The sequence below is a fragment of the Pezoporus wallicus genome, unplaced genomic scaffold, assembly GCF_028554395.1.
Source record: "Pezoporus wallicus isolate ANWC-B61680 ecotype Strahan unplaced genomic scaffold, APGP_CSIRO_Pwel_v1 contig_2910, whole genome shotgun sequence".
Classification (NCBI taxonomy): domain Eukaryota; kingdom Metazoa; phylum Chordata; class Aves; order Psittaciformes; family Psittacidae; genus Pezoporus; species Pezoporus wallicus.
Genome location: NW_026642858.1, coordinates 769,439 through 891,334, shown reverse-complemented (window position 1 = coordinate 891,334; position 121,896 = coordinate 769,439). Strand labels below are relative to the sequence as shown.

General features: G+C 39.3%; 2 protein-coding genes across 3 annotated transcripts; one reads left to right on the top strand and one right to left on the bottom strand.

The window, feature by feature from the left end:
• Positions 1–1,745: 1,745 nt before the first annotated feature.
• FOCAD (focadhesin) lies at positions 1,746–99,000 on the top strand. Its single transcript, XM_057432914.1, has 44 exons — positions 1,746–1,839; positions 2,279–2,367; positions 4,934–5,008; positions 9,985–10,139; positions 13,650–13,754; positions 19,367–19,468; positions 20,954–21,158; positions 23,423–23,629; positions 24,071–24,158; positions 24,864–25,066; positions 26,187–26,444; positions 35,117–35,221; positions 35,609–35,710; positions 36,191–36,321; positions 36,993–37,119; positions 47,610–47,744; positions 48,134–48,184; positions 48,838–48,921; positions 50,087–50,201; positions 52,913–53,101; positions 53,348–53,469; positions 66,186–66,278; positions 68,279–68,367; positions 70,030–70,071; positions 73,984–74,092; positions 74,575–74,691; positions 76,166–76,404; positions 78,105–78,194; positions 80,699–80,846; positions 82,698–82,817; positions 83,823–83,945; positions 84,525–84,602; positions 85,000–85,071; positions 85,230–85,332; positions 86,476–86,556; positions 87,642–87,770; positions 90,687–90,802; positions 91,999–92,256; positions 92,901–92,990; positions 94,133–94,310; positions 95,904–96,001; positions 96,823–97,074; positions 98,185–98,260; positions 98,807–99,000. Exons 2-44 carry the CDS (start codon positions 2,311–2,313, stop codon positions 98,878–98,880), a joined length of 5,391 nt encoding a protein of 1,796 aa, XP_057288897.1. The 5' UTR covers positions 1,746–1,839; positions 2,279–2,310; the 3' UTR covers positions 98,881–99,000.
• A 4,618-nt stretch (positions 99,001–103,618) lies between these two features.
• Positions 103,619–119,227, bottom strand: HACD4 (3-hydroxyacyl-CoA dehydratase 4). Of its 2 annotated transcripts, XM_057432927.1 has the most exons (7): positions 119,105–119,227; positions 116,154–116,257; positions 115,160–115,287; positions 109,340–109,452; positions 106,760–106,866; positions 105,898–106,029; positions 103,619–105,269 (listed from the first exon to the last, which is right to left on the bottom strand). In XM_057432927.1, the coding sequence occupies exons 2-7, from the start codon at positions 116,248–116,250 to the stop codon at positions 105,187–105,189; spliced, it is 660 nt and encodes a 219-aa protein (XP_057288910.1). In that variant the 5' UTR covers positions 116,251–116,257; positions 119,105–119,227; the 3' UTR covers positions 103,619–105,186. The 2 variants fall into 2 exon arrangements, with proteins under 2 accessions (XP_057288910.1, XP_057288909.1); XM_057432926.1 differs by lacking the exon at positions 103,619–105,269 and having other exon boundaries at positions 105,615–106,029.
• Between the last annotated feature and the right edge of the window lie 2,669 nt (positions 119,228–121,896).

The following is a 121,896-nucleotide window of genomic DNA, read 5'->3' as shown; positions in this document are numbered from 1 at the left end:
CTGCTTGCATGGAGTTTATTTTGGAGATGGATAGATTTGTGTCAGAGTGATGCTGCTTCCTTTGCAAAGGTTTTATTTTGTATAATGCTAATAATATTGCTGTCAGCTGCAACCTGGAAATAAATTACACAATACTAGAAATTGTTCATCATAGCATCATGTCATGGTATGGATTGGAAGGGACCTTAAAGATCATCTGGTTCCAACCCCACTGAGACAGGCAGGGACACTTTCCACTAGACCAGGTATCTCAAGGTTAAAAAAGATTCTGCTAAGTGTTTTTTTTTTAGACAGAATGCTGTCCCAAGTGTTGTAAGCTATGTAAGCTATGGTAGAGTTTACCAGTTGTTTTCAAGGCTGTTGTTGATGGGCTCTAAAGACTAACCAGCTCTCATGAGCCTGCCCCTCCTTGTTTTTTTTTTGTCAGACAGTTTAAGAGTAGGAAACATTATTTTGCCTTTGTTTTTCCAATTCTTCAGATTGTGTGAAAATTGTGCCATTCCTGGGAAAGAGGAAAAGGGACTGCAAGAAGTACTGATGCTTGCACTTTTGTAGAGAAGGGGCTTGGCATATTGACAAGAGTATGCAGTAACCATGGTTTCTAAAAGTAACAAAACAGTTGTTCAGAATCTTAGGTTTTTAATTATTGGAAAGTGGTCTCCAAATTAATGTTAACTATCTAAACTGAAGAAGGGGGGAAAATCCCTCACTTTTTTGTTTTTATTTGTTTCTTTTCACAGCATCTTAAGTCTTAACCTAATCTTGATAGCTTTCATATCTTCAGTGCCAAAAAAATCAAGACACTGGGTTAAGAAGGGTTTGTGTTATGGCGATAGTTAAAAAAATAATAATCCCACATTTAGGGAGTGCTTAGGTTCCATTTTATAAATCATATTTGGAATTTTCTGAAATTATTTTTACTATGTTTTGGCTTTGCAGTTACTACAACAGCAGCTGTGCTTCTCTTAAACATGTTCCTCCTGGCTTTGTCTCATTCTGTCATCAAGTGCTCACATAATTGTATGATGTTTCTATGTAGGTTGCTATCGGGAAGACTGGAAATGACACTTTGAGAAGTGGGATATAAATTAATAAATAGCATCATGGGGAGGTGTGCCAGCTCAAAAATACATTTAGCAATTCATAGCTGCTTTCTGATTCAAATCTTGAGCTGCGAAGTTCAGATGATTCCAGATGGCAATGTGAAAATGTATCTCTTCAAAGCTTTCAAAGAACACCAGCCACCACCCTTTGACTGGGTACTACTTTCTTAAAGCCTTTCTTTTGGTGCTTTTTAAATTTGCTGAATGTGTTCTGTGAACTTTTTACCTCTTCTCGAAAGAATGAAATTTTAATGGTAGTCTGATAACACTGCCAGTAGTCATCTTCCATGACCTGTTTCTTTGCGGGGCAAAGTCAGCAGAGAGAAAAGTAAGCATTCCAAATAATTTATAGTGTTATGAAAGACTTGGTTTTGCACAGATGAGTAACTATGAAATCATATGCATAGATTAGCAAAACTGTGAAACAGCATTTGATGTTTGTATTTTACTAGTGTGAAATAATAGCATTCGACATTGTAGTTACAAAGAGATACTCTATTAAGTATGTATTTGAGATAAAAAACTTGCTGCTCTTTGTACCTGTCAAAAAAAAAAAAGTGTGAAAAATAGATGGTAAAACAATGCATTAAAAGTAAGCTTTATTCTCTGGTGTTTTTTTTTTTTTTACTCTTCACAGTACTTGAGGTTTCTGTGTATTTGTGGGTGCCTGCATATTCCAGATTAAAAGATTTTTTGTCAAGTGTTCCAACTACAATTACAACTTACAGTCTCACAGGTGGGAGTTTTGTTTGTTTTACTTCCGGTTTTGCATGAAAGAATTGAAAAATTTGTGGAGAATCTTGCATTTTAGAAATGTTTTAGAAATTGTGAACACTCCTTCTGAGCTGTCCAGTTTTCAAGGCAATGAGATACTCCTAAAAGGCTCTCAAGAGTAAATGCTCTCAGACTACACATACAGTATGCGGTAAGGAACTTTATTTTGCTACAGCTACAAGAAATGTAGATCACCCACTCTGTGCAAGACCAGTGAGTATTCAGCATTTCATGGGTTAAAGCCCATAAAGCAAGGTGATATGGTAGACTTAGGAGGGGGAAGAATACTCTTTAAAGTTTATATCTGCTGTTAAGTACAAGATAAATCTTATGTATTTTTTTGTGGCAAGTAGCGTACTTTCTTTCCTAGTCCTAAGTATATTTTTAAATTTCTTTTACAGAGTGAAAGGTGGTGTCATATGACAGAGCCAAAATGCTGGATGACATTAAGAAGCGGTTTGAATTTCCTAATGCAGTTATTCAGTCACAGGTAATTTTTTTTAAAAAACATTAAGCGAATTGAATTGTTTATGGAAACTTTTGTTCCAAGGCCTGCTACCTGCCTGTAAAAAGGTGATGAAGAAGATGCTGGGGATGGTGAGGGGTTTGCTGCAAAGGCAGAAAGCCCTAGAAGTAGAGTGTTTTTAAGTTATAAACAAATACTAATTGCCTTCTCTGTGTAATCCAGACATTGGACATAGTTGCTCATCACTGTAAAGTCTCTGCAAGAAAATCAGAAACCTTCCATGACTGGAAGGTTTAAGTGGAGCAAATGGGTTTTAATGACCCTGTGATCTTGTGAGAAGCCAGGAGTTACCAGATACCATGTGTGAGGTTAAAATACTTGACAGTACTCTACAGAACTGTCTTTAGAACTGATCTGCTTTCTTCCTGTCTGATGATAGCTGAAGGACTACTGTAGTCTTATCTGACATCTAAGAATAACTGTGTTTACCTCCACTGTGATCAGCAGACCAAACATTTTCAGAGCTATGCATTGCCTCCTGGTCATAATCACCTGAAATTTTCTCATGTGCATGAAGTGTTTACCATAGCATTTTTAATGGACACTAAGAAAAAAATAGACTGTTTAAAAAATACACGTTCTTTGCTTTGGCCATGTCTCATTTCAGTATTAAAAACATATCTCTTTTGCTGTAAGCTCATTGGTAACTTCCCTGTTTTCTTCCTTTTCCTGTTTTGAATTCAGGATTAAATAAGTAGCCATTTGTTTGATAGAATAAGTTGATGTGCAACCTGGTGTTTCTGTTGCCTTTTCAATTCAGCTCAGTCTACAGTGGTTTACAGTAATTAAGTTTGAAAGAGAGAGAAGTCCTCTTGTGATCAGTTTCGTGTTTAGGAGAGGAAGTCATGTCTCTGCTAGGATTCATGTAAGGTGTAGTGAAGTGTATTGTACTGCTTATGAGTTCATATCACTACTAGCCTCGAAGCATAGGATTTTGCGCCTTTGAACCAGGTTATTCAGTGCGGAAGAATATCACCATGGTACAAGTACTGCTGAAGTGTCTTGGTTCATCACAACAGCTGCACATCATTAAGGGCTACCAGTTCACTTTGGTTGGTTTTGTGCTGTGCTTTGGTTGTTTTGCTAGTTTCCATTTATATTCTATGACCCTTGAAAAGCATGCTGTAATCTTCAAACTGTCATCAGGCCAGGATCCAACTTCTCTTTTTTGAGATCAGGACATCTGCTCTGCAGAGCATGTAATCTACACAGACAAGGATCAGCAAAGTGAGGAACTTGAGCATAATTTGTAGGTCAAAAAAAGTTTACCATTCTATTCAAATTCAAGTTTTGGAGTGCATTGGACTAATTTACATTTTGACTTTCCTGTATAGCTCACTGCAAAAGCCACTGTATTGATAAGCCCCTTTTCCAGTATAAGAAGAATGTTTTAAGAATGTGGGTGTGAATTAATTTCTGAATGTCCTTACAAGCAGGAAAAATAAAAAATAATAGAAGATCCACTTTGTAAGTGCCCTAAAAAGTTCTAATCTGCCTGGGGAGCATGTTGCTGTAGTTGGTTTTGCAACGCAATAACTGCAGAGAAACAGATACACATATATGACTTTGTCCCATTTTCTAATTTTGTTCTCGGGATAGTAAAATTCCCAAATAAAAACCAGTCTTTATAAGTCAAAAGTGTTAGAATACATATCCAGACCTTTGAAAGGCATAATCTTCCTAATCGAGGAAGGTTTAAAGTGTCATCTTTCCTGGAGATGAGAACTGTTATCTCAAGAGTGCTATTGTTTGTTATGTCAGCTTAGCAACTAGTATCTAAATGAAGTGTAAAAAAATCCTGATAGAAGAAGGAATGTGAAAACATTTCAAATAATGTGTTCCTTTCTTTTTATGCACTAAAAAAACCAGGAATGTCCTTATTACTTTTTTTCTGGCTGACTTCCTAGTTTACTTTTTCCAAAAGTAAGCATCTGTCCTTACCATAATGTAAATGCAGCTGCTGTTCTGGGTACAGTGATAATCTGAAACATTTTTGTCCTCTTGCTGCAAAAAAATGTGTATGTTTCTCACAGAGAGGGTTTTCTATGTATCCGTATCGATGATTAAGAAACGAGACGGAGTTAGGCATTACAGATCAGTCAGGAAACAAATGCCTGGATTCAAACACCTTAAACCCTTTCAAAGTATTCCAGTATCTCAGTCCACATTTAGATTTTTAAAAGCAGTTTGAGGAAATATGTTCCTTCTGTCAAAATAGAATGAAATGCTTACTCTTAAACTTCAGATGAACAAATACATGCTGTTCTGATAAGCATTTTTTTTGAGGACCTTGAAAATTTAGATCTTGTTAATGATCTCTGCCACAGAATAGCTTTATGAGGAATACTGTTAACTTCAGATGCCTTGTTTAAAATAAATAAAGCGTTTCTGGCAGTAAATACGCTAGGGGATATGTAAACTGCCTAAGTGAAATGATTGTATGCAACAGCAGTGTAAATTCTTCCTATTTGAGAATTAAAAAATAGTGCTTGGTCTGTGTGTGTTCTTTTTATTTCTTTTTGTCTTTTAGGCAGTGGGTCATCTGATTGCTGCAGTACTGAAAGAAAATGTTTCTTCAGAGAAAATCTGGCAGGCGTCTGACCAGGTCTGTGAAATTCTCTCACTTCTGTCTCCTCTCCTATCCATATGTACTTACATTTTTTCTATGTTTTCTGATTCCCCTCTGTGTAATAAATCCTGGAAGATAACTTAGGTAGTTAGCAGTATATGTCTAGGTGGACAGATAGAAATAGCGTATCTCTGGGGTCAGAAGAGCAGTATCACTTCCATCAGAAGTCTGAATGGCAGAAATCTTAGTTCTGCAGATATACCAACGCCTAGCTCTGCCCAATTTAAGAGCAAAATTTATTTGCATTTATTTACGTTACTGAAAGTGAAGCGCCATATGGTGAGACTTTATCACTTAAGTAGGAAGGTGTTTTACATCACTTAAAAAAGTCAAAATTATGACATTTCACATACGTGTATTGGTGTTATTTTTAACATTAGCTAAGGAGAGGTTTTATCTCTTGAAGAGAAAGCATAGTGTAAAGGCATACTTTGTGTTTTAGATGAGTCAAGCTTGCCCAAGTGCTGGTCTGTCTTGTTAACTGAGATACCTATGTAATACTGGCATTTGGAAGTGTCGCAGCAACATAGGAGAAGTGTTAGTTAAGATTTGTTCTTCTGTTTTTCCTCACCAAATGCTAACTTGTACAGAAAGGAGCAGAAGATTATTTGTGGATTTTTCCTCCCAGTCTGAACCCTTAAAAAAATAAATAAAATAATCCCCAAACTAGCAAACCCAAACCTGAAAAGTGTTGAGTTGTGATGTGAGGGAATGTGGAGGGGGTGTGTAGTTTCTGTAACAGAAACTACTTTAACAGTCCAGGATCGTGTTCCCAAATGACATTATGTTTTGAGGTACAAGCTGACTCTTCCCATTATGCTGCCCCATAAAGGTTTTAAGCTGAAATACAGCAAAACCTTCTGAAACATTAAGAAGTAGAACATTGTGCTGTTCAGACATTAGTTACTCTTTTTAGACAGGAGTATTTTGCAGCGTTCAGTTATTTCAAAATGTCCCTTGTTTCCCCATTTGGAAGCTACGAAGTCAGCAAAAGAGCCTGTGAATACAAATTTAGTATAAAAACTAAAGCAACAGTTTTAATGGATACAGCCAAATCTTTGTGCTTCCTAACAAACGAAGAGCACTTTGTAGCATGAGTAAAGGCAGCTTACCTTTGGATAGCCCCTTGAATGCCTGCCTGTAGCTGTCTGCAATACATCTTGCTGTAGACAGAGCTGATGTAGCAGTTGCTGAGTTTTTTCCAATTACATCTTGATTTCTTTTAAAGAAAGTGAAATTGTTGAAAAATTTCTTTGCCTTACTCTTTTAGAATCATAGAATAGAATCATAGAATAGTTAGGATTGGAAAGGACCTTAAGATCATCTAGTTCCAACCCCCCTGCCATGGGCAGGGACACCTCATGCTAAATCGTATCACTCAGGGCCACATCCAGCCTGGTCTTGAACACTGCCAGGGATGGAGCATTCACAACCTCCCTGGGCAACCTATTCCAGTGCCTCACCACCCTAACAGGAAAGAACTTCCTCTTTATATCCAATCTAAACTTCCCCTGTTTTAAGTTTTAACCCATTACCCCTTGTCCTATCACTACAGTCCCTAATGAACAGTCCCTCCCCAGCATCCCTATAGGCCCCCTTCAGATACTGGAAGGCTGCTATGAAATCTCCATGGAGCCTTCTCTTCTCCAGGCTGAACAGCCCCAATTTCCTCAGCCTGTCTTCATACGGGAGGTGCTCCAGTCCCCTGATCATCCTCGTGGCCCTTCTCTGGACTTGTTCCAACAGTTCCATGTCCTTTTTATGTTGAGAACACCAGAACTGCACGCAGTACTCCAGGTGATGTCTCACAAGAGCAGAGTAGAGGGGCAGGATCACCTCCTTCGACCTGCTGGTCACAGTTCTTTTGATGCAGCCCAGGACAGGTTGGCTTTCTGGGCTGCGAGCGCACACTGCCAGCTCATGTTCATTTTCTCAAGTCCTTCATTGCAGGGTTGCTCTGAATCTCTTCTTTGCCCAACCTGTAGCTGTGTCTGGGATTGCTCCGACCCAGGTGTAGGATCTTGCACTTGTCATGGTTAAACTTCATGAGGTTGGCATCAGCCCACCTCACAAGCATGTCAAGGTCCCTCTGGATGGCATTCCTTCCCTCCAGGGTATCAGCCAAACCACACAGCTTGGTGTCATCGGCAAACTTGCTGAGGGCGCACTCAATCCCACTGTCCATGTGTAGCGACAAAGACGTTAAGCAAGACCGGTCCCAACACCGATCCCTGAGGGACACCACTCGTTACTGGTCTCCAGACGGACATTGAGCCATTGACCACAACTCTTTGTGTGCGCCCATCCAGCCAGTTCTTTATCCACCAAGTGGTCCATCCATCAAATTGATGTCTCTCCAATTTAGAGACAAGGATGTCGTGTGGGACAGTGTCAAACGCTTTTCCCAAGTCCAGATAGATAACATCAACTGCTCTACCCCTGTCCATCAGTTCTGTAGCCCCATCACAGAAGGCCACCAAGTTGGTCAGGCAGGATTTCCCCTTAGTGAAGCCATGCTGGCTGTCACCAAGCACCTTGTTGATTTTCATATGCCTTACTTAGTATGCCTTCCCGGAGAATCTGCTCCAAGATTTTGCCAGGCACAGAGGTGAGACTGACTGGGCTGTAATTTTCCGGGTCATCCATTTTCCCCTTCTTGAAAATGGGGGTTCTATTTCCCTTTTTCCAGTCGTTGGGAACTTCACCTGACTGCCATGGTTTCTCAAATATGATGGCCAGCGGCTTCGCAACTTCATTTGCCAGCTCCTTCAGGACCCACGGATGGATTTCATCAGGTCCCATGGACTTGTGCATGTTCAGATTTTTAAGATGGTCTTGAACCAGTTCCTCTCCTACAGTGGGCACAAGGTCTTCATTCTCACAGTCCCTGTATCTGCCTTCCAAGACTTGGTTGGTTTTGTCAGAGCCTTTGCCTGTGAAGACTGAGGCAAAGAAGTCATTTATAACCTCAGCCTTCTCCAAATCCCGTGTAGCCAGTTCTCCTGAGAGCTTCCTGAGGGGGCCTACATTCTCCGTAGTCTGTTTTTTATTTGCTATGTCCTTGTAGAATCCCTTCCTGTTATCCTTAATACCTCTAGCTAAGTTTAATTCTAACTGGGCCTTAGCTTTCCTAACCTGGTCCCTAGCTTCCCGGACAACATCCCCGTACTCTTCCCATGCCACCTGTCCTTGCTTCCACTTATTATAAGCCTCTTTTTTCATTTGAATTTTCCTTGGGAGCTCCTTATCCATCCAGAGAGGTCTCCTGGCCCTCCTGCTGCACTTCCTTCTGGTTGGGATGCAACACTCCTGAGCTTGTAGCAGGTGATCCTTGAATATCAACCAAGAGTCTTGGGCCCCCCTGCCCCCTAGGGCTGTATCCCATGGAACCTTCTGAAGCAGGTTCCTGAAGAGGCCAAAGTCTGCTCTTTTGATGTCCAGCACAGTGAGCTTGCTGCACACTCTTCTCACTGTCCTGAGGATCTCAAATTCGAGCATCTCATGATCGCCGCATCCAAGGGTGCGCTGGAGCATCACATTTCCAACGAGCCCTTCCCTGTTGGTGAGCATGAGGTCAAGCATGGCACCTCTCCTTGTCGGCTCCTCTATTACTTGCAGAAGGAAGTTGTCTTCTACACAATCGAGAAACTTCCCGGATTGCTTGTGCCAGGCCGTACCGTCCTTCCAACAGATGTCAGGGTGGTTGAAGTCACCCATGAGAACAAGGGCCTGTGAGCGTGAGGGTTTTCCTATCTGTCTATGGAGTGCTTCATCTGCAGGTTCTCCTTGATCAGGCGGTCTGTAACAGATCCCGACAGTAATGTCTCCCATAGCTATATTCCCTTTAAGCCTGACCCACAAACTCTCTGTGGACTGCTCACCTGTCCCCAGACAGAGTCCCATACTCTCCAGCCTATCCCTAACATAAAGGGCAACTCCCACTCCCCGCCTGCCAGGCCTGTCTTTTCTAAAGAGCCTGTAACCTTCCGTTCCAACACTCCAGTCATAGGAGCCATCCCACCATGTTTCTGTGATGCCTATTATATCATACCCCCGTAGACGTGCACAGATCTCTAATTCCTCTTGTTTGTTCCCCATGCTACAGGCATTTGTGTAGAGGCATCTGAGCCGAGCTCCAAATGATGCCATCTTATTGGCTGGAGCGGCTGGGATATCCCTACATTGCTCCAAGCATTTATTATAGGTTCTGGCAACTGACTGGGTGTGTTGAAATCGAATGATGCCCCCGTCCCCCGACACATCTAGTTTAAAGCCTCCTTGACCAGTCTGGCAAGCCTCCTACCAAAACTGCTCTTTCCCTTCTTTATCAGACCAGCTCCACCAGCCCCCAGTAGACCTGGCCTACAAGCTTGGGTCCCATGTTCAAGACACCCAAACCCCTGACTATGACACCACCCTTTTAACCATTTATTAACCTGGCTAATCCTCCTAGCTTTTTTTTAGGTCCTCCCCTGTATCCTGGAGAATTGATGAAAAGACTGTCTGAGCTCCAGAGCCCCTAACCGCCTCCCCCAGGGCTCTGTAGTCCTTCTTCATGTTCCCCAGGCTACTACTATCTATATCCCTAGCACCCACATGTGTCACCAGGAATGGCTAATAGTCCATGGGACTTACTAGAGCAGGCAGCCTCTCTGCCACATCCCTGATCTGTGCCCCTGATAGGCGACACACCTCCCTTGAGATGGGGTCTGGCTGGCAGACGAGTGCTTCTGTCCCTTTCAATTTAGAGTCCCCTACTACTATGACCTGCCGCTTTTTCCTAGCAATGGAAAAGGTTTCCTGGGAAAACCTTTCTTGGGTGTAGAACCTGTACCCCAGCTTCCTCACTTGTGCTAAGTCTTCAGTTTTTATTTAAAAGTGTGTTTAAGATGAGTGAAAAAAAAATCAGTGTCAGCTTTCTCATTGCATTTGTCTCCTGGTTTTGCCTTCAGACTCCTGCTCTGAACTTACTTTGGGAGTACTGCTGCAGTGAGAATGTTGCGTTGCGAACAGCCTGCTCTGAGGGATTGGTGGCACTTGTTGCAGAGAAACATGCTGAGCTAGACTATGTTCTTCATGGAGCTCTCAACCTAATTCCCTCAGCAAGGTAATGTTTGGTTGCCTAATCTTGTGCCTTTTGTCATTGCTATTCCCTTGTAAATACAGGGGAAGAGGAAAGGTTCTGTAAATTAACAGGGTCTTCAAATAAGCTGTGGCATTAAAGGACTGTCCTTGGGCTGTCACTTTGCTGAAGGCTGCTGCTTTCATCTTGGCAGTTTGTCGTTGTGGGTCTGACTTAAAAACTCATAGAGTATCCTACGTGTGTTGGCTGAAATTGTTAGCTGTTCAGACTAATGCTCTGAACTTAGAACTGTTGCTCACATACAGTCACCATAAATCTGTGGGTGGGGATAAGGAACGCTATATTTTATTTCCCTGTCTGCTGAGGAAGAAATCACTTTACGTAGCTCTGCAAAATTCTGTAAATATAATGTCTACATCTCACAGTGGTGTTTTGAGCTAGACTGGCCTGTGCAATGTACTGAAAGAATGCAGTTGTGAGGGAAAAAAGACACTGCACATAAAATTTACAATGGGAAGTCAAGTGATGCTTGGGAAGATGTTTCCGTTCAATCTTACAAAGTTCCATGGGGTTATCTTTGTCTCCTCTGATTTTTGGCAGCTAACTGGATTTCTGCACTAAGGTTTCTCATTCACTTCCTACAGAATGCTGGAGTCGGTTTTAGCCAAGCCAGCTAGTTGGTGCTACACTTGTGATGTATTGTGCTGATGGGCTTAACAGCTGGTTGCAAGAGCCATGTTGTTCATGACATGTTTTTCACCTCTTCTAACCCTCACATCATCAGTTTTAGTCTGAGGTTTCTAATGGTCACTTTGAGGCAGAGGTGAAGTTAGGTTTGAGTAAACTAGTGAAATGCTTCAGAAACAAGACATTTTTAAAGAGATTACTTCTTTCCTTGTGACTTCATTGTTTACAGCTAGGATCTTGCTGTGAAGGTACTGTCTCTATACTTAGTTTGCAGTAGGTGGTTGTGGATCCCTAGGAAAGGGTTTGTAAATATATTTACATAATATGAATAATTTCTGCAAAGCAGTGCCCTCCAAATTAAAAATTTTGCTACTTCAGTTTGGGGTTGAGAGAAGAGTTGCCACTGTTAACAAAGAAGTAAAAGCACCTGTACTTAGACTATGGAAACCTGAGTCCATAGTGGAGGGAAGGTTTATTAGCTGTGGCTTGCAGATGAAGAAATGTGAAATTCCTGTTCAGCCAAGGGTTTGTTACAGCATTAGTGATTTATAAGGAAATTAAATGCTAATACAGTTTTGTACTTGAGAAAATAAAAAGTGTAAAATGGGATATTAAGGATTGAGTTAACCTTAAAAACAGAATCAAGGTTATGTTGAATGGGCTTGTATATGTGGCATTTCTGTATCATTCTTAGATTTTTTCCATATGTGAAACCAACACATATCACTGATTGCTTAGTACATGCTGTTAAATTACCCAGGAACATTTTATGAGTTTTCAGCTTCTTTCTGCTGCCATCCCAGTCCCAAGCTGCTATGGATGTCTGTGGGTTTAAAATGTCTGTAGACTCAGGAGCTGACTGAACTTCAGATTGGTTCATTTTAGTGCTGGTACTGTTGTTTTTTTTTTTTACTGACTCTTAGAATTATAGCCTGCTGTTCTTCATTCTGTTCCGCCTGCCAAATTTTCATCCAGGTTTGCTCTGTGGCTTTGCAGTGCTGTGTGCACAGTGTCTGTAAAAATAAAGTAAGTATGAAATTAGCTGCCAGTGGACAGGCATTTGCAATTGCTGAGCATCTTTTAGTGCTGGATGGAGGTAGGTGAATGTTTTATTGGCAAAGACCATTCATGTTGTGTACTTGCTTCTCTTCCATTGTGGTGAATTTAGCAGGGATTTAGTGCACCTGGTGGGTTTCATTTTGTCAGGTGTATCAAATTCTGTGTACTAGGTAAGACAATTTGCTTTGATAAAGGTGAATATTGAGTGTTTATCTGAGTTGACTTCATATAAGATTAACGCTATCTGTTCGTTATACAAATGGGACTCTATTCTTACCTCTCCGGTACGTTGTTGTGCCATAACTGTCTCTCAGACCCAATTTTGAGTTTCCTTTGTTGCCCCAACAGTTTAAACCTCATGGAACATAGTATTTATAGGTGTGTTTGTATGTGTATGCATGTATGCAAAATATGGATACACGTGTAAACATATACACATTTTTACACATTTTTAAGATTGGTCTCCAGCTTTCTATGTAGAAGATAATGGAAAAACTCTGTGGTCAATAAAGAATGAGCATAAATAATTAAACCAATCTGTTAAAAACCTGTGAAACAATGGATTATGGTAATCTCTAAGATTGTCAGAAGGATTTCTGTGTTACATATTAACGTAGTCTAAATGTGTGTATCAACTCATAACTTAGGAATTGTAGAGTATACTGCACTGTATGTCAAACAGCTAATAATATATCCTTTTTCTCATGTCTTAAATGAGTATGATGGTTTGTTTGTCCTGTGAGAGGGTTACACAAATTCTGCATAGTTTCTTGTTTACAGCTTGTCATCTGAGGAGTTCCTGCAGTGTTCCATTCATTGATGGAGAAGTGGAATTGCAGACAAAATAGATTTCTCAGATTTTTTTTTCCTGGTAGGAAGAAAGGAAGGGGGAGCAGCGAGAAGGGAAAAAAAACCAACACAAGCTGTGACTATGACTTTTTCTGTTCCTCTGCTTCTACATTTTCACCTCGTGAAAAGTGTGTTTCATTATAGAATCCAGGCTATTTTCTTGAGGGACTTGTTTTGGATCTGGCGTGGTCTGGTTGGAAAGGTGTGAAAAAGCACTTTATGAAGAGGAGAGCAAAATTTTGATAGTTGTACTTTTGGTCTTGTAAGCTCAGCCAAGCAGTAGTAAGCTGTATACTTAAGCTTTTTACTGCATGGTCAGAGAGGCTTTTTTTCACCCTTTGTGGTGGACTTCATTGATTTCATTAGTGTCTCTCCAGCAGAATATGGAAATTCCTATCAAAATTTCAGAAATGATGTTGTTTCTTAAATTTTCCTGAATGTTCAATTAAACAAGATAGGAGGAGGAAGATAAAGTAGCTGTATGTATTTCTTTCTTATAGTCCTTGGTTCCTGAGATCAAAAGTCAGAAAACTAGGTGTCTCAAGTGTCTTTTCTGACAGTATGATTTCTCTTGCTTTTGCTTGCTAGACAGGAGGAAATTTGTGATGTTTACCTGTATACTTGCATTCAGAGAAAAGTTTTTAGCATGTTAAAAGCACCAGTTTCAGTTAAGCTGGAGACAGCAAATATAGTTGTAAGATACGGTAGAATCAAATCATCAAAAGTTTTAATTGATGGATTAATTATACTCTCTGCTGTGTTGTTAGTTACGTGAAAAGGAGAACAAAGACACATGGATTTACAACTTGTGTAGGCAGATGTGAAGAAGTTCTTAAGGAGAACTCTAGGATTCTGGTTTTCTTCCTGGATTCCTTCTTTTATGGAAGAATCAACTAATGTAACTGCATGTGACAGTCATGTATTTCTCCTTATCAACAGGAATGTACATGGTTTAGTAAAAACTATTTTGAAATTACTACAAATTCAAGCCATTCAACTGGGAGAAGATGGAAATGAGGCTGTCTGGAATCTTTATGGCATCAGGTTAGTTTCACTTTGGTTTTATTTAGATACCATAACAGTTTTTTTTCTGATTTTTTTCACTGGCTTTCTGCCTGTGTTTTTTTGGTTTTGTGTTTTTAGGTTTGTTTTTTTTTTTTTGGCTGGTTGGTTTGGTTTTGTTTGGTTGGTTTCTTTTTGATTTTATTCTGTTCAGGTAAGTAAGCACTGCACAGGTTGTCTGCAGAGATTGTGGAATCTCTATCTTTAGAGATACACCAGATTGCATGTGATACTGAGCCAGCCGAAATGATTCTTCAGTGGTGACCATTTCAAGCTAAATGACTTTCTGATTCTAAGATCTGTTGTTGTTGTTGAAAGTTTCAAGGAGTTTTTGTAGTACAGGGGTAAGATTGCCACCATAAGCTCAAAAGGGGCAATGGTAACATGAAGGCTGAGTGTGAGAAAGAGCAAATAAATACTGTTACTTGTTCACATATAGTAGCTCAATGATTGCTAGTAGTCCTTTTTAATAAGTCTTGTTTTAAGACTGTGGACCTCTTCCCTCTCACTTGTTTTTCCTGCTTTATTCCAGTTATCAAATAAGGTTCCTAAATGCTTTTACTGTTAAAATGCTTGCCATATAAAATAAATGATTTAAAGATGCATTCAGAGCTCTCGTATAAAGCTGCTTGTCAGGTGGTAGCAGCCTTCGTACGGGGACATCTTGGTGACTTCATCTAGCTGTTGAAAAACCATGAGTCAGTGCTGACATTAACAGCCATTATTATATCTACTTGGCAGATGTCTTGAGCATTTTTCAAGTTGCATCTTATGCAGTTAAGAGGTATTGTAGCAGGCCGTAGCTCTAATGCTTTAAGGGTCTAAAAGGCACTAGTTGGAAGACAGGAATCGTGTTTTAAGCGAAACAAAATACTGAATTAAAACAGACTGTGGAGCACTTGATGTGCTTGCATTCATGAAATCCTGTGTGCCTTGGTTTTTCTAGCTATATCAGTTCTTTCTACAAATTCTACTGTCCTATAGAACAGGTGTAACTGAAGGCAAGTAATGAAGGGCGGGTAGTAAGGTGGAACCCTCTTGGAAACTTTAAAAGTAAATAAACTCATTTAAAGTCTTGTGGTAGAAGAGGTTAAGTTCAAGTAATCCAGGCTATGTGTGAAAAAGAGTAGGAGGATGTGGCTGAAGTGAAGAAATGGCCTCTCCCCAGTAGGGTGAAGAAATGTTACCACTTTTTGGTTTGTTTTCCCCCAGCTACCAAAAGAAAAATTGCTGGAAACATAAGGCAGGTGAAACTTGGTCATCCAGAATAGTTTAAAATAATAGAAAACTGAAAATAGCAGCAGACTAACACTTAGCCTGTACATTTTTGGTTTTCCTTTTGTTTCCGAAGTCAGATTTCTTGGCTTGTTTCTGAATATCTAGGAGGCTATTCTTTTTTAGTGTACACAAAGGTCTGTCTTTATTCAGTGACTTGTTATGTAACAATTTTTGTAGTTGTGTTTATCAAGTGCCATTAAAACTTGATTTCTGGAAGAAATAAAAGATTGTATACCATAACTCACCAAGAGTAACCTCCTCTTGAAGTGTTAATATATTATGCTATCAACTATGCAGAAGTATTCCATACAAAAATCATCAATGAAGAATCAAAAAGCACAGTGTGTTCTCAGGTAGTTTTCTGTTGTGATCTCTGTTGGGTCGTTTTAAAACTAGCGTTACAGGATAATAAATAAGTTTGGTTTAGACTAATGTTAATTTTGGACAGTAGAATTACTTTTAAAATGCTGCCTGTTGATACAATGTAGTATCATGAACAGTTCTGGAAAAGAAGTAAGAGAAATTAGTGTCTGTAGTTTTGGGGGGGGTTGGTTGAGTTAGCTTTTCCCGTAGCAACCATCATAGTGCTGAGCTTTGTATTTGCAGCTAGAATAGTGTTGATAATATACCAGTACTTTGGTTTCTACTGAGCAGTGCTGTTTTTGCATCCCACCCCCACCCCTTCAGATGGGTACCAGTAAGGTGGGAGTGTGCAAGACTTTGGGAGGGGACATAGCCGGGACAGCTGACCCAAAGGGATATTCTATAGTATAGGACATTGTGCTCAACAATAAAAGCTAAGAGAAAGAAGTTGGGGATATGGGGGGGCATTCATTATTGAGATGATGTTAAGACATGTACTGAAGCCCTACTACGTATCCCAGGAAGTGGCAGGGCATTACCTGCTGATGGGAAATAGAGAGTAAATCCTTTTGTTTGACTTTCCGTTCATGTGTGGCCTTTGCTTTTTCTTAATTAATCTTCCTATATCACAACCTACAAGTTTTTCATATTGTTTTCTTCCCATGTGCTGAGGAGAGGGAGTGAGGGAGCAATTTGGTGGGCACCTGTAGACAGCCAAAGTCAACCCACCAGGTAGGTTTTCCAATTTCATCTGGGGAAGTCTCTGTAATTCTAATCCTGAGATTCTCCACTTTCTGTAAGCAAATTAACCATGGAGAACAGGGAATTGATTACCTCTGTTACTGCAGGAAGTGGGAAATGTTCCTTTTACCCATGTAAGTCAGTAGAAAACTGCCTCTCCTATCACTGAATGTTGGGATTCCTAATTGTTTCCATAAACTGTGTAAATGCAGCTGGTTGGGTTTTGTTAGGGTTTTGGGGGTTGTGTGTTTGTTGTGTTTTGTTTTGCTTGTTTGGTGTGTGTTTGTTGTGTTTTGTTTTGTTGCTTTTGTTTGGTTTGTGTTTGTTTGTTGCTGTTGTTGTGTTTGGTTTTCTTTTTTTAATAAGTAGCGTTCCAGTGGTGGATAAATACCAAAGCAAATCTGATGGGATTTTTTAAGGATGCATGACTTTTAAACTTGCACATGGAATGATTGGCAGTGTTTGTTACGAAGTTAGGAGGTGTTGTAGCAGAGATAGAAGTAGTTTGCAAGTTGGTTTCACTGTGGACTAGAACTGAGCATTCCCAGGGGATTTATTTGTCATATAGCATAAAGCTCTATATTTTCTATGTGTATTAATGTAGCTGTCCAGTAACCTAAGCTCAGGCTGAATTGAGTGGGAAGACAGGGAAGAGGGGTTTTCGAGGAGTGCTTGTCAGCCTTCTCAGTGCAGAGCTTTGGCTGTAAGTATCTGCTGAAAGCCATTTAACCTTTTTTTTTCTTTTTTTTTTTCCTTTTTTTTTAAATGAACTAGTATTATACATTATTCTTAATGTGATTACACATTGTTTTGTCTAAAAATTCTGGAGAGCTGAAACTTTCTGAAAATCAAAATTAATTCAGAGCAGGTAGAAAAATACTTTTAAAATGCATATTTGATAAAGTGCTGTTCCCCCTTTCTGAAAGGACCAGGGTCAATGCTGCATACACAGAAAATTATGTTAATAGCAGACATTGTTTCCTCATACAGAAAAAGCAAACTGACACTGAATTTGTGCTTTAAATCTGGTTGGTGTGCTCTTTTGTCCAGAGATGTAACAAGAACATTGAGATGACATTAGAAGTAATTTTTGTTTTATTGTTGCCCCTTACATAAAATGTATAACTTTGTTTCCCTAAACACTTATGTATTTACAGGTGGATAGCTGCTGTGTCTGGTTGTGATTTTTGCTTTATCCTGAACCCAATATTTTCACAATAATTTAGGGTAGTAGCACTGTAATGTCACTCAAACATGTGCATTTTATGACTCTTCAGTTAGTATTAATGATAAATTATACCTACACACCTGATTTTTCCTACTGCTAATAGCGTTACCAAATGGAACTTTTTCAGGCTGCACATTTTAGTATTTCATTATCAATCAGTGTTCAATATGGAACTTAGCTTATTTTTTTTCAGCAGCGAGTTCAGTGCAGTTTTGTGAATTTTAGAACACACAAAATCTGTCATAGAAGTCTTGCCTTTTTTTCTGGATAGTAAGTAATTTTTTATTTCCGACTTGATACATCACATGTGCTGACTGACTTCAGTGTCATAGCAACATTTAGATGACTTCATTACATTCTTTTCATTAGGAAAGGTAATTCTAAAAGTATGACAAAGCTACTAAAATAAACTGCTGCTGTAACTCTGCATGTCTCTACAAGGCTATGGACTTTAAAGGTCCTGGCATGGTATGTGAACAGTATTTCTAGACTGCTGCCTGATAAATGATACTGTCAAAAACCAAAACCCTAACAAAACAAGCAAACCAACCAAGCAAAAAACACAAAGAGAAACAAAACAGAAAAATCTATTCCCCTCCCCCCCCAAAAAAAAAACACAAACCAAAACCCATGAACAAAACAAAAAAGTCTGAGCTTCATAAATTTTTTTTTTTCAATCTGAATTTGCCAGTTTCAATTACCAGCTTCTGATTCTTGTATGCTAACTTGACACTTGTTGCTTTATGGAATTTGTGTTCTCAGTGAAGGTACTTGGGTTGCAATGACAATATCCCTTAATATAATGTCATTATCTTGTGCTAATAAGCTTAATAATATGCTTATTAGTATGTGTTTTTCCAGGTCTTCATGAGACAGCCATGGGAAGAATTAAACTTCTCTGTATTTTTAATAACTGACTTGAAAGACAGTGTCCTGATTTTAGCTGTAACATTTTTTTTTTCTTCTCCTTCCTAGTATCTAGTGCAGTGCTGTGTTTCAGCTTTAGTCTGAGAACAATGCTGGTAACACACCCTTGTTTTAATTGTTGCTCCTTAGCACTTAACCCTGGTCAAGGGCTTTTCAGTCTCTTATACTAAGCCAGTGAGGAGGGGCAGAGGAAGCTGCGAGGAAGCAGAGACAGGACACCTGACCCAAGCTAGCCAAAGAGGTATTCGTATTGAATGCATATGTTGCCTTTCCATTTATTCATACAGCCCTGCTCTCTCAAGTGTTTCTAGCAGATCTGTGGCAATTGGCAAGACTCTTCCAACTTTCCTCACTTGCTATTAGGAAAATTGCTTCCATTTTGAGAGCAGGCAAGTATCATTTTGTCTGCTGTTAAGCTGTTGGTATCCCAGAGAAGAATATATAGTTGGATGAAGCAGGAAGGGAAGCTGGGAGAAAACAGGGACGTTTAGCAGTCAGGCGGGAATAAGTGGGCCAGTCATAGGAAGAGCAGTGGGTAAACTTCAGAAGGAGGTGATGGAGGTAGTGATGAATCTGCCTTCACATCACCAGTTCTTCCCGATTTCCCACCTCTCCAGGAAATTCAGTGTCCAGACTCTCATGTTCTGCTTTCCTTTCTTATACTGACTTACTGTACCAATGCTTGGAAGACTGAACTGGCATGTTACATGGGGTTCAGAGTTTTCTGTGGGTGTTGCTTAGAGCCCACTGCTAGGGGGTAGTGCTGCTGCCAATGACTAGAATCAGGCTACACATTTGAAGAGTGATCCTTAAATATGTATTAAAAAAATTAGAAAAACAGAGCAGGACTTCAAATACCTTTTTTTTTCTTTTAGGTCTTGTTTCCTGAAGTTTCTATAAAATACGCTATTTTGATAGCATAGCAGTTCTGGCAGACTTGATAAAGGAGTTAATACCAGAGGGTTGTCTATTTCTACACTGCTTTTGTTTTAAAGATAGTTATTTTGCACACTTGATTTCTGCATTGTATATCTAAATGTGATTTCTTTTGTTTCAGGAACAATCCTCATCCATTAATCAATGTCCTTGAACACAGACCTGATTGCTGGCCAATTCTGCTGCAGCAGATAACAGTTTTTTTCCACCAGTGTCCAGAGAAGTAAGTAAATGAATAATTAAAAAATAGCAGATGTAGGCAACTGAATCGTATGAGTGTAACTTTTTTTTGAAGGCAGCTGCAATGAGCAGTCTTTTGAAAAATATAATTATAAAAAATTATGACACCATTTAAAGGTTAAAAATAGAATATTAATGAAGTACTACAATAATCCATCAAAAATATTTTGTTTTTTCTAAACTCTGATATTGATGTAATTTTTATGAATCTGGAAAAATGTGTGCAAAATTCAAAACACTTTCCAGCAATTTTGATTATTTGCTTTGTCAATATTTTGACTGCTATGCAGGTATAACTTATCCATACAAAATGGTGAGATGATAAAGGTAAAGCACAGATGGTTACATCTCACCATAAAGGATGAGGTCCTTAAAAATAATGTTTGCTTCTTGATAGAAAAAAAAAATTGGGCTGTGCCACTGTTTTTTTCTATAAAATATTTGTAACAATGAACAAAGCTGCCACCAATTTCAACATTTCTTCATGCTTATCTTGAAGGAACTTGTCCAGTGAGGCTTCAGTGTAAGACACCAAATGCCATAGCAGACTAAGTGCAAAATGTTTTCACTGATTTTATACATGTATGTATGCTCTTCAGATAAAAGGTATCTCTTCTGTTTTCTGGAAGACTCATACAAATCCAGCAGAGTAATAGTACAGTGAAATTGACTTCTGTATTCTGTTTCTCTGATTAAACAGATAAGTTTATTAATCTCTCAAATTTCTAGTGGTCTTAGACTACATGATCCACAGTAAGGCTTTGATGCAAAAGTGTGTTTTGTTCAATTTAATTCTACAGAGTAATTTTAAAATACTGTTTTCAGACTTGCTCTTCCACACAGCTGCTAAATCTGGGACTTGTGAAAAGTCCTGTCAGATGTCTGAACGATGGAATGAACTGTGGATTTTTTCCTGGTAGCTCGCTTTAAATTAAAACAGGAATTGTTCATGCCGAGAAGGAAAATATCTTAAACTTCTTTGCTGCTTTTTGTGCAAATGTTTCTGTGGAATACATTCCAGACTGAGGATATAGAATCATGGAATCATAGAATCATTTAGGTTGGAAAAGACCCTTAAGATCATCAAGTCCACCTGTAACCTAATACTGTGTCTGTAAGCACCAGAGCAACAAGCACCACCTGCATACATTGATGTAGATGTAGCCAGTTCTTAAAGCTTTGCATCAGGACTAAGTCTTGTTTAAAACTGACTTTTAATTTTGATTCCCTGCATATTTGTTAATTGCACTTCATTGTGTGGTTGCTATATAAGGTGTCATGACAGTACTTCATGCTGACAAGTGCTAACAAGTTTTTTGTGAGATTTACTAGTGTCTCCCATAACACCTTTCTGTTTATTGTGTCCTGTAAATTATTTCAGGTAAGGTTACATTGCTTGGGTCTTCCTTTTTATTTGTTAAGTCTTCAGTAGAAGGCAGTCTTGGCAAACTTGCTTCTTGAACTGCAGGGCACAGAGTTCATGTGTTGGCATAATGGCTCCATTTCTAAGATACCTGTATTGCGAACCATCTCAGTTACGGGAATATGCTGAACTGCGAATGGGTTTACTTAAGATCTTACTTCAGCCCCATGGTCCAAAGCACAAAGAAGCACCCTCTGTGCTGGAATGCCAGATTCTTCAACTTCTGTGGGATATGGTTCCCCACCTTCAGGTACAGTTGTTGCCTGTTGTACAGTTGTTGCTTTAGAAGTTGCCTGACCCCAACTTTTACAAAGATATGCTATCAAAGTAAAGATACTATAAGTAGTATTATTGCCTTTCAAGTGTGCAAATACATCATTCTCTTCCATTTTTTATAGGCCTGATTTGGTAGTACAGAAATCTAACAATCTGGGTCTCTGTGGTAGAAGATAAAGCTCTTCAGTTGTTTAAAATCTGATACATCTTATGAAGCATAAATTGAAACGCATTTACCATAATTATTTGTCACTAGTTGCAACATTAAACATACAGTGAAGTTGTAGAGATACCCATGAGAGAGATAATTTTGTTAAATGTTAAAATGTTTGTGAAAACATGCAATTTTTAACTTAGCATGGGTAATACTAAAATGAAACAAAATATATGATAAGCACAATTCAAGTGTTCCTAGGTGTTCCCTTCTCACTCTTTGTAACAGAGGAATTAGTGGATATGAAGACAAAACTTAATCCCTCTGTAATATGCTGAAGTTTGACCATGTTTTTTTAAGTTGCACAGTGATACTTGCTAGGAGCTAGGGATTTAATCTTTTCTGCCCCTTTTGGTTAGGGGTCTGGGGTATTGGTTAAAGTTCATAGCTCTGCTTTGACTCATGCTTTACTGTGACATCGGTTAAGCTTTTTTTTTGTACCTATATACTTTTTTTGTCCTCTTTAATATTTTAGCACCATTTTCAGTGTGAACTAGAGTGACTCAAACATGATGTGCTATGATATTACTGCCATAGGGAGATAGTTTATAAAATCAATAATGTAAAGCATATAGCTTTACATCAAGCCTTATTATGCAGGCTTGATGAGGATATTTGGTAGCATCTTTCTCCTGCGAATTTTACTAGTAAAGTCTTCTTTCCACTAGTAGCTACTTTTCACAACCTTTTGACCAATAATAACTTCGATTCTACGCATTTATCTTGGTTCAGGTCTACACTTCGTGATGATAGGTAAATGCTGACTTTTTCTGGTCACAGGGTATTTCTTATTTTGTCTTGATTATACCTGAACTTCAGTATAACTTTGTGTCCTGAAGGTATGACCAAGCTTCTAACTTGGTAACATTTAGCCATAAAATTGGCACCAAAGATTTACAACGATTAGTTACAAACCTTTCTTTCCTTCATGCTTGTTGACGCTTTTTTTAGTAGAAGTATGTTTGTTTTTTGTTAAACTTGGATTAATACTTAAATATTTTTGTCTTGTCTGAGATACAGCTTTCACAATGGAAAGGGCAATACTTAAAGAAGCCCATTTAATGAACTGGTTTATAATGTTATTCCTTCTGCTCTTTCTCTGAACCTTGGGTTCTCCTTATCCTTTTAAGCTTAGCCTTATTTAATCCTCTGTATTGTAATGTTTTCTAGTCATTTTGTCTGATGATATCAACCAAGCTGTCAAAGGTACAGCTTGTCACCTGCAGACTTTCCTAATGAAAAAATTTGTGGAATTTAGGCTTCTGGTTCGAGCAGATTATTCATGGACTTTTTTCTAAGGTACTACAAATTATGGTGTTTTCCTTAATGCTGGCTCCAGAATTTGGATTGGAACAGCTGGGTCTGTAACTAGTGTTTTTCAAGAGCAGAAATGCTCTCAACTAACACATAAGGGTTTAGAGGCAGCTTGCTTCTTGAAGTCTCTTTACTTGGCTTCCAGGTACAGAGATAATGCTTTTGGGTTTTACACTTCAGCTTTTGATTTTGTAGTAGGTAGATTATGTGGTGCTCCGAAAACAGAAAACACCACTGCCTTTGTCTTTTGTGACATATATTAATATATCTTCATTATGTTACAGAGGAAATACCCTGAGGCAGAGAGTTTCCATTACAAGATATTAAATGCCCGCAATTTGGTTTATGTTGCTTTGAGAACCCTGAGAGCTGTATTTGTTTGCTATTGCTTTTGCCGAAAAATGGAGTTTTCTCAACAGCTACCAAGAAACCTTTTTAGTCTTTCACGTTTCTAATTTTACTTCAGAATATTAAATAGCAGTTCATCTATTGCTTCTTCAGGGAAGTTGAATAAGAGATTTCTGGGTTTAATTTATAAATGTGTTTCTTCAAAGCCTTGGTAATATTTGCAGTGCTAATATTATTGCAGAGCTAATAGAACTAATTCTATACTTGGGAAATTCTCTGTGGATAGGTAAGGGGAACTAAACCAGAATGTGTTTTGGTTTTGTTTTGTTGTTTTGTTGTTTTTTTTAACTGCCTTTCTACAGCATAAAGACTTACTGCAAGTTACAGAAGCCTCATTTTTTCTGCAAGAGCTATTCCTCAGTTTACTGCGTTATTCTGTGTTTTGGAAAGTTCAGTTATCTGAGTTTTGTCTGCAACTGTTATGCTTCTGTGAAGTGTGCTTAAATGTAACGGGAGAATGCTCATCTTTGATCTCCTTAATAGAGGACAACTTTGAGCTCTTAAAAGAGGTAAGAGTTCAGGGGGAAAAAATGAGTAGTTATATTAAATTTAGAAAATGTCATTTTTAAGACAGTAGTGGCATTGATATGTGACATTCATCTGCAAATGACCAGTGTTGTTTGAAAAGTTTCCAAATTTTTTTTTCCGTAGCTGAAGACTTTCAGAAGGTGAAAACTAGTTCTGTACATATCAGTTAACTGTTTAGTATGGGAGTTGATTTAAACTGAGCTAAAATGGTTTGAACAAAGTAGCGAATTAAAATGTTGTAGTTATTCACTTAAAATATGATTTTTACACTATTTGTATTCTTTATTACATGTGCTGTGTAAGTGTGCACTCACTATGATTCATGAGGAAACTAGAGAGAGTTTTGCTTGCTGCCCATTTGTACTGTTTAATCGCACTGAAAAACCAAGGCAATTTGAACCACTTCTGGTTTTCCCTTGCAGGCATTTCCAGTGGAACAGTGTATAATTGGACTAGCACTTCTACTGCTGCAAACCCCCAAAAGTCAGCAAAAGTCTGTTCTGAGTCTAGGTAAAGCTCTTCTTGTCAAAGAGGAATGTACACTCTCAAGACTGTGCCTGTTGTTTCTTCACGTTTATGTTTATACAAAAGCTGTATTCCCCTAAGTTGGATTGGGTGATTGGGGTTTTTGTTTGTTTTTTTTTTTTTTTTTAAACAGGGTTTTCCTTGAGTTTAAAAAGCAACATTGCGTGTAATGGCAATAAAAATAAATTTTCCTGCTACACTAACTTTTTTTATGAATGTTGCTGTATTTTAAGCTCCTTGCTGTCTTAGAGCTTATCTGCTTTGGTTTTGAGTCAACAATAGGGTATTCTCAGCTGAGATTGATGCTTGCTGAATGGTTTCTTTTGACAGATCTTAAGAGAGCAGGCCTGACAGTCATGGCAATGTTTGGCTGAGCTTTTGATTTAATGGTTTTGATTAGTGGAGTTATTCCAGTAAAAGCAAAGAACTGTGCTGTATTCCACTGTTGCATTTCTTGCTGCCATCAGGTACTTTGTTATAAACAACAGGAATGTATGGTCTGTAAACAGAATTGGAGTTTTCTAAAAAAGTCTTTTGGACTTTAGGTCTAGTATGCACATACTATAATTCCGTTACTTTGCTTGACCAGTGTGTTTCATAGAAATGTTTGTGTCATGCCTCAAAGTACAAATATTGTTAATGCTTTCTTCCATACATGATCTGTGTTTTTCCCCACCTTTTCCTAAATAGCGTGCAAGCTCCTTTCCTGTTCAGAAACCCAGAACATCTCAGCCACAGCCTTTACTTTGGTGATGCCTGTGCTACAGATCTTAACTTCTACAACAGTTGGGGACTGCCTATCAGAGGATAATTCTGGAATTACAAGGCAGCAGCTGGCTGCAAACCTTTTGGAACTAATACAGGAGGAAGGTGTGAAGGATAAAAAAGAATTGGTAAAGTTACAGGGGTTTTTCTTTCTTTTGGGGCAGGTAGGAGGATGGATTCAACAGGATTGGCATTCTAGATTGCTGATTTTTTTTCGCATATGGTGGTTGTAATGCGTAAGTAATGGAATAATTGAGTTTTAATGTTTTTTAAGAGGTCATCTGAAGTACAGAGGTGTTCTAACTTCCATTAACCAAAACAAATTTACATTGCTGAACAGTGAAATTCTGTGATTTTTATGGAGAGCAGCTTTTGCTACTCAGAATCTCTTTCTCCCTGGTAATTTAAAGGTTAGTTGGCCCTGTGCTGTTGGAGTCTGAATTCCATTTGGAGACCTCTTTTCAACTAATTTCTTAACCATGATTTTGATATAAACATTCTTCATCTGATTACTACCTGCCAACTACTTTCTTGATAATTGAAAGGCATTTCTGCAAATAGTGCATTTTCTAAGAAAACAAAAAATTGCTAATAAAGAAATGGTTTTTCTTGGGTTAAACTTTATTGTTTTCATTAAAAACTTTGAACTTCTCTATTAATGTGCAGGAGCTTCGTAATATGCATACTTTTATATATATAAAAATCTGAGTTAGGACTTCTCACTGGTATTTAACTACTTTCCTGCTTACCATGTTACCTTTTCAGACTGCATCTGTAGAACATTTTATTCTGAGAAGTGAAACAGTTTACCTGAAACTGAGTTGTTTTATTAAGTACTATAAAAAGTTAGAAGAATTTCCTTAGAATAATGTAGATGATAGGTACACTTTGTGATGCACCTGTCATTGTCAGGAATGGGAGTTTTTAATGTACTGCAGTCTTACAATGTCCATTTTAGTGAGGAAGTAGCACTGCAGTTACCAGCAGGAACAGGAATGATGGATGCCAAATGAAGGGGGAACTCCTGAATAGGGAGTTAGCAACCCATTCAATCATCCTTAGTATGATAATTCATATAAATAATTGTAAAGAAATGTATTGCAATTTATTCTTTACATTTATTGTAATAGGACTCTAAAAAAAGGATCTGCTTTAGATAATGGAACTGGATTAGTTACATTTTTTTGTTTGATCTTTCATGGTGCCTTCGTTGCTTGATTGAGAATTTTTTGTTTCGCTTGTTCTCAGGTATCCTGTAAACTCCTTTACCCCATAACCAGCTCTTACAGCTCATTGTTTACAACCTGGAAGATGATAGAGCTCATGAAAGAGAAGTCTGCAGTTACTAACTGGTTATCTTCAGTTAAATCGCTGTTACCTGTCACCACTCAAGTCCCTGCCCATGTTTTTCTTCTGCTGGCTTATCTGCTGGTCCAAAATGATGGAGACAGTCTTCATGATGTACTCCAGGGTACTACAGAAATAGTCAAGGCTGATTGTTCTCAGGTAAAAACTGTTACTCGATTTCTGTCACAGGAGTTGTGATAGATTGTGCAGCCTGAGAGACACAACTCTGCCACAGCTTAATGACCTCAGGTCTGACAAGTAGTAAAACTGCCTGTACGCCCAGTAGGTACATCGCGTGCAGCACATGTGTACACCACATACCTGTGCTTGTATGTATGTAATGCAAGCACACAGAGCACGCACAAGAATACAAAAAAGCACCAGAGGTCCTACCCTGCTTCACTTTCTGGCTAAGCAAGATGAGGGTCTGCTAGTGGGAATATGTGTACAATGTACGAATATGTATGATAGATATGATATGGAGCTTTTCAGCAATGGGGAATACACAGAGTGCACAGTAGGTGGCTTCTGATCCCAGTCTCACCAGTTGCTGGCATCTGGACGTGCAAACCTCTGAGGCCGCAGCTCCGCTGCAGTTGCTGGTGCAGACTGTCCCACCCATCCTGGAACACACACAAATGCACCCCTCCACACATCTCCTGCCCCTAGGAGCACCACTGCTCTCTGGGACTCCCCTCACCCCTAAGCAGGCACTTCCACTGTGGTCTTAGTGGACCCTTAGACGTACACATGCACATGTGTATTCCCCACACTGACTGGAACTCTACATCAAAATATGTATTATGTCTCAGTTTTAGAGTATTTTTTAATTGTTTAGGCTTAGGAAAAAAAGACTGGATTATTTGTTAATATTATCTATATATATGAAAATACAACATGATGAAGTGGAAAAGAGGCTACAAAACCATTTCTGACTTTTGGTGACCTCTTAAGTTATTCTCTCTGTTCTTTTGTGGCTATTGGAAGACTGCAAAGTCCCTTGCGGTGTTTGTGTACTTCTTAAAAATATGTGCACAGGCTTTGTCTGCTTCAGTACTGAATTCAAGCTAGAATTATGCATCATGCTTATATTTATCCACATAACCTGGAAAGATGAATGGCGCTATTTAGAAACAATAATAGGTAGTGCATGAGACATTATACACAAGCAGTCACATCTTATTTGAAAAACTAAACAGAATATAGATAAGGGGGAAGTGTTACTTCCAATTTCAGATGTGCCATAAAGACAGGCTTTATTTGCTTCTTTTTTTTTTCTGTCTCAAAGAGTTATCATATCCTGCAGCACAGTAGTTGGATAGAGCTTACGAAACATGCACTTGATGACTTGTAGTGCTGAGCACTCTGACTCTGATCCAGGGAAGCAGTTTAGGATGTGCTTGCTGTTGAATACATAGTGAAATGCTGGGCTAAGCTAGGCCTGTTGTACAGTGCTTGTGGAGATAACTGTATTTCTTAAGCCAGAGAAGATTTTAAACCAAATGACAGTTTCATCTGTTGTGGGTTGCCTGCTGTTAACCTTTTATGTCTCTTCTCTAATCTTTTTCAGGGTAGTCTTTTGTTGTTTTCTTATATGGGTGTGTTTTATAATGCACTCAAATTGATATAGTTTTGGAAGTATATGATTTGTTTAAAATAGTTTTGTCAATTTGTGAGAATTTTGCATTTTCTTTGTCTTTCAAGTATTGTATTCAATGCTTTTGTGTTGTAATGAGGCTTGTACGGATTAGTAATTAAATATTTCTTCAAAATTTCTTTCTATAAGTCAACATTCAGATGTAGCATGAGTAGTCTGACAGGTTCACTAAATAGCCTGTAACCAGGCCCTGTAAGTGAATTAGTTACCATCTAGGAAAAGGGGTAAGTAAGTTACCAATACATGTTGCAGCACCTGCAGTAGATATAGATATATACCTCTGCTATATCCTATGAAACTTCAGTTCTGATCCATACTGCTGCAAGTGAGGCAGTTTCCTTCTTGTGACTAACTTAGCTAGTGGTGTAAAAAGTGCTAAGGTAACTTCAGGCTTTTTATCGCGGCTTTCCTGGTTTTGTGTGTAGATTGACTGTAACTTGGTTCACTGCATTAGGTCTTTGAGTTGTATGATGAATCAGTGTATGATGAATCAGTTGTATGGTGAATATTACAGAAAGAGGAGAGGCATAATGCTTTGTTTATTAACTGTTTGATATAGTTGTTCAAAATACAGTTTGATAGTAATTCAGAAAAGAAATAAATTGCAGGCAAAAAAATATCACTGAAGAATATGGCACCTTAGCAGAGTGGCCTGGACTCTATACAGAATGAATCTCTTCTGAACTCCCTTGGAGTAATCTGGAATTACTCCACTGACTTTAAATGAAAAGTGTTAGAGACAAATTTTAATGCAAGTCAGTAGAGTTACAGAAGCTTTAGACACGCAAAGGAGGAATTTATCCTGAACTTCTTGATATTTAGCATGACATGAATGGCTTTACCTCCTTTGTTCTGCCTGTTTGAAGGCAAAGCTTTTATTCACCAGTGCAGTAAGTAAGATTGATGGGAGCAGCCTCTTGAGCTAACTGTGGTGCTCTGACTATATCAGAATTAAGAATCCCTTGAGACTGGTGTAAAAGTCCTTCCTGGCTTTGGGAAAAATGGCTCATGCCCAAATGCAGCAAGAACGTGAAGTTCAAACTGTATCTTGTTTTCTCTTTCCCTAATGATTAGCAGAAGGTCATGTGAATTAGAAACTGTTGTTTAAAATGCAGAACTCAAAATGACAATCAGTTGATATCATCTAACTGCTCACACTTTGCTAACAGAGACTGTAGATGGTGAGCTTTTAGTTTTTTAAATTATTGTGGGTACTAAAATTCATTTCTGCTAAGTATGTAGAGCATTCTCCTGTCTTTTTCGTAGTTAACATGAAGCAATCAGTATAAGTAGTAATACAGCAGGAGTTCTGCTGGGTAATATTTGGAAATACCTATAGTGTATTAATTAGAAGGCTGTTCTGAAGAAGAAGAAAGAGGTTGGGTGTGGAAAGAAGAGAACAAAAAATGGCTGTTAATCTCAATCTTATTTTTAAACAGTCACCTGTTAACTTGAATCTCTTCCTTTGGTGTTAGTAGCATGTGAACACTCTATTTAAACCTGGGTGTTTGTAATGGAAGGATGATCTAACCAAATGAATGTGGATATATTCAGAATTCCATGTCTTTGATTCATGTTTGAATCAAAATAAACTTGTACTAGCAGAATCTCAGCACTTAGCCTTGCAAAATGTAAGTAAAATGTCTGAAGGGCAAAAAGAAAAAGTGTCAACTTTGCAGCCAAACTGTAGACTGCTTGTATGACAGCAGTGTATACAGAAGTGCTGGGATATTGTGGTGTGGGGTCATAGCATAAAAAGAATCATGTGTTGCTTTTTTTTCTTTCTTGTTTCTTTTTTATTTTTTAAAGTGATCAAGTTAATCAGTAATTCTGCTGTTAGTGAAATTTTGTTGCTGTGTGGTTCAGACGGTTAGTGGCTCTAGCTTTGGGTGGTGAATTGAAAATTGAATAAAAGGGTGATTGCCATGCAAAATCTGTTCTGAGGAATTGTGTTTCAAAACAAAACAGGGTCAGAAGAGAATGTGCATTGAGAATGCTTTTGTCATTGCTTTCATGTTTATTACAACTCCGTGGGGGTGGGTCACAAACAGTATCTCCCATTTCCACACTGAATGCTGTTCATGTAAAGTCTTTTTTTTTCTGCAGTAAATTAATGGAGCATTTTAAAAATCTTGCTAAGTTTAAAAATAATTACTGTAATTGATTTTGCAGACATTGTTCTGGTTATGCTTTATTTTTTTATTTTCTTACCCTTTCCATGAAGGGAACCTACAAAAGACTCTCTGTATGTATCTCCTCCTTCCCCATTGAGTAAAAGCCTTTTTGTGGTGCAATGTTAATGATTGTATGAGATCTGTTTTTAGCTGAGGCGTTTTGGGGTAATGATCTGAAACACTATAGAAGAAAATCAAAAAATCTTTTTAAAAGGCTGAGGACTAAAGAGTAGTACATGGCCTTTTAGTCTGTCTTAAATCGCTGCAGAAGCTGCACTGACACATGATGTTCGTGAAACACTTAATAGTTTTTCTAATTGGATGAATTTTCTTGTTGTGCAAAAACTGTTACTACACTCTCTGTGAAACCAGCTGTGCTGCAAGGGGAAGAAATTAAATCATCTGACTGAGAGGTCACTGATGAATAGTAGCGCAAGATCTATTACCATTATTAGAGGATTATGAGGCTCTAGAGGACATCCCGTCTTTTATGGTCTTTCAAATGCTGGAATAAAATATTTTGGTGGTAAATGACACCCTTCTGGAAAATCCATCTGAAGATACATTTTTGTGCACTTCGGGGGTTGGGAGTCTGTTTAAAAACAAAGCAAAATGTAAAATGCATTTTTATCTGTGTAGAAAACATGTTTATATATTGGGCTGGATTTGGCTTGCTCAGGTGGTGTCTGATGATATTGTTCGATGTCTGATTATGTGTACTGTGGAGAGTAGCAGTAGGGAAACAATCACATTATAGTCAGATCTTCATGGCTGAAATTTACTGGTTAGGATCCTGCCCCACAGTACATGAAACCTTTGAAAATCTAGCTTCTGTTCTCTAAAAAGTGCTTCTAATTTTTGAAAACAGTTTATTTTATAACTTTTACAAATAGAAAGTGAACTTCATTTGTGCACCTTTTTGAAAAACTGGTTCCTTCATTTGTGTGAATTTTTTTGATGCTTCCCTCTTGCTCATTGGAGCAAGAAATGCCAGAGTACTGAATGCTTTTGAAAACCTGCTCATGTCACTGCCTTGCATACTGGGAAACTAGATTGTTGCTACCTCTCTTGCAGAACTTGGCCTAACATTTCCCAGAAATAAAATCTGGAACTTTGTAGTGACAATTTGTTTCCTGCCTTCTGGTTAGCTTTTTGTGAGGGGCCTGGAATGATCTTTTAATGTTAAAATTGACCCAGATAACTAACGTATCCGCACCACATTCCACTACATCCTTCAGAAAGTGCCCTATGGAGCTGAAGAATCAAAATATTTTAAGTTTGCTGTGATGGCTTTTCACTTTCTTAAAGGATATTCTGATCACTGTTTTACCACTTACTTTACCCATCTGTTATAAAACACCATTTATTTATGTAGAACTGAATAAAAGACAGAAGCAAGATAAGCATGCAAGCAAGGAAAATATGGTGGGAATAATGTGAAGTGATAGCCAACATCTAGAATTTAAAATTATGTTTTAATACATATTTGATTATTCGACTTCCCTGACACATCCTCTAGGAGTGTAGGGAATGCAGAAAGCAGTGTTGCCAGGCAGCATGCCTCTCCCACCTCTGGAGCTGCTTCCTACCTACTGGGAGCAAATGGGTCATCATGTCTGCATTTTGGAGCTCTTGAGCCATTTGCTGAAAATTTAGCATAAATTAACGTTGAAATTAGTCGCAGCGTTGTTTATCCATTACGTGAAGCAGATGGAGAGAGGAGCAGCTTTGTTGTACTAGAACATTTTGGTCTTACTCCTTTATCTTACAATGTGAATAGAAAGGTCAAAACAAGTACACTTTGAAAGACAATACCTTAAGGAAATTTGTAACTAAGCGTGTGCTTAGTCTTTTACTGAGAATTTTGTAAATCAACTTTAGTATCTGTTTCCTAGATTTTAGTGTAAAAGTCATCATAGAATTTTTATTTAATACCTGCCTAGTTTAGAATAAAATTTGTAACTGGAAAATTAATGCCAACCCAGGAGTTGGAATGAATTTACCATCACAGCTGATAAAGGCTAGGCTTGAGCTGACTGGCTTTAAAGGGTTTGGATGCTTTTATAACTACAGATTAGGACTATAATTTATTTTGATTTGACTGTCATTCGGTCAATTGCTGTATGTATAGTCCAATGTAGCTACAACTGAGAATACAGGAAGTAGCTTGTTGAATAGAGAACTAGCTTATGATCAAATGGAGTTGCTTAGGACCCTTTCTCTGGCAAAAGGAAGAGTCACTGTGGGGAGAGATCTGAAGGAACAAACTTAGGTAATGAGTTTGATTACTGTAACAACATATCTGATGTCTTTACTGATGTTTTATGTAGCCTATTTGTCCAACAAAGGATAAACTGGTGACAGCATTTATCAGGGATGGGTATGTAAAGAATTAACAAAATGTTCTTACCATCTGAGCTGAGAATATTTCAACCATGCTGCTGCATACAAAACTGTCTGGATAATATTATCCGCATTGTTTTAACACTTTTATGGAGAACTTATGCATCTCAACGGAGGAGCACGCATGACCTCCCTAATGATTTTGGGACTCTAAAATGGTGACGTAAGTTGCTGTATTAATGTTAATGATTACCCTCACCCCTAGAGATATGGAATGTCTATTGCTTGCTTGTCACCCTGCAATTCACTTTGTGTCATTCATAGATTTAGGTAACAGCAAATCAGGTGATACTTTTTTCCTTGACACTTAAGGTACAACAGGTGCTCAGAAATAAAACTGCTTCTGTCTATCAAGTCTTCTAGCTTCAAGGGGATTTTTTTTTTTTTTCCTGTATTTGGTTTCTGTACAAGTTTCCCTTTCCCTAAGGCTTGATTTAGCCATGTCCTGGTTTTGAAGATGTTTAGCCTTTGGTACTCAAGTCTTCTGTTCAATTCTATTTAATTTAATCAGAAAGTTAATTCTACTTTTCATCCTGTGTAGTAAATGAACATAGTTTTTTTTATAGTCATTGTTGTTTTCCTTTTGGCATGGGTAAATCGGGGACTATGACTGCATTGTGCGTAAGTTAGTCTAAACAAATCATTGCAATTGGGGGATGGGAAGGAAGGGTAAGTCAGCACATTAAATCTTCAAGTTTTGGGTAAATGTTTCATTTTTCTGTTTTTCAGTGTTCAGTTTGGAATAAATGGGTAGGAGAGCAAGTCTTGTGTTGAAAGTGCTCCTAGGTGTGTCTGCTCAGATGAATACTACCTTAAATTCTCAGACGTATTTATTGATTCTTACTTTGAAAGATTTGCAGTAAAGCCAGTCCTCTGTCTGGGGAGGTTATGAAGTGATGACTGCCTCTACAGATGGTAGACAGTCAACCTTGAAAAACAGGGGAGGAGACTAGTCAATTAGTAAAAAAATGTGGGGAATAAATAGAATAAACTGGTTTATTCTACTTAAGAATGTCAAGTAGTAGTTGTAAAACCAGGAAAAAAAAAGTGTTACAGATATTTCTTTAGGTATTAAATACATATTCCAGGACAAAGGTTTTAGGTCTCTAGATGTCCAAATTTGTATTGTTCAGCTGTAAAGATAAGTGATGTCTTGTAGAACAAACAGTATTTTCTTTTTGTCTGTAACTCGGAACCAGTAATTACAGAAAGAAGCAAAATCCCAGAGCTCTTGAATTTTTATTCATTATTCTTGCTCTGTAGTTTCTGTATACTGAGACAGGCTTGTGTAAACTGAAATGTTATCATCTGAAGACATCTGCTCATGTAAAAATGCATGTTGAGAGACTGCTGTAGCAAAGTTTCCCATTGATAGGTTTTTTTTTAACTGCTGCATTTTTAAACCACTCACATATATATAAAGGGTCAGCTTTACCAGGGTGAATTTTCAGAGGTGTAGGAATGTGAATTAAAGATTGGATCCAGTCCTGTAAATGTTGGGTTTGAGAGTTTCTTAGTCTTTTAGCTCAGCCCAGTATGTGTAGAATTTAGTGCACGTTTGTTCTCCTGCTTTAAGCCTCCAGTCTTGGCATTACTCAGTGAGTTTTCTAAAGTTACAGTAATTTGAGGTTGAAGAGGAAAAAACCTCTTCCAGGGGTGACTCACTTCAGAAGTAAACACTAGAAATGAAATGGAGAACTCTGTACCCAGTTCACCATAAAAGAAAAATTATCTTCTGAAAGCCAGAAGACTCAAAAATAATTTTGTCTGCTTTCTACTAGTGAATACCGTATTTCCTAATTAGCTATTCTGTTCTTGGGAATGACATCTTTTCACGCAAGTTTTATCTGTGGAAGACTAAGCCATGTGGCTAGGTGAAAATCATTAGTACTGTATAAAGGCAGAATGTAAAGCAGTACTATGTAATTAATTTTAAGTATCCATGAAATCAAGTAAGGGAAAAAGCAAAGCCAGCCTAAGTAGTTTTAATTTTACAGGGTAGTGATGTGAATATGCCCAAGTAAAAACTGAAGGACCTGCAGGTATGGAAATACTGAAAATCTGGTCTAAATAAAGGGGGAATGGATGTGAATGTCTCCCATCCTTTTTTGTCACTTCAGGGGCTGCTTTCTGGGAGTTTTGTACCATATATTAAAGAGTGCAGTAAATTATATAGTATTATGTGACAGGTTTGTGGGCTATGATAGTAGCATCATTGGAATTTCTGTGTAATGACAGAACTGAATTGGAATAGTTTCTTCATTCATTTGGTATGGATTTTAGTGTACCACTTTCAATTATGTGTTCCTTTCAATATGCCTGTAATGTTATTTCAAGTAAAAGTTCATGTGTGGATTATTGCAGTGATTTCAGCTGAACATACGTAACACAGTGCTTGTAAAATGATAATTTGAAGGAAAATAAATTGTTAATCCTATGAAATTACAGACTTAAGAATTTTCCTTTCTCTTTCCTATTAGCAGAAGAACTAATGCGAAAGGGTAGGAGTTTGTAATATGTTCTGACAAGGTCACTGTCTTATATATGATATTGTGTTGGCAACCTAGTTTTAAGCTTATTTTCTTCTTTTATTTTAGGTCCCAAATCTGATCCCAGTTCTAATATTTAAATTGGGAAGACCTTTGGAGCCTGCACTTTACAGGGATGTATTGTATACATTGCCTACACTGGGTGTACACAAGGTCAGAATAAATGTTTTTAGTAAAAGAAAAACTGTATCAATAAGAGGTCATTTATTTTGTAAAAAATTATTTAGACTGAGCAATGCATATCTTGCTTAAAATAACTGATTGTAAGGTTCAGCACAACTTTCTAATATCTTGGATGGTATATGACGTTTGTTTTAGAGTGAAATGTACATTATGCTGTATTGTCTGCACTGTATCATTATATATATGTCATAAGAAGATGTTCTTGGACTTGCACTGAAGTTTTTCAGAAAATTAATTTCACATTGCAGTTGGACAGTTATCTCCTTGCTGTACTTGGTCATAAAATAATTTGTAGATTAATCTTTGTTCTCAGACATAAAAAATAACAGTGAAATTTGGTTAAAAATTTTCTTTCAGGTTTGTGTTGCTCAAATTCTGCGTGCCATACACATGCTGGGGAGCGTGCCAAAGCTTAGAGCAGTTACTTTGCGGCTGATGACATCCTTATGGGAAAGACAGGTTAGAAAATTTTCGTAGTGTTCCTAAGATAAGTGTAGTTGAAAAACTAGTTGCCTCTAACCAAGAAAGAAATTAATTTTGTAATATTGCTTACACTAATAGCTCATTATCAGTGTTAATAAGTAAGTGGTGGGAGTGGTGCCTCCACTGACTCTTAGTGAAAAATTTCTGTAGTATGTCTTCCATGAAACCTGCTTTTCATTTCATGAGCTCTTAGACTGGATGTTTGAAGGACAGCTTTCTGCTTTTCATGATGTACAGTAAGAATAAGACCTTAGTTATATGGCATTAATTTGCTTTTATGTTCATAAAGTAGCAACAGAGATTTGGTCTGCAGAAGCCATTTAGATCTCAGTGCAGCATTAGAATCTCCTAATGAAGAAAAGCAAGGTATTTACAGATCATATAAAAGTGCTAACAATGAAAATGCTGTTATCAGCTCTCAAAGGTGTGATAACGTTAAAATTTAATCTTTTCTAGGATCGAATTTATCCAGAACTGCAGAAATTCTTGGCAATGTCTGATATGCCATCTTTGTCTGTTGACAAAGATGTTCAATGGGAAAAGCTGATTGCTAAAGCTGCTTGTATAAGAGATATATGCAGGCAGAGGTAAGCATGAGTGTAAGTGAAACCAACTTTTTTTTCCTCCAGACAAGCTGCATTATTTTTTCCTACTTTGTTGTATTAATTGCAAGTAATATTTTTCTAGCTGTATGAGATACTGACTCATGCATTGCTAATCTCAGCAACTAGTAAGGTTTAGGGTTTGTAATAAAATAATAGAAAACACATATAAATCAAGTTAAATTAAAATCTCTTCATCCTGAAGCAAAACATGCATCTTGTACTGATCCAGAGTAGAAACATAAAGGCCTTTCAAATTATAAAAAGAAAGTATTGAAACATTAGAAGGAACAACTAATGATCTGTCTTTCTATCCAAAGAAAGGTTGGGTGCTTTTCTGGATTTTCCTTCTCAGTCACTTCTTGAATGATGTTATCTTTTAGTATACACAACATCCTTGGACAAAATCTTCCATTGCTTCATCACTTTGTGATGTTCTGTTTGGAACTTTGATGTGTGCTGATTTAATTCTCCAGGTCACTCAGCCTTTAGAGCTTTCTATCATATCTTTGTTTGTATCTTTTTTTACCTCCCAGTTTTAATCTGGTGTAGTTGTCACTTAAACAAAAGCAACACATAATGAGGTTTTGTGTATAGAATAGAACTTGTGTATATGTGTGAATATTGGCTTGCATCTTCATGTTTTTTTCTTTTAGGCCGTACCAGCATGGAGCAGACATGTTGGCTGCAATTTCCCAGGTATTAAATGAATGCACAAAACCTGATCAAGCTTCACCTGCTGCCTTAGTGTTACAGGGTCTTCAGGCACTTTGTGAAGCTGAGGTAAGAATTTGGCTTGCTGTTGTGTTTTGATCTGTTTGTGGATCATGGACTTTTTTCTTAGTTGTCTTTTGTTTTAAGAGTACTTTGGATTGTGGCAGATTTTTTTCTTTTTTTTTTTCTTTTTTCCCCTTCCTTCTGACAAATTTAATTCCTCTCTTCCAAGATCAGTATATTGTTCCTGGGAAATTGTACTGTGAAATTCTACTACAGCAGGTCAGTCCTTCAGTGCATTGGTTGAAATTTTCAGTCATCTTTCCAGTGTATTTCAGAGACATCCTTTCGTGTCTTTTCCATGAGATTTGAAAAGAACAGCTGTTTGGCACATAATTCTGATTGGCTGAAAATTATGTAAAACATCTAATCTTTTGATACCTTCTTACTGGCCTGCCATACTGGGCTTGATTCATATGATGTCAGATCACTTCTAGTGGGGAGGTTTTTGTTTTATGTTTTCTAATGCATTCATTGCTTACTGGTGAAGAGGGCAAGTAAGCATTGGAACATCCTGCCCAGAGAGATTGTATTGTCTCCATCCTTAGAGGTTTTCACATTCCTTTTGGACACAGCACTGAGCATCTGAGTCTGATCTCATAGTGACCCTACTTTGAGCAGGAGGTTGGACTAGAAATATCCTGAGATGCCTTCCAACCCATATTGTCCTGTGATCCTGTGATATCCCTGAGTTAGGAGCCAAGGGTCTTTGTTTCCACAGTGGCATACCAGATGTGGTGATACAGGCACAGACATGCTGTGAATCCCGCTATAGACAAACTGTGGACTATGCAGGCCGTCTCAGTTAGTGGACTAATGATAGCCTACAGGTATATTTACTTACCCATCCTGTCAGACAGCAGTTTTAAGTTTATCCACTTCTTCACTTTTAATGCAGTGTTTACTGCTGTAGGCCAATCCAGCAAAATCCAGCCATTGCCATACATTTGAAATCATGTCAGCAGTTTAAGAGCAACATGGTAAATGGTTAGCAGTCCACAGACATTAGTATTCAGTATAGTTAAAAATCTTCAGACAAAGGCTAATAAGAACCAGTTTACTCAGGGTAATCACTGTGTTTGCTTTTGGTGTGGAATTTGGCTTTTCTTAATTTCACATAGGTTCTTTGAATGCTGGCCTCAGTATTTAGTAGTTAAGCAGTTTAGTGTTTCAGCAGTATTTTCCCAGGCTGGATTATATTTAGACTTTGTTTTGCAAAGAAGCAGGAGCTAGGCCTATGACAAATGTCACATTCTACTGTGAAAACCTCATTTGGGAGCAGACGTTCTGTACCCCTGTTGAGAAGTGATAGGCTGAGACAGCAATAGCAGCTCATGGAGGAAGGAAAGAAGGAATCACTTAGTGGACAGGTACCAATTTTTCCTGTCCTAATTCTTACATGCCTCCCTCATCTTGTTTTGCTTCCTCATTTTCAGACCTGCCACCTGGGAATAATTAAACTTTAATGGAGAATTCTCTTGTTTGTAAAGTAGGTAACCATTTGGGTTAAGTAATGCAGTCTGTCTCTTGTTTAGTAATTAGACTTCAGTCTGCAGTGCAGTAACCTTAAAGGGCATAATCATAGAGGTTGGTTGGAGGGCTTTGGTTTGGTGTTTTCTCTCTGCCACTGTCTTAATAAATAACCATGGGAAAGGGTGCAGCTGCTTAGGTGCAGAATTTTTGTGAGTACCTAATTTTCAGTCAGCTTCTGCACCACCATAACAAATTACGTTTTCATATGTATAGTGTTGACGTAGTTGAAAATAGAACTTTATACACTATGTGTCTTTGTCAAAGCTGAGTTAGCTAAGTTCTGAGAGTCTCAAAAAAGCTTCTTTGTGAAACAAATGCTATAATAAAATGTGCTGTAACATTGTTTTGTTGTTGGTTTGTGTTTGTTTTTTTTTTGTTGTGTTTAGTGGGTTTTGGTTTTTTTTTTTTGTTGTTGAACAGCATTAAGAATATTAGCTTAGTTTAAGTGGGTCTCACAAGGAGGGCTGTTCTCCCCTCTTTTTTTCTAGTAGCTTTTAATGAATAGTGCACAGTGACTTGCATGTCAAGAATGTAAAATACACATTTTTTTTTGCCAAGCCACATTTCCTAATTCTAGGCAAGTATTTTGTTGTTTTTTTTCCCGGTAATTTCAACGGAAGCCAGTGAACTTCCTATGAGGACATCTATCCTGGCATTTAATCGATTTCTTGTACCAAGTACTGTATGCAAGTTAAGAAACATTCAAGAACAAAAATTACAAGCATAGTTTTTAGAACCCTTTCCAAGCTTTTTCTGGAAGTGGTTTCTTGCTGTTTATTCCCTCAGTCCACATTTAATCATTTTATTGACCAGAAAGAAACCAGCATAGCAGAATAATATAAGGAACTGAAAAGCTGCATGAGAACGAACAGTGTTGACTGAGTTTAACCTAAGTAGGAATTACAAAGTTGGTTGCTGTTTAAAACCATAAAACTGTACTTTTACAATGGTGAGTTTGTGTTGAGATATTTTCAGGTCAGATATACTCCTCATTCTCTTTTTGCCTTACTTTATATCCTCAGCCTTGTACGTAATTAACCCCATAATACCTATTTGAACTCTTTAGCCAGTAGTGTAGGTGCAGTTCCTTAGTTGCGTAGGACTGTTGTTGAAAGGAACTGCCAGGCTTTATATAGGTACGGGATTTTCCACATGTTGAATGCGTGAATAAAATAAGTTGACTTGGAACCTTGTTGGCCTGCATTCAGTCTGACTAGTCTGGTGAGCACCCACTGTCAGAATATTTGCCATTTTACTGGCTATCCTGCTAACCTGCTACTGCCTCTAAAAATGCTGCTGCTGCTTTTTGTTTTTTTGTTAGTTTTGGGTTTTTTTTTATACTGGTTTGGTTGTTAGTTGTTTGTTTGTTTGTTTTCTCCTTTCCCCCTCCCCCCGCCCATCTGAATTGAAAACTGTGGTTCCACCTCCACTTTCAAGTCATCTACCAAAAGCCATTTCAGTGTACCTTCATCACTGGTGCAGTTTCTGGTTTTTGAAAGCTGGAAATGTCAGATTTTGTGGCAATGTAAATGTACTTTTTTCCTTTTGCAAATGCATTGTTATATCATCAAGTCATACAATGGTTTCGGTTGCAAGGGACCTTTAAAGGTCATCTAGTCACAGTTTCTCCTTCTGCACCTGTCTCTGCACCCAAATTCTCTTCATTTTGGAAACATTCACTACAGTGGCAACTTCATTTTCTGTCATAGGATGTGTGGTATACTAGCGTAGTCCAGGGGGTGCTAACATTATTTTCTTGCTGTTCCCAAGCTTTGTCATTTTATGTATTTTGACAGTTCATTTAGTTGCTTTCTCAAGGCTAGAAAAGAATTATAACTTTGTCTTCTGGTTTGCTAATAAGAATCTCTTGGTTGGGAAGCATGCAAATAAATAAGCCTTATTGTAGCAGAACAAGCTGTAATGATTTGAAGGATGTTTTTCGTTGTAAAGGCATCCACTGAGGAATTAAACACACAAACATACACCTGCACTATTTTTAAGTTATTTTTTGATACTTAGAAAACCTTGCCTTTTGCATTCTTGAAGAGCTATAGTTTCCAGAATGCTAGTATTTTTTGATTTCTGGATGTATCAATGGAATTTTTCAAACATTCTTACCATAACTGCGAAGAATCAAAATTTGCTTGGGACTTTTTTAGATCTGATACTTGGGTGTTGGATTATTGAATTACGTTTTAATGTTTGAGCTGTCTGCTGTCAAAGGCATTTTTACAGGACCATCTGCCTTAGGCTGGGAACTCTATTGCAAGTGTTCTTCGCAAAAGCAGAAACATTCTGGGTGGTGTTGATAAGTTTCTGGATTTCCATCAAATTACAAGCACTCTTAAAAGATCAGAGACATCATACAGTAGGAGAATTTTAATTAATTAACCATGCTTAATGGTTCTAAATTGTGATTATCTAATTGAATACCTCTGAACTGAAAATATTATTACTTAAATTATGGTAACGTCTTTGTAGTTCTGTAGTTTCATTGAATAAAGAATTTGATGTAGACTGGTGCTTATTTTTGTAATTGCATTGAATTGAATGTGAAATGGGGTTTGAATTCAGAACAGTGTGTTCCCAGTGTGATTGTGAATCCTAGAAATGTGAGCAGTTTCTCAATGCAAAGTTTTTTAACTAGCTGCCAGAGTAATATGTGCCTTTCTAATCTGAGAAAACACTGGCTGTGGAGAATTCCACTGATTCTTAGCTGTGTTGTTTAGCTTCATACACAGCTATTTAATGGGACTATGGTGGAGATGATCCTGTGTCCAGTAGCGGTCCAGAGTGCCGCACACTGAGAAGACAGGAGAATACAGTAGATGGAAACATCAATGTTCTGTCATCAGTTAAGACCCTTCCTGCTGCTCATCCTGCCAGCATCTCAGATGTTCTGCAGGACTTGAGCCTTCAATTCTTTGAGTTTACAACATATATAAGACTGGAGCTGCACAGCTTTGGATTTCAGGCAGCAGCTGGTACTGTGCATCGGGGATTTTGTCTCAGTGCCTGGCCAGTACCTAAAGACCTGATCCAAAATGAAGATTCTTTTTCATACCTTTTTTCCCTGCTTTAGGGCTTTGGATAGTGGCAGTGTTATGATGAAGGGTCAAGTCTGAAATGTCACTGGCAAAGATTTTTGATAGCTAAAGCACTTTCATTTTTTTGGACCTCCTTTAGTTTTAAAAACAAACCTTAACAAACAATCTCCTTAAATACAAATAAAGAAAGCAGATAAAATGGTGTTCTTTACCTTTTGCTCTCAAGAACAGTACAAGGGCAGTGGTGAGTGAGGAAACTGAAACATTTGGTTGTGAAAGGCTGAAAGGATCCACAAAAGAAGTATGAATGTAATTTTAACATTTTTTGTTTGATTGACTTCTTTTTCCTAAGGAGTTATTTTCTCAAATAATGTAACTTGTTAGACATGGTATATTTTGGGACTCTATGTCATGTTTAGCATACCATGATCTCGACTGAGAGAGTATATTAGCAGTTGCAGTTAAGTAAGACATTTCAGCACATGTTGAGCATGTTAGAGACTGGCAAGTCATTGATTACAAAAACAAAATGGTCAAAAGTTGCATATGCTGGTGTATGTATATTGCTGTACTGTAGAATCATCTTTCTGTGAGTAGAGGATGCCTATACTCTTCAAGAAAGTATTTAGCATTTGCAAACACATGATGTTTCTTTTAGTTGCTAGAAAAAAATTTATTTCTGCTGGACTTCCACTTCTCAAGAAGATATGTATCAGTAGATTTAAAATCAATAATGTGTTAATATAATCTCTGCCATTTTTATGAATATTTTTGTATATGAGGAAATTAAACCCTTTGAAAGGAAAAAATCTTAAAAATTTCACTTTTTTAGTCAAAGTATTGGTGTTGACTAAACTACTGAAATAGTATTTATTCGCTACAGTATGCTAAGTACTAGATCCTGTGTGGCACTTAGTACTGCGCTTAGCGTGTATGATGTTTACGTGTGTATGTATGGAAAACAATCCTTAGCATGTAAGATACCATATGATTGTTGTAATACTGTTGGGGATGTGTGACTTAATGCTTGTGGTTTTTGGCTTACCAACTATACGTGGTCCAAAAACAGTATGTTGTTTCAGTGTAGCTGATACAAAGACGTTTGATATATGATGTACCTGCAGATTTGACTTAGGTCCTTCTGCTGTGGATGAAAATGCTGAATGTTGAAAATGCTAAGATGTGTAGTCGTTCCAAACAATTATAAAAAAGTGCAGTTTGCCATTGCTTAGGTGTGGTGTGGATATCTGCTGAATCTGAAACTTATGTTAGATTGCTCACTATTTTTTATGGCCTTTTTTTCACCTGTTAGCTGAAATTGGAGAATGTGCGTTAATACCATAGAAAAGAATGACATTAAACCATCTTGTCTAGCTACCAATTTCAAAGTCTTCCTAAATAAAAATATCAGTTGAGACCTCATGAAGACACAGCAGCTTGAATCTCTTTCTCTGTGTATTAATACAAGGTGTATTTTCTGTTTCCAGACAACTAGCTCATTACAAAGTTAAAATGTTTAGGTAGTTTAGTTTAGCTAGTGCTAAAAAGTGCTGTCTTTCTGAATATTGGAAAAGATATTTTCATGTTCTTGCAAACAGTGTTTTGAAAAACGGAAAAGAGAGACATAGTTTTCATTCAGAATGTTACCAAATTAAGTCTTGCTAGCTGTCAGTGGTTGTTACCATAGAAACATACTCATGGGTTTGCTATCTCTGAAATGGATTCAACTCAAAAGGCATCTTCAGTTTTTGTTAAACTGCACTCAGAAATGTGTTTTGCACTCACTGAATTTACTGCTCAATTAAGCAATTGTCTGAATTCAGTGATGCCAAGGATGCTTTTTCCTTTCAGTGCAGAATAACAGTAAAACTATATTTCTTAATGCCTTTGTATAATATGCTCATAAACATCCCTTCATGTGATTTCATTACATAGAGGGATTTGTATTTATCTTTGACTGAGTCTTCTGTTGCTTTGCATTAATTTCATAGACTTGGAAGTTTTCATGGCATTGTGGCTCAGATTCTTTAAAGAAGAGTTTTGATTTGCAGCTCTGGTATGTTTTCCCCTTTCAAAAGCTGAGTCTGTAAACTCATACCTAGCTTTGCCATAGCTATTTCTGTTTTGTTTTTTTTTTTTTCTAGACTTTGGTTCTATGCCTGCATTGTTACAGGTTTGGTATGTTTCTTTGTTTTGTCAGTTTTGTTGTTGTTGTTTGGTGGTTTTGGTGTGGTAGTCCTGTTTGTTGGTTTGGGGTTTTTTTGTTTGCTTGTTTTTTTCTTTTTTCTTTGTGGCGCTGTTGTCATTGCAGTGGAGCCTGAAAACTGAGAGACAAACTGTAGGAACAGATAAGTTCCAGGCAGAATTATTTTAGATATGGTGGCAAAATCTGAAAAGTGAATTTTTCCTCAGGGAGTAGTGTGAGTTTTGCTGAAATGCCTCAGGGAAATTACCTAAGTTTTTGCTAGAATACATGGCTTCTTACAGAGAGAGAGCATAAGCAAGTGGAAAAGTCTCTCAAGAATAAAGTTTTAATACCAGTAATACTGCCTAGTCAAGCTTCCTTTGCAACTTGACACTTCTTTTTATCACTTCTCTGTAATTCTTCAGCGAGAACTGTAACACTGGCTGAGCATTTTATAGGTGTTTTTCAGTGCCTAGAAATTCAGAATATTGTACTGATTGTTTATTGAGCTGTCATGCAGGTCTTTAAGGGTGAAGATGAGCCAGTAGAGGCTTATTTTTTATCCAGGAAGGGCTAAGTAGGACCAATTATGTGTTGCTGTTGTGCTTTAGTTAGAGTTATGTAGTCATTAGTTTCTTCACTATACAGAGTTAAGCTGTTAATGAAAACCTAGGTAAGTAGCAGTTACAGCCTAATAGTCTTTAAGCTTTGTCGAAGATAGTATGGATGTGGAAAACGTCACTGATGGAAGAAGCATAATTTTTAACCCTTAAAAACATTCTAAACACCTAACCCCAAATGTTATGAATGGGGTCTGAGGCAGTGATGTCTTCCTGAATGTATGGATGTTCTGAAACACAGGTGCATTGGTATACAGAAGGCTTCTTTTCCATCTGAAATGTGCATCAGTCCTAGAGATAAATATTAACATTTTTTATACTTAATAAAGAGCATACATCGATGGTTTAAAAAAGAAGAAAGAGGGAGAGAGAGATTGATAAACCCTACGCCAGAAGAAGCAGATACAGAGCAGGCTTGTGCAGCATCACTATTTTCCTCAGCAAAGAATCACTGTGGCAGCTGGTGCAATCAGCTTTTGAAATCACTGTGTCCTCCTGCAGAATAAAAGCTGACCTTTTCACTAGGGGTCTTGGGGTTCAGTGTGAATTCTGGAAGCTGAATGCAACACATGAGCATGAAAAAAAGATTATTTGTGAGATGAACGGATCTTGTGTATTGTCAATCTAGTAGTTGCCTGTTACTTTAGGTCTCATGGTAAAGAGTAATCAGTATAGATAGAATCAGAGTAGTAAAGTAACCATGAATTTTTAAGAGAAGCTCTCATCTAAGAGTACATGGAGGAATGTGAAGGTACTTATTTGACTGTCAAACAGGTGGATAAGTTAAACTGTTAGTTTGAGCTGGTTTTGCAGAGTAAATTGTTCCTACTGAAGAAGAAATGAGGAAAGTATAGTGGGAATCGGAGTATTAGCTATGAATGGATTTGGACTTGAAAACAAGTGTTTCATCGGGTCCCCTTCCCTTTCCAAAAGGATCAAAATCACTCTTACTACTTGAACACTTTTCATCAGGTTCCAAGGTGAGAAAGGCCATTTGCTTTGACTGTGCAAAGATTTCTGAGGGTGTCTGCATTGGTGTGAGGAAGAGTCTGAAGAATTTCCAGTGTGCATAAAATACTCAAATCACTTTGAGTCTTGAAGGAGAACCTATACAGCAGGCCACAGCTTAGCTTGAGATCTTCCTGTATGCTGTTGTTATTCTTCATAAAATACGACTGTGAATATAAGCAGTAGACCAGAAAGGACTTTTTTAGCATCCCTAAGTGGAAGTATTCACATTTGTAAGGAGACTTCTTTCTTTGTGAGTGAACTGAATAATGCAGATTTCGTTGTCATCTGAAGCTTGAATCATGTTTTCTTGGAAATAAAGCTGAGCATCAATAACTACTGGGTCAAGGGGAACAGTGCTGGTTTTGCGATCTTTTTTTTTTGGTTTTTTTTTTTTTTCATTTGGGTGTAATTGCTTTCAGCTTGCAAAAAATCCCTGTGTACTTACCATACTCATGCTGTACTGACTTGCAACACTAGGAAAAAGAGAAAAGTAAAAGCTTGGATTTCAGCTCTGGTATTGCTGCACAGCAGTAATACCTTTACTTCAGGATAACCTTCTGTCTGAAGAAATCAAAATACTTCTCTAACAATTAATCTGTATCACCCTTGTGAGTATTCTTTTTTTTCACTGAGAGACTTCAAAGCCTATACTTTTCTTCCAAAGCTTCAACAAAATAAAAAGCCTGTGTCTGCTTCCTCATCTTTTCATACGACACAAAAGCTTACTCTTTTCTCTATATACTGTAAAATTTTTTGCTTGATTGCGTGTGGCACTGATGTTTTGGGCACAATATCTCAAATGCCTTGATGACAAGTTGCTTAACAATTTCAGAGACTCATAACTTAGAATTAAGGATATTTTGGTAAAGTGCATAACAATAATTATGAACATAAGCACAAAAAGGGATCTTGTATTCAGTGGACTGTTCATGTATTTAAATCTAGGCAAAAAGTGGAGTGCCTTTTTTAATTGAGTTCTCAAAAGTGAATCATGTCTCCAGGAGAATCTTCTCTTATTTTCCTTTTGCTCCTGATATACTTGTAGAAGCCCTTCTTGTTGTCCTTGATGTCCTTTGCCGAGCTCAATTCTAAGTGCACCTTTGCCTTCTCCGTCACATCTCTGCATACCCTGCTGATGTTCCTATGGCCCTCCCACTTGGCCTCTCCCTTTTTCCACCTCCCGTAAATTTCCTTCTTGAGTTTAAGGTTTGCTAGGAGCTCCCTGCTTATCCATGCAGGTCTCCTGCCCTCTGGCTGAATTCTTCATCATGGGTATACACCGGTCTTGAGCTTGGAGGAAGTGTGTAGTGCCTTTCTGGTTTCTGCAAAGGCAGATTTAAAAGGCTGAAGTTACTATGTTCTAAGGACTTGGAAAGCAAATGTCAAGACTCCAAATTCATTATTAACGGTAGAAACAATTTTTTTTTTCCCCAAGTTAAAAATTGGAAGCATGATGCTACTGTGGTTTCCTGACAGAATTACTTTTCTTATGTTTCTTGTTCATTGAAGTGATTTCTCTCACTGAAAATTGTAAGAACTGACCTGCTTAGTGGAGGGGTTATGAAGCTGTGGTATTAGTGTTTATTTTAATTTGACATTTTCCCCAAAATTGCTGTATTCCTGTAGTTTCACAGTCTTCTTCTGTTCTGCAGACCTATTTGGATTTGATTATGTGTAAAGATTAAGAGTATTTTGGTTTGGAGGGCTCCCAGGAAGCATAGTTTCCTCAGTAGCTTCCTCTGCTTTCATCTTGTTGAGCTCCTGTGAAGAGCTTACTTTTAAACTAAGCTGCACAAGTGAATTGGACCAGTAACATTACATAAAGATACGTCTACAACTTTGTATGTATTGCTAACAGCATCCTCTTTGCTCCTTCTAGTAGCTGCTATATCTGATGAAATGTTGTGCAGTATTATTGCATGATGTCAGTTAATACATGGTGAGATTGTTAACACAGATAAAATTTTGACATGCTTGCTTTTTTTTGTCAATACAAATTCCTAATTCCTGTTCCCAAGTCGGAAGAAAGGTGGCAAGTGCTGAAAAGAGATGTTTAAATCGTAGGGTTTGCTGTTAGCGATGGTGCCTTCTAATCTTCTTCAGGTTGTTTGCATCCGTTCTACATGGAGTGCTCTGTCTCCAAAGTTGTGTTGTGATACAAGGCCCCTCATTTTAAAAGCACTGAATGAGTTTTTTGCCCTGGTTCCCTCATTAACAGTGAATACAAGTGAACATGAGGTATGTGTTCATGGAATAAGGTGAGTCTCTTCTTTTCATGCATCTTTGTGTATGTGTTTTATGTGTACCTGCTTGGTTTTAGTATCTGAATCGCACACGCTGCCTAATTGAGGTTAATCATAATGCATGTTTCCATACAGTTTCACAAGTTTGGCTTGCATTAGTGAATCATGGGAGATAGGTGGGAAATCCCAGTGCAAGGTTGATCAGTTTTCTCTCTTCCAGAATGTGGGGATATGTGAATGCGTCTGAAGTTTAAACGTGCCCTTTCCACTTTCCTAGCTCAGTGCATGTTGATGTAGCAGCAGTTTGTTTTAGGTAACTGTCTCTATTTCAGCTGCTTATTTGGTTAAAGAAAACCTGAATGTCTGTTTTGATTGCTTTTGCAGAAATTTAAAGCTCAAGTTGTCAACTTCCTTTGGAACAACACACAAAACAAGGTAGGTGATACAGCCGAAAGTGTTAATTCCTGGTGTCAGCAACTGGATATTGTTTTATACCTTTCTGTCAAGACAAGGTTATCTGTCTCATAAGGGGTCTCATTTCTAATAGGGTTTCTTCTTGTTACTGATCATTTAATGCTGCTTGTGAAGCATTGTAATGCACATGAAAGGTGGTAACTGATGGTCCTAACATCTACCACTCACAATGAGAATTGTAGCAAAAATAACTTTGACTCCAGTGGTGGACTTCAGCTTTAATGTGGTGAAGCATCTAGGCAAAACTGCCACAATGAGAACTAACTGAATTCTTTATTGGGGTATTGTAATGCATCATCACCATAGGACTGGAGGAACCAACGTATTTTAGTTTAAGCATAGCTTGGATATTGCTACATAAACTACCCTTCCAGCAGTAATGGCATTTAGCAGTCAGACGTTTACTATCCAGCTTATGTAATGGATCCTCCTAGTTTGCATTGTATGTATAAAGTAAGCAATTGAGAGTGTGCCTCAGGAAAACATTGTTATTTTAAAGTTTTTTTCAGCATTCAGTATTTAATGGATAGGCTCTTTGTGTGTGCAGTTTCCAGTTGATGGCAATACTGTATGCTGTGCTTGCGATTTTCTTTTTCCTCCGCTTAATTTTCTAGGATGCTGTTGTAGCCATTTCAGCTTACAAATCACTCTCGGCATTTGGCTCTGAAGAACATAAAATTCTTCATCTTCCTGAACAGGTAGCATTTTACATGGGTTGTATCCTCTTACCTTCTTGGAAAGGAGAGAAGAGTTTGTGCCAGAGAACCATCTTCCCTTATAGAAGGAATCTGAGCTTCTGCTGGTGAAATGGGATGGTAGTATGTATGATTAGCATAAACAGGACTTAGGAGAGGGTACAAATGGAGAGTGAGGTGTAAGTAATCAGAAAGTAATTTTTTTTAATGCATTAGTTAAATCAGCAGGTTATTTTTTGGTCACCTAATTTGCATTTTAAGCTTTTCTGTTATTGGTTGCAGTTGAGTCTTGACACTATGCAGCACTTGTGATTACTGCTTCATCTGTTGCAGTCACCCTCATGCTTAGTGCTTTTGTTCCTGAAATGGGCAAGTCAGTTTGAAAAGTAGGTGCTGTTTTTGGAAAAAAATTCTTTTTTTTTTTAAGACAGACTTGGCAATAGTCAGTAGTCTGTTTGTACTTTATGGTGTAGTAAATACTTTGGTAAGTTTTTATTTACGGCATTATTGCAAGGTTGGCACCATCTGTGTGTTGTAACTAGCTATTATGAAAGGTCAGAATAAGCAACTTTAAAATTAAAAAACGTTATTGCTTTATATAAATCAGTGAGGCGATTTCAGTACAAACGTTACAGCTGAAAAATGTATCTAAACATTGCTGCAATACTGAATTTTCACAATAGTACACAGCTCTTATTCGTGCTGTTACTTTACACTTGTTAGAAAATAAGTAAATATGTTTTCATTGAAAGCATTGTAAATATGTTGCAGTTTTTCAAATTCTGAAAACTAGTATGAGATCATAACGCCTAACACAAGTGCCGCATGTATATCAAAGTGCCAATATGATTTTCTCTAATTGAAGAAGAATCAGAGAAAATGAAGTTTTAGTAATATTACTTCAGTTTTGACACTTAGAAATTTTACTTTTATAGATATGGATTTACATACTCATGTGATTTTTATCAACCAGCTTTGCCTTTCCTTCAGGTAGAAGAAAAGCTTTTATTCTTTTAGTTTCAAATTAACAAAATGGAGTGAAACTAATGAAATGAGGAACTTCTCATATTTAGTCGGTATTTTTGACACTTCGTTGACACTTGGAATCATGAAAGGTAATAGATTTTGAAATTTTGTGCTGATTAATTTATTTCTTTAAATCTTTCAGGCACGACCAGAAGTAAACACTTTGGAGGAGGAGGACATGGATGAAGAAGATCTTTTTGTTCCAGGCTCTTCATACATCAAGCTGTTGTCTCTAACACCAGCTTATGTTTTAGGAGGTATATTATATTCAGTATTTGAGGTTACTTTGCAGATTTATAGTCACCACGACTATACAGACGTGGCTTTTTTATAGTGGAGTGTCATGTTAAAGTGCAGCTGGAGAATGTTATACCAAATTACAGGAAAAATGTTAAAGCAAAAGTTCAGGGGAAAACAAAAGCCCAACCCATTTTTAGGAAGACAGTGGGTCAGAGGTCGTGATGGTGGAAAATATGCTTATAATATGATGTTAAAAATCCTTATCTGTCCTAAAGTAAAAGCCAGTTGCTTATTACTTGCTTCAAGTGTCCATTGTTTCATTGAAGTGCAACTTCAATAGGGAAGACTGAGAAGATGTTTTTAAAGGCAGCTCTGTATTTTAGCCCAGCACGGGCTGAAGGAAAAAGCCATACACCCAAGTCCATGATGTTCTATAAACAGAGTATCAGTAGTATTAAACCAATGCTGTATACAAAAATCTATTTAATAAATAGATTAGTGCTACGCTTAATGTTTTAGTGATGCATATTGATTTTAAATTAGGCTTCAACAGATGATCTCTGGTTGATGCACTTTTTTTTGACACCTATGTAGTTGAATCACTTTCAGTATTTGGGATTTTGAATGTTCGCTTGATTACTCTTATGAATGTTATCATTCGTTTCCAGTTACAAGCTTGTTAATGTTAGTGCCTGGACAAAAGTATGATTATTTCACTGTTTATAGAATACATGAGGTATTGATGTTTGATTGTAACTTGTAAACATGGCCATGGGATAGTAGTAGTATTTTGTAGTATTTTCTCCCAGTGGGGGCTCACTGAAAGATCCATTCACTCAATACTGCATGCATTGGAGTCTGGAGTATATGCAGTCTCGCCTGGAGAGTTTGTGTTGTGATAGATGTGCTAACTGTCAAGTTCTGGAAGCTTTGTGGGGAAGGCTGACATAACATACAGCAACTAAAGATAGTGATGTGTCTGGGCAGAAAACTCAATGCTGAGATAGGCAACTTAGCAGGAAGATGGGAAACCAAAATGGACTTTCGAGAGAGCAGGCAGAGTAAGAAGATGCAGCTAGTATTCACTGGTGTCCTGGTTTCAGTTGTAACAGTTATTTTTTCTCCTTCCTAGTAGTTGGTGTAGTGCTGTGTTTTGGCTTTAGTCTGAGAACCGTGCTGGTAACACACTGATGTTTCAGTTGTTGCTCCGTAGCACTTATCCTCATCAAGGACTTTTCAGTCTCTCATGTTCATCCGGTGAGGAGGGGCACAAGAATCCGGGAGGAAGCAGAGACAGGACACTTGAGCCACCCAAACTAGCCAAAGGGGTATTCCGTACCACAGCGTTTCATGCCCACTATATAAACCTGGGGGGTTGCCTGGAAGGCTCAGATCACTGCTTGGATCAGGCTGTGTATCAGTCAGCGGGTGGTGAGCAATTGTGTTGTGTATGACTTATGTTTATTGCCTTTTTTAACTTCCCTTTTTAATTTTATATTCTCTTTGCTTATTATTCCCTTAGTATTACCATTGGTAGTAGTAGTAGTTTTGTATGGTACTTCAGTTATTGAACTGTTCTTTTCTCAACCTGTGGGGTTTACTTTCTTTCAGTTCTCCTCCCCATCCCGCCCAGAGTGGGGGAGGAAGGAAGGAGCAAGTGGCTGCGTGGTGCTGAGTTTCACCAGCTAGGCTTAAACCACAACAACTGGTATAAAAACACATAATGAAAACATATAAAACTCTTTGTTCCAAGCTGCCATAGGTATTTCTTGGGCCCAGAAAGATGAGTGAATACCCTTTTGTCTCCTTTGTCCTCAAGTTTCTAGTCAAAGTAGGACTGCATGTAATTTGGGAGCTTGTATGCCAAAGTTTCAAGCTTACTGTGAAGCAGTTGTTATAAATCCTCTTAAAACTTAGTTATGTAACAAAAGCACTAAGAGATTTTTAAACATGCAAGGTTTTCAGGGTGCTGGTGCAATGCTGGCTCTTTGTGATGTGGTAACAAATATCTTGCAGTTATATATGTGCATATATTGTACACACAGAACATGTACAGAACATGTTTTTTTTCTAATGTGTGCCTGTAGAAGTTGCTTAACTTCACAAGTGAATAGTAAATTAATATTAATTCTGTGTAATGTTAAACCTGATTAGACTATAAAATGCATAGCTTGAGAGCAGAGAACTGTAACAATTTGTACAGCTATGGTAACAGAAGTCAAGGTAATACTTCCTTCTGTCTGTATCTGCTGTTTGCATATATAAACTCCCTCTCCATCTACCTTCTTTGCATTGTGCTTCTTCTAAATGTGTTTTAGAACAACCTGGTTTTAGAGACAGTGTTTTTCACTGTGTTGGTAAATATCAGTTTTATTTCTCATTGTCATTCTGTCAGCTTGTGCCAGTTTTATATGGCAGTCAGAAGGCAATCAATATCTCATGATATAGTTAAGACCATGTTTCTTCCCTGCCTTAGTATCTGACTTACTCAGAGCCTCTTGATGTTGCATTTTGGTGTTGCAGTGGTGTCAGAGAGACTTGCTAAGAGTTCTGGTACTTGACATGACTAGCCTATCTAAGCTTATCTCCCATGAAGCAGTGGTATCATTTTGGGTTTTCCAGGGTTTGATTTGGGTCCTCGTCATCATGGTTTGTGACACTCCCTTTCTTTTTTTCTTTTTTGGTTGTTTTTTTTGTTTTTTTTTTTTTGTTGTTGCAATTCATCCAGCATTTGAAGAGTTTGCTACATCACTTGTGAAACAGGAGATGACCAACATGCCCCGTGGTATCTATCATTCTGCCTTGAGAGGAGGGATCACACGGTCAGACCAGGGGAAAGCCATGGCAGGTGTTCCGAACTTCTTGCTGAAAATGTATGAGAGGAACAAACAACCAGGCATGACGCCAGGCCTTGCAGGTAAGCTGTTAGTTTGTTGAAGTTAGACAAATATGCATGCTCTGACCCAAGTATTTCTGTGCATCTGAGAGTTAATCAGTTCAAGAAACAATGTCTTATGCCACTTGCCTATGCTTACACAGGCTTTTTAAATTGAGGGCTTTGTTAACTTTGCTTTGGGTTCTCCCCTGACTTATGCAAGACTTATGAACTATTACCATGAGTATTGGTATTGACCCTTCTTTTCCCCTTCTCTCCCTCCTTAAGCTGGTATGTTGTCTTGTTATGACCTTCCAGTCCATATGGGCAAAGATGGGAAGCCTATTAATCGATTTTTGGCCAGCAGGGGCCGTAATTTCCAGCAAATGTTGGTAGCCCTCCTTCATGAGGTAAGTTGCTGGTTTTCTTTCCTTTTCAGAAGTATTATGCTTCCTTCCTTGTCTTACTACCTCACTTGTTTATGCTAATTAGGTATTAGCATCAGCTAGCAATGGCATGTATGAATATATGATAATTAACTAAAGTTGCTGTGAGGACCATCTAACTTAACATGAAAATACTTTTTAGGTATTTAAGTAATACTTATTTAAGTATTATTCACTGATGAAGTACTTCTTCTGAAAATCAGTAAACAAACACAAGTTGACCTTGAGGGGGAAGCTGCTTCCCGCAGTCTGAGGGGGATGAAGAAAGACTACAGCACCTTGGGGCGGATGGTGAAAGAGTCTGGGGCTCAGGTGATCTTCTCCTCACTCCTTCCATCTTCCACTGATGATGTGGGACAGAATGGGAAGATTCAGTCCATAAATGATTGGCTTCGAGACTGGTGCTACAGGCAGGGCTTTGGATTCTTTGATAACAGCTGGTTTTATAGGGCACCAGTCTGGACAAGGACAAGTGAGAAAGGTTTGTCTCACAGAGGCAAAAGGATGCTGGGGCACGAATTAGCAGGGCTCATTTGGAGAGCTTTAAACTAGATTCGAAGGGGGATGGGGTTGTAGCTGGGCTTGCCCCAGTGGGGCAGCACTCCAGAATTGATGAAGACTGGGAGGCCTCCTATAATCCTAGGGTGAAATCGGTGTGCTCAGCTCGCTCCCTGAAATGTCTGTACACCAATGCGCGCAGCATGGGAAATGAGCAGGAGGAGTTGGAAACCTGTGTTAAGTCAGGAGATTATGATCTGGTGGCAGTTACAGAGACGTGGTGGGACAGCTCACATGATTGGAATATAGTCATGGAGGGCTATGTCCTTTTCAGGAAAGACAGACCAGCCAGGCGGGGTGGTGGGGTTGCTCTTTATGTGCGGGAGCAACTACAATGCACCGAGTTCTGTCCAGGGACAGATGACGAGCGAGTTGAGAGTCTGTGGGTGAGAATTAGGGGGCAGGCTGGCAGGGGCGATACTGTTGTGGGTGTCTGTTACAGACCACCAGATCAGGGTGAGGAAGTTGACGAGGCCTTCTACAGGCAGCTGAGAGCGGCGTCACAGTCACAGGCCGTGGTCGTCGTGGGGGATTTTAACTTCCCTGATGTTTGCTGGAAGGACCACTTGGCAACCCAACCACAGTCCAGGAGGTTCCTCCAGTGTATGGATGATAACTTCATCCTGCAAATGGTGGATGAGCCGACCAGGAGAGGAGCGCTGCTGGATCTCATCCTCACTAACAAGGAGGGTCTGGTCGAAGCAGTAAGGGTTGAGGGCTGCCTTAGTTGCAGCCACCACGAGATGGTGGAATTCAGGATCTTGTGTGGTAGGACCAGTAGAATAGCAAGTAGAATTGCAACCCTGGACTTTAGCAGGGCAAACTTTGGTCTTTTGAAGCAATTGCTAGGGGAAATCCCATGGGCAAGGCTGCTTGAAGGTAAAGGGGCCCAAGATAGTTGGTTGGCAGTCAAGGATTGCTTTTTCCGAGCTCAAGATCGGAGCATCCCGACACGTAGGAAGTCAAGGAAGAGGGTCAGGAGACCTGCGTGGCTAAATAGGGAATTGCTGGGTATGCTCAAGTGGAAGAGGAGAGCTTACAGGTCATGGAAGGAGGGGCTGGCCACTTGGGAGGAATATAAGGCTGCTGCTAGAGGATGTAGGAAGGCAGCTAGGAGGACTAAGGCATCCTTAGAATTAAACCTGGCGAGAAGGGTCAAGGACAGCAAAAAGAGCTTTTTCAAATACATGGCAGATAAAACTAACACCAGAGGCAATGTAGGCCCACCGATGAAGGGGATGGGTGCCCTGGTGACAGAAGATGCAGAGATGGCAGAGTTACTGAATGCCTTCTTTGTCTCTGTCTACTCTGCTGCGGGCAGTCCTGAAGAGGCCTGTACCCCTGAGACCTCAGATGAAGTCAGGTCGACGGAGCGGTTTGCCTTAGTCGATGAGGAATGGGTTAGAGACCAGTTGAGCAATCTGGACATCCATAAATCCATGGGTCCAGATGGGATGCACCCACGGGTGCTGAGGGAACTGGCGGAAGTCATTGCTAGACCACTCTCCATCATCTTTACCAAGTCTTGGGAAACAGGAGGGGTGCCTGAGGACTGGAGGAAAGCAAATGTCACTCCGGTCTTCAAAAAGGGCAAGAAGGAGGACCCGGGTAACTATAGACCGGTCAGCCTCACCTCCATCCCTCTGAAAGTGATGGAACACCTTATCCTTGGTGCTATCTTAAGGCATATCAAGGATAAGAGGGTTATGAGGGGCAGTCAACATGGCTTCACCAAGGGGGAATCATGCTTGACCAATCTCTTAGCCTTTGATGAGGAAATAACACGGTGGATGGATGATGGCAGAGTGGTGGATGTGGTCTACCTTGACTTCAGCAAAGCATTTGACACAGTCTCCCACAGCATCCTCACAGCTAAATTGAGGAAGTGTGGTCTGGATGATCAGGTAGTGAGGTGGACTGTGAACTGGCTGAAGGAGAGAAGCCAGAGAGTTGTAGTCTATGGGGCTGAGACTAGTTGGAGCCCTGTAACTAGTGGAGTGCCTCAAGGGTCAGTACTGGGACCGGTATTATTTAATATATTCATCAATGATTTAGATGAGGGAATTGAGTGTACTATCAGCAAGTTTGCTGATGACACTAAGCTGGGAGGAGTGGCTGACACGCCAGAAGGCTGTGCTGCCATCCAGCGAGACATGGACAGGCTGGAGAGTTGGGCAGGGAATAACTTGATGAAATATAACAAGGGAAAGTGTAGAGTCCTGCATCTGGGCAGGAACAACCCCAGGTTCCAGGATAGGTTGGGGAACGACCTGTTAGAGAGCAGTGTAGGGGAGAGGGACCTGGGGGTCCTAGTGGACGACAGGATGACCATGAGCCAACACTGTGCCCTTGTGGCCAAGAAGGCCAATGGCATCCTGGGGTGTATTAGAAGGGGGTGGTTAGTAGGTCGAGAGAGGTCCTCCTTCCCCTCTACTCTGCCCTGGTGAGACCCCATCTGGAATACTGTGTGCAGTTCTGGGCCCCTCAGGTCAAGAAGGGCAGGGACCTGCTGGAGAGAGTCCAGCGCAGGGCAACTAAGATGATTAAGGGAATGGAGCATCTCCCTTATGAGGAAAGACTGAGGGAGCTGGGTCTCTATAGTTTAGAGGAGACTGAGGGGTGACCTTATTAGTGTATATAAATATATAAAGGGGGAGTGTCACGAGGATGGAGCCAGGCTCTACTCAGTGGCAAACAATGATAGGACAAGGGGTAACGGGTACAAACTGGAACACAAGAGGTTCCACTTAAACTTGAGAAGAAACTTCTTCTCAGTGAGGGTGACAGAACACTGGAACAGGCTGCCCAGGGAGGTTGTGGAGTCTCCTTCCCTGGAGACATTCAAAACTCGCCTGGATACATTCCTGTGTAACATTATCTAGGTGTTCCTACTCTGGCAGGGCGATTGGACTAGATGATCTTTTGAGGTCCTTTCCGATCTCTAGCATACTGTGATACTGTGACCTTGCCTTTATCCACCTTGAGACCTACTGTACCTGCCATATGCCTATTGTATGTAACCAGCTGTAGGTGAATAACAGGTCTGAACAACGATGGGATTCTGTGGGGAAATGACATTTTCACCTTGCTAAGACTTGCTATTTTATTTTGTCTTTTAAATGTTTCAACTCCCTGACCTACTAGGCTTACATCACAGAAACCATGCAGTTACCTTTGGTGTAGTTTCGGCTAAACTACAGCAAAACTTAATCATTACAGAAAATGAAGTGCTTGTAACAAAATCTTTCAGAGAGTTTAGAATTATGGTATTTATGGTTGATATGAAAGTTGATATCTGAAAATTTTGGAGAGCAGGAAAGCAACTAAGTAGTTACACTGGGTCCAGGGAAATAAGTGGTCCTTTACTAATTTTGGAACTGCCAATGAGAGCAGTTACTTAGAAGAGTGTAAGTGTATTCATTTCCTTAAAAGTTCATAAAATAATTCTATTAATACAGTCATTTTGTATTGCTGCAGAGGTTGATTGCAGTCTGATGGTGAATTTTCTGCTCACAGGACACAAAAAAATGTATAAATTGTATTAGTCTGATACAAGCGAGAGCTTAAATGGTGATAAAAAAAATCTCCTGCAAAATTTAGATTCCGTCTTAGCCAGAATGTCCAGAAATAAAAATGTATGTGTCTGAATATCTGGACATTTTAAAAGCTTTCTTTTTTTTCCCCCACCCCATAGCAATACTAATTTCTGTTATACTTTCCAAGGATAGAAAAGCTTAAACGGTCCCATTACTCCTTTTTCTGTCCTGTTTACAGGCAGTTTGGTGCTATTCAAGATAATTTTATTGTATGCTGTTTTGTACAGAGGAGCCTTCAGAGCATAGGATGGACCCTGTGTTGATAGTGAACCAGAACTGTGTAAAATAAAAGGAACTGTTTATCTAGTACTCTTACTGTACTTGTTGCAGAAGCTGGAAGAGCTAGAATGAATAAAATATGGTTTGCAGGTGGGAACATAGTTGGGTCCTGATTTTGGTGACTGACACCCAGCAGACCTGGAGGCTAGCAGCTGCAAAATTCCTTTATGATGCTAGTAAAATCACTGACACCAAACACTTTGTGTCATGAAATAAGTGAGCACAGGGTTTGAGTGGGAAGGTTGCATGCACAGGGTTTGGAGAGTTTCCTGTTTACAAACTGAAAGTCTGGCACAGAACACAGGTGGACATGCAGTAGAAAATGCATGAGGGCTGCTGCGTTCTGATCTTGTGGTGCATCTGCATAGTGCTCTGCTAGCTTTGCTCTCAATTTCTGCTTCCTGCTTTTTCACACTGCACTTACAGTGGTTCGTTCCCTCACTCTCTTTAGAGCAAATGAACTAGTTCCCTTTCTAGCAAACCTGTCTGCTGCATAGTTTGCCTGAAGTTTCCAGTCAAGCAATGTGTTGTATGTATTTTGAAATTGGCAGCTTCTGCCTAGTTCAGTCTTCCAGCCCTGAACCATCTCTCAAACACTTCCACGTATTAGGGTACATATAAATTTTTTACCTATCATACAGCATCTTGTCATTTTGGTCCTTCTGAACTGAAAAGCCACAAAATAATAATCATGTCTTGTGGCCATAGAGACACCACATGGATCCCAGTAGAAATTAGTCCCAGGGGTACAAGGATGAAAGCTATTCTACACCAGTTGTACTGGGGTATAGAAATCGTTCCCTGGTACTCTGTTATGAAGCCAGTGTCAGCAGGGTTCTGAAGTAATTCAGATCTCAAGTTCTTCTCTCAAATAGTAAAAATAAAAACCCTAAAACCACCCTTAAACACAGATCTCAAGGTGTCTAATCACTTACACAAGTTTAACAGGTATTTTCCATTTTTACATCTAACTGCAAAGGATAAAAGCAGAAACTGGAGATAATACCCCTCATCCTCACAGAAATGTGCAAGTAAATTAGTGGATGTTATCTAACATTTTCCAATGGAGAGCACAGGGGAAGTCCACAAGGGTACTGCAAAATGTGTCATGGAAGCAGATTTAGAGTAGGAAGTTATGAATGGTGCACGGACTTGCATAGCATCCGTGTGGTGAACTGAGTGGAGTTAGTGATATATACCAATGACTGGAGACAGAAATATTTTATGAAGTATCTCAGTCTTTTGCAAAGTTAACTGGGTCAAGGTGATTGAAACTAAAAAAGAAATCCAAGTATGTTTGAAATATAAACCTAAGCATGAAACATCTTCAGACAATCCTAACTGTACCCTTTTAGTGAAAATTCACGATTGTAAAGTTTTGATTGAAATAGATGAGTATTTCTGCTCTGAGCTTACACTGCTTTAACAGACAAGTTTTGTTTCTGCATTTTTTTTTTCCTTGTACAGAAAGATAGTTGGAGTTAGGGTTGTCACAAAAAGGTATTAGTGCCTTTGATGGGAAGAGAAGGGTGTCCATGGGCTCATCTGACTGAACTTTGTTCCTTAGTGTTTATTTAGCCCTCAATGTTCTTCTGAGGAGCAGAGTTTAACAGTAAAAAGGGAGCTTAAGCTATAAAGCTATCAAATAGCAGTATTGGTCTAAGAAAATTGAGTTAGTAGGACCTAGGCTCACCTTTTGCCTGTACAGTGGCTGTAGGAATTGGTGTGGTTTCGTGAAGTCACTGCTGCAGAGTTCAACACAGCACATTAAGCGAGGGTTTATTAGGGGGTTTAAATTACCAAAATGATATTTGTTTGCTACAGCTTTGAGCCCTTTTTATTTGCAGGGAGTGGGGAAGGGGATGTTAACTCTTATAGTGACTTCTTAAGTAAAGTGAGAAGCATTTGTTAAAAAAGCTTAAAGTGGTCTTTGAAGTATTGCTGTCAGCATAAAGCTTAGAGAAAATCGTGAGGTGGATGTAAAGACCAAGAAATTACAGTTAACCAGGAGCTAACAAGCATCCATTCACTTTATTTCTAAAAATCCCCAGTAGTTGACATTTCCTTAGTGATTAGCAGTCTTCAGTATAATTGATGTACTGGGATAATAAGGCTTTTGTCTCTTCAGTGCTTTGCTCTATGCTCATATCTGTAGAATCTAAAACTACTGGTTGTGTATCTGTATGCTTAGTTGCCATTATTACACTCAGTTTTGTGAAAACTGGGGCATGGCGAGGGGCTTGAGGCAACCAGTTTCATTTTTGTAAGATTCTTTATGTGTAGAAGAGTAATGTCTGAGATTCTGCTGCCAAAAAATAAAATAACTAGTTGTGTGAGGTCTGTATGCAGAGGATGAATGTTTAAAAGTCTATAAAGCATACAAATAACAACTACGTGGGTTTAGCTGCCATTCAAATCTGAGAGTGACAGCGATAATGAAAAGGTAATTTAGAATCATAGAATCATAGGATCGTTAGGGTTGGAAAGGATCTTAAGATCATCTAGTTCCAACCCCCTTGCCATGGGCAGAGACACCTCACACTAAATCATGTCACCCAAGGCCTCGGCCAGCCTGGCCTTGAACACTGCCAGGGTTGGAGCATTCACAGCCTCCCTGGGCAACCTATTCCAGTGCCTCACCGCCCAAACAGGAAAGAATTTCCTCCTTATATCCAACCTAAACTTCCCCTGTTTAAGTTTTAACCCGTTACCCCTTGTCCTATCACTACAGTCTCTAATGAAGAGTCCCTCTCCAGCATCCCTATAGTCCCCCTTCAGATACTGGAAGGCTGCTATGAGGTCTCCACACAGCCTTCTCTTCTCCAGGCTGAACAGCCCCAATTTCCTCAGCCTGTCTTCATACAGGAGGTGCTCCAGTCCCCTGATCATTCTCGTGGCCCTTCTCTGGTCTTGTTCCAACAGTTCAATTTACTATTAAACCTTAATGGGCCAGAAATATTCTATCTCCTGGGTGCTACTCTAGATGAGGGAGTGCATACACCTGTAATACCTGTCAGCAAAATCAGATCGAGATGGTGCAGAAGGCGATTTTGATGTCATTTGGACTGGTATCTCACAGGAGGCAAAACGTATGTTCAGTAAACAGTAATGCATTTAAAATGTTGTATTGCTCTTTACTGGTGGCTTGAAAGAGGAGGACCATCTTTCCCAGAAATGGGGATGTGCTCTTCAACTGATTATTAAACAGAGCTTGTTAACCTCTCTTTGAGAGGACATGTAAGCTACTGTAGTCACAGTGGTCAGAAATCACACAGAGCATGGGTTTTCTTTGTTTTTTCTCTACAGCTGCCTGGATCAACTATACAAGAAGCCCTGTGAGGTTATCACAGTCACCTGGGCTAGGTTAGCTAATAGTTACCTGTGTCTGGTTCAGTTTTGGGAGTAAATCTAGGAGCTTACAGGAATAATCTCTCACCAGCTTCACTTATCTGTGTTGTGAAAATTAATTAGGATTAGTAGTCACATATGTTCACGTCATGCACCATATGTTTTGATGGTTCTGTAAATGTATGTTTTGAGTTACTAGGCTTTCAGCTAGCTACCCATCTTTTCTTTCTGTAATGGAGGTAAAGGGAATGGTTCATGCTATATGAAAAAACAGCAGCCTTCTTTTGACAGTTGAAACCAATGCAGTGCTTTTAGAATGAAGGATGGTCTTGCTTTCACATGTTTCTCAATATTCCAGTGCTTTCTTTGTGTTGAAAATAGCACAGTTATTTTGCCCTAATAATTAGTAATATTTACAGACACAATTGCAAAGTTGGGTGCCAGCGATGAGTTGTACACTATTAAATACTGTTCTACAAACAATGATTATGTTAGGCGCTCTGCATGCTCACAGAGCATTCCTTGCTTCTATTTTGAAGCACATTCATTAGATATACCGCGATGACTTGCATCTTTGAGCACTGAAGTGGGAAACTCCTTCTGTACATTTCCTACCTGATCTCATTTTGATATGATCAAGAGATTTATGGCCTTATTTAAACCTTATATGTGAAGTACCTTAAGGTGATAATTGGATTTCCTGGAGCAGAATTCACTGTAGTGTATTTGTCTGTGCCAAGGTATTTCTGTGGATGTAGTTCAGATTATGAACTGCTTTATGCTGGTTTTCACTCCTGAATTTACTGAATATATCTCCTCCAGTAATGAAACGGTATTCAGGAATTAAGTTTGTAATCTGTAGGGTTTTGCTTTCCTTCTCCTCAGTCTAATGTGCCTTGGAGAAACTCGGACCATTTTTTTTCTCACAAAGGAATGCTGGGAAAGGACTTAAAAGTATAGGCACACAAATACGTTAAAAAAGAGCCTCTAAGCAAAATTTGAAATTAAAAGAGATGCTGCTTCACTCTTTCACGGATGTGAATATGTAATGCTAGCCTCATTTATGAACTGAGGCTGCAGTTTATATGCTACAGATATGAGAAGGACATTTTAAATATGTGCCTAAAAATTTAAATGACATATGGGTATTGTTTAAAACATGTTTTCACACCCACACATTTGTTAGAGATGACTGAAATTAGGAATCAAGTGAGTTGGCAGGGCTACTGAGGTGGAAACCTGTTGTAGTTAGTAAAAGAAGTTACTGAGATTCCCTGTCTCCCTGATCTACAACAGGTTTTAAGATTGGCCGTAAATATTAATGGTATCATCATTTCTAAATTCTGTAGGCAGTATTCTCTCTATTAGATATCTAATAGAATAGAATAGATAGAAACAGGCTTAATTTCACAGTTCCCTAAATTTGTTTCATGTGCCCTCATGTGCTTGCATCAGTGCAAAACAAGTGAGCAATACACAAAGATCACTGGCAAACACAGTGGTACCAGTGCTGAAAGTGAGCTCATCAAGACCTTGCCAAGGTGTTTGATTTTTAGTTGGAGTGCATTGGAGAGGGGAAACAACCTTCTGATTTCATTTGATATTATTTTTCAGTCTTGCAGGAGCGTGCAAAATTTGTGCCATGTGTATTCAGAAGTGTTGAAGTACAGGAGCAGGATCTCCCGTGGTTTGCCAGCATTCCCTGTCTTGCAGTTTGGCCAACTCAGTCTATGCTTGTGTGTCTTTTCAGGGAGACATGCTCTTAAGCTTTGATCAACAGGTTCATATTACTAGGTCCTAGCTCATGCAGTTTCTTACTGCCTCAGGTATCAGGCTGCAGCTCGTCCTTGAAAACTACTCAGCAGCCTGGCCTGGCTGTGCTGCCTCCTGAGAACATCACAGGACTAGTGTGGCAGTCTTTCACTACCACTCATTGGTTCAGAAGTCACTTAACCTTCCTTCCCTCTGCCTCCCACTTGCCCAGTATCTTCTTACACATAAACTGCATGCTCAAAGGAATCTGAACTTCACTTACTGTCAGCTTTGTCTGTGCTTGCTAGTATTAGTTAATGAATGCTTAATGTAGTTGTTGTCATTGTGTGTCCAGTGATAGAGGAGGAGTAAAGAATGCTGCTTTCCTGTACTGAAATAGCAGGTATCAGCACTGGCTATGTGATAATCTTCAGCACTATACCCAATCATTTTCAGTCATAGGTGAAATCTAGTTGAGTGTTCTTTGTCATGTGAAGATGTTATATTCCCTCTTGTCTTCCTCTCATTCCACTTTTTGTAAATGTTTACTGTCATGAAGAAGGTCAAATAATCAAAAGTTGCTCAGCAGTTCTGCTGGTCATCAACTATATCTGCGAACTTTAGGTAAGATGTGTGAGTTGTGAATAATACATTCCTAATTAGACAACATGGTCTAATTTGCTTTAAATGTGACAATACACCCAAAGCTTTGTATTTCCTGCCAGAGCATCTGAAGTGTTTTGAAGGCCTGTTTTTGTTCTAATGCACAATTATGGATTATGGGGTGAGCTTCATAGATCACCATGAGACAAATCTGAAATAGTTCCAGAGCAGAGACAAAGGGAAAGGCTGGATGTGCTGCAGATGCCTCTGGAACCTGAGGTACACAATTCTGACTAGGGCCTTGACTGCTTATCAACAAGGGATAATGAATTCAAATTTAAACAGGGGAGCTCCAGGTTAGATACAAGGAAGAAATTCTGTACTGTTGGAATGCTGAGGCACTGGAACAGGCTGCCCAAAGAAGTTATGAATGCTCCAGGCCGGACAGTGTTCAATGCCAGCTTGGATGGGGCTTTGAGCAACCTGGTTTAGTGTAAGGTATCCCTGGCAATGGCAGGGTGGTTGGAACTAGGTGATCTTAAGGTCCTTTCCAGCCTTAACCTTTCTGTGATTCTGTGCTGATGAGCAGAAATGAGAGGGGTGTGTGAATAAGATTTTGGTTAAAAAGGTAATTATTTTGATAGATTGACTTTTAGATTTTATTTATTTGCATAGATGTATTAGTACTTATGCAAAATCATTTTAGGTTTACCACTAACAGTGGGCATGAAGTTTTAGCATGGTCCTATACTTTTTGTTATAAAATCCATGTTGAGAAAGAGTATTGTCTGCTTTATGTACATTACGAGGGGCATAAAATAGAGAAGATGAACCAGGAAGCCTTAGGAAGGTACTTAGCAGACAAGGAGAGTTCAGTTGTTTATCTTGGTTGACCAGTATATACAGAGAGGCCAGTAGAGCAAGATGGGGAAAGGAGGGGTTTGCGTATATAGAGGCGTGGAGTAGTTTACATTTTAACAGTGACTAGTCTCCATAATAAAATAGGAGGAATAAAAACCTGCCAGGATTAAGCCTGGCAAGATTAGTTACTCTGAGTGGGCTTTGCACAATTTCTGATCTCAGGGTTTTTCCATTACCTGCGGAGTCTGTCGTGTTCTTTAATTTAGAAATAAAATGTGAAGGCTTAAGCAGTGGATACTGAGATACCCCATCTCACCTCAGCCTGACATTTTTGCCTCTCCTTTATTAAATACTGATTACCTGGAAACTGATGATATTAAGTAACTTACTTCAGTGGAGTCTAAATGGCTATGGTGACATTTTCTTCATCTTGTTGGCAGAGGCAGAAATAATTGGACAGTAGAAAGAAAAATAATTCTGTATGTCCACCTTTGAATATATAACAATGCACAGCCATCATTTTAACTACAGAGCTTATGTTGGGTTTGGATCTGAAAACATAGCAGTTAGGACACCTGTACTCTTACTATAATAAAATATTGCTGCAATTAGGACAGTCATGGAGAGAGGGAAATAGAGACTCTTCTAATTAGTTGTGATACGCAATTTTTAATTAATATATTTTGATTTATAAATGGGATAATACGTGAATAGTGGGGGGAGAAATGGACATTATTATGCAGGTCTCTGTTGTCTGGAAAAACTTCCTTAATGGCCTTGAATTTGTGACCCATTCTATTTCACTTAGAGCTGTAATTACTTCCTTAAACTTTCAAGGGCTAGGAAATGGCTTGTCACTGAGATCACTTGACTTCATTTTTGTTTTTAAACATGCATGAAAAAGTTAGTTTGCTATGATACTTATTGAAGACACCAACCTTGGGCTCCTGAGAGAAGTCTGTGCACTTGTATCAAATTGTGTAGTTGACTGAGTTACTCCTCTGTTGTGAAGTTGAGGCTGTCATACCTGTGTAAGATTTGAAGGCAGGCAGGGACAGCTGCTGCATACTTCTTTAAATTATAACTGAGGTGGTCTTGTTTCCCTCTTGTGAGTTCTATGCTGGTGCTTCCTAGAAGGAAACCTTGTCATTGCTTTCTTTTTTTAACAATTTCCTTAAAGGAAGTTTGAACTCTGTATTTGAACATAATTATATATACCCCAGTCACAAACACTAACTTAATTTAAATAATCTCCCCTGTATTTTGATATCATCTACTTGTGTTTATTTTATGTCTGTTTAAAGCTTTTAGAAACACCTAAGCTTTACAAAAACTATGACATATGTAAGCGGCACCATCATCTTTGTTCTGTGTGTCTGCCAGCACTGCCAAGTGTGGTGCTTATTGCCACATAAAATTCCACTACTCTCTCTGGGATCAGTTATCTGACCTGCCTGAAGCAACCATCGGTAACGAAGCTGAAACTAACTTAGTGTGTTAACCAGAAAGGATAACAAAAGTACATTATCATTTTAGTTTCCTACACCCATGTGTAACATCTCACAGGTTTGAGCCTGCAGGATTGTTGTTACAATGAATGCCTGCAAATCGCAGCTTGGAGAACATACATTCTGCTATGTTAGCCTTAATGTAACCAATTCTACCCTTTCTGGTGTCACACAGGTTAACATTCAACCTTCCGAATGGCACCGCTCCATACTGCTGCCACAGTCCTGGTTAGGATTTATGAGTCGAACCTACAGTGCAATCCTGCAGGTAATTTTGAGGTTCATAATATTGTGCACACTAATATTCATTCAAGTGGTATGAGTTTTATTTTTACCAGGAAGAGCATCCTCACAAGTTACAGTAAGCTTGAGGTGTTTAATGGTAAAATTTATGAAAAAGAAATAAGATGAGTCTTAAGTTAGTATCGGTACAAGCTGGGATACTTTGGAGAAGTATAACTTCTGCTTAAGTTTAGGTTCATGCTGTTTGGTTCCTGGGTCAAGCTGCAGAATGTTCCAATTCTTAGAATTTTTAGAATGTGATATTTTAGCTAGAGCTCTAACCTGTTATTCTGAGTGAGAATTTTGTAATTAGAGTACCACAAGGGGCACAAAAGCTATCAAGGAATGATTCATTAAACAGAACTTCTCTTCATTGGCATATAATGCTGTCACAGTATGAAGGACTCACCTTTTTATTTTATTTTTTTTTTCCTATCTCTAAGGGTTAGGAAATATCTTAAATCCTCTCTTTCATTAGATTACCTGACCTGGTATCTAGAGCAGAATGTTTTTTCCACAGGAAAATTATCAAAAAAACTTTTAACAGACAGCTGACTTGCGGAAGGCTCTCTTTGTGCTACTAGAAAGTCGTTTGTATTTCCAGGCCACATCAGCTATTTTCAGTGTGAGCATCTCGGGTTGCAGAGCAAATTCTAGAAGCTTTGATTGTTCCTCTTTTTGCTGTGCAACAAAACATAATCTGCTCTCACATTTTCAAAACAAATTTTATCTTGGCCATCAGCAAAATACCATATTCTAAGTGAGCGTCCCATTGCAAAGCAGGCAACAGCTACTTAAATTGTAATTTTAGGTTGTAACTACAGAGGGGGCCATTGTTGCTTGCATGTAATTACTTTTTTTATTTTACTTCCACTCTGAGTCAAGATGTAGAAAGCTTGGCATTTACCAGATTTGTTTCTGAAAGCCTCTGTTGGATCTTGTACCATTTTCCTGGGCAATAGGGTGTATTGTTTCTGAAGTCCCTCACTGGAGACCTGGTATCTTTACTTACTCCCTTTGCTTCTGTAATACGTATCATCTGAGATGGATGGACAGAAGAGACAGCAGTATGAGTAGTCTGGATAGTATGTAGTTCAGTATTTCTGAACAGCTAGTAACCATTTCTACACTTTAGAGGCAGGCATTCAGAGAGTCCAGTGCACCAAAACACTTGCTTGAGGATTTTTTTCCCTTTGAACACCTGAAAGTCCTCGTCTACTCACATGCTTAAGCACTTCCACCAGCTTGTGCATTCAGCATGTTTTTGAGACTTTCTGTAACCTTTTGTGTGACATACGAATTTACAGGATAGACTCTATTGTATTCTCAGGGTTTCTTTGCACACCCAAACTATAAGTGTTCAATACCTGAACCTGGCTATATTTTTTTCAGTTAAGACTTAATAATCTACTAAGGAGCAGTAACTGACAACCTAAACAAGTTGAGATGTAATTTGCATTGAGATGGATACTGAACATTAAAACAAAGCTGCTTAATGTGTTTAGAGAACAATTGTTTAAGAGGCCAGAATCCATATACTCGCCTTTAAAATATGGAAATAACTGCTGTAGGAGGTCGCAGGGAGGTTAGATAATAGAAAGGGAAAGGATGAGGAATTCTGCTTTAAGTAGTGAATCAAAAAAAGTGATGTTTTGCTGTTACAACCCATGTTAGCTAGCAAGCTTCTAAATCTTATTTCCTGCTCGTTGTACCCCTTCCAAGGGAACTTGTATCTTTGCATGGTCTAGGAGAGATGGCTCAGTATGTGTGGCTGTTTGTGCCATCTGCAGTTTGTTTTCCTCACTCAGAATAAAAAATTACAAATTTTTTACCTAATACGTTGTATATTACATCTGAAAACCAGTCAAGTTCACTTATAAAGTAGCCCTCTGATGAAAGACAACATCTGTTACGTAAGTGTTCTCTGAGGAAATGTTACTATGATGATTTGCTGTGAAAGATCTGACTTACTCTGTAATCCTGCAGGGCAGGCACGCAGAGCTGGAGATGCAGTTAAAACATGGAAAAGAGAATCCTGAAGAGGTGCAATACAAACAATTTACAGCCTGGCTCTGGTAAGGAAGTGCTTATTTGGTTCTCATCACTCGTAATGGCAAGTGAAGGGGCAGAGAAGGGCAAGACTTCAAAGCCTTTAATTTTGCAAGTTTGAAGACTGCATGAGCACTATTGAAAAGCAAAACAAAACAGACACTAGATACAATGGCCAAAGTGCAGGGGGATTGGGAAGAAGCTACTAGGTAACTGTCTCCAAGGATTCCATGTGCATGGGTTCCCAGGTACCTTCCCCTCTACAGTGTCTGAAACTTTGTCGGATAAGCAACTGGAAGGAGTAGAAAATTCTGTTTGTTTTGTCTCATGTTAAAGGAGACAAAACAAATGCAGCAAGCAGAATTTACTCGTAGAGACTAAATGAGCTGTCTCACTGAAAATGTCTTGAAAAAGCCATGGTGTCCCTGCCCATGGCAGGGGGCTTGGAACTAGATGATCTTTAAGGTACCTTTCAACCCATTCAGTGATTCTGTGTCTGTTTTATTCCAGCTAAATCTAGATTAAAGGGTTTCATAGAAAGATTAGTTTGCATTTCCTAAATAGTGTAAATGTAAGATACATAAAAAATGAACAGAATTCCTTGTAATTTACTGCTTTGATTTCTCTTCTGTTAACACAGAGCCCGGTGTTAGCTTTCATATCTTTTACTGTAGCCCTATAATTGCTTGGTGCTTCAGGGCTTTAACTTCAGTACCATTTAGGCATTTGTGTTACTGGTTGGGTTTAACCTGCTTGTGGACAGCTTGATATAAACTTCAGTGTTAACGCTTTATTGTGCAAGTACTGTGAAATTTTACATTCATATTTGCTAAGTTGATGTGTTTCTGGTGTAGACGGGTTTGAAACTCTCTGCAAGTACAATGTGGTTTTATGAAGGAAGCCTGAGTAGGTTTCTTTTACAGCCTGAGAATAACTCAGTCTTATAACATACAGCCCTATTTTACAAGGCATGCATAATCACATACTGTGGACCTGTGATTGTAGTGTATCTTTTTATGTTGGATAAAAGTCACGACCAGGCTGATACTGTATGTTATAGTGACAGAGGATATGTTTTCTCACCTGAACTTTGTAATATAGAAGACTCACTGCATCTCTGCTTCTGTCTTGATAGGAATGCAAAACTAAACAGATGCAGACAAGTAGCCTATTATAAATCAGCTACACTAATGCGTAAGAAATTTTAGTTACTCCTATGGCTTTCATTTAAATGGATTCAGGTTACTATACTGACAAATGGCATAACTGCCTATAGTAGTTTCCAGGAGTGTAGTAAGTGTCGGATAAATTGTTATGTTTATCACGGTAAAATATTTTCATTTTATTAAGGTGAGAAATATCACAGTGATCTAGAATCTTATGTTAACAGGTCAATGGACATATTTATGGCTATTATATGAACCTGTATTTTACAAAATGTGGTATGAAGTCAAATAAGAGGCATTTATAAAACACTGGTAGAATATATGACAATGAAGAAATGTTTGGTGGTACATTAGCACTTTTACAATTTTAGTGCTTCTGATTAATTTGTGCGAAGTCTTCTGATAGCAAAATGAGGTATTTGTTAACCTAGAATGGACATGTGTAAGGCATAAGGGGAATTCAGCTAAGTTCATGCTACAGTTTAATGAACATGGTGTAAACTCTTTCTGTTTCTGTTGCAGGGTCAGAGATACGTTGACTGATATCATCAAAGGTGCTTCCAAGTAAGAATTATGAATTTGTTACAGATGAGAATGAGTTCTGTTTTGTGGCAGAAGATGTAAGATAATATTTTCTGCAATTGGTTATATGCCAGTTTCATTATTTCACATGACTGGTTTTTAGGAAAGGAACTCTTTCCCAACCTGTGCCATGAGATTTTTACTACAAATTGTGTCTATTAGAAAGTCTGATGCTTAATGTTTTGAGTAATACCTGGGTAGAGCTATGTGCACTACTAGGTCTTTTTTTAACTAGCAGCCTCAAGTAGCTTCACTTCCCTAGTCCTGCTTGTCACACTATTTCTGGTATGAACAAGAATGCCGTTGGCTGCTTTGGCTGCCTGGGTATACTTCTGGCTTGTGTTCAGCCAAGCACCCACCCTTTGGATATTTATGTGCATTAATGAGATGCCCTCTCAGTCTTCTCTTCTCTAGACTAAACATGCCATGCTCCTGCAGGATCTCCTTGTAAGAGAGGTGCTCCGGACCCCTGATCATTCTTGTAGCCCTTCACTGAACTCTCTCCAGTAGTTCCTTGTCTTTCTTGTACTGAGGAGCCCAGAGTTGGACACAGCACTTGAGATGTGACATTACCAGGGTTGAGTAGAGAGGGAGGATCACTTCCATGGACCTGCTGGCCACAGTTCTCCTGATACCCAGGATACTATGAGCATTCCTGGCCACAAGGGCACACTGCTGGCTCATAGTCAGCTTGTCATCCACCAATACTCCCAGGTCCTTCTCAGCTGAACTGCTCTAGTGTCACAGTATGCTAGAGATTGGAAAGGACCTCAAAAGATCATCTAGTCCAATCGCCCTGCCAGAGTAGGAACACCTAGATAATGTTACACAGGAATGTATCCAGGCGAGTTTTGAATGTCTCCAGGGAAGGAGACTCCACAACCTCCCTGGGCAGCCTGTTCCAGTGTTCTGTCACCCTCACTGAGAAGAAGTTTCTTCTCAAGTTTAAGTGGAACCTCTTGTGTTCCAGTTTGTACCCGTTACCCCTTGTCCTATCATTGTTTGCCACTGAGTAGAGCCTGGCTCCATCCTCGTGACACTCCCCCTTTATATATTTATATACACTAATAAGGTCACCCCTCAGTCTCCTCTTCTCTAAACTACAGAGACGCAGCTCCCTCAGTCTTTCCTCATAAGGGAGATGCTCCACTCCCTTAATCATCTTAGTTGCCCTGCGCTGGACTCTCTCCAGCAGGTCCCTGCCCTTCTTGACCTGAGGGGCCCAGAACTGCACACAGTATTCCAGATGGGGTCTCACCAGGGCAGAGTAGAGGGGAAGGAGGACCTCTCTCGACCTACTAACCACCCCCCTTCTAATACACCCCAGGATGCCATTGGCCTTCTTGGCCACAAGGGCACAGTGTTGGCTCATGGTCATCCTGTCGTCCACTAGGACCCCCAGGTCCCTCTCCCCTACACTGCTCTCTAACAGGTCGTTCCCCAACCTATCCTGGAACCTGGGGTTGTTCCTGCCCAGATGCAGGACTCTACACTTTCCCTTGTTATATTTCATCAAGTTATTCCCTGCCCAACTCTCCAGCCTGTCCATGTCTCGCTGGATGGCAGCACAGCCTTCTGGCGTGTCAGCCACTCCTCCCAGCTTAGTGTCATCAGCAAACTTGCTGATAGTACACTCAATTCCCTCATCTAAATCATTGATGAATATATTAAATAATACCGGTCCCAGTACTGACCCTTGAGGCACTCCACTAGTTACTGGCCTCCAACTAGACTCCGCCCCACAGACTACCACTCTCTGGCTTCTCTCCTTCAGCCAGTTCGCAGTCCACCTCACTACCTGATCATCCAGACCACACTTCCTCAATTTAGCTGTGAGGATGCTGTGGGAGACTGTGTCAAATGCTTTGCTGAAGTCAAGGTAGACCACATCCACCGCTCTGCCATCATCCATCCACCGTGTTATTTCCTCATCAAAGGCTATGAGATTGGTCAAGCATGATTCCCCCTTGGTGAAGCCATGTTGACTGCCCCTCATAACCCTCTTATCCTTGATATGCCTTAAGATAGCACCAAGGATAAGGTGTTCCATCACTTTCCCAGGGATGGAGGTGAGGCTGACCGGTCTATAGTTACCCGGGTCCTCCTTCTTGCCCTTTTTGAAGACTGGAGTGACATTTGCTTTCCTCCAGTCCTCAGGCACCCCTCCTGTTTCCCAAGACTTGGTAAAGATGATGGAGAGTGGTCTAGCAATGACTTCCGCCAGTTCCCTCAGCACCCGTGGGTGCATCCCATCTGGACCCATGGATTTATGGATGTCCAGATTGCTCAACTGGTCTCTAACCCATTCCTCATCGACTAAGGCAAACCGCTCCGTTGACCTGACTTCATCTGAGGTCTCAGGGGTACAGGCCTCTTCAGGACTGCCTCCGGCAGAGTAGACAGAAACAAAGAAGTAGGGTCAGCTCCCAGCCTGTGCTGGTACTTGGGGTTCTTCCTGTAAGTGCAGTACCCTACACTTGCCCTTGTTGATGCTCATTAGGTTTCTCTCCTCCCAATTCTCCAGCCTATCAAGGTCCAGCTGAATGGCAGCACAGACTTCAGGTGTACCAGCCATTCACCCCAGGTTCATATCATCACCATTTGCTGGGGGTACGTTCTATCCCTTCATCCAAGTCATTGATAAACAAGCTGAGTAAGACCCGACCCAGTATTGATCCCTGGGGAATACCAGTTACTACAGGCTTCCAAATGGATTCATGAAATATAACCTGTTTGAAGTCAATGGCCAGCAACACCAAATGTTTACATAGATTGGGTAATTATTTAAGGCATGAGATATGGGGAGATTTAAAAGAACTTAACTAAGCACCTGGTTGTAATTACTTGTAGGTATCTCTTATCTGAAAGGAAATAGTTCTGGTGTTCAAAGCAGGAGAGTTCAGTGACAGTCGATTAAGACCTGTGTGTCCTGTTTTAAAAAGAAAACCAGAAATCAGGTGGGGTTTGGATTGGAAACAACTGCCTAAATTTTCACTTTTAAAATTAAATTTAAAATAATAAAAAAAAATAAATAGATTTTTACAGCAACAATTGAGGAGGATTTTAGGAATGGAAGACTGGTGCAAAAAGTGTAGTACACTGGTTTAGACTGTAAGAGATCTAGTACAGTTGTGTTGTTCAGCTGCTATTGTAAAACAACTAGGTTCCAGCAGGATTATATTGTAATATGTTTTTCTGTGAGTAACTGTGATACTGACATCTATCTTTTCATGAGACTGAACACAAGTTAAACTCTCTCATTCCTAGATGGCAGATTTATGTATTTTTTCTTGAGTTCTGAAAGTAAAGGTTTACATCATGGTATAACTTAGTACTCCTTGAAACCTGTTGTTTTCCTTTTATGTTAATGTTTTCCTAGTGTAAGAAAGTAATTCATAACTTTTTTTTGAAGCTGAGATTTCAGTGATGGCTGCTTTGCTAAATCTCCTGAACAGATGCTGTTGCAGTGAAGCAGCACCTGCCTGTCTAGCATTCTCTGTTTGAAGAGCTTTTTTTTTTTGTTGTCCTATGTAGAGATGGTACTACTTAAGACCAAATGGTGCATTTCTGTGAGTGCTACTTGCTCTGCAGGGTGGCAATCCTCATTACAGTGGAAGCAAGCTTTTGTTTTTATACGACTTTGTGTGTGCTAGGCTTTATATAAAAGACAAGTATGAAAAAAGACTGAAACACTTCTCCCCCCATTTCTCCATTTCTGTTTCCTGAAGATGAAGTGGAGTAGACTTTTGCTGAGCTAGAGGACAGCCCAATAGAGTTGCTAGGTGCAGAGGCCTTCCCTTCTACCACCTGTAGCATAATTTCCATGCACTGAGATACATATTTTGTTGCCTGCACCTGTTATGCTTCTTAACGTGTTTGCCTTTTTCTGTCCAGAGACAGCCCAGTGGTGAAAGGAAACTCTATTTTTGCCTTAACTGGACTTGCAGTTGCTGTAGCCAAATATGAAAGCAGCCTTTCCTCAGACATTGAAGGGATGCCTGAGGTGAGTCAATGTAGGAAAAGGTTTCTCTACTCTTAGTGGAATGTAAGGAAGCATGTTTGGTGTGCTGGTAAGTGGATGTGAAGTACTTCGCAGTTTGAAGTTCAAATTTCACCCTACACAGTGAATGCCATCTGGTAGCTGCTGTATGATCTACACAAAAGGAGATAGAGTGTGTAAGCACATGAAAAGCCAGACTAACACATTTATTTTTTGGTTTTGGCAGATGAGATAGGGATCTAGTGGACACTGAAAGCCAGCTAGCCTCCTTTCTCATTTTTGATGCACTGAATAGTACCTGATGAAAAATAGTGTCTCAAGGATCAGCCCTGGCAAATAAATCGTTCTACTTGCTGTACATAAGAATGACAAAATAATCTTATTCCTGATGGATCATAACTGGAACATCAGCTGTTGAGCTTCTGTTCAGGTAGGACCAAATTTAAGAAAAAACTCTAAAGAATATTTGGGTTTGATCTTTGCAGACTGAACCTGATTTTCTTCCCACAAAACATTGGATTTCTATGGTCACAGAGACCCTCTTTAGTATTGTGAATAGCCACTATCGCCCTAGAGGTCAAGTCTTTCCATGGTTCTACCAGGTATGTATTGTGATCTTAAAGGCAGGAAAGCATATCTGTATTTCATACCTGGTGTTCATAGTGTGGAGTTTTCTGGTCCTGCTTGCCCTGTAATAATTGTAATGCAGCAGAATTAAAACTTTCTTGCTTTTTCTTTAATTGTGTTTTCTGCTTATATTTGGGTTTGCCTTGAGTTTTTGTCTTTATTACCAGAATAGTAAAAACCACCTGTGAGGATATGTGAATGAAGGAAATTAAAAAAAAAAACCAAACAAAACAAAAAAAAAAACAAAACCACACAAAACTCAGTCAAAGCCTGGAATATTTGGCATGTATATACAAAGTAAAACCTTCTAATGTGAATAGGCTCTCCTCAGACCACATTATCAAATGCTGGAGTGATTGTGACACCATTCCTCAGAGCTCTGAAATGCATACCTTTCTCAAAACCTAATCGTTATGGAGCCAGTGATTCTTATTTCATGGCACAGGGCCCCTGCCATCGCTGATAGGGGATGTAGATTACCAAATCAAATATAGTGTTAAATTAATGCTAGACTGGTTGGACATAAAGAGATTCAACTACTTGCTTGGCACTAGCAGTTCTTGCTGAATTGTTCTGTGACTTCTGCCTTTGAAAATAATGCTGTTTAACAAAGGTGGTTTTGAGATGGAACAATGTGATGATGCAATTGTAAAATTCACTCTGTTTAAAAATAAATAAATTTAAATCTTACATTTGTAAAACTCTTAAGGCACACAATAGAAATTGCTGTTCTACAGGGTGCCTTGAATCCTGACGGGATTTTTTTTCTGCTCCTTTTCAGACTTGCATGTGGAAGTAATAAATATACATTAGGCTGTTACTTAGAATCAGTTCATTGCTATATAAGTAGAGGTAGCTGTATGGATTTTCCATTTCAAAATGGAAAGGAATTAAAAACCTTCGTAATGGATCTTCCTTCTGGAAAGCATCTCTACCTGTTATCTTGCATGGTATTATGACATTTTGTCATCCTAGGTGCTTTTAAGTTAGTGCTTTTTTTGACTCATTAAATCCTTGGTGTGTTGTAATTACCCAAGTACATTAATATCATTGCTGGTTTCTGTTTGCCCTTCTGATCACCCTGCTGGATATTTTAACAAGGAAGTTGAAAAGTCAAATAGACCAATGTATTTATCTGTAGGGTAGCTATTAAATTCACCCTGCCTTATCCATTATTTACAATGTCATGCTTAGCAGTCTTCACTTAAAAATTATATTCTGCAATACCCTAGTTTTAAGCTTTTACAAGGTAAGGCAAATGGAAAAGTTACCCTAAGCAATTCCATGAAACATCATTTATTGACAGATTGCAATACGTCTGTGACACTGTTTGCTGTATAGGTATTTATTTTAAATTCCTGAGGTTTTGAGTGTTACTACCTGGAAAAGAATTTTATTTCCCTCTCCCAAGAAGAAAGGAAAATAAAAATCCTTTTTATGTTTTTATAGAAATCCTATTCAGGTGAAAATACTGCCAGTAGTATAGCTCGTTCCTGTGCAGCCACTGCTTTGTCTCTCCTGGTGCCAGTTTTCATTGTATCATGGAAGGAGAAGGTTGAGGATGTCCTGAATATGCTGACTGACAGGTTGCCTGGAAAACGAAATGCTGATGAGTCTCAAGCTGTTCAAATCCACATGGGCCTTGGGCTGGGGATGTTTATCTCACGTTTGTATGAAGAAAAAGTCAGGTAACAATTACCATATGTAATGTAGGTGTGCAAATAGCTTTCTTCTTTTTCCTGCATATAGTCTTAAGTTCTGAGGAATTCAAAGTATATACAGGTCATAGGCAAATGAGTCTTGTGGGGCTTTGCAACATTTCTTAAAAGGTATCTTTTATTACCAGTCTTCACCACCCCCTGCCCCGGTGCTATCCTGGATATTTTGCCATTCTTTCAGTATGAATGATTAATTTTCATAACATCCTTGGATACTTGCGCAAAACAGTCACCTGGAAGCGCCACACATACACTTTAAAGCAGGACTAGCTGCTGTAGGAGACTTAATTGTAAAATAATTCACAGTTCTCATCCATTCCTTTCTTAGAGGTGCTCTGGAGACGTGATAGTGTCCACTTATATCATGTGAGTTATGCATATGGTAATGGAGCTACAGGAAGTAATGGACTGTCCATAAGGTGTGCTGTTAACAGCTACGTCGGCAACAAAGCAATGTTCTGAAGTTAGTAAAAAAGGCCTTCTTTACAGAAGGGTTAGCTACAGTTGCAAACTTTTGATGATTCCAGAAAAATTGAGAAGCAGGTTTGGCTTTATACTCCTCCAGCTTCTTTGCCACTAGGGATTCTGTCTGCTTGTATACCTGTAATAAATGTTTAATTGATGCACAAGCACAGGTGTCAGACGAATTTGGCTGTCAGTTGTTAATTTGCTTAGTGAGGCTAATGTTTCCAACACACCTGCCTTTGTTAAAACACTGTGCAGCGCTGTTCTGTTCTAATCTTTGTGCTCTGGCATCTTGATGCCGTGTTGCCTGTGACTCAGCCGCTCTTCTGTTGCCCTGTATAATTTCACAACTTAATCTCAGACATCCTTCCAAACACTGACTTACAACAGCAAAACTTGTGGGGATGTAGTTATAACTAATACCAAGTCATAGAGTTAGTTTGCATTAGTGTCCTGGTCATTAAGAACTATGTGTTTTGTAGGAGGGAGTCCCTGTGATGTCTTTGGAGTGAGATGTAAATGCCTTTTTTTTTTTTTAATCAGTAAGATAAGCAACGAGATGGCAAGAGAGATTGATGAAGACGGTATCTTAAAATATCATGCATTTTCTGATCAAGTTCCATCAGTAACCTCCTCCTTCTGTCAGGCATGTTCTACAAATCGTGGATGCTGGGAGCTGTAGCAATAATGATTGCCAGTTAAGGTCTTAATCATAGAATCATAGAATAGTTAGGGTTGGAAAGGACCTTAAGACCATTAAGTTCCAACCCCCCTGCCATGGGCAGGGACACCTCACACTAAACCATATCACCCAAGGCCTTGTCCAACCTGGTCTTGAACACTGCCAGGGATGGAGCATTCACAACCTCCCTGGGCAACCCATTCCAGTGCCTCACCACCCTAACAGGAAAGAATTTCCTCCTTATATCCAATCTAAACTTCCCCTGTTTAAGTTTTAACCCGTTACCCCTTGTGCTGTGTTTTTATAATTTGTATATGTGTGTCACATTCATATAAACAAACTCATGACCAGTCATACAGTTTTCTTACAGACTAGTACCAGAACCTGTTACGGGAAGAAAAGAACTATTTACTGGCACTTTCAGTCTCAGCAGGAGATTTAATATCCTGTATGGTTTAAAGAGCAGAGCTGTGTTTTGGATTTTTTGTTTGTTTGTTTGTTTGTTTCTGTTTTGTTTTTGTAGTGATGTATCTGGTCAGCAAATGAACTTGGTTCTAATGAAGTCCCTGGATGCACTGGAAGACTCCTGCTTTGACACTAGTCTGGAGTACAGGTGAATTTGCTTCATTAGAGAAGATATTTTATTGTTTTTGAGATCCACTTCTTCAGTTTATGCTTGTATTCCCTAATTTTGCACAGACGAGTATAGGAATAGGGTAAGAAGAGAGTCTGTGCTGAGTACTTACATAGAATCACCAACTTGTGCAGGCTGGCAAGGGCTTTGAGGTACATGCCCTCCCTAAACATTTGCCCATGGACTTTACAGTCGTGACTTTACAGTACATGACTGCATTGCCCACGTCTTTACAGTCAATGTTTGAAACCTGCAAGACTGGAGATAGTGTATCTCTAGGCCCTGGCTCCACTTTGGGGCTGCCCTTATGCCCGTGTGAACATCTGATGTTTCAGCTTGCGCACCCACTGCCTCTCAGCCTCTCACCGTGCAAGAGCCCAGCTACGTCTCCTCGGTCATAGAATCATAGAATGGTTATGCTTGGAAAGGTCCTTAAGATCGTCAGATTCCGACCCCCTGCCATGGGCAGGTACACCTCACCTTAGACCATGTCACCAATGGCTCTATCCAACCTGGCCGTGAGTACTGTCAGTGTCACAGAAGCTGCTGGGTGCCCCCAAAGCCATCCCTTTTCACAGATGAACTAGCTGTGGTCCCACAGCCTCTGCTGTCATGCAAAGTCTCCAGCCTCAATGCCTCTGTGAAATTGTTCAGTTTTATTGATGTCTTCACCCAGTACTGCTAGCCCTCATCACTGCCTGGGTCCATGTTTGACCGTGACTCAGCTTGTTGCCCTTCAGTGCCAGCACTATCAACCAAGAACTGTTGTCCAGACCCTCTGGTCCCAGCCTGTCTGTTGCCAGGTGCAGGACTGTGAGTTGGTGCTTCTTGAATTTCAGGATGTTTCTGCTGGTTTATTCCTTTTTGTACCGTCTCTTCTAGGTGAGTGTGTCCATATATAAATAGATGTATAATATTTATATATGAACATACGTGAGTGTATGCATATGTGCCTGTATTTACACACACAGGGTTTTTTTCTTTTCCATACAGTCCCTACTATGAGGTGAAAAGAATCAATGACTAATACAGCTAATCCCTGCCAATGCACTGGTAAAAAACACGGGCATGTATAGAGAACTGCACAGTCTTGCTCAGAGGCAGTGGGAAGATACCAGCAATTCTAGGAGCAGGGCTGCTCATCTTATCTGCACATGAGTATTTTTGTCACCAAACAATAGTGTAAAATTGTGTATAGAACTTGCTGTGTAAGCCATGTCCTTATTTTGTTGACTGTTCATTAATTCAGATATGCCAGTTACTTAAAAATATTGATTCCAAAAGTTTGTTTCCTCGTCTTTGCTGGAAAAAGAGACACCATTGCCAAGACACCAGTCCAAGTCAAGGCATGCTTATCTTCTTCATCCCCAGTTGCTGAAAAACATTAACTTACAAATATGACCAAAGTTGATTTCAGAAGTTTCTTTCTTTTTAAGTTGGATAGCTGAAGCTTAGAAGAATGCTTAAGATCCTAGTCTCATTTATTTGACTGCTTGCTACATAGGGTGGCTGAAATCAGCATGCTCAGGGAGATGCATGAGGGGAAAATCATCTTCAGATAAAAGATGCTTCTTTAAACTATAGTATATGCATGTCAGTGAGAGATTATCTTCAGGGCAGTGAGTATCTGCTATGCTTTTGGTATCTCATCATGGCAGCCACAACTGAGAATATTTAACACAAGTTTTCAGTATTATGACTGATGACCTGTGGAAACTGAAATGCTGTGGGAGTACAGGCACTGAATTTAGTTAAGAGTTCTCTGGTCTAGAATGGAAATTCTCATCAAATCTGAAAAACAGGCAGGGACTGTGAAGCTGTTCATGCCAGCAGCCCTATTAAATCATATACAAGAATTTATGTTCTTCTTGTTGCAATTTTAAGTATCCTCAGCATCAGGCCGTTAGTTTTGCTGAATATGTCTGCCCTGCTGAAGCTTGTCCGCTGTTACCTATGCTGATTTTAGTACCCGTTGGGTGCAAAAAAGGGACTGTCACGGTTTGAATCCAGCTGGCAGCTAAGTACCACGCAGCTGCTCACTCACCCCCCCTGCACTCCTCCCCTTTCAGGAATCTGAGAGCAATGGACCATAATACAGCCAGTGGGCCTGCAATTAGTATTTTTAACTGGGATATCAGAGTTTGGGATGTCGGTATAAATCAAACGTAGAAGTTTGGATCCGTACTTATTCCTACCAGTCGATGTGCTTGTTGATGGGGCTATTGGTTCTTCAGGGACCACAAGAAATTTCTTCAGAAGAAGAAATATCAAAGCTCTGTGTATAGGATTTATTATTTTTAATACACATTTCCTTTTTATGCTGTTTTTTCATTCTGTGTCTCCTGAAAAGCATCCACCAATGTGTGAAATAAAAAACACCTGTAAAATTGACTGTAGTAGTAATTACCTACAGAGCTAATTATCAGGCATGGCCATACTTGCCACATCATACTTAATCCTTTTTCTTTTGTCTTCTCATTAAGCACTGGATGTATTTTGGGGGTAGGACTTGTTCTGTCAATTATGAGTCACAGTAACCAAACAGAGTCACGAGTGCATGTTTCTGCTTCATTGAGAAAACTCTGCAAATACCTGGACAGCAGTGAGGACCAAAGTAGATGGGTCCAAGAGGTATGACATATTTTATTGTAAACTATAAACTTTCTTTTACTTTGTTGCTTCCCTTTAATAACTATAGACTTTTACTGAAGCTTTATACCTGTGGTACTGGAATACTTGGTTTCTGTTATTTCTTTCACAATATATGGTTTTATATCTGCTGAATAAGACAGTGATAATAATAATAGAATAATCTGTAATCCTGCACAAGCATTAAGAAACTGCCTAAAAAGTTAAGACATCATTCTTTCAAGTGCTTACTTAATTCCTTAACCTCAGATTGAAAGTTAGTCTCAAGTAACTGGATATGGGTTTCTCTAATATTCAGCTTACTGCTCATCTGATCTACTAGAAAGCAGATAGTAAGTTACTGTCAGAGAGAGCCTCTGAATACTTCCTCCTTTCATATGTCTGTGTTTCCTTCTTTGAAAGCTGCTGTCTCTAGCTAATGTGAATCTTGCTCTTGTGAATGTTGCTATGGCCCCATGTGCTGTTTTCTTTCTATGTTTTGAAGAGTTAAACTGACTTCTGCTAAGTTTGCACATCTGTTTCAGTTTATGTTGCCAAGATAATTGTCCTGTAAGTTTTGATGTCGTCTGTGCACTAAGTCTGTAAACTTGTTGACATAAAACTTAAGAAGGAAAACTGATGAAACTGGAGTTTACAACAGAAACCAAGAATCAGTAAGCAGGTGTTTTGCATGAAAAAAGAAGCAACCCTGTACCTGATGTATGTAAGCCTGCAGCATCTGAAAAACTGAATTGCTTAATCTTCTGTTTTTTTCTAAGGGAGCTAGCAGAGATTGTTACTGTTATTCTTTTTCTCCCTTGGTACTACTCTGAACGCTCTTTATTAAAGGTCTTCATTCATGAAGTTTAATTTTTTTGGCAGTACGTGTATGTTGGGGATTAAAGTTTTGCAGTTTATGGTTCATGCATTAAAATGGTTTACAGCTATGAAATCATTTATCTCTCCTCAGAGATCTCAAAGTGCTTTCCTGAACTTAAACTGGGTTCACTACAGCAACTTCTGAGATTAAAGGCAGCAGATGTTTAATATCGTTAGATACTTTGGAAGAGAAGCAAAACTTACCCTTTTCAGTTAAAGCCTCTGAAGGAACTGTACAGATAATCACATGAGTAAAATTTGACCAGCACCATAGGATGAATACTACTATATTTATGAGATGCACGAGGCTCTTTGAGAGCTGTAAGTGACTGGGATGTAATCCTGTACTTGAGAGGTAACTTTGCCGTGCTGCCACAAGAGGTACAATCTGAGCATTACTTGTTCTAAGTCAGTTTGTTGTCACTCCTGCACAGTATTTAAGTTCATTTAAAACCATGTGTTGTTCTGTTGCTTAGCAAAGGATGTAAAACAGTTGGCGCAGTTGAAAATTCAGACTTCATTTTCTTCACATCAAAGTCTGAGGAACAGAAAAGCAGTGTCACTTGTGAATCCTTCTGCAAGGACATAAGGGTAGTAGTGCACTGTGTGTGGGAGACAGTTCTACTACACATTCATCTTCTGGCCTTGTGGACCTGCTTGTAGCCCTGATAGGATCACAGGATGTGTATGCTCATATAAATAACAATCAGACACTTGTGTTGAGAAGAATAACAAGATTTGTGTGGAAGACCAAGAGTTTGGCCTACATAAAACCAGAAGTACTTTCAAGCTTTAGCTGCATTTGTTTCATGATGGTGTCAATAAAGAATCTTTCAGAGAGGATATCAACATCTGAAATTAGAAATAGAAAACGTCATAGCATTTTATCATGCTAGCACATTGCTCCAAGCGCATATTGCTACAGTGGATGTGATCAGTCACCAGTTAACAGAATTAAATATTTTTATTTTTCAGGTACTTGCCTATTCTGTGGCCTGTTCCTGTGTCTCTGCTTTCAGTGTTGGCATCATAGAAGCACATGAGGCTGAGGAGGCCATGAACAAGCTACGGACCTTAGTTGAAAATAACCAGCAGGTCATAGTTTAGTGCTTGGGTTTTGGTTTAGTTCTGGTTTTCTCTGATCTATTTGATATTGGATACTGCTTTATCCATACTATAACGTCCAAGAAAATCATGTTGATTAACTTTTAGCATTAACTAACACTGAGCGTGTTGCGCATACCATGCAATAACCAAGGCTACCACTTGATCCACTGATGCATTGTCTACAGGTGTATAGCTATTACCAGACAGTGAAAAAAAAATAGATTTTATAGGTTTGATTGCATTTAGAAGGGAAGTTGGTACTTCTGAGTTACTCATGTCTTTAGTCTCTGCATTGTGCCAGTTTTTGTCCCCTTTATAACATGTTTCTTCAGATTCTTTTTCTTACCAGGAAAATACATCTACTGTGCTCTTCTGAATTTTTGCTTTCCCCTAGCCTCCAGACAGTGCATCCTAACCACAGCTTTCCCCAGGTGTCTGTTTCATCCCTAGTGTCTTAATGTTACCCTCTAAAAATTCCAAAAATAATTTCCATTATCTCCACATTACAGTGCATGTAAGTAATGCAAGTAACATGCTTGCTAGTGGGGAAAAAAACAACCAAAAAAAAAACAAACCCAACAAACAAACAAGCATAAAATCTCAAAAAAAAAAAGAGAAACAAACCAAAAAACCCCAAAGCAACCATTTTGAGTCAAAGCCTGTTATTATACTAACCAACTGTTTAGAATGTTTATGTGGAAAACAAGAAGTCAGAACAAGTTACCTTTGCTGCAGATTTTTTCTTTGTATCAGAAAGTGCTCTAAAATAAAGGCTCCAGATCAATCCATGTGCCAAAGATCAGTAATTAATGTCAGAAAATACTATGTTACTTGATATGAGAAAATACTTGAAATAAGAATGTATCCAGTATTTTATATGAAGACATTGCTTCTAATTATTGATAAACAATAATTGATGTTTCAATAAGTATTTAAAAGATTACAGAATAATTTTGAAGATCTGTTTTTTAATGTGTCTTTTTCATCTTGTAGACCCATGGCTTTGCTTTAGCTCTTGGTGCGATAGTACATGGATTGTCAGCTTGTGGTCATGGAAAGGCTGAAGACCTGAGTAACAGGCTAATGCCAGCCTGGATAAAACTTGTGCTTGCAGAGGTAAAGGAGCTGGAATTCATATCCTGTTTTTTGCGGGAAGAGGGAGAGTGCATATTTTAAACGAACAGTAGGGACATCATTTTCCTTGCCTTCTGCAGGAGTGATGCTAGGAAAAGTTAGGACTATCCAAACATGTTTTTTGATATTTGGAAGCAAAAATACATCTTTGGGCTGTTTGCCAAAGTTTAAAACCAAATGTTTCTCTTCTGCATGTGCTTATCTTAATGAGATCATAATTTGTACATCTTTACTAATTTGGAAGAACATCCAAGGGTAAAATCTAGGTTATTAAGTGAAGATGCCTTGTGAAATTAGGTGCTACTTAACATAGTTAAACTAACAGAACGGTGAATATAGTGACTCAGTTGTTGTAATAATTTTAATTTACCTCATTGTAACAAAAAGTGTTTGAAATCAAACTCTAAACTTACACGTAAAGACTGCAGCTGAAAAGGTAGTTGGAATGAGAGGTGTACAAGTGACAAGACTCATGGTTTTTAAGTTGGAAGAAACAGGTGTTTTGTCCTACAGTATTGTGTGTGACCACATTGACTTGCTTATCCTGAATTACGCTTCTAGGGTTCTCCAACAATGCAGCGTCTGGCTGCTGTCAGTGGGCTGGTTGCACTGGTGGGCTCTGAAGGAGGCATGATACAGGTGAGAGAGCATGCAAGCAAATGATAACCTTTATCTCTTCCAGAAATTTGTCTAGAAGGTAAGTTGGAATGATGTCTTCTGCATCCTTAGAGAAGGGATTATATACCAGGGCATCATGTTTATGCACTACTGAGTCATGTTGAGTATAAACCAAGTGGGATAGAATTACAACGTGTAAAATGGGGGTCTCTTCCATTCTCCCATAATATGGCCCATGTGCAGTACCAGAGGGGAGAAGCTTACAGCCATGTAGGTTTTCTTCTTTTATCCTCAACTCCTCCACAAAAAGGCATGTGTGCTAATGTAATCTCTTTTCAGCACTTGCTCTGTGTTTTGTTTTTTCTTTCTCTCCTTTATAAAATTCACTCCCCCCCCCTTTTTTTGTTTTCTTTGGCAGCTGAAAGCTGAGAGAATTCAGTCCTCCCAGTTTCAAAGTAAGCTGAATGAAGTCATCAGAACCCTTACACAGGTAAGAAAGTAGCCTCTGTTTCCTGCTTTGGATACTGTACTGTGACACCTCAACCAACCAGGCCAAATCTGCTTAAAGAAACTGCGTAATGTCTGTGTCCAGCTTGAGTGAGGCAATGTAGGGAACTCTGCCTAACTAGTCATTTATTGCCTTAACAGATAATCAGTCTTTCAGGGCAGATTGGCCTTCAGACAAATGCAGCAGGACTTTTGGGACGCCTTCATATGTCCTGTTTGTCTTCTACCCAGAACAGGGCATCAGGTAAGATGCTTTATTATTGCTGCTTAAAGGACATATAGAGGTAGCACCTAGCTAAAAAGGCAGCAAGGGACACATCAGATAATACAGGCTATGCCCTGAAGCCCTACTAAATGACATGACAGCTTTTTAATGGGTGTCATGGTCCTGTGTGCCATGCATAAAGGTTGGAACATGAAGCAGGAATCAGTGTGCTGAACAGAATTCCCCGCACCTGCTTTTACTTGCAGTATCAAAATAGGGTTCTGAGTTGTTCTATTCAAATTTGTATATTGCTTCTGTCTTTGTTGTTTTATAGAATAAACTGTAAAGAAGTTTTATGCTGCATATGGCACGTGTTTGACATATACAGTATCTATGCCCTGAGAACTGATTAATCTACTTTTTATATATATGTATTTATTTTTTTTAGTACTTCTTCCAATATAAAAAGCCAAGAATTAAAAACTGATCCATAACAAGAGCAAGTGACTTTTTAAAAGTATTTTTCTAAAAGAGATCTGCTCTGTTTAGCTGAAGTCAAAAACTACTGTTCTGTACCCTTTCAGTGTACCAATTAGGATAGAAATTTATATTCTGTCAACACATCATTACCTCTGATGTTGTTTCAATATCCCTTGGTAAAATTAAGGCAGAATTAAACCATTGATGAAGTACCAGTAATAGGAGGGAACTAATGAAGTGGAAGCTGTTCCCTTCAGTGTGAACCAAGTTGGAAAAATATGAAATGTAGATAAATATCCTCAGAAGAATGATTCTTGGAATTTCTACTTTTGTATAATCATGGCACATGTGCCTGTGATTATGTGGATACGGAATGTCTCTGTTGTATTAAACTTACTAAGGTTTTGAAGCTCTCCTTTTTAAAGCCTAGTAGCTGATAAATATTAAGAAAGTTCTTGTCACTGGTATTTCAGTTGGTCAATGAATTTGGGTTTTTTTGACCTGGCACCTCTCACCAACACAAACGTTTAACTTGCCTTAGTGAAAAGGCCAATACATCTATCTTGTGGTCTAAACGCTTTGAGTCACCTACAGAATTAGGCCAAACATAGCTCAACTTGGTCTTTGAATTTACATGGGAGTTGAAGTATGTAATTTTTGCTAACATGGTCTAGTATATAAAGAGACTTTTTGTCTTCACAGTTCCTCCAGATTTTGGCTACTTGCCTGAAAACAGCTTTATTAGGGCAGCCATTGACTTTGCCATTGAAAGTGGGAAAAAAGGTAAGAAGGGATCAAACTACAGTGTCCCACTGGGAAATTTGTTATGAGTATAGAAGGTGACCCTAATAACCTGCTTTTTTTTTTTTGCCAGAACTTTTCTAAATACTAATTTGAACTTCATTAGTGTGGGATATTTAATGTCTAAACAAAAAATTGAATAACACGTAAAAAGATAAGGTAGAATTATGTAGTTATGCTTTAGTTTTCTCCCCTGGATTTTCATGAGTTTTTAAACCCTTTCCATTTCCCCTTCTCTCTGTGTCTGTGAGAGAATGAATCTTCTCTGTTGGAATGAAAATCAGATAACTTTAAGTGTTCCTCTGTATCATCAGGAACACTCCATCATCAGGCAAACTTGATGCTGCCCCTTATTTCAGTGATCTGAAGTTAAGATTCTCTGTAACAGATCAGTATTCAAATAGGTTACTTCTGTCTGATAAATGCAGAGGAACCTGAAGAAAATATCCTCTTACCTGAGGAGTGGTAGTAAAAAGATGTCTCCAAGTACAGTGTTAAGGGGCATAAAGCAGAGGAGATTATTCCTGTGTGGATTTAAGTGAGCTCACTGCTGTCCTATGAAGCAGGCTTTGCTTTCAGTGGAGGTAGAAACTCCCATGCCTTAGGAGCCCATGCCTTGCCTCCAGCAGGACTGAGCTGAATCCCTGTATTTAAGTAACACAGTACATAACAAAAGTTAGCATCTGTTTGACAGTTTTTGTGGCCTGTACCTACAGGATGGGGAAGGAGGGCAGTATCCAGAAACTTTGCTATTCTCCTAACAAAAGTAAAAATATGGTCCTGTCAGATGAGGATTAGCTGTAATTAATCTGTAAATTAACTCAAGAAAAGTTTCTATTTGTTATTAACAAGAAGCTTTTTGTGATATGACATTAATGTTAAAAATACAATTGTTGATTATAAGCAAGAGATAGTTTAAAATATAAAAAGATATAACTAATTTTATAATGCTTTTCAGTTCTTTATTGCGTATTGGTCTTCAGTGCAGTGTTAACACATTTTCCCTGAGCTGCTTAGCGAAATGTGTGTGTATGAAATTCAGACTATGATTGGATCTTCTGTTGTAGGCCCTGAATCTGTCCCATCTGAGCTGGTAAAAGTAGCCCTGGCACCCATTGCATCAGTTGGAGAAAATCATCAGTATCCACCTGTAAACTGGGCATCCATTCTTTCTCCTTTGATGAGATTAAACTTTGGTAAGGTTAATAGTTTTCAGTCTTTTGTACTTGTCACAGAACTTCTTTACTGACACAGCTTTCACTTTAGAGCCCACTTCAGGACTTGAAGTTACTGCAGGGATTGGAGTGTTTACTATACTTTGAAGACCAACTTTTTAATCTTTGCAAGCATATATTTGTGATCACTATCTGGACATTTTGTTACAATGCAGAAGACCAGAGATGGGAATTTTGAGCAGTATTAAAAGTTCCCTAAAATGCTGGTGAATTTGGATCAAATTTTTCATTGGAACAGTAAGAAGAGCCCCTCATGAAACTTAACTAATTGTATCTTATTTTCAGTACCTGCTAAATGCTGGTCTAATACCGGTGTTAGAGGCTGCAGGCAGCTTTATCACCAGTTTGAACTGCTCTGTAGTTCATCTTTCTGTCACTGGTGTGAAATACACTTTTTTTGCTAAATTACACTGTGTGACGGAGAAAAGCATATCCCTTTTTCCATCATGACCGTGGTGTTGTCAGTGCTTCTAAGAGTATTTTTCTTTGTGTTGGAGAGTAGCTCTGATGCTGAAGTGTTGTGTTGGAAAGCTTGTGTAATACTTTTCTACTCAGGATATCTGTCGGTGCCTGTTTTATTTGATAAGAGGTGTTTGCGTTTCAAACGCATTTCCTTAAAAAAAACCAACAAACTACTGTGCAAAGTTCCATAGTCCCTGTTTGGTTCCACTAAGTTTTGTTTCTGCTGATCTATGCAACTGTTATTACTGGCCTTGTAGGTTGGGCAAGTGCTGTTGTGTTTAAATTGATGTGCTGCAGAGCCCAGGATATGGAAGATTGTTCTTATTCCTTTACGGTGTTTATTTTACTTATACATAGTGCTTGTATAATATAGATATATATATTATATAATTACTATATTATGTTGTTATGTATTATGTATATTATTATATAATTATTAGTATGTATTATATGGAAATCATTGAACTATCCTGTGAGGATCAACTATGTGCTAGATACAGGAAAGGTTAGCTACGTATTAAATTTTTTTTCTTGTACTTGAACTGCAGCTTCTGTTCTACTTGGTATTCTTGCAATTGATTGTACAGTCTTTCGTAAGAATAAGTGAAAGAATTTTCTATACTGAGTCCATGCTGACGCAAATTTGTGTGCAACCTTATGAATAGCTGAAACTTGTTAAATGAATGGGGGATTTTCTTATTTCTGTTTTTCACTTAGGAGTCTTCATTTTGTAAATCAGGGGAATTCCAGAAAAAACAGTACATTGGCATTTATGGCTGGTTTTGTTGACTTCAAACAGCATCGCAGCCTACATTTTTTTATGCATAATTTCTCTTGACTGTGCCTGTGTAGTGGTGTGAAATTTGCACACCCTTCCAGGTTGGACAGAGTTTTGGGTGAAATGGTCTAGTGTGAGGCATGGCATGGGGTTGGGACTTGATGATTAAGGTCCTTTCCAACCCAGAGAATTCTATGATTCTGTGATTATATATGCATTCAGAAGTAAGTCTTGCTGTGTGCTAGTGAGCAATTTTCAAGTTGTGCTGGAAAGCATAATGCAGAAGAATTGTATCATGACCTAACAGTCCACCTGGAAATGTGGCACTCTAACAGTTTTTCTGGAACAGAATTTTTTTTTTTTAATGAAAATTAGATTATATGATCAATTTCTCAGATTCTCTAGGTTACTGTTATTCATGTCTGAGAATTTATGTCTCTTTGTGAGCTTTAAATGTTTCACAAATTCTAGATGAAGATTTGTTCATCTGTAAACATATTAAAGACAAAAGTTTGCTTTCCCATCTCATAAGGTTTATTGCAGTTGTTGCTGAGCAGAAACAATGTCATGTGATTGAAGTAGTACCTGATTGTTTTTCAGTAGAGATCTGCACTGAACAGTCATAAGCAAATCATAATCTGGGTCTTAGCAGTCCAAATTAGTGAGAGGTAATTCTTGAATTGGCTACCAAAGTATCTTGTAACAATCTCACCCTTTTCCACATTCTGCAAATGACTTTTCATATAAGATACTATATTTCAAAGAGCCTGATGATAGACTCTTAAATCTTTGCTTTGTTCATGCACTAATGTTGGTAAACTTTATAAAAGTCATGCTATATGGATTGCCACTTTCATTACTGAAAGAAAATTTTACCTTGCAATATAAGTTTTATGCTGACATTTAACAGTAATATATCTTCTGTCTAATGGGTCGAATGCTGGTATAATACTTAAATTGTTTGTCCTTATGTTGCTATAGCAATCATGAACTGTATGGAAGCCATGCCATTGCTCAAAGTAGCTCTTCAACATATTTATGACTAGTGATTCTATTACGAAACAGGCTGTACCAGTCATTAAGGTGACTTTAAGAGAAACCAGTAAGGATCCCATAACCATCATAATCTCAAGGCACAGTAAGATCTTCCCATGTGTTAATCTGGAAAATGCTGCAACCAAGAACCCATAGCAGTAACATTTACTAACCTCTGTTCTGTGACACACTTAGATGAATATGGGGTACATGGAAGAGCAGAAATGTGAACAAATGCTATTTACTCCTACATTCAACAGGAAGGAATACTTGACTCAGTTCTCCTGCTGTAGATTAAATCTTCTCTTTATTTGGCAGGAATTTCTTTTTTACTCTTACTTTTCTTATCACTCCCATATTTTTATTCTCGAGTGAATTGAAATTAATTTGGTCAAGTCCGGAGATTTCTTGCTGAAAGTGCATGAATGGTAAGAGGAGACTTCTAACATGTATGTGTTACAAGCTTTACTAGCATCTCTAGAAAATGAGATTTTAATGTCGTGCTGTAGTAGAACAATAATGCTTCTTTATTATATGATTTGAGAACAATTTAAAGTGAAAATAATTTCTTCATAACATCTGTTTGTTTTCTTCTGCTATAGGTGATGAGGTAAAACATCTCTGCCTTCAGCTGGCAGTGACACAAGCCCAGTCATCTCAAAATGCCGCAATGCTTTTGGGGATGTGGGTGGCATCTCCCCTTGTCTACAGTCTCAGTGTATGTATGTCAGAAAATTTATGGGAGCTCAGCACCTCTTTTCTATAAGATTGATCAGTGATGATGTTTACGATGTCACAGCCAAAAGGGATTGCTGGGTTCAGAATTCTGCAGAAATACTGTTTAGGCAGTATTTACAGAGAGAGAAAGGCTATTCTGGGGCCTTGAAATTCAAAGCAGACTTAAGATCTGCTACACTGGTTTCACTTAGATTGCTTAAGACTTTTTTTCTTCTCTCTCTTCTCCTGGTTCTGATAACTTGGAGATGTAAGAAGCCACAGCATGAGGGGAGAAAAAGTGGGTTTTATTATATGAATTTATAGTCTTAGAAAAACTTCCCATCTATCTGTCCAAAATCTTCCCTGTTTCTTCCAGCAGTGTCTCTTGATCTAGTCAAATGTGTTACTTCTTGAATTAATTCTGTAGACAGTCAGTAGACTAGCCTATAGTGTAATCAGATTTGGTCCTGCCCTCCACTATAGTGCAGTTCTTCTTACAGAAGTAAAACGTGGACACGATGACACACTATATCAATCTCCCTAAATCCCATGGTACACTTGCAGTTCTCTCAGTTTATACAAGTTGAGGATCAGGATTTCTGTGACCTTTCTAGTACTTCAAGGGGTATTTTTGTCTTGTAATTTTTAATTAATTAGTCTTCACAGATACACAAACACTTGGTGGCAATTTTAAGATACATTATTGATAAGGTACCAAACAAAAGATGAGCACCAGTTTCTCACTGCAGTGGGCGTTAAAGGTCACAAAATGAGCTTGGCAACAGAAAGTGTAAACTTTGGATTCCTCTAAAGCAATTATTTATACTTCCTTGATAGATAGCAGTGTTAATGGTGCTAGGGGTACCATACATCTGTCCTTGGTTGTCTAGTCAGTCCCTGTGCTTTATGTAGGAATGTGCTGGGCACCATGTAGGGAAATAACAGTTGTCCTGCCAGTACAGAGATGTAAGATTCATTGAAAAGTTTTTAAGGAAAATAGGATATTGACATGTTTGTACGTTTTATTAATTCAAGCAAGTCATCAAAAGAGGGAGTAAGAGTCGAGAAGTATTTATGACTTTGAATGCTTTTCTGAGTGGTTTGAGTTACTTTTGTGTAATTTCATCCCTTGTAACAGTAGTTGAAGGTCATTAAAGAGCTAGAATCTGAAACTAAGGAGAAGTTTTTCTTTTTCAGATGAAAACCCAGAAATACCTTTTCTTGTCACTCTCTCTCTGGATGAAACATGTTGCAGAAGACAAACTACAGTCTTTTATAGAAGTGTTTCTGATACAACAATTTGGAGTGAACCACAGAAAAAAACCAGAAATTTGCCAGTGTGTTTTACAGGGTCTTATGCAAGCAATGAAACTTCCAGACCTTGCCCAGTACTGCTGGAGCTTTCTGTGCAAGGCTGTGGAGAAAATATTTAAACTTCTACCAAATGAGGTTCGGGTAAGGAATAATCATGAGAGGTATGAACATTGTAACTGGATATTTTTAGTGATGTTAAGTCCCATCTTTTTGCACTGACTCATCAGATTTTTACATATGAAGTAGATGTAAAATTTTAGTGATAGTAGTCAAGATGCCTGTGTCATTTCAATTTAAGTTGCTTTCAGATATTCTTTAGAATGACTGAGTTGTGAAACAAATTTAATGTACACTTTTCCCTCATAAATGATTTGGTAATGGAAAAATACAGTATGAATACTGAAATAAATGGTACTGAAAAAGAAGCAGAATACAACCAGAAAGCTTGGGGGGGGGGGGGTTTCCTCACAGAAGATTCAGCTTCTCACAGTGATTTAAAAAAAACTATCTAGCTACAGAAAATATCTTCAAGGAAGAAGGGCATTTTTCCATCAAAAGTAAAACTGAGTCTTTGGAAATTTTCAGATACCATTATTATTTATTAATGAAGCACATTGAAGACCCTAGCAAATACAGAATTTCTTAAATAGGATAAGTAGAACAGGGCTGGAGACTAGATTAAATGTTCATCATGATAATTAACAAAGTTCCTAGACTCACCAGTTTTAATGATGAAGAAACCTGGAATTTTACATCTCAACATGCATTTGCTTTTCTGTTTCCAGAGAAGTGAACTGGAGATGTATGTCAGTGTAGCAAAGTGTATCTCAGAAATGGCTGTTTCAGAGATTGATCGCATTGTCCAGATTTCTCAGGTAATTATGTTTTACTTCTGGTCTTTCACCATCAAACCATGTGAAACAAGCATGCCTTACCATTTTTATGGTCACCAGAGTGTTTTAACTCATTGGGAGCATAGATTAGGTGCCATGCAAGTAAGAGTGTTCTGGCTTTGATTTTGCAGGCAGCAGGGAGAAGAAAGGTTGTAAGAGTTCATATCCAAAACTTTCTCTAGGGAGATTTCACATGGAGCTTTGAACTGCGGAGTCTTAAGCTACTTGGTCAAGTTCAGGGAGGGGTCTGTTAGCAGAACATTAATGCTGTTAGATCTTCTGAATCCCAGACCAGTGAAAACAGCAGATCATAGTCCTTTTTGGTTAACATAACCACTTACCTGAAACAGACTGTAAATGCATCCCAGTGTTTAGATGTGCTTAAATTGGTGGAGCCTCACTTCTGTTAAAAATGTGAAATACTTTGACTGAACAGCTTTTCATTCTTGACTTACTGTGCTATATTTGTGTTCACAGTCAGAATGGTTCCTGGTGGACAGGATGATTAAGAATAACAACAGAATGGAAAGCTTTTAGCTTCTAGCTCACCAGTGGAATCAATTAGCAGTGGAATTCTCTTAGCAGCTGAAGTGCTAAGGAAATGATGTGTGGAAGAACTTGATGTTTTTAAATGAGGTTGTTATAAAAAAATCCATGATATAAAACTATTTTGTGCTGTTTACTGGCAGATTCACTAGAGAATCAAGCATTTAAATAGTTAGGGAAGCTGAACTGTCATTTCCTTATATCTTTGAGCTCTTATTTCCATACTGGAAAATGCCATTTAAGAAAACCATTTTTGTCACTGCAGTGAATCTGTCTTTGCAGGAAGACTTGCCTATCCAGAACTGTCAGGCTGGCTCATTACAATTTAAAGGGAAATATAAAATTTAAAGCAGTATGAAAACAGTAAAAATATACTGAGTTGTACTTTGCTGGATTATTTACAAGCACATAAAATTAATATGTACTGTCTTTTGTTTTGTAATTTTTCTTGAATCAAAATGAGCTGGCTAGATAATTAAATATTTTCTTCCCTTTTTCTATAAAAGGGAATATGGCGTCTGTTGTTTCCATGAGAAAGGTACATTTTTATCTAACAAGTTTTTTAATTGCATTTGCAGAGCAATATAGAGAAGGCCACATTCATGAAAGTGTATTTAATTTCTCAAGGCAAACTGCCTCTAATGAATTTGCATGCTGTGATTGATACTGTGGCAGTATATCACAAGAAAGAAAATATTTCATGGATGCTGTTGCATAGTTTCTATCATGCTCGTGTTGTAAGCCATGAAAATACAGGTAAGGTCAGGCTTAAAGAAGAATCGGTAACAAAATTAATAGATACTGATGTATCTATGCAGAGTTTAATAATTTTAAGATGGTTTAACCCAAGAGTTTCCAGATTTCGCCATACTAGAAACTACTCAGTCTTCAGAATTTTTATGCTCTTCAAATACTCTTCAAATACCACTAAAGTCAGAATTCAGAATGTGGAAAGAATTTGAAAAAAATACTTGTGTCAAATACTTGTGTCAAATACTTGTGTCAAATACTTGTGTCAAATACTTGTGTCAAATACTTGTGTCAAATACTTGTGTCAAATACTTGTGTCAAATACTTGTGTCAAATACTTGTGTCAAACATTGCTTTTATGTTTTTCTCCAGTTCTTCGTTTCTGTGGATTAGCTAAAAGTTATTTATGTCAGACGAGTGGTTTGCAGCCTAGATTTTAATCTAGCTTTGACTAGATCCATATCTCCTAATATTCATAGACTTTCAGTGTACGATAGTGTTAGAAATGTATGTGGCACACTGGAGACAAGTCATAGTGCAGCGCTGATAACTGTCAGATCTAGTAACTGAATTACCAGTGAGTGACACAGTAGGTAGGGGTGTGTTACCATGAGACAGGTTGAACCAAGGAGATTGCTTGTTTTTCTGAGCTTCTTGTAGTGAGTCGACACAGAAAACATTGCCCTTCTGCATCTTTGAACCACATCAGATAGTATCTGGTGGATTAATGTGCTGGACTGGGTCAGCTAAGGCTCTGATAAAGCGCTGAAGCAAGAGAACTAGTAAAATCACATAGGAAGATAAAGGAGGAAGAAACAACAGAGAGAAGCAAGAATGAGATTTTCTCATTTTCATAGCAGAAAGATCTTTGGCTGGCAGTGTTCACAGAACTGCTTCAAAGCATTATATTGCTGGATGCTTAGCTGCAAACTGTGTTGAAGAACTTCAAACAGTAGTGGGTTTTGAATGTGTGAAGTGAGGCTTCTTTGCGTATAAGAGGAGGCAGCATGTAAAGAGTACAAGGAAATGGTAGTGTATGACGTAATGTGGTTTCAAAGGTGAAGACTGTTACTAACTTGTAGGAGGCAGAACAGGTTTTGGGCAGCAGAATCACTAGGTTAAGGGTTGATTTTATTTATATGCCTTTATATGTATTTTACTGGTCCTCTCTGCACTGTAGAAGGATTTTCACAGCACTCCCCACATTGTGGCCCAATGTACAGTGACATCAGTTCTAGACTTAAATGAAGTACTGTGACAAAAAATTCAGGGAGGCTTTAAGATTCTGTAGTGGTCCTATATGCAGACTGGGTTAATGGGACCTGCAGGCTGTCAAGTGAAATAATTATTGCTTAGCATTCCTTTTTCTATGTGTACAGTCCGTTGCTTGCATTATAAGCAAAGGGTTTGTACTGTTTAATTGCCCACATTCCTTCTGTCAGTGGCAACCATGAATCAAATGTGATAGTGGTATTCATGATCATTGTTCTTCCACAGTCAGTGCTTTGTTGCTATAGTGATACCCTGTGCTTGCTTTTTAATGAAAAAATGTTTCATTCCAGTGTTTCATGTGAATCAGTGTTCTTGCTCTCCTTCTAGGAGTGCTGAAAAGAATGGACTGGATGCTAGAGCTGATGGGCTACATCAGAAATTTAGCGTACAAGTCAAGACCCTTAGAAAATGTCAATCTTAAAGAGGTACATACGGTGAAAATAATTTGCAGCTTTCAGGAAAAGAGGTTTCGATGTATTTCAAATTATAGCTCAGCAATAAGTAGCGTTCCCCATGCTTTTATATTTTAGGTGGCTGTCATCTTACCTCCATAGAGGAACTCTTAATTTTTGTAAATGTATATGTATTTAAAGCTCATACTTTAAAATAACCATGGCCTTTAAATTATGATAGAAGCTAAAGGCAACTATAAGAAATCATTACTTGAAATTTACTGTATTTAGAAAAAATAAAGGAGAAATTGGAATTCACCAGTAGAAATATCTAAGCAGTTCAGAACTGTGCAGCTGCTGTTTCTAAGAGGTTTTGTACAGTTTTAGGGAACTCATATTGTTTATTGTACAACAAACAGCTGCTTATTCTTACATCTGTTCAGCTGTTCTGGTTGGGGACATAAAACAAGATGCTGTTTAGATCAAAAAAGCATTCATTACATTGCCTCAATATTTCCCAGCTATTTGTAGCACCACAAGGGTGACCATCTCTAATTTCCCTTAATAGTCAGCGTGCTGTAAAGAAGTTATTTCCCCATTTTAAATGAAATGTGTATCAGCATTAATCTAAACAATGATTTTTAGAAGTGTGGTTTTGCTTTTTTTTTTTTCTGTAGACATTTTAGTTTGATTGGGAGTTCAGAAAAATGCTTATGTTTCTTCAAGTGTAAAAGAATATTAAGATATATTTATTTCTTGCATTTTGGATGTTAGCTGAATTTTCAGATGTTTGTTTTAAAGAGCAAGCCATCATCTGGATTTTCAGTTTGCATTTTTGCTTTTTTCTTTTTTAGTTCATAGATTTTCTCCTGTGGCTGTTCGCAGCGTCTGTGGTGGCCTGGGCTGACCATGGTGCACCATTACTGCTTGGCCTCACTGCTAACTGGTTACTGTGGAAGCAGCAAGCAGCATTACCAGAATTATCTGAGGATCACATTGGCAAGCACCCCATTGACAAGCTTGCTGTGCAAGAGACTCTCACTCTCCTTCCAAGCAGCATTTGCCTTTTGCTGGCCAAAGAGCCTTGGAAAGAACAAACACAGAAGGTAAAATTTCATGTAGTAGTAAGCATTTTCCAAGGGTCAGAAAACACCCTGGTTTTAGTAGTCAGCTCAAGTCTAAAGTGAAATAGGTATTTTCTCTGTATCTATTGCATGTGACTTGTGATCTTGTTTTTCTTTATTTGTAATCAGATATGAATGTAGTTTCTCAAGTAGTATGTGAGAATTGCAAAGAACAAAAATCATTACAGTTTTGGGAGTCAAACTCTTAAGAGGATACAGATGGGATAGGAGAGTTGACAGGTGATGGTAGCAAGTCAGTCTTCTAACCACTGAACGACAAACCCTCTGCAGTTGGACTTCTCCATGGTGGCAGTTTAGGGCTATCAAAGATCTGTATGGTTTATACTGTGTGTCACGCATAATTTTTAAATAAATGTGGAAAATCATACATAATTTGGCAACCCTACTGTAGGCTGCTTGTGATGGAAAGATGTGGAAATATTGTTATAAACCTATAGATGAATAGCTGTTTTGTGCAAACCAGAATCTGTTAAGGACTGGTTCCTGTACACAGCTGTGCTCAGAGTTACCAGTGAAGTCAGAATTCAGAATGTGGGAGGAAAGCAGGAATGGGCTGTTAATATGCAAATGCATAATTAATAAAAGAATTGAGAATATGCCCTGAATATCGTCTTGATAAGTTTGAGATACCACATTCCTCCAGGCACCCTGTGCTGCTGGAAAGACAATGAAAAATGAGAGAGGTCGAAAGAGGGACAAAGGCAGTTAAGAGTTCTGAGGATTTGCAGTAAAACATTTGAGCAAGACCCTGATAAGAAAGGATCATATTAACATGTTAAAGACATGAACAGGCAAGATGAAGGGAAAGTATTTACTGTTCTGTCTTCATTACAAAGAATTACTGCTTAGGTAATGGGATGGAACAAAGGGAGTTTCAGATCCAGCTGTGGGAGAAATTGTACTGACAGAGAGATGTACTCTAGGGCATTTGGATAGTTTGGGCAGAAGCTTGATTGACCACTGCCTCTGATAGATAACTGTGAGTTTAGCTGCAAAAATTGAAAGAATTTGTGGTGTTCTGATACAGAGGCTGTTGTAATTCAGATTTTTCCTTTATATTTCAATCTTCAGTTTATTGACTGGCTGATCAGTATGATGGAAAGTCCTAAGGAAGCATTATCAGAATCTTCTATGGACCTGCTGAAAGGTAGGATATTTTTAATTGGGTCCTTATTTTTCCATGACTATCAGTACAGCTCAAATTCCAGTTGTTAAAAGAAGTGAGATGAATCTATACTGTTAGCATGTGTAGGAGAGCTATATTTTGCCTTTAAGAAAACCTTCACAGGTAAGTCAGCATTCCTGTATCATCTTTTTTTTGCTGTCTTAATCGGCTGACACTTAAAATGTACTACTAAAGATCCAAAGGACCCGAAGGTACATATGGCTGTACAAGCGTATATAAGTGGTAGATCTGTCAATTATTTTTGAGTTACCTTTAAAAATAAAATGCAACGTATTATTTGGAAACCCTCCATTACTACAATAGCAATCACATAACAATTTATTCAGGTGCAACTGAAGACTGTACTGTGGGGAAGGGATAGAAACTGTCAGGCCAGGAAGTGGAAAAGTCATTAAAAGATTCAGGAAAAGGAGAACTGAATCTATACCTGTGTTAGTAAAATGACTAGGGAGAATAATGTCCTTTCTGGACTGCACAAATTAATGTAATTTGTCCTTGTCTTCACAGTTACAGTTCTGGCCTTGAGATCTGTTCCAGAGTTCAGGAAGAAAGCAGTGTGGACCAGAGCTTATAGATGGTAGCTGCAAAGTGTTATCTTATCCCATGAAGAAAAATGCACATCCTTTGAAAGCATAATAGCATTACTCAGGCATCAAGAAGACCAGTTTCAAAGAGGTTTCCTATCATGAGGTCTTGGCTTTGTGGGGGTGTTTTTTTGTTGCTTTTTTTTTTTCTTGTTGTTTTTTGGAGTGGGGGTTTGGTTGGTTGGTTGGTTGGTTGGTTTTTTGGTTGGTTTGGTTTGGTTTAATTATTTTACCTTCTTTTGAAGACTCGCAAGATAAAAAACAGTACTTGTTTTTTTCACTGGTGGGGTGGTCGTCTTGTACAGACTACTTAGCGTGGTTTGCGCTGTGCTGAAGCTGAATGAGAAATATGCATTCAGTTGTTTCAGTTGTATTGTTTCGGTGACACCTGGGGAGCCTCAGAAGTTGCATTCTGAAAAACTCATGGAAGCTTGTTAATAAGAATGACTGAAAAAAATTAAAAGTTTGGATTCAGCCTAATGACTGAAGTATGTTTTAGTGTAACAGACTTCTGAATTAGCATTATTTTTTAAGTGATAACCCTTTTTTTAGTTACATCATGATGCTCTTGCACAGTAGTGCGAGAAGATACATTGAACACTTTTCAGCACACTGAAGTTATATAACCTGAGTGTGGTTTATGAAATGGGTGATATGCTTGTCCATTTTGCAACAGCTGTATCAAGATCATTGAAACAAAACAAGATAATGGAAATAAATCAATGATTCTAATGGCTGCTCCAGGGCAGCTGCAGTTTCCTTTCCACTTATGACTGTTCTTGTCTCGTTTATTCTCATTTGCACATAAGGAGAGCTTTTCTCTGCCTCTAGGCAAAAGTGACAGTATAGCAACTTTTTTCAGCCTTTGTCAGCTTAAGCAGGGTAGCCCCTGACACTTTCCTTATTAAAAAATTTTCTCTTTATGAAGGAATAGAGAAACTTTCTACTTTGCAGTCTTCCTAAGACAGACCTTAAAAGTGGTTTTGTATTTAGTAATCCTCACTAGTGTAGACAAAAATTAACTGAATATAATTGCCTGGGTACTGGTCACTGAATGTCTTCCAAAGCAATACTAATGAGAGTATTGTTGATTTTGACCAGTTTGCATGAAACGTTACCACCCTACAATCTGGAGTCACCACCCAATGCAGGAATTCTCTTAATTTCAGGATGGATAACATATTCTGTGGAAGAAATTCTCATCTGACTTCTTTATGGGGTTTTCTCACCTTTTCTCACCACTCTTAAGAAGTTTACTGTGGGATGGCCTCATAGCAGCCTTCGAGTATCTGAAGGGAGCCTATAGGGATGCTGGGGAGGGACTCTTCATTAGAGACTGTAGTGAGAGGACAAGGGGTAATGGGTTAAAACTTAAACAGGGGAAGTTTAGATTGGATATAAGGAGGAAATTCTTCACTGTGAGTGTGGTGAGGCACTGGAATGAGCTGCCCAGGGAGGTTGTGAATGCTCCATCTCTGGCGGTGTTCAAGGCCAGGTTGAACAGAGCCTTGGGTGGCATGGTTTAGTGTGAGGTGTCCCTGCCCATGGCAGGGGGGTTGGAACTTGCTGATCTTAAGGTCCTTTCCGACCCTAACTATTCTATGATTCTGTGATTCTATGGCAATGAGATTACCACAGTAATCAGACATTTCTTCAGACATTAGATGTGTGGAGGATTAACGCAGTACTTACTTGTATTCCCAAATTAGTGTATAGTAATGATAATTTACTGCTCTGTATGCAGCTATATACTGAGAAGACAAGTCTAAAGGTGAATATACAGAAGGATTGACTTACAAGCAGTTGTCACAGAGTCAGTGTCTCATGACATTTACATTTGTGTTCACTCCTAAGTAGCCTCTGCACAATGAAAATGTGACATATTTGGCTTTCTTAATCTCTGGTGCAGTTTCAGGCTAAGTTACACCATTACTCACCTGAGTTTGCATGCGTGTTAGCCTTTTAATTCACTTTAAAATTTGCCTTATTTTAAAGATTATCTCTGGGTAATGCACACATGCTGTGTTTTAGTTTGCATAGCAGAACAGTATATAAACCTCCGAATTAAACTATACTGATACACAGTAGGTATTACATATCTTGGCTTACAGATGGTAGGCCAAGAGACGTCATAGCACTACCAGAAGGTGGCAATGCTCACGCAGATCCAGGGAGCACTGTGGTTTAGGAGTGTAACTGAAATGCTTGTACACCAATGCACAAAGTATGACAAACAGCATGAACTGGAAGTGCTGGTCAGTTCCCAGAGCTGTGGTGTCACTGGTGAGACTTGGTGGGATGAGTCCTATGACTGGAGTGCTGAGATCAGGGCTGCAGCTGTTCAGCAGGGATGAGCAGGGCAGGCAAGGTGGAGGGGTTGCGCTGTCTGTAAGGGAGAGCTTTGGCTGTACAGCCCTTACAATTATGGGTAATGTGGTTGGGAGCCTCTGGTGAGGATGAGGGGGATGGAATGCAAAGGAGATTGTTGTATGTCCCTTCCAAATGGAACTATTCTGTACTAGATATTCTAGTATACTCTACAGCTCTGTGCATTCAGCCCATAGGAATAAACTAGAGGTAAAAACCTCTAAAAGGCAGATAAGTTGGCTGTTGGGTCCTCATTGTAAATTGTTTCACCCTACAGTTCCGTTTCTATTGGGCTGCTGTACCTGCAAGTATACAGATAAACTGTGATGGAGAGAGTATTCCTTCTATTGTGTGCTAGTGCTGGACAAACAAGTAAGACTTATTTCTAGGTGATCTTTTAGAATAGTATGTTGCTCTGGAGACAGTTCAAGGACTGAAGAGGGCAAGTTAGTTGCTACTGCATTGTAGATGAGTGGAAAGGCAGCAAAGGAAAGCTGGTGGTGAAGATACTTGTAGGACACATTCTTGTGATTCCAGCATAGCTGTTCTGTGGGCAAACAAAAGGAATTTTTTTTTTTTCTATCCTTAGCAGTTAGGTGTAGTTCTTTTCCACACTGTATGTGTTTCATATGTGTATTTTATGAATTCAGTCTCATCGTACATAAGCTCTACTAAAACTAGTGGGGTTTTAAATTTCAGACAAATGTAGTCAAATACTCTTCTGACTACGTAAGTTGCTCCTAAAGAGATTGTCTAACCACTTTCAATTATATATATCGCTTTCTTAGTGATGTTTCTTCATCCTTGTCTATACGGTACGTACATACTTTTGCCTATGTTTATGTAGATATGTAAGAACAACAGTTATTTTGATTCCAATATCAGAAGATCTAAATAGAGATGATCTGGGTTCTCAAGACTCATAGAAATTTTAATAAAGATTTAACTTCCCAAAGGTGGAAAGACTCAGGCAACTTCTTAAGCACACTTTTTCCTGTCCAATCCTGAGCTTTTTCCAAAAACTAAGATAAGGTGTAGGACCTGTAGTTAGTAGCCTGCTGTGGTCACACATGGAAGGCTGATTCCCTAGATCTCCCAATTGCCTGCTGCAAGTTACCTCTGCACCAGGAGGGAGTGGGAAAGTCTTCTGTCCCTAACTTCATGCCGTTTGCCTGCAGTTTAGGTTTGGGGGTCCTCCCCATAGTGAATATCTCTCCTTCCAGTGTTTCAGCCAGTTGTGAGAATCAGTGCACAGGGGGAGCACCACATACTGACATATTTTTTTTTAACATAAATGCATAAATATGGCTTAATACAAATATCTGTGGTACATTTGACCTTGGATGGGTGCCAGATTCCCATTCAGGTCCTCTCTCTGCCTCCTCAACAGGACAGGGAGAAGATAGGATGAGGTAGCTCATGGGTCATGATAAAGACAGGGAGATTATTTACCATTTACTCTCACAAAACTGGACTCTACTTGAGGAAGAGTAATTTATTGCCAATTCAAAGTAGAGTAGGATGGTAAGAAACAAAAATGAAACTGAAAACAACTTCCTTCCACCGATCTCTTCTTCCTAGGCTCAACTTTACTCCTTCATTCCTGACTCTTCTACCTCTTACGTCCCCAGGCAGTGCAGGGTGGGTAGGGGATGTGGATTACAATCAGTTCATAAACCTTCATCTCTGCTGCTCATTCCTCTTTATGTTGCTCTCCTGCCCCAGGGGATGTCCCTCCCCATGGGAGGGACCCCATGTATACCGTGGGGTCCTTCCCATGGTATACGGTTTTTCATGACCTGCCCCAACATAATTTCTTCTCACAGGTTGCAGCTCTGAACTGTTCCTGCCAGGAACTTGCTCCTGTTCAGCCTCTCCATGCTGCAGCTTCCTTCAGGGCACATCCACCTCCTGCAGCACAGGGTTCCCATCTGCTCCATCTCGGTCTTCTCCGTGGACTGCAGGGGCATGTACTGCAGTGCCTGGAGCACCACCTCTTCTCTTTCCCCACTGACTATGGTGTCTCACGGTTTCCTTACTCTTCTGTCTCACAGCTGCACATAGCATTTTTTTTTTTTACCTTTTATGAAGTATGTTTTCACAGAGCTGCCATCAGCTCTGCAGTTTCTCTTGGCAGTGTCCCGTAGTTGCTCTGTTTTGGAGCTAGCTGGAACTAGCTATGTCTGGCATGGGTGAAGCCCTTGGCTTCTCACCGAGACTCTCACTGCAGCTTCCCCACTGCTAAAGCCTTGCCACATAGACCCAATACACTAGCAAATGCCATGTTTCCTCTAAGAAGGTATGTTAACTCCAGGCAGTTTGATGGTAAACACATTAGATTAAATTTCCAAGGGGAAAAATGGCCTTTACGTGTTATATAATTTGAAGTGCAGCTGCTCTGTATGTTTCTTCATATAGCCCACACTTAAATCAGTTTCAGTCACACAGAAGTCCAAAGTGGAAGTACTTCTGTTTCTCTAATGAGTTCCTAAGTCCTACATCTGTTTGTAATGCTTTCCAGGAAAAAAAAAAAAATGAAAACCTAGGGTTTACCCTCTACTGTTGCATAAGGTCTGCAAATACTCCATTGGTCAGAACAGTCTGAACGCATTGCCTGCCACATATATTAAATAAATAAATAAAAATTATAGGTGACCTTTCGTAAGAAACTAGTTCAGCTTCACTCCTTCCTAATATGCCCTCTTAGGCTGTATGGTTTCGAAAGACATATACGCAAACTTTCTTCATATTGTGGTAGTGTTCACTTCCCCTCAAATATTTCCTTCCCTCCAACGATAGTCTTTTCTCTCCCCCCAGTTTTCAGTCATGCTTGAAAAAAAAAATAAAAATTCACTTTTCTCCCTCACCTGCTTGAATTCAAATGTAGGTGATAATCAATATGGATGAAACATCAGGAAAGCCACTGCTAGCCTCAAAGCAATTATTCGTCCATTTTTGCCAGTCCACTTGGTTGCTGTCCATATTCCTTACTCCTCAACCTTTGAAGAGACTGTGTTCTAGTTGCATTCTCACAGATAGTCCTACAGAAGTATGAGGAGCAATGCACTTGAGTAAAATGATTAGAATTTTGCATTTGGCTTCTGGTAGTCATTCACTTCTCCTTAAATAACATGTATTTGGCCTAACATCACATTTCTTTTGCATACCTGTCTGCTGTTCAGCATGGGAGAAAATCAGTGTGGGAAAGAGATTCCTAATGTCTGCTAGACACACAGTTACAGGTTTTTAGTTCTGAGCCTTAAATATCCCCTAGAATATATGGTACATGAGTACCTGATCACTTGCCTTTGTGGTTTAGCTGGATTTTCTGTAATCTTGTTTGCAGAAGTGAAGGTTGGGCCGGAATGTGAGGGATACTTTGTGAATGCCTGGGACTATTTAGCATGTGAATTGCATAGGTTGCAAAGTTTCCAGCTTCGGCTCCTTGAGAGATTCCAGTTCTAGCTAATTTAGCATTTATATATATATTTATAGGGCACATACATGTTGACTGAATATAAAATAATCTTACAGATTAAATGGTATTGTCATTACAGAATATCTGTTGCTAACGAGGCAAGAGCTAACACCAGCGTTGGGGTTGTTAGTGTGATTGTGAGTGGAGATGCTCTTTAGTCTTTTTCAGAGTTCTCTGATACGTTAGAAAAAATATATTCGTTTTATATATCCATTCAAAAGCATTTCCTCCATTTGAAACCAAACTGTAAAAAATAACTCGTTATTTTGAGATGTTCCATTTCTGAGGTGCCTTAAAGAGAGATGCCTTTTCTGAAAATTCTATGCTTGTTCAGTAACAAGTTGATGAACATGCAGACAGGAGTTTTGCATCTGAAATCTTTGCCTAACTTCTTCTTAATCTGTGATACACAGCAGCCCACTGGGAATATACTTCTTATTTCCAAACAATAGATCAACTTAGCTTCTTTTCTTTTTGATGTTGCCTGTCCCTAGGTGTGCCTTCCTTTCAGAGAAGAGGTTCTGGATGATAAAGCACATACCTGAATCAAAACACAAAACATTGTAAGAACTAGGGAGTAGAGTCCAAAGTGTCTTCAGTTAATGCAGGAGGAACAGTATAAGCCTTCATCTGGCAACTTGCATAGTTCCTTAAATGAATTTAGGAACAGAGAGCAGTGATTCACAAAGACAAGATCCTTCAAATTGGTCTTAAAGCCAATGACAGAATGAAGACATGGCTGTAATGCAGCCAAATTCAGTTCAAAATTTTCAAAAGCAGTTTGTTGAGGAGAGGTCTATTTACATGCAGGTTTTAGGGTGGCTCTTTTTTCACCACTTTCAATAAGCAAGCTGTAGAAGTCTTCATTTAGGTATCACTTCTCATAGGAATGAGTGAGGAGGGGTTGCCCAGATTGAAGGTATGATCAAATGGGAATTGATATAACAAAAGGCAATTTTTATATTTTTGTTTTGTATTTTTATGACATCAGAAATCAAAACACTTAGTGATGAGCCTTCCTGTAGTGGTATTCAGGAGATGTGGCAGAGTTAGTGTTTGTGAAAGAATCTTTACTGATTTGATTTTTTTTTTTTTTTTTTTTTTTTTGTTGCTGCCATAGGCATCCAAGTTATGTTGAGACACAGCTTTCTGGAAGATGAGATACTTACCTATAAAGAGCACTAGCAGATATGCTTTCAGAATATAGGGAAAGTAGATTGAGAAGGCAAATGGAAATAGTAGCTTGATGGAGTATGTGCCAAAGGATTCAAAATAAGGCAGTGATACACAAATTGCAAATGCTGTAAAATAATATGGTAAATATTTAGTCAGAAGGAGATGGAAGATCATCAGAAAGTTTCATGTAAAAGTTAGTTACCTTTAAGGCATAGCTAGCTATATTACATGCCAAAGTTACCATGCCATTTGTATGCATACACTTGTTTTCTCTTTAAGTTCAGTTTTGTAGGTCTGAGGTTCTGACTGCTCTTAATACTAAAATCATCAAGTATTTCCTATGCCATAACAATTCTGTCAGTCCTGTGGTTGCACAGAGTATGATCTTTCAGTATGATCTCAGTGGGCAAGTTTCCTGTTGTAAGCATAAGCTGCTTTAAGTAGTTCAGCAGTCATAAATCAGCATCTTCTCAGTCCCATATATATAAAGTATGGCCTGTGCCAGTAAGGTCAAACTCAGTGAGAGAAAAGGCAGTTTTGGGACTTGCTGGCTAACACGGTCAGTGTGGAATAGGGGAATCCATGTTTCTTTTCTGGGGGTACCAGAGAAACTAATGTTCTCCCATTTTGTTGAAAGAAAAAGCAAAACAAAACAAAGACATACAAGCCCCTGTTAAAGAAGTACAGAAAAGAGCAAGATAGGTGACATACAGGTTGAGAGTATATAAACATTTATGCCTACTTTGGCAATAAAAAATAAAAAAGTATCTTAAGCACAAATAACAATTGAACTGATCATATTTTATTGAAGAAAATTAAGGAAGCAAACTGTTGGTACCTTTCCGATCTCCTTACCTTTAGCCAGAACTGAAAGAGGATAGAGCAGGATGCACAGTGAGAAGTTGAGCCATGTCAGTGGTAGGTAGTATATTCCCATCCTTGCTAGCATGTTGTAAGTGTACCTGATGCAAGAGGAACAGCAGATGAGTTTAGAGGGAATGATTGTGTCTTTAAAATAAAGATACAGTATTGAACAATCCCGGGGAATTGCAGAATCTGAGCTGCTGATCTGAGAGCATTTCTGAGCAATACTGCAACAATTCTGTTCCGGCTCTAACTGATGGCTGGAAGTAGATGGTTCATTGTTTCAGAAGGGTTTGTCTGTGGTGCTAGCAGGTAGACAGAAAAACAGCCTGCTAGCTGGAAGGTTCTGTCAGAAACCAGTGTCATTTTATATTGGTCCATCAGAAAAATGGATTTCAGATAGGAATATTACAACTGAGAGGGGCACGCAGAATACAGCTGTTGCTTGGGACTGAGAATATGCTGATTTATGACTGCTGAACTACGTAAAGCACGGCTGAAGAAGGCTAAACAGTAAATGTAATCGCAGGTACTTAATGTTCTGTGGTATGGCTGCCCCTCCCTTGGACCTCAGAACGGTTAGTAGGTGCAAAAGAAAGCAACCGTACTTCAGTGTATTGCAGTGTTTTACTCTGCTGTTACTGTTGTTCACTGGGAAGCCAGAATGCCTAGGACTTCACTCTACAAGGTGAGCTAATGCTAACTTGTTTGATCTAAAACTGGTGCAGCAGCTTTCCAAACACTGGAGCAGTGGAGGTCTGATCACATTTTTGGTCAGCTAAAAGGCTTTTGGCCTGTGGTCTTGCTAGAGAGGTGGAAATAAGAATTTTTAAGCCACTGTTAGCCAGGAGTGTTTCTAGCAGATGGAACCAGCATTAAACAAAACACTCTGTATTCCCTTTTTACTAATTCATTTGTATAATTCTGCATCATACCTGGACTGAGAGGAGTTTGATGGGCTATAAATGTACCATCTACTCTCAAGTTTGCCCTCTGCAACCTCAGGAGTGCCTCAGTTTTTTATTACTGCTTTTGAGGCATAATCTCAACCCAGGGCAAAAGGGATACAGCTACTTCCTCTCAATACACATTCTTCAGCTGCTTTTGGTATAAGCAGGAAAGATCAGATAGAGAAAACCTTGCAGAATTTGCTCTCACTATATCATTAGCCGTAATGCACAGCGTATTATGTGGAGGAACTTGTAATACTTCAAAACTAGTTGGCTAACAGTTGGGATGAATTCCTGTATGTTTTAAGACATGACTACCCCTTATTGATGCTAGGACATGGCACAGATATTGTAAAATAAATCAGGTAAGAATTCTAAATTTGTGTGAGTTGTACCATGTATTTGCAGTGGGCATTTGCCACTGCAGACCACAGTATCTTGCTTATTAAATGGCTGGTGTTATTGCCATGATTCCGGACTGTGTACTTCAACAAAGATAGAAAATAGTGGTGCATTGGATGCAATAGGACTATTCTGAGAGGACTTTACAGCCAGTCATGTTTATGCTTTTGGACTCTCTCCAGCTGCACAGAAAGCTTTCAGTTGAGTTCTGCTCTTTCAGCTTTACAAACTCAAAAAAGAAATAGGATGGAGCAATAATCCAAATAATTAATATAAGTAGTGGTTTCTTAACACATATAGTACCTACACTTTGAAGTTGATTAAAGCCTTTCTTATTAATCCTGACATTTTCCTTTTTCAGATCTGTCATATACTTCCTAAGCTGCCTGAATCCATAGTCCCCATTCTCTCCCCAAAGCAATGTATGTAAAATAGCAGAAACTACTATTTGAGCAGAAAGAAAGAAGATAAAGAAAAAAGAAATTACAGAAGTTACCATGAGGGCTGTGTCTTGTTAAAATGTTTCTTAATTCCGTATGTCTTCCCTGCTGTGAGTTTACAAAGTGAGGGCAGTAGAGCTTAAGTTACACTTGAGAAATGTTTCTGACTTCAGATATTGATGCAAGAGTCAGTAATGCAGAATTTTCACCATACAAAATTTTTGAGATAAAAGTCCTGAATTGTATTTGTGTTTGTGTCCCTGCGGTGTGATGTGTGCCTTACTACACCAAAATACTCGGTCTCTGCAGCAGGAGCTCTTGACTTTTTGTACAGCACAGTGCAAATAAGCCAGAATAGTCTCTGTCTTGGTAAGAAGTTCTGCTGCTGCTGCCTGAGCTAGCAATCTTGGATCCAAGTGAGGTGTTAAAAAAGCAAATAAATAATAAATGTGTTAGATTTGTAAATTATTTTGGAAATTGCTGTTCCCTGGGTGGCAGTTGTGACTTCCTTCTGAATTTCTGTTAAAAAGATCAAAGCCTTTGAGCTACACATATTAATGCAATGGAAGCCTGTAAGTAAGACTTACTTCTGTAAGTTGCTCTGCCTCTCAGGTATGTGGATTTTTGTAAATATCAGTAAATAGCCTTTATTTAAAATAGATAATATGCCTTTCTCCCAGTTTTGAAATAATGAACTGAGCCTGCAGCACAGTGGAGGTGAGGTTCTGCTCACAAGAATGACCCATTTTTATCTCATGGCTTTGCCATTTACTTCTTACCTGACCACATCTAATGCATTCCAAAGAAAAAATAAAACGCACACAATGTACTTCCCTTGAACTTCGTCCTGACTGTTGATCACAACAAATAAAACAATTATTCTCTCTGTGATCTGAAAAGAAAGAAAGAATTGTGAATTCAGGTGGCACCTTTTGTAGCTCTCATTGAATAGTAGGGCACAGGTTGAATCCAGTTTTCTTTCCACAAATGCGTCAGGGATGACTTTGCTTCTTGGCCTGCTTTTGTTCCAGACCCTGTTGCCCTGCAGCTCAGGCAACTGGAAACTGTTGGCTGCAGTATCATAGGTCCGCTATGGTAAGGGTGGAGGTTTGCTTGCCAATAGGGATGACTTGGGTTTGTAGCCCAGAAAACCTGTGGATGAGCTGGCTAAGGTTATGGGAGCAAGGACTGCAGCCTACAAGCAAAGAAACTTGCCCCCACATGGAAGTAAGCTTCCTTGTAGGCTGCATGGGAGGGTGTGGGATACAGAGGGCCCTTGGGTGCATAGAATGCCAGACAATGCTAATCTCACAGTCCCATCTCTGCTTGCCACAGCTTCAAGATCTGCAACCCAATGTGTCTCTCTCATGTAAGATTTGCAGAAAGGAGAAGGAATTCCTTATTTTTCTTTCCTTCATGTTCCTGGCTAGGAGAAGTGGGTTTAAGTTTATAGTTTATGTGAATTATTGCCATAATATTAGTCATAATACTTTTCTAGTGGTTGAACTTAGCCTGACCCACAAGCTATGCCTCTACAAATCAGAAGATGTAAGAGTGGATTAAACACACAGTATCTTCAGCTTAAAACCAAAAATACTTTGGCAATATTAGAGCTCAAGAAATTAAAAACAAGTTTGTCCTTCCTGGACAAGTTTTCTAAGCCCTGCCCTGTAAAATAAATACATCTGTAGTGTTCAGTACTGCCAAGAGTTGTTTGTGAAACTCTCCCAGAAGAGTACCAGTTCACTCTAATTTACACTCTATTTGAAAGTGCTGGAAGAAGACAGAAACATGCATCTCTTCAGTTGGTATGAACCGGTATAGCTTCATTGTTTTGGTTTGGGATTTTGTACACTGGTATCTCTTCCATAACATACCTTAGGTTTAATGATTTTATGGGTTAAGATGTCAAGTCAGTGAAAGGTTGTGAAATGAAAACAGATTGCCAAGGTGGATTTTATCAGCTCAGCCATTCTCCTTCACTGGTTTTCCCCTTCCTCTTAGTCCTACCTTAAACAGTTTTGCTACGTAATTTTTACCAGTTCCTGCGCGGAATACTGTGGCTAGAGATTTCTTTTATTACTTTTTTTTTTTTTCAGGCCACATCTGTCAGATAAAGCAATCATCACTTCACTATTCAGCAAAATTACGTGAGAGCAATTTTCCATCCCTGGGGATCTAGTTCCTCATCTTGAAAGGCACTGAAAGGCCACACCAGATAAAAATGGTTTTGCTGCCTCTCACCCTGCCCTGACTGTCCTCTTGTGTTGCTGATCCCATTGGTCCCTAACTGAGGAACTGATTTCTAAGAAGGTCAGATGTTGAGAGGCTTCTGTGTAGACAGGCCAGGAAATGGAGAGTGAGAGGTACCAAGTCCTGTATTTGTACGCTGATGCCAAGGAACTTGGGACGAAACTGGGAGAACTGTAAGTGTTGATGCAGGATCTGAAACCAACTTAGAAGTATGGTGGGACAATCATCACAAGAGGGAAATCAAAACAAAGGGGAAAACAGTATGAGCATTGAGTGGGATTGTGTGGAGAGAATGTAGAAAATAGAACCTGAATTAAAATCATTTTGGTGAAGGGTGTTAAAGGAGTGCAGCATTGGTGGTCGTGGGCATTTTGTTACCAACCCTGAAATCAGGCTGGGATGTGGAGAGAGAGTTCTGCAATATAGTTATTAAGAGATATTTCAGGGAGTTGTCTCACTTAGAGACCAAAGCTTCACCATGATAATGAAAATGTGTTTTCAGATATGAGAGCTGGCAGGCAGATTTTCCAAGCAGCCACTTGCTCTTCAAGAGGTGGCTGGGTGGAAAAGTGCTAGAAAGCAGCATGGGCCATGTGATCAAGAGCTGATCCCATTTCAGTGAAATAAAAGGATAAGCAGTAGATCAGTGGCTACTGTCCCACATTTCAAAAGCCACAGAGTGGCTATGGAGACCCATAATTAAGCCTCATGGAGTGGCTGTGGATTTCTTCCCAGGGCATAAGCAGATGCACAAGGGGCAGTGAGTATCACCTAGCTGGGGTTCAGCAGATTTCCTCCATCAAAGGTTCATGTTTGAGTGGAGCACTCAGCCCCACTAGTTGCAGATGATGGAAGTCTGATTACTGATTGTGTAAAGTAGGTTAAGCACCTGCAAGAGTAGGGAACTGGACCCGAAAACTGCCTGTGGTCTTGCCTGGAGCACACCTGCAGGGCAGGACACATACTGGCTCCTCAGGCCAATTGTAATGTCCTCAGGAGGACAGACAGTAGCATCCTACCTCTTCTGTTGCCTGCTTGCTTGCATGCCTTTATTCCCCTTCGAGACATTGTGCTCATAGCACTCACATCTTCAGGTAACCCACACAAACCCAAGGTAGATGCAGGGGTTAGACATAGGCTGGGGACTTTTTCAGCAAGTGACAAGGCAGGGTGCTACTTGAGGGAATTCCAGTAAATGGCTGTTGATATTGCACACATATACACATGTATCTATATACACATATGGAGTCATGTACACATATCAATATACACACATATATATGTGTATGAATATGTATACATGTGTGTATACACACATACATAGATATAAGAAAAGCGTATATATGAAAAAAAGCATGAAATCAGTCACAGCTCATTTCTTCTATGGATCATCTGTTCTTGCATGAATGAAAATACAATATTCTCTGCTGATACTCTCTTGCTTAAAAAAAAAAAAAAAGAAAAAAACCCACACAAAACTAGAAGTCCTGTGTTTTTATGTTCATAAAAAGGAAGTATGTGCTGACACCTCACAAAGTGTAAATACAGTGGTTTCATTTCTCATTCCTTCTTGTTCTTTTGTTAAAGGCAAACTGGAATTTCCTTCCTCTCCCAGCACTGGTTTCTCAAAGGATACAGACAGTTCTCTAGAGTGACATAAATTTTTGCAAGGCAGCCTGGGCATTTCAAGCAAGTGAAACAGAGCAAATCAGCTTAACTGAAGTTAGGGCAGAAGCAGGCAGCACATGCACTTTGGGTTTTTAATAACCATGACAGTGCAGTGTCGAACCTGGTGCCTGAAACCACTACACAACTCTTTGATTTAGTGAATGTTTAAGAAAAGTGCTGACATGTGACACGTTCTCCTGTCCTCCTCTCATTCAAGCTGGAAATGCCCGGAGGGAAATCCCTTTGCACTAGCTCTGTGACCCTCCCTTGCTTCCCCTTCCTCCAGAGCACCATCACACAGGACTCATCTTTCTTTCTTGGTGTGACTTTTCCTTGGCCTGCCTAACCCTCCTGACCTGAGGCTTTGTCCTTCAATGAGGCCATGCTGAATGGGTTTTTCTAGAGAACGCCTCTGGAGTTTACTTTTCCACTGTCTGTAACATGTATCTCACAGTGTTTCTTGTAAATGCTACTAAATCATGACGAATAGGTTATTAGGCAGAAATCCTTCATTCAGAATACTTAAATCTTGTCTTTGCTGTAATGCCCACAAAACAGCTGGCCACCACAGCAGTGCTTTCACAGCTTGTTTTGTTCAAGGTGGCCTTATTTCTATCCATGTGCTTCCTTGACGCAGCCAGAGCCACCAGTTCTCTCACCCTAGAGATCCTGAGATGAACTTCATTGTGGATATGCATGTGTGTGCATGGCCTGAAGGATGCATCTACGGATATGTTTTAAGCTTAGAGTCAGAACAGGTGCTGGGAACACAGAAGAGGGTAGCCACTATCAAATTCTTGCGGCTTTACCAGCACCCTGACTACATGCAATAGCCCATAGGCTCCAATGAAATAAGCATCTCTGTCTTTCCCCAGTTCATTGCGGAACATGTATCTCCTTTTTTCCTAAGAGGCAGGGAGGAAAGCGTGGCAAGGCACATGGGAGTACTGCTGGCACGCAGCTGCTTAACCTGTACTCCCACAGCAAAAGCAGGGCGACACAAGTGGAAACAGAGTCTACACCAAAGAGCTTGTACCTAGCTTGGGCAGCACAAGACTACTGCTAACATGAATGTAAGAGAGTCGTGTTTGCTGTGAGGGAACACTTGGGAAAAGAACCATGTAAGGATCCAAATCTATCGTTGTGAGACAAATGTTTGGAGTCACTGTGCCATATTGCTCCCTGACCCACCTTCTTCATGCTGCCCTGGAGAGCACTGCAGTAACTGCACTGGCCAAAAAAGGTCACCGTTTTCTTGCTCAGAAACATCCATTTCAGATCTAGTGTCTTTTGTGGCAGCACAGAGCAGGTTTTGTGTAGGCTTCCCTGACCTTTTTTGTTGGGCTGGGTAGGAAAGGAATGGACTGTGCAAGAGTTGAGGAATGTGTAACCTCTGCCAGGACAAGCCTTGCTTTAGTGACTATCTGTTGGCGTTAGGAAGCTGCTCTTCTCTGCAAGAGATGATGTGAGATTTGTTACAAGGCACATTCAGTAGGATACCCCTCCCACACACACACACTCCCCGTCCCCGTCCCCGTCGCCACCAATTAGTGTAAAAGCATGTAGATTTAGGGAGGGAAAAATAGTTGATTGCATTTTGACAAATTTGCTACTCTACTTAGTGAGCAGCATAAAGATCAGAGATCTGTATTAGTCAGTTTCTAATGGAGATTTAAAAAGAGGAACATCTTCACCCATCCAATATGTCATTTGACAAAAATGGGCTATCCAGAAAACTAAAACCATAACTAAGTACTCTTAGTCTTTCTACCTTCTGACTGCTGAGAGCAATACCAGTTTCACCATTATTCAAATACTAAGGAGTGGAAAGGTTTGAAGGTAAACTCAAGTTGACATTTTTACTTTTTCCAATGCATTAAAAATTACCAAAACCTGAGATAAAGTCCCAACAGAAAACAAAATGTGATAAGGTAGTTGTCCGAGAATCATCTTGTTTTCTGACTTTTTGGCTGCTTTTCTGCCTACAGCTGAACTTAAAACCCTTAACAGCATCGGAACCTCTGGATGTTACCACAATTTGCCCATATCTGGGTTTGAGAGGGTAGAGACCCTTACAGCAAGAATACAACAGTTCTCCTCTTTCCCTTCCTAAAATTAGTTCTTATTCAGTCCTTTAATTTCTCTATCAATCCTTTCACACTTCATGTCTGCCAGCAAACCCTGTTTCAGGAAGCTTGCTGTGCTGGTCATTTTCTCAAGTGCCATCCCTTTGCTACGCCACAAAATCGTGTATTGGGCTTGTCTTCAAAATAAATACACACTTGTCAGAGAGTAAATGGCATGGAAAAGAATTAGCTACCGAAACTTCGGCTCTGAAATGTTGTCTTCTGGCTGTAAACAGGCTGCCTGGGGAGGTAGTATCCTCAGCCACCTATGGCAGAAATGGGGTCTGCCCCTTTTCTGCAGGTGGCCTCTCCTCAGGTCCCTGCTGTTGTGGGCTGGGCGTGGGGCACTCACTGCTCAGTTTCATTTGAAAGTAGCTCTTTCCCAACTCACTTCTGAGGGCTCATTTCCTGCAGTTAAGAAACCACCAGCAGACCAAGGTCCTTAAGGAAGGGTGCACGTGGACCCCTCAGGGTAGTAAGGGCATGTCCCCAGGGGCCGCCATGTCTCAAGTGTGTAGGTTGCGGAAGGAGGGTCTTGAGAAACCAACATACCTGCAAAGCCCTGGGGAAGAGACGGCTTTTATCAATGCCAATGAGGATGTGTAGGATCTCCAATACAGATAACAACTGGCAAAGGCGCATCACAAGTCCTATGGAGTAAAAGGTGTCTGCCAGTGAATCTACAAAGTGAAGAGGAAAATTAGAGGTTGGTTATATAGTAAAAGTCTGAACCAGCTAGAGTCTGCTTCTGCCCTATCACCACTGGAGATGACAAGAAATAAAGCTCACACAGTACTAAACATTTGGGTAACAGACACAAAGCTTCATGGAGGGGAGGAGGCAGCCCACTCTCTGTGTATGACTGATACAGAGGCAGGAAGCTGAGAAAAGAAGAGGACCCCCTACACTTGATGCATTGGCAGACACTGTGCAGGATGTGTTGGTTTAGGGATATCAGTTTAGGATATTTCTAAATATGAGGAAGTATTGAGGAAATGTATGAGGAATGTTTAAACAATGAGGAGATGTTGAATTCCTGCCTATATCTGTGCATCTTCCAAAAAGAGGCAGACCACAAAGTAGGTATTTTATGTGCCTACTGTCCATGATTATAAATCATCTTAAATTTCTAGTCTCTAGGTTTCTGGTTTTGTGCCTTAACCCCATGCAACAGAAAGAGAATTGGAGATAGTGATATGCAATATCTACAAAGATATTCCCTCCTAGTGGCTTCAGTAAGATTAATATTCACCCTAATGACTGAACCTACTCACATTTAGGTCTAAGTCAAATGTTACTAGGATGCTGCTGAATATTAAAGCTCATTAGGAAAACAAGAACTTCATTCCAAATGTCATACAAGCAGAATGTAGGTACGAGAAATTTCTTCATCCTTTTTATGGAAGAAACAATGTGTTTCTAATTGAAATTTTAGCCCCAGTATTGGGCATACACCTATCCAGAATCCTAAGTTTATGTCTAATTTGGTGTCACTGTCTGTTACTGCCTTCTGAAATGTTTAAGGAAAACAAAGAAGGAATCCTACCTTTTCCAAATGACATGAACCTGATGATCATATTTGTAAATATCCAGGAATGTCCACAGAATTGCATCAAGTCATACATGAAGAGGTAGGTGTTCATGGTAAAGCTGTGGAGGTGAAAATGGTACAGCAAACTGTATGACTTACTACAGTGTTCAAACTTTCTGACATGTAGAAATGCACCCTCTTTGGACATGCAAGTAAATCAAAGGAAAACAGCTGAAATATAAACAGATCAGTGAAAACTGACTGTGTCTGGCCGTGGCCACAAAACAGTATTCTCCCAAGTGGATCAAAGGCTCCCTTTGTTGTTATACCTAGGAGATGCCCAGAAAAATTTTCTTGAGTTTCCTCCAGTGATCAGGGTGATCTGTGCCTCCAGAGGAAAAAGTTGAGTGCACAAAGACCCTCTATTGGGTGCTGGATTCAAGCCTGAGCCCCTTGGCTTGGCTCTGTCTTGATAGTATGACCAGATACAAAGGACTGCTTGTGGTTGCACCTACAACAACCCTGCTGAGGGCCTTGGACTCCCACAGGCACCAGCTCTGGGATTTCTCCATCTGGGTGATGTAAATCTTATCGCTCACAGAAGACATGCCTCTAGCATGCACTCAAGAGAGCTTAAAGTACAATGCAAATAATTTGCAGCATCTCCAGCAGACAGCATTTGTAAGTATTTATAAAAATGTAAGTGAAGAAATTGAAAAGAAAGCCACATTTCAGTCTGCTTTTATTTGATGCATTCTGGAGGATATCTGTCTCTTTCCCCTTTTTAACCAAATGGCTCTACACATAAACATGAAATTAGGGTCTTTGTTTTTCTGCACAGCTTCTGTTTTAAGTTGCATTTAATAAAGTGAATCTTATCCTGTTTGAGAAGACTAATTTTTGCAGCTCTTCTAACCTAATTTTCATAGGTTATCTGACCTTTGGCAAAACTTCATAGGCTCCTGAGATGCTTAATTTCCATTTTTCATAAATGTCCTGTCTTCTGATTCATTCCAGAGAGAGAGGCTTGCCTGTCCTCCAGCTATGAAAAGAACTGCCTACATTTTTGGGAAGTGAATTTCGTACTAGAATTTATCTCCAGTGTTTAAGCAATTAACTTCCTGACCCAATAAGTAACAAAAGCTCTTTAAATTGCCCCTTGATCCAGTGTATTCATAGGGTATGTGCTATCAAATCTCTGCCATCAAATTTTGTCTCATTTGTATCTGTGCACTAACAAACACAGTGTTTAGAAGCATCTAAATATGATAAATGCATACACTTCATTCCCACTATTGGACCACAACCATAAATAACAATACACACCTCTATAAACTGATGTAAATTAAACTGGTCTTCTAAATTTTTAATCAAAGTTTATCCTAGGGAGGTCATAGAAAATGCCTTTCTTCCTCTCTTCCTGTCTTGCAGGATGGCCACTATTCAGACAAATATTTCCATAAGCACAGAAAGATTTGTTTGCATAATTTACCTCCCAAGAGGAAGCAGTAGCCTTTGGTATTATGAAAATAAGACATATGAGGACCCAGACGAATGTATTCCATAAATACTCCTTTTGGGAAAAGTATGATAGAACTGAACTGCACTAAATTCCAGTGAGCTCTATAAATATGGAATCCAGATCCCGTCTGCTTTATTACTGAATGACACTTTGTTCTCTCTTATGGTAAGAAAAACATGGGACACTGTACATTACAAAAAGACAAAAAAAATAAGAACATACATTGTTCTGATTTAAGAAACAGCCTTATTGCTGGATGGATAGGAATTACTGTAATGGGTATGAAAGTTACAGGAGCAGTTATAAAAATCTTGAGGCTTTCCAGTCAGCACCTTCACCATTCTCTTTGGACTGATACTGCCATGTGGGCTTTGCACAGGATGCAAGCTGAGCATATAGTTTCTCTTTTCTTCTGAACTTTAGTTTGCTACATTGGTCTCTCACCCTCAGAACTTGTCTTTCAGTGGTTTGGGCTTATTTTCTTAACTCTTCCTTCACTGGCTAGCCGGAAAATTCTTGTCTTTACAATTCTTAAACTGGTTAATCTCAGCTAAACAGGGCGTAAGCAAGAAGACATTTGTAAACGCAGCTTCACCTTAATGATTTGGCAAAATATGGGAGCTGTTGCATGTTAGAAATCATCTTCTTTAAAATTTACTGGGGGCTACTGAAATGTATGCACTCTGTTGGCATTTATGAAGGGCCCCATATTCCCAGTGAAGTATAGAGATGTGCTGGCAGATGGCATGCTGGTGTCACTTGGAAGACTGATCCCAGCCCCAGAGCTGCCAGCCTGATGTATTGACACAGGCAGAAAAATCACATAAATGTGACTGTTACATTTTATTCCTTCTAGCATGAAGGTCCTCAGGTAGTTGCCATCACCTGAGGTAAGCACAAGGGTGGGTGCCTGCAGTGTCTGAAGGGGGTCAGGACCACAAGCTAATGTGATAGGACAGCAGTGCCACCCAGCTCAGTGCAGCCCTTGCCCTGGCTAGCTGTCTCCTGCAAGGTGCCAGGGTGAAGGCCACACTCAGGTCCCTCTCACAGGGTGTCCCAGCCAGGCCTGCATAAACCAAGCACTTCTCTGCCTTCAGAGCTGTTGCTGCCTCTCCATGCGCCCACAGTGGCTGGCCACACATGAGGAAGAAACGCTCGCACTGAAACCAGAGAGCAGTGCTCCTTTCTGGTTTTCCTCCTTCAGGAAAGGTCTGCTAGAAAAGCCCTTCCACTGACACGGTTTCCTTTTCAGTCACACTGATCTGAACTTCGACCCCTTCCCACTCCGATGACAACTGCAAGCAGTAGAGCTCGGGAGGCAGAACACTTACAGAGCAGCAGCACAAAACGTACATTTCTCACACAGGCACATCCCACCCCACTTCTCTGTCCCCTTCCTTTTTGCATTGAGCAGGGTGGGATGCATGCTCTGCAGAGGCATTACCTGCTGCGGGGGTCGCACTGCTGCTGCTGCTCCTGGTCTTTCTCCTTTTTCCTCTCTACAGCTGCAGCAGCTGTTTGTTAGATCACCCCTCCTCTTTCCTCTTCCCCCACCCCACGACGTCACCATATGCAGCACTAAGCAGAAAAAACACTGCACTTCCTGAGAAAGGAGTTTCTGACCCCAAATATCTCCACCCCATTTGTTCTGCTGCTCAACCAGCCTAGCCTGAGCTAACCTAACCTAAATTGGTTTCTTGCTGTTACACCAGTAAGCTGGTCTGTAAATCCCACCAACTTTGTCTCTGAACCCAGAGCAGTTTGAAGGATTACTGGAGAGAAGAAATGCAAAATTAATTTATTTTTTTTCTCTTCTGTTTAAATCTTCAGCACTACAACAACGCTAACAACACAATCAAATGATAAGGAAGGGTGGGAGCATAGCATTGAAGGAGTACTCTAAACTACTTCAGATAGAGAATTTTCCACTTCTTCTCTAAAAATGTCTATTTATTCATGCCTCTGTGAAACATGGGCACTGCTGGCAAAGAAAATGTATCATAGTTTACATCTTTCCTTACGTGTCTGAGATATCTCAGCATAAATCAGATGAAGAATATCATGTTTACAAACTCCCTTCTACCACTAAGTTAGTTTTCATGCTGTCACTCATGCTGAAAGCACATCGCATCCTACAGTGACATCTGAAATCTGATGTTAAGACTGAAGAAAGTGATAATGAGCATAGGCTGTTACGTGAGTACAAAAAGTTGGGGGGGAGGGGAGGAGGAAATGCCTTACTGGGTCTCATCCCTACTGTGAGTGGTGTTGGCTCTTGGCAAGACCATCTCCAAACCTAGTGGTATCCTGGAAAGGTGAGAAATACCTCCCTTACAGGTGGGCGGTCACCTGGCAAACACGCTGGGGGATCCTGTGTTTTTCCTGGTTATACCTCCCATCTGGGACCTTCACAGAAAGGTCACGCATTTATGCCTGGCTTTCCAGCTGGTGCAGCATCTCACTTTTACTGCTCAAGAAACATCATCATTATCTAGGCTAAAGACTATTTCCTTCTCAGGAGGAAATAATAAATCAGTGTTAAATAAAGGGTTAAGCAATTAAACAAATAGCTATTGAAAGGCTCAGCCCATAGCTCTTGCAAAACAGCTCCCACACTGCGTGCGTCTGGGAGGACAACTGGTGTGACTAGTGCTGGCAGGAGCTGAGCTCACAACTGTAACAAGATCCAGCAACAGGAAGAACAGCTCTTTACACACATCAGGCAAATATATAAAAGCAACAAAAGCTGAGCTAGCTCTGTGAGGTGCAAAATCCCTCTTTGTGGGCAGCTGCCAAGTTACAGCTCCCATGGATGATAGGAACACCTGCAAGAAGCTGGTGAGCTGGGTACCAGTTCTGACCTGTGCTGCTGACCCCCTTATGGCACAGCCTGCCAGGAGGTGGGGGCAGCTGGGGCTGCCTTGGCTGCCTGCAGCCCACTGGGCAATGGAGACCCTGCACCAGACAGTGCCACCCTGACCCAGGCATGGCTTCAGAGCAGAGCAACTTGTGCTGAAGGGGTGGTGCCCACCATGGGAGCATTTTGAAGGATTTTCTTTGCCAGAGGCGTGGCCCTGTGGACTGGATGCCCATTGCTTGCTGAAAAAAATACGTTATGATGGCATGTGAAAGGAGTGATGTTGTCCTTCGAAAGGAATGATAGTGGTGCGCTCCAAGCCTGCCTGGTGATGAAGAACAAGACACTGCAAGGGACAATAACTAGAAAATCTGTTCCAAAGGTGCACTTCTGACCTGAACTATAACACTATTATAAATACGCCCATTTCAGTGGCAATGCACTGCAGCTGTGGAGCCAAAGTACGGGGGTCATAAAACCACTATTACATGGATATCGAAATTCTTTCTTGGGAGACAAAGAATTCAACTCAGGCAGTGGGCTGTAATGGAACTGTCCAATCAGACCTGTTTTTTACAAACAGAATCCTTCTCTGAAATATAAGCTTTTTTTCTATGTACAGTTTGCAGTTGAAAACACATGTAAGGTCCCTTTAGTTCTGTGATTTGCAGTGGTGGTTTTGTAGTGCAATGGCCTGAGGGTATGAGAAAGAAAAATCAGTAACAAGAGGTAAAAGCTTTTCTTATTAGAGTAGATAGAAGTGGGAACACTTCCAGGCACGCAGGATTTGGAGAAAGGCTTTTATGCTTAAAACATTTAACAGTTTTGTAAGCTGCAAAGACATTCAGATGAAAGCAAATTATTAAATGACAATAGTGGGATGCATGTTAGCTGGATATAGGAAGACTAGAGTAAGCCCTGGAGGAAAAAACCTAGCTTTTCTTTTCGAAAAATAAACCTTGCTTTTTTTTACTCCGGCAACTCCTTTTGCTGACAAACTTCCATCTAGAAACTACTTCACCAGCACCAAATAATTACTTGTCTGTAACTGCTAACATCTCTTTAAAAAAACAACCAAGCTTCAGGACTGTTCAGCATGTGTTCAAAATCTAACCAGCTTGTAACCATGTTTGATTTCTTTGTGTCATGAGGTGGGAAAACACATGTTCTATCTGGGCATGGTGCTTATGTCAGGAACCATTACAAGGAGATGCTTTATGCAGAAAGTTAAGAGCAGCCCTGAAATGTTTCATGCAAAATGGAAAGAAACTCATTCTCTTTAAATAAGAAACATCACCGGAATGAAGCATCTGCTCCTTTTATGCTTTTTTTCCCAAACCCTTGCTATACAAGCACTACACAGATGTGTTTTAAGAAAA

Coding starts and splice junctions, on each gene's coding strand:
- FOCAD (XM_057432914.1), top strand. CDS start 2,311: ATGCTGGATGACATTAAGAAGCGGTTTGAATTTCCTAATGCAGTTATT. Junction 74,093..74,574: donor ACATTGAAGGGATGCCTGAG/GTGAGTCAATGT, acceptor TGATCTTTGCAG/ACTGAACCTGATTTTCTTCC. Junction 76,405..78,104: donor TTGTATGAAGAAAAAGTCAG/GTAACAATTACC, acceptor TTGTTTTTGTAG/TGATGTATCTGGTCAGCAAA.
- HACD4 (XM_057432926.1), bottom strand. CDS start 116,250: ATGAACACCTACCTCTTCATGTATGACTTGATGCAATTCTGTGGACAT. Junction 115,288..116,153: donor GTTCATGTCATTTGGAAAAG/GTAGGATTCCTT, acceptor TTCACTTTGTAG/ATTCACTGGCAGACACCTTT. Junction 106,030..106,759: donor TCTTTCAGTTCTGGCTAAAG/GTAAGGAGATCG, acceptor ATTATTTTACAG/CATTTGCAATTTGTGTATCA.